At 37.5% G+C, this 144179-nt stretch overlaps 1 protein-coding gene across 1 annotated transcript; it reads right to left on the reverse strand.

Moving 5' to 3' along the window:
- Positions 1 to 54443: 54443 nt before the first annotated feature.
- On the reverse strand, positions 54444 to 119590 carry GABRG2 (gamma-aminobutyric acid type A receptor subunit gamma2). The gene is made up of 9 exons (XM_063413462.1): positions 119476 to 119590; positions 94479 to 94627; positions 92839 to 92906; positions 91858 to 92078; positions 89169 to 89251; positions 88340 to 88477; positions 61446 to 61598; positions 59735 to 59940; positions 54444 to 56527 (listed from the first exon to the last, which is right to left on the reverse strand). Exons 1-9 carry the CDS (start codon positions 119580 to 119582, stop codon positions 56252 to 56254), a joined length of 1401 nt encoding a protein of 466 aa, XP_063269532.1. The 5' UTR covers positions 119583 to 119590; the 3' UTR covers positions 54444 to 56251.
- Between the last annotated feature and the right edge of the window lie 24589 nt (positions 119591 to 144179).

Below are 144179 nucleotides of genomic sequence, written 5' to 3' on the forward strand. Positions count from 1 at the left end.
GGCTGAATGGCAAGTAGGTGGCAGCAGGACATACTGAAAGCCACATGCCTCAAGGTGCTGGGACTTGGCTGGGTCCCCCTTGTATAAACAGCCCTGCTGAGTGCCAGAACAGCCACAGGAGAACATGCTTGTGATAGTGAGCTTCCAAGCATTCATTACTTTATAATGGCTCAAATTAAAATTGATTGTAGCAGGTAGCATTTGTAGATTTTCTATGGTGCAGTAGCTAGCAGAGAAGCCCTGAAATTCAAAGTGGGTCATTTGTCAGTCTTTCATGACAAATACTAGAGTTTAAAAAATGATACACGGTAGGCTGGAAAAAAAAAGGGAGGCAAAGAAAGTGACACTGCATAGGGTTTTTTAATCACATGCATTATGGGGCCTATTGCTAACCTTTTGGATTTCAGCTATGCCTACACTAAGGAGTCTGATTGCTTCAGTCAGGGATTGGAGCCAAACATTGCTGCTTTGCCACGGGATACACAAATGCTCACAATCCTTCCAGTCAGTGTTTGTAACAGAAGTTAAATCCCACCTCAAGGCCCAGTCCCTTTGTCTCTGGGTTTGGATTTAAACATGTGATCCCTCTATCCTTTGTTATTCAATTGTACAATGTCTCTATATGTGTCAGGATTAATATTAATAAAGTGCTCCAAGCAAATTAACTATCCACATCACCAAATTGTCATGTCTGACTTCTTTACTACCGTTAAAAAGGAGAATTGAATACTCAAGATTCTGCTCTCCTGAGTTCCTGCTTTGAAGTAACATGATGAACCTATTTACAAGTGGAAATATGATTTTGATTTTGTTATTCCCCTGGTATTACCCTTGTCCCTTTGAACCCTGTAAAATGCAGGCTGCTTGACCAAGATAATTGCTGTTGAACAATGCTGTTTTATTAACATGCACACCAGCACTACAACCCAGTCCTGCTGGGGCCTTGCTGCAGTATGTATGAGAGGTACATACAGAGCAGTAGAGGAAAACCCTAAAAGAATTCAGATGCCTGCCAGCTTGATTTTTGGCTCTTCTCCTTTTTGTTTGTTTGTTTTGTTAGGGGGGGTTGTTAGATCAGGGGTCAAAGCAGACTCTCACACTAAGATTGTAGAAAGGATTTTCTGTTCTGCAGATTTTCTCATCCATGCACATTAGGGAACAGATGTTTTTGCCTCTGCTATTGGCAAGGAAATCCACCCTTTTTAATCACATTATTATCCTGTGACTCAGCAATAGCTGTGCTATTGTGTCTCAGTATTCTGGTTGACATTGACTGCTTAATCTCCAGCATAAAATTTTAGCAAGTCTGGTAAGGTCAGCTCTTCTTAAGTGAACAGTTATTTCTTACAAGCCTATCTCTCTTGATGAGGCACAAGAAAGTGGTGGAGCAAGAAAAAAAGTTATTTTAATATCCTTGTGAAGGTCTTTCTCAGTTCATAGGTACCTTGCAGAACTTCTCATCACTGACTTTTCATAAGAGCTGCAGTCTGGAAAAATGAGCACAGACTTTGTCCTTCTTTCAGATAACATCAGCCTGCAGTATTAAACAGCCATATATCAGTGTGTATATATATATTGTTAGTATGGTAAATAAATTTTAAAAGCACAGGTTTAAGAGATGTAATCAGGAGCAGTAAGAAGAATTTATTCTGCAGTGTTCTGATGGTGGAGAAGCCTGGGCTGGTGATTGCTGCAGGATCTCACATGCAGAGCATATTCAGATGAAAGGATTGATTGGTTAAACCAAGATAAGGGTATTGCTCTTACAATGAATAATGGCAATGAAACAGCATCCTAACATTATTCTTTCATTTCATTATGACCTTTGGCCCAAAATGACAGATCTTACACACTTAGCTGGAAGCAGCAGAAATTTTAAGTGTATGTGAGAGGGTTGGTTTGGTTTTTTTTAATTAGGGACTGATAAAATATGTAAGTCTGGGATTTGACCCTTTTAAAATTCATATGAGGTCAATTAAATGTTTGACAACAATTCAAATCTGAAATTTTGGTCTACTTTTTTTTTTCAGTGTAACTGCCTTATCTCTCTGTCACTCTTTTTAAATGCACAGTGGAATTTAGTGAAAACTGATTCAGTTATTTTACCAGAAGTATCCCACCTTAATGTGGGTGCTCTTGCTTTCTGTTTGTGTAGTATTTCCCCAAGGTTTTCTCTGAAATCAAATGTTTCAAGTTTTTTGATCAAGTTTCTGGCTAAGAATAGTGTGATACCCAGATACTTGGAAAAATCAAAGCAAGTATAAATTAAGATTTTTAAAAAGCCATTATTGCTATACTCCCCACCCCCAGAAGGTAAACAAAACCTATTTTATAGAGAGACCAGCATGAACTGAGTGCCTAGAGAAAGGCAAAGCTTTATGTGGTACTTGTAAAGTTCAAGGCTACTTTGAAATTTCTTTGATCCTGTTGGTTTAGCAGGGGAAGCAGCAGCAGCATGCCAGGCTCTGGATAGGCAAGGAGATTTTGTGGATACCAGCAATACCTTTTAACATAAATTCACTTACTTGCAACTAAAAGAAGTACCAAAAGACATTTGAGTTAAAGTTTACATTTATTTTAAAAGTTGGTAAAAATGCAGGTGCTAAGACTTAAGAGCAATTAATGTTAGAACTACTTCCCTTAATCTAGTTCACTTTACCTAATAATGACTAGAAGGAATTTCTGATTGCAGCAAATTAGTTTGCCAGCACAGTACTTTCACTTTTGCTGAATCCTTTGTAGGCAGTAGTTTCAGTTTTTACTGCAAGTCTTTCAGCCATTTCAGATCAAACTCAGAAAGGATTTCCTAGTTAACTTATATCACCTCCTTAATATAAGCTAGTATAAATTATATATAAGCTAGTATAAATTAGCTTTCTCCTTATTTTTCTGTGTGAATGGTATTCCAAAATGTCTTTTTGACTACTTCAAAACCTTCTGTTAATCTCAAAATCAATCTGTATTAATTTATTCTTTTTTAGTTTGGATGTTCATCTGTCTTTTATATCCTCTCTTCATTTTCCTTATCACAGTTTTATTTAAGGGTGGTACTGAACTGCCAGCCTGCAGTTCTCTTTGCTTCTTTGTTTCTACCTGGTAGAAGAAATTTCAGGTTTGAGTTAACAGGATTTTCTATAACAGTATTCAAGATTGTTGTATTTTTGACTTCATCTTAAAATACCACTTTTTAATTTAAAGATTTCTTGTTTATTCATGGTACTTGTAATGCCCCAAAGTCTGTGTGTAAATAGGTTTTTTAGATTTTGCCTGACCTGATCACTGTGAAAGCTGAAAGGGAAACTCCAAGCTTAAGCTGGTCCTGTAGCTGGTTTGATAATTCTCAGTAGGTCTGAAGCTAAGCCAGGTAACCTGCAGTATTTTGTTTCATGTTTCAGTAGTAGAACCTGATCCATACTTCTGACCAAAAAAAAAAAAAAAAAAAAGGGTTTTCTGATGAAGAGATAAAGACTCACAAAGGAGAGCAGACTTCAGAGGAGAAAAGTTATAGTGGGCTGAGAATTTTATGTACCTGCCAAAGCCTCATAGAGTGTCATTGATGCAAACAGTGAGGCTCACTCTGGGGCCAGCTTTACAATTCTGGCTGTGATGTCTGTGTAGAATTCCTTGAATTTTTCATTCATTTTTTAATTGTCAAATACTTGTCAAAGAACACAGAGCTTTCTCAGGTCATGGGCAGTCAGTGTGTGCATGTGCTGCCATCCCATCTGCAATGCTCTATGTAATCAATAATTACAGTAGCAGTAATCAGGTTGTCTCTTGAACTGGAAGTGATGAGTCTGCAGGAAGTACATTCACATGCTGGAAGGTTCTGATGATGCCTTTTATTACCTTTCACCTTTAGATGAGCACTGTTTATAAATAAGTGTGGAACATGGAGGTTCTGTTTGACCCAGATCGTCATCTGGGTTGGGAAAAATTATTTGAAATGTTCCTCAAAATTCAATGTTTCTCATATCAAGATGGAAAACTAAATATGTTAACAGTTCTGATTTGATATGTCTAATTGCTTCTTTAATTTGTGAAGCTATTACATAGAACAATTTAATGTGGTGTACATAAGATATCTGCATAGGTTAGGTAACAGGTGATGTTTCATCCTTGATTTACAAAACTAATGCAGCTTGAATCTTTCTGAACTTCTTTCAGCATTTGATATTTTGTATGAATAAACACTGAAATTTAAACCAGATGTCAGTCTAGAGTTAGTCTGTACTTAGCTGCTGATTGCCTTGTAATCAGACACTTCTCTTGTGCAGTACTTTATCATTTTATTCCCTCCAAGCTCCACTCTGACACAATAGCTTTGATCCAAAAAATGTGAGAGCAGAATTCATCAGAGATCTTCTAGATAATGAACAAATCCCCTTCACAGATGGTTTGAAAATATACTTTTTATTGCTTCACAATATAAAAACACATTTCTTTTCACATTTAGCACTGTAGAGTAGAAGAGCAGTTGTTGTTAGCACACCCTGACTGTGCTTAAGCACAAAAGAAACTTTACAAGAAGGCAGAGTCTTGTTGTGAATCCTGATTTAGGATCTTGCTGATGGCATGTTTGGTTTGAATGGGTGATTTAGATCACTTAAAGAAGCACTGGCAGAAAGTATTAGCAGAAGTGGGCTTAAGAGTGTTCTAAAAGTGCAGCTTAACGAAGCTGGATGGAATGGTTCACTCTCACTGTACAGCACAGCTATTTGAAAAGTGATTTAAAGCTACCCAGGCACAAAGTGTCCCACAGGGCTGTGTGACACTGGTCACTCAGCAGAGATGTGCTGTTCTACAGCTACCCAGGCACAAAGTGTCCCACAGGGCTGTGTGACACTGGTCACCCAGCAGAGATGTGCTGTTCTACAGCTACCCAGGCACAAAGTGTCCCACAGGGCTGTGTGACACTGGTCACCCAGCAGAGATGTGCTGTTCTAGGGTCTGTGCCTGAGGGGTGTCCCTGGGGCTCTCCCAGCTCAGGGAAGGTCTCTGCCCCACAGCCACCCTGCCCAGTGGGGAGGGGTCAGAAAGGGCTCACTGAGGCTGTTTTATCAGGAAATAAAGTGCTGGCTCTTAGTCAGATTGCATGGGAAAGATGTTCTGAAGACTACTTGTAACCTAAACTTTCTTTGTCCTTTACAAATGAGTCTTGCAAAAGCCCCATGCCATTCATGTGTTAATTGCATGGTCCTGTTCCAAGCTAGTATGTGTTGATGCTTGCTGTGTCACTGCTCATTTGTGAGTTTTTAGATTGAATCTAGAGCAGATCTTGGCCTGCCTATGGCTCACACCTTTACCTCCTTTGGACCTTCTAACAAAATAATTCATTTGGTTAGAAGGGTGAGTGAATCTGTCATAGGTCCATAGGTGTCCCTGCATGTAATATCTGCTATAAACTCATATAATGAATAAACTGGTGGAAATGACAGAACCCACTTGAAATAAACTTTAAATGTTATCACTCCACATGATTCACTGTTAAGTGTAGGCCTATCCTGTTAGTGAGCTTTCATGTGAGAAAAGAGATATTCTGCAGTAAATTGAATTTCAATTTATTCTTCAACTGGGTCAGTTCTTGGCTACAGGCAAATTGGGTTGGTGTTCACTGTGTTGCTGTTGTGTAGGGGAAGCTGCAGATTATTAAAAATTGTCATATAGACCCTTGACAGTGACCAGAACTTCATGCCTTATGGTTTTGTAACCTACTAGTAAATAACTAAAAGTGGCTTCTTATGGGTCATAAATTATCAAAGGAGGAACTTGTGACACTCCTGAGAAACAGGTTAGGAAGTCTTCACAGTCAGGTTCCTTAGCAGAAAATAGCTTACTACTAGATAAGGAAAGATAACATGAGAAAAGGAGAAGATTAAAAAAACCCCTCTTTGCTCATCTGGGCTGGACAGAGAATGCAGGCAGAAAGAAATTCCTGTTTTCATCTGTGAGGGCCAAGTGTGGAAGAGACATTTAAGACTCCTAAAATTAATATGCAAACAGGGCATAAATGCAGTGGGAGTATTGTATGGATCATAGCATGTGCCTGTACACATTTACTGGAAGGCACAAAGATTTTGAGATCCCTTGATTTTAGAATAGTAGGTCTTTCCCACTAGTGCTTTGGTTTTTGCTCCACCAAAGCTTTTCTGAATCCAAATCACTCAGAATATCCATAGAGTGGGACATTCAGTCTGGTGCAATTCCAAAACCCAGTTTTAAAGCAGTGATAATTTGGGGGTGGCAGGGGTGGAGAGATCTTTTCAAAAATCTGAATTTAACTAGAGCAACTTGCACATCTAGAGATGTGTATAACACAGAGTTCTGAGCAGGTCATAAGGAGATGCTTTTTCTGCCTCTGCTTTGAGGAGGGAGTTGGACCAGAGACCTCCTGAGGTCTGTTCCATCCTGGTCCTGTGCAGTTCAGACTAGGAGGAGGATATTTTAAACAATAAATGAAGCTCATCTAAGGACAAGTCTGTGAATTGTCATAATAGATTATTTGTTGTTGGATATTTTCAAATGAGGACTTGGCTTTCATCTAAAACCCTCTCTCGTTTACATAAAAATTACATCAGGAAACTTAAGGGTCTTTTTATAATGGAATTAGACTAATTTACTGTCATATTCTTTGTAACTCTATAAATATGGTTCTCATTGGATATTTTTATTCTAGAGTGGCTTTTTTATCTTTGATTCTTGTTTCCAAAGACATTTCCATCTTCATGTATTTTATTATGTGCAAAAGGCACTTTACTGTCTGCTATTTATTCTGTGTACAGTTTCATAGAGCTTAGGGAACAACTCACATGGAAAATGCACAGAACTTCTGCTGAAGTCAGTTGAATACAAAGAATTCTCATTTGCGTTTTGCCCTTGTGTGTTTAGATTTACTAAAATGAGAAATGAAAATGTGACTAGTGTGGTGTGAAAGTTAAGCAAAGGGTGTTTCAACCAAACAATTAAGTTATAGGACTTAATGCATCTGCATGTGAAGCCACTCTTTAGGTTCAACAGGGATTTAAATATGGAATAAAGAGCACTCCTTGCTTGGAAAGTAACCTGACTGGATAGAATTATGAAATGAACTAAAATCCTAGGAAGCAAACTATAGTAAAGACACAATTTGGACTAAGAAGTTAATAAAATGTAATGTAATATGTAATAAAAAGATTAATTGGGGAAGATTATAATCCAGATATTTGAGAGAAAGCAGGATCTGGTGATACAGAACTTTTCTGGCTAATGGGATTGATGTGGGAATGTGCTCTAAGATTTTTGTCTGTCTACAAGGTGGATGGGGCACTTTTTCTGTCTTCTGTTACAGTCTGGTGATTAAAAAAGTCTAGAAAGATGAGGTGTCAAACAATGGGCATTTCAGTGTAATGCCAGTAGTAGTGCAGAAAGAGACAATGATCTCACATGGAGTAACTGAGAGAAATTGGGAAAAATTTCAGGGGTCTCCAGAGGTACAGGGCCTGCTTGTGAATATCTTGCCACAGATCAAAAATCATCTCCTGGTGGAGTAATGTGTGTTCCAACCCCATCCTCTGTGTTAGCAACACCTAAAAGTCAGATTGATTTCATGTGGGACTGTCCAAAATCCTCAGTTTTGTAGTTGGTGTTTGGTACCCCATGAAGATTATCTGATGTCTCTGTTCGGGATTGCTCTCTAGAGAACAGAATGACTACAGCTTAACTGCTGTGAATAACACTGAAGTCAAGGCAGCCTTTAAAGTAAAAGCAAAAATGGATTTATTTTACTCCAGTGAAAAACTTACTAAAGCTGTGTGTAGAGACTGTGATGCAGAGGAATAAACAAATACTTAGAGCTTTATGGCAGCTTGTAGCTCTTACTTTAAGATTTTTTTTCTCAATTCTTTTCCATTCCCTGATTGTCAAATTAAGCTAACTATAAAGATGTTTCACACAGCTTTTCTGGGGTTGGATCCACTTATTTGTAAAGCCCCATTCTTGAGTTTGTCACTTACAAAATAGATACCAACTTGTGCTAAAATAGTCTCTTTTGCATTCCTTTTTCTTAGCTATCTTTCTATTTAATACAAACTCGCTCTTAGGTCCCTACTGAATGCAGCTGGTTCAATGGCACCCTGAATTTACGTCCTGCCTGGTACAGCTTCCCTGCTGTCACATATTGGGTTTGTATAGGATTAATCTATAAACAAAACTACTTGCACAAGGAGAATATTTATCTTTACTTGGAAAGGCTGACTAAGTTACCATTTGTATCACATCTGAGTGTATGACAGCTCATGGTATTTAGGAAAAGGTTGAATTTAAAACTGTTTTATTGTAACAAGATATAATTAATAAGCTTGATGCATGCAGGTAACTTCAAGAAAATCCACAGGCTCTAGTCATATTAACAGACTAGTTCATTTGAGAATGTCAAAGTATTAATTGCACTGCTTGCTGAGTCCAGGGCTATGGTAAGGAATTAGTGTTGCTTAATTTTGGTAGTTTAATCACTAAAACAAAGGAGCTGGTGTTATTTCATTATATGTAAAATGAGTCAAGAAAAAAAATGAAGCTTTGTCACATAGTATTATCAAGAATAACTAATCTTTGTAAGCATGGAGTCATGTTTGGTTGGAAGTTGCAAAGGGAACAAAATGAGCACTGTTAACAGTTAACCCATGGTGTGGCAATGGTTGTGAAAGGACTGGCCTCTTTGGCAGAATTGACTAAGGAAGGAAAATACCTTAAATTCAGATGATTCTTCAATACCTTCCATTCATTAGGAAGCCTGATATTTTAATGAAATTCAGTTTCATACGAGAGAACATTTTATTAGCCACTAAAATGTGAAAGGACTCAGGCAGGTCCTCTGTTGGACAGGAAAGCTGCACACACAGAATTCTAACCTACTCTGTCTTCTGCTTTGCACTGCTTCTTTCAGAGCTTGGAAAATTGTATTTTTCACTGGCAAATGAGGCATGGTAAGATCCAGTGAGCAAAAGATGAATGGGATCCAGTGTGGCTCAATGGAACAACCTGATCACAGTTTGAACTCAAACAATTACAAAAATTACTGTCCTTGTATTAGTTGTGTTCCAGTTTTGAAAACAGGACAATATTACTTTCTTCTTCCTTCCAGAGGGTTCTCAAGATAGTTTAAAAGCTATTTATTTGGTAGGAATTACTATTGCAGATTTATTTCTGTGACTCTTTAAGTATTTCAGAGTTAGCGCAGCAGGACCAACCAATGGCAATTTTCCTTTTCTTTGTGCATAATCTGTAGAGATGTTTTGAAGCCAGAACAGAATCCAGCTGTAAGGCCTCAAAAAAGGCTCTGCTGATACACTGCTTTATTTTACTGCATTTATTACACCAGGAGTCATTACCTGGGTCACAAAGCCATTGCTAAACATTAACCTCTTTCATTACCTCTATCATCCTTACTTGTGCCTTGCTTATGAATGTCTATTACCTCTGACCAGACCCATTTCTTTTCTGTAAATCATGGTGATATCTAGGAGGTTATTAAGGTTATATGCTTTTATTCAGAAAGTCAATTTCCATTTAGAGAGTGTAACATTTATTGTTATAAGGCAAAGTAATTTATCTTTAAAGGATGTCATGTGTCACCAGGAGCTTTCTGGCAACTCCAGTGCTACCAGCTACGAAGAGTAAAAATTGCTCTGGTGGAAGAAACTGAAAATTTCAGTACAGCAAACTTTAAAAAAGGTGCTCAGCAGACAGAAAAATATTGGAGAAGGCTAATTTAAATTAATATAGTAGAAATTTTGGACACATTTAGTAGATCAGTTTTTATGAGTTTTCTGAGATCATGTATTGCAGAGAGGCTATTTTCTGCTATATATCAAATTACATTTCGTATTCAGGTAGATCACAGTAAATGTTAGAAATGAGACCAAAATCTTTAGCAAAGCCTTAAAAATATTTCTCCCCCTCTCCCCACCCTCAAATTAGTTTGACCTAGTTCTCAAAGCAATTAGGAGAAAATATCATGTCATAGTTTAGTTAGAAATTTTAATCTATTCATTAAAGTCCACAGAGAATATATTTTAAGGAAAACATTAGTTGAATAATTTATTGGAATTGCTTAACATTTATTTCATTTGGAGCAGGATCTGAAGTCTACATTGTGCATGTGGAGACTTTTCAGTTACTTTATATTCCCTTTTTTTTTTTTTTTTTTTTTTTTTTTTTTACTGAAATGAGAGGCAGGAAAAAATGGACCTAAATTCTTACTGGTACCTTGTCTTAAAGATGTTTGCAAGGCATAACTGTCTCTCAGTTGATACTCTCCAAGAGTGTCCTCTTTCACTTTCTTTTTTACATGATGCACCACTGGACACCACAAAAGAGTAAGGAAGAAAATAACTTTATAATAGATAGGAAATTACTTATCATGTGTACTCTCTTGGTTATTCTTTTATCCCTAAAGCAGGAAAGAACTGAAACCTTAACTCCTGTTTAAGGAAGTTTTTAAACTTTCCAGAATCCTAGACAGAACTTACTAGAAGACTTCTCAGACAATTTTCAAAACATTGGCACTAATTCTGGAAGTTTTTAGAGAAGAATCTCTCTTGTAAGGTCTAGATGTCTCTTTGATAAGTGGAAACATGTATTCATCAGGTAAATCTTAGAACATGCAGTAAATAATCCACATGAAGTGATTGCTATGCTTGGAACTATGAGATTTGTCCACCCCTTTCTTAGAGGGATTTTGCAACCTCAGACAGCCTTGTGAGAATATCAACCATACCAGACTCTGGAATTATGCTAACAGTAATGAAACTGAGAAAGTACCACTGTCACTTTCTTAAAATATTTTTACATTTGTTTCATTAAAATAAAAGAGGTAAGAGAGGTTTCAAATGCGAATAAATTCAAAGGTCATATTCCATCCACTGCCAAAACCTAAGTGCCCTTTTCTGATGTCTGTTGACTTTTAAGTTCTTGATATTTCTTTTGGCAAATTCCATTTTGAATTCAGTTTTCTTCACAAAAGTGTAAGAAAATTGCATGCTATAATGCATAATGAAGCATTATTGTAGTTCTGACTTCTTATTACGGGCCTGAAAGTGAATTTATCCAAGGCAAGAGGCAGAAGTCATTATCATCTGCTAGCTGCTAAAGGTCACAAATGACAGGGCCATAGGCATTCCTTCCATTAGAATAACATTGCAGTTAAACTAGAAACTGCTTTATTTTAGTGCTTGAAAGAAGTATAAAATTCAAGTGTGTAATACCTTTAGGATAAGAAACAACTGTCCTTGGGTTGCAACTAAAACATCCTGATGCACTTCTGAGCTTCTCCAGCAAAATCCAAGGTGTTCATCTTCCTTTCCCTTTTCCCTAGCTAAACTTTTCCTCTCTTACTCCTTTCCTGCAGTCCAAGCCCCTGCTAAAATACCCCATGCTTGATAAACATCATCAGTTAAAACTTAGCATTTCTTACAGGGCACCTTTCTAAACTGCTGCAAATAATGTTGGTATTTCCATGCCAGACCTTCAAAGCATTATGCTTATATTTTTTGTTTTAAAAGTATTCCCAAAGAGCAGTTGACTGTCTCATGAGGCGTGGGAAACTGAGATGACCCCTCACAGAGGATACAGAATTGATTATGATGGGATTTTAATTACACTGCAGCTCCTGGATCTCTGAATCTCCACTGAGAATGAAATCAAGTCCTCCCTGAGTAGGGTGAAGCCTTGGCTATTAAAATTTAATGACCACAATCTCTTTCCTTGTCTTTAAATGAAAATTGGTTTAATATTGATAACTTGAATTTTAAGTCTGCTCTGCACTGTACCACATTTCTGCAAGTAGCACAGGTGACCTGCTCTGCTTCTCCACTGCCTTTTTTTGGCCTTACTGAACAAGGAGCTGATGTTGCTTTGTCACCATGTTGGCCCAAACAACAAGCTGGCTTTTTTTGGATAAATACTTCTCATGCAAAGGAGGCAGTTGAAAGCAAATTAAACTATTTTCCTGTGCCTGCTTTTTATTTTCCTTAACGATCTTACCTTTCTACTGTGGCTAGACTTATCCTAACTCAAGGTATCTTTGATTCAGGGAGAATTGAGTTTTCATTATTTGGTTTGAGTCTCCTCTCTGAGAAGAGAGGGTGTTTCAATCTTTTGGGGGTTTTTTCCCCACTATATTACATTAAAAGATTTTATGTAAGCTATATGTCTTATGAAAGAATAGACACATCTGTCTTGTCTAAATGGAAAAATCACAATTCTACTTTTGAAAATGGGGATAACATTTCCTGTGTCCCTCTTCCTTCCTTCCCACAACTCCACCTTGTCCAAAACGATTTGCTAAATACTGCACTCAGGTTGTCAGAACTATTAGAATAGTCACAAATAAGTTTATCCTAAGAAAGTAGTTGTCTGATAGGCCTTTAACTTTTGTTTATTTTCCACATAAAATATTTCATTTAAAATGTGTAAGGCACCTTCTCTTAAGATAGAAGTGATTTTCCTATAATACAGAACACTAAGAAAATATTTCAATGTTATCAGACCTCTGACATTTCATTCTGGTTTTGCTTGCTAGATGTTTCTTTTAAGTGTTATAATTGATGTGAACAAACAGAAAAGAAAGGTCTTAGGGGATGTTAAAATTCAGGAGAGGCAAACATAAGCACAGTGTAATAGAAAATATTCCACTCTTTCAACCACCAGCTTGTGTGTCCAGGAAAAGTCCATGAGGATTTTATTTCTGTGACTCTAGGCAATCATGTACTAAATTTTCTTTGTGCACTAAAGCATGGGGTTGGCAATCTGGAGTGTTTTGTTTTATGAGAGAAAGGGAATCCAAAATGTTTTGAACTAAAACACACAATTGTGACAGGATGTCCAAATGGGTTCACAGGAATACTGGGAAAGTAATACTTCAGATGAGATGAATTCTGTAGGATTCAACCAGCACGGGTGCTGAGAGGAATTACTTTTACTTGTCTTCTCATCCTGTAGCAATGATTGGACAATTTTGCCAGCAAAGCACAATCTTAGGCTGAACACAGAATATTCTGTCAAGTTATAATGCAGAATATAATGTTCAGTTGTGTCAATCTGACTTTTCTGCCTAGATCTGAACTAGAAAAGAGATGGATTAATTTCTAACTACATATTTAACCTTTGGCAAAATGAAGATGGAATTGTCAAGTGGGCCATGTAAAGATCTTTACTGAAGGTTAATTGCCTGTGCTATTTAACTTCCTGTTTTACTGTACCTTACATGGCTAACTTAAAATCTGAAAGGATTGATGAACAAGTGCAGTGGCTTGGACATCAGAGAGGCTTTTTCAGTTTCTCCTCATTCAGTGAGGACTGACTTGCTCTTTTCGCAGTGGGGTTTGCCCAAGCAGTACCTGAAAATTTCCTGCCATTTGCTCAGCCCCATGGAGAACTGGTGCTGTACCCAGAGGAATGTTCCTTCAGATTATCTCTGGAGATGTCATGGGGCAGCTGCAGGTCAGTGTAGTCCATTGAACACACAGATGCAAAAATCTCCAGAGGCTTCAGAAGCAGAGAGGGCTTTTGGCCTACTTCCCCAAGGTTTTACTTCTGTATGGTGTCATCCCACTGGGGTTATTGCTCTGCAGAAATGTTTTTAAATCATTATGGGTGATTCATACCAGTAAATCTCATGTAACAATGCAGTTTCTCTGACTGAACTAGTTTCCACTCATCCTTGCTGCCAGAGAATCCAGTGCCCCCATCACCCAGGGATTCTTCCAGCCCACTCTGAGTTTGTCAGACTCTGCGCCTGCTCCCAGGTTGGCTGCTGAGGTTTTGGTGTGCCCAGGCCCAGCCAGATGCAAGGCTCAACATTTGTGTGCAAATAGTTTGCACACAAATATAAAAATACAAAATACAGCTGGACACACAAAAAGGCATCAGCATTAACACACACTGCAGAGTAGCCTTATCCTGGGTCCACAGGCTGATAATCAGAGGAACACCCTTTTTCTGGATGTCCCTGATCCTGCTCAGTGGCCACACTAAGCTGGACTCCAGTGGAATTCCCACACTGCACACAAAGGGGTCTTCCCCACTGCGGGGCACCTGCTCCTCACACCCCCTCCTTCCCCTCACTGAGGGGCACTCAGAGCTCCTGTGCTGCTTCAACTCTTCTTTCTGGTTCTATTCTGATGTCTTTGTGCTCAGACAACTTTGATGCTCATAAATCCATTAGACACCAGGATCATATGAATAAATAAGCTTTGGCAGGCTGTCACCTGGAAGAGATATGATTAGTTTTATTGCTTTGCTCTGGCTCTCACCAAATTTGACCTTGAGTTTGTGGGTGGTTTGGGATGCTGTTTTCTGCTTTTATGACTGAAAATAGATGATACAAAGCTTAAGGTGAATTCAACCCCAATTTTATCTTGGTTTATGTAACCAGTTCCCCAAACACTTAAGGTTCCCAGCACTCTAGTTCATCCCAAATGAGAGTGGTAAAGGGATTTATTCCATGTTTTCCAGAATGTTTTCCAACATGTATTCCATGTTACCCACAATGTGCAACATGGTGGAGAAAATTCTCCTTGCTTTCCCTTCTCAGAGTTGGATTTGCCAAACAAAATTGCTTCTGTTTAAGTACAAAGTTTGCATCCAGGCTTTGGTGGTTGACAGAAAGGGATACTTGAAGACAAAGCCCTGTATTACAAGGATCTCATATCATTATGAGTAAAAGATTGACATAACTGGGACTGTCAATAGCATAGCCAGATTTGTACTGAACTTAAAATGATGATGTGGGGAAGGAATATTTTCATTTAGAGGTTAGAATCACAACTTCTGATGTCAGAAAGTGTAAGGATGCTGGTGGCAGACTTCCCCTAGATTGTAAATGTGAGAAAGAAGGAATTAAATAATCAGGTGATATTCTTCTCTTGCTTGACTGAGGAGCGTATGAGGAAGCGTTCCCCTTCCTCTGTGGAACAAAATACCTGTTTAGGCAGTCATATATGCCTCTTGCAAATCTTTGTAAATCATTATTCCTAAGTATACAAGCACAGGAGCTACCTGGATAAATTTTTCTTTCATTGGGAGAATTATATTAAAAACAGAAGTTGAGAGCCAGGTCCTCCAATCTGCTTTCCTTTCAGCAAACTTCACATTATCTCCTCAGAGTTACCTCATATAAAATCTAATGGTGCATTCTACATGCTGTGTTGGGTTCTCTTCAAACCCAGCCCATTAGTGGAACAGTATGAATTGCACAGAATGACCAATTACTGGAAGCAGAATCATACCTGTGGCAATGGATAAACTCATGATTGCAAACAGCACTTTCACAGTATTGAAGGTCTTTTTGTAGATTGGTAAAAGTCTCCTAAAACAACTTTAGAAAGATCATTCAGACACATTTTCCTTTGGCTCTGCTATAGTCTTCAGGCAGAGCTTCTAGCCAAGAACTTTTGACCCCTACTGCTGCTGTGATGGCACTTTTGAAAGCTCAGTTCAAGCCTTCAGTGTCTCTGGGTGCACTGAAGTTAATTATGGGGAAGTGCTGTGTGAGAAAAGAGTCTCCTTCCTTGTTCCAGCACACCATTTATTGGCCTCCTGGGACGAGCAAAGATCATGGTGGCATATTCAGGTCACTTCCTTGACACAGCAGCTGTAAGCTTAACTTTCAAAAGTTTGACTTCAGCTATGAGTTTTTATTGGCAATTGACAGTAGCTAAAAAATATGATTAAGTTCTCACCCTCTGCCAGCTTGTCTTCCTTAATTTATACTTACTGAGATAAGTCGACAGCAGTTTAAATTCCAAAAAATGTGCTGTCTTGGAATATCACACACAGTTCACATAAAAGTGACCTAATTCTGAAAGACTTTGTAATAATTTTTTGTTCAATGCTAATATCCTTTCTTCTGTCTCAAACTGTTTTGCAGAGGTTCGTTATTGTAGAAAGAAATTACAACAACGTGTATATTGGGATCTAGTTCTATATTATCTATATAATGATCATCCCATTCTGCTATTAAAAATGTAAAATTAGGAATTTAACCACAACAACAATTAATTCCAACCCCAGACACATTTAGGTATGATAGGTGGTAAATTGAACAAACTCAACTCAGACAAGTGTAAGACACCTTGGGGCACCATTCACTACATTTTCTGTTACGAGTAAGTGTTGCATCTTTTTTCTTGATGAGAAACTATTTTTAAATGTAGTGGCAAATATATTGCAGGTCCCACACCCATGACACTTGGTTTAATTCTTTTTACAATAGATAATGTATTTGTAATTTTTTTTTCCATTTACTAAGACAAGACAGTGAGAATGAGAAGAGCAAATACAAGTAACAAAACACAGCTCTGATCAATAGAGCCCAAGCATACAAATAGAAATGCACTAATTTCTGCAGGGCAGCCTTGAGTCATACAGCAGATGTTGATTATGTGCTGTCAGTGAGCAAATAGCAGTAGGTTCTTTTAAAAACAAGTCTGTTCTGTACAGTGCATAAAAAGTACAGAATGTGAATGTGAGATAAATGAGTGCTGGGATGAGAGAGAATGAAGAATAAACATATTGCTTATTGAATCTGCTTGATGTATTGTTTCCTGTTACTTTGCAGGTTTCATTGTCTTGCTTTTCTCAGAGACTGAGGGCAAGGAGGGAGAGGAAGCTAATTATTAAGCAGGAGTTGGTGGTGGAAAAAGTGTGAGCCTTGGTGTTTTGAAAAGTAGAGGATTTAGAGTGATGAAGGGACTTTGCATGGGAAAATGAGTAATTCAAGCCTCCAGTGAAGGTCCAGGTTTGGCTCTCACCTCTTTCAGATCAGTCCATACCATGGTAAGGTAGCACTCTGTCAGAGGCTGGAAAGGATAGAGGTTTTCATAGGATGGCTACAGGTGGAGCTAGGAACTAGAAATAAACATTAAGTTTTCAACATCAAACAGGCTATTTTTAGAGATGGCTGCCTTGAAGTCCTGGGGAACAGGATTTAGACACAGTGTGTAAGAAGTTTCCTTCTAAATCTGGTAGGGCTGAATTCACATGTAGTCCTGTAGCATTAATGAATCCTATTAATTGTTGCTCAGTCTGAAGATTCTGGTAAGATAAGTGTGTTAATCCTCCAACTCAGACTAAGATGAAACAACCAGGCTATTCAGGATACCAGTGTCAAAATGTGAAGATAAATGAGGATCACGGACTAACCTAAAAGGGTTTTACAACAGGAGCTGCATTGAACTGACACCAAGGCTTTGGCTTTAAGCAGCAGGTGTGGACAGAACTGCAGCCCACTGATATTTGCTGTTTTGCCTAACCTTGGTCTTCTGATTGTAGAGGTTTTTCATTCCTTATGTAGTCGTTCCATGTTTTACTGCAGTGAACAGGCCTTAGTTCATAGACTGGTGTTTCTCTTTTTTCTTTCTCTTCAAGCTTCCAGAGGTACAGTTTTTGATTGTTGGACTCAAAGGAAATGTGATCTTTGGAAAAGCTCAAGCTCACCTTCCTGCAGTCTGAGCAGCACCTCCATTCAGTTCTTCAACCCTATGGCAACAGTTCTTTGTGTCCTACCTCTTATCTATGTATTCCATTACTTAGCTGCCAAGGGATTTGCATCATTTTAAAGAAAAACAATACAAATCTCAAAGCTTCTTTAAGAATATTGTGTCTTATCAATTATGTTCAGTAACTCTGTTCTAATTCTACAGGCAGTTCTTCTACTTGTCTGTAATTCACTGCTTTCCATTATTAATAGTTTTGCTTATCATATCATTCCTCTGAAAACTGTTTAGTCATAAAGTATTCATAATTATAACGTTGGTGCCATGATTAAAGTCATGTTAATGCTTCTATTAATAAAACCTTCAGCTGCAAATGGTAAAGTTTATATTTAGCTGGAATTTGTTATAACGTGATACAGACACAAAGACTGTTTTGCACAATGGAAAATATTTTATAATAGAGATGCTGCCAAGTCTTTTATGATTTAACTGTATCCTATAACCATGTCGGTGAGACATTGAGGAGCAGACAGTAGAATTAAAGAGCTTTTCTTATTAAAAGAATATTGTGTTTTCCTTTGCAAACACAGTTTCAGAGGTTTAATCCTGGAATTGATTCTCATTTTGGAAAGTCTTTCTGTTTTGACACTGAGAGTGGCAAGTTTCATGCAGTTCTGGACTCTGTAATCTATAGATAATTGCTTTATCAAATGCCATATCCATATCTGCAGAAGCTGTTTCTGGGTTGGGTTACACCAATACATACTCACATGTCTCTACTGTGGTCCCATTTCTTGCTCTCAGGTCTGGGATACCACACTTTGTGTGACCAAGGAATAGATCCATTATGTGGCCAGGAAGAATTTTTTGTATCAAGTTTGGGGGTTTTTCTTATTAAAACTCTGTTTTCCTTTGAAGTGCTTCTGACTAATTTCCTTTATTTCATACCAGTCTGTGGTATTAGATTAAATAATGGCTTGACAGACTTCACTACCATGTATTTCTTGATTTACTTCTGATAACCCCTGTGTTTTTCTGGTTCTTTGTCAGTGGCTACTTTTTCAAAGGTTTGAAATATTTGCATATAGAAGGATTCATCCTGTGCTGCCTGCTCAGTCTCACACAGGTCTCTGTGATATCTGAGTCCTTCCACACATTTGACAGAGCTTCAAAATCTTACATGCAAGTTAAATTAATCTGGATAAAGCTGTGGTTTGGTTTGGTGTCCCACGTTGAAACAAATCCAAATACACTGAAGCAGTTGGCTGCATGCAGATCCCTGGGCATGTGCAAGGACCTTTCTTAGTCTGCTTGTACAGACACAGAAACACCTAAAACAGCAATTCAGAGGAAGTTAAAATTTCCTCATGTACTATGAATACCTAAATATATAATCAGGAGTCATATATGAGACATTCTTAAAAAAACATGTTAGGAACCAGAACTTATACTTTTGTCCATGGAGTGGAGTCCACAACTGTTTCTTCCCCTCTCATGGGTTTCAGGCTATTGTTAGAATTCCTGATGTCTGTGCTTTGATTTATAAAATCCCTGGATGAGATGGTGTGAAGGGGCCAAGCTGCCTCCAGGACTTTAACTCACGTTGGTCTGGGATGAGCTCTGTGCTGTCACACGAGTTCCCAGCTGTGTCCCTTGGGATGAACCCACCAGCACAAGGTGACCAAAAGCTGAAGGGAATTCTTCTGTCACTGCCAAATCTGCTTCACACCGAGAGCTGGGAGAGCCACGTGACATTGCACAACTCCGAAAAGACATAATAATTTTATATATAATTACATAAAAAGACAGAAATAATTTTGTGGCCAGAGATAAAAATATTAGCATTTCAATAGCTCCTTTACTAGGATTAAGAAATAGAACATAATCACTAAACCATATCCCTTTTAAAATGTTGTCTTAAAAGTTTATTGGAGTTGAATTATCCCACTGCTTCCCACACTTCTGCCTTCATCAGTGAGACCAGATTCTTAAACTATTAGAGGTATTTTTTGGCATGCCTACGTATTTATTGACATTCACTCATTCTGATATTTTCCTTTTCTCTGATAGTGAACCTGCAATATTAAAACAACAGAGCCAGGTTTAAATGATGACATAATTCATCATTTCTCTCAGGGAAAGCTGCTTTCTGACCAAACAGTGGCTACTGCAATGAATCTGTGAAATGATCATTATTGTGAAATATTCTGGAGGGTACTCACTTTGATATGAGCAATAGGAGCCTGGCTGATTTCTAGCAATTAATTAGTGCAACACCATATGTCAGCAGACACACAGCAGATGTGTGTGTGTACATGGCAGAACAGAGCAGAAAATTCTGCAGTAGGAGTTACAGCAAGAGAAAAGACTAATTTAAAGCAGAGTCCAAGAACAGCAACTTTGATTTGCTTTCAAGCTGCTTTCTGGACCCTTAAAATGTTTATATTTTTTACTGTGGTTATTGTTAGGTTGCTTCTATTTGTGTGACTTCTAATCTTGTCTTGTTACATGATAATTCAGACATCTTTTTTAATTTCCAGTGACTGGAGGCACACATGCCAAAGCCTTTGTGCCATACAACAATTGTTCCATGTGTGTTTATCACTTATACTAAGAAAGGAAATTGTAACCTAAGCACTAAAGCACTAAAATACCCTTATTCTTGATGTACTACTCTTAGAGTATTGCTACACCATTCATTCAAATATTTTCATTGTTGTAGTGAAGGATTGCTAGTATCATCCTTTAAACCTGATACACTTGATTCTCAAACTGCTGATGATTGTCACACCACCTCAAATTCTGCCAAACCTAACTGGTTGAGATAGAAGAGTCACCCTGTGCCAAGGCAGATCTAGCACCAGGATAGAGTTTAAATAATAAAAAGGCAGTATCACTATCATTCTATTTTAGAAACAGTCTGCATGAAGTGTTGTAAGAGCTCCATAGGACATGTGAATCAATAATTACAGCTTGTGCATGGAGCTAATTGGTAGCTTTGCAACTAAAACTTATTTTTTTTCTTAGAAGTCAGAATTTTAGTTCTCCTGGAAAATTTTACTGTGTTTTAGGTTGAGGTACAGCCCCATGGAAGATGCAGTTCCCACAAATCTTGCAATTTATGTAAAAACCTAACACCTGGAAAATCACAAGAGCAAGTTTGAAACAGGGACAAAGTACAAGAAAGGGAGTGGCTCATTTAAAAAACATTAATAACAGAACAGAACCTCATGTTCCTGACATCTTATTCAGTATTTCTCACATCTTATTCAATAGCTTTTGATATACTAGGTGTTTTTGTACTTAGAAGATTTTATAAATTTAAATAAGCAACAGAAAAATATATTTAAACCATGCTATTAGCATTTCATTTTCAAAAATGCCTTGCAAGAATTTCCTGTGCTGTAACACAACAGTTATGCCATCTGAATTGATCTTTGGGAAAATTATGCCTGTATGTGTATCCCTGGTGTTGTCATGATATCTTCCCATTCTGCAGTGAATCTCCTCTCTCTTCCCTTCCTGCCCATTCCTTTTTGTTCTGTAAGTGCCATTCAGGTCCTTGTACACCCTCAGTTGCTTTTTTGGTCAGTTATGCTGAAAAAAACTTCTTGCATAAGTACCACTATTTAAGTCTATGTAAAAAGATGATTGATCTGACATATAGATTTTTTTTTTAGGCCTCCTTAAAACCAGAAATCACACAATGGTTTCTTTTTCTTATTTTAAGTTGTTTTCTGGCAAGGTCTTACAACCAGAATCTTTAACTTTTTGGCTCTTCGAGATCATGGAACATGTCTGTCTATTCTGTTCTTTCTCTGAGGTCTCTTTTTGTCTTTTTTTTTTTTTTTTTGGTCAATGGTTTGTTTCACCACTGGTGAAGCACCATTGAGGATTTCCCACTGCCCACTGTGGCAATGCTCAGGGCTTTCCTGGATGAGACAATGAGTGTTTGCTTAGTGAGTCTGAGGGTACCAGGTGAGAGCTCAGAACATGAGCACTGAGTTCTCAGAAACCTGCTAGAAAACCAAAACCAGAACCTTTACACCAGTCTGAGAAGAGCAAGGAGGATGGAAGGGTTTGTGGTTAGTTACAGGTGTATCTCACATGGGTAAAATGCCATGAGAATTAGATGGGAAGCTGGTGCTACAGAACCATGGCCAAGAAGACAGAGCTGCCACCAGTTTTGTCACTTGAATGGAAATGTGAATGAAAGATGTGTGGAGTGGGGAGCCTTTAACAAGAATTTCATAAACCAAGACTGATGTGAGTGCTATGTCCTGGGGGATGCCAGTGGATCCAGCCAAACGTGCTGCAGTGGGAGGCAAACACCAGCAGAGGTCATGGAAACAGGAATAAAAACGTGGCAAAAGCTGCTGGGCTAACAGAAAGGTGAAATGTGAGGGGTAAAAGGCAGGGGCTGCAAGGGAAATCAGCCTGTCACAGAGTGCAAGCAGCAAGAATTCAGCAGCTCACAAGCCTGTATAATAAAGTGCACTAATTGCAAACTTAATAAAAGTGTCACCTTCTCAGAGACAATCCAAGTAATAAATACAAGTTATAAGGTGCATCAAACTCCGGTGCAAAATTATCTGCTAATAAGGAGTAACTAAATCATCTAGTGGATGACAGAATAATTGGGAAGATATTTCAAAGATTAAATTCAAAAGCAAAGTACCATTCATCTCAATAAGAAATGACAAGTTTTTAATAAAGACCAAATTTATATTCAAGGAAGAGCAGTTGATGAAGATAAATTAAATTTGTTTACTCAGGCTTCTCTTTGTGAAAATTCAACATCTATGTATGTAAAATTTTCATGATCATATATACTTAAATTGTTTTAAATAGGTTATTAACTTATTGAAATTACTTCTGGAGATTGGGAAGGTTAAACTTAATTATGAAGCAATTAATTATATTTATTTATCAGGAGAAACTTTCAAAAGTCCAATTTATGTAAATATATCAGACTGTATGCCCTGTGTCATTATTTTTATAGGGCTAATAAAGATAGATTAGGAAGAAGAGATTAAGTCAACTTGTTATTGTAAATAGTTTGACAGGGCTTTTACAAAAAATGGTGGGCTTTTACTAAAGTAATGGAGCTTGAACCAGGAAATAGGTATCCAAGAGGAAGAAGGAAAAGCTTACTTATCTCTTCCACGACATTAACAAAAACTATAAATCACTGGGATTTAAAAGTGGAATATTTTTAAATACCAAATGCAATACAGGGCAATTCTCCTAAAAGCCTTTTAAATGGTACTTCAAAGATTTCTGTTAAAATGAAGTCTAGCTCCTTTAGAGAAAAGTTTTTACTTGTTAATAAATCTGCTGAAAGAAATGAGCCCAACATTTCAACAGTGCTCTCTGTTTTTAGGACCACATTTTTGTGTTCTTCTGGTTTGGATATCATAACTTTTGGTCTTATTTAAAAATGTATGGATTTTATTTTTGGAGATTGCTCATCACCTGAAAATGAGAAGTTTGAGGCTTTGTCACGTTTTAGCCAGTGTTTTAGTTGCTGACAAAAATAGTCCACTTTTTTTCTTTTCTTTTAATAAGAAAAGCTAAAAAAGTATATATTTTTGGTGGAACAGGTTGTGAATAGGAAATCTGTGTCATTAGAAGATCTTTAGTTATACTATAAAGAACTGGACTTGCTGCATTTTGCTGATACTGCACAGGAAGAAAGGACCTAGAATTTCTTTTCTATGGTCTTTTTTTCTCAATATAACTGGTCAACCATAATTGAAAATATATCAGGACTGTAAAATGAGCAATGAAAACGATCCCTAGATAGTTATTAAAAATTTGTCCTCTAGAATCTGTCTTGTTGTGATAAAGATGGCAGGAGCAGAATAAATTTTAAGACCTTTCAGAAAAATGACAGATTTCAGAGATAAATATTAATATCTGGAGGGTGGAGAAACTTTAAGTTAGGAAACTTAATTTCTAGCACTTCCTTTTCATATCTGTGTGGGCAGGATTGGAGTGATGGCAGCTGTCATCGAGCTTGCACACTATAAGTGGCAATATGATCTTAAGAAAATTAATATGTTCTGTGACTTCTAAGACTTCTGCTTGGGGAGTCTTTGATCCTATGCTGTAATTGCAATTAATTACTTATAAAGCTGTGAATTTTTATTATTGCTTTTAAAAAATAATTCAGTGTTTTTATAATGAGAATCAAGGTGATATCTATCACAACTTGCATAAAAATAATTCTGGGAGACTCAATTATGTGACTAGGAAAATAACCTATAAGATGTGCACTGATAAGATCCAAAATTAAACTTTAGGTATGGCCCTGATCAAAAGTGAAGCTTGTCAGCCATTTAGGGGCAAAGAAGTGATCCATTAAAAGGGTGGTGGTGGTAACATAAAGTTTAGACTTTATTTATTTTATTCTAAAATTTAGCAGTGGTTGATAGAGTGAGGCCAGCACCAAGAATCCTCAGGGGTTTGGTCAGCTGCTCATGTTCTATGATCCTTTTCTTACTCTTGTTTCTGAAGCAAGTAATCCTTTATATCATGTATATTCATATCATCTGCATCAAAGACCTTGTGAAGCAATCAGCCAATTCCCACCTGAATGAATTTGTTTGTGAATAACCATGTTAGGAAAACAAACATGAGCAATGCTGCCTGATAAACCTCGACACAAACAGTGGCCACACTGCTGTGTCTGGGGTCATCTCCAGTATGTGTGGACTCCTAGATGTGATCCAAGAGTGCACTCCCCCTGCAGCATCAGCACAATTCACTTCAGACAGTGACTCTGAAGACAAAAATGACAAAACTCCAGAGTTTTTCATGCCAGTGCTTGCAGGACAATGCACACCAAAGCCTGAGCACTTAGCAGTGGTTGGTAGCAGTGATGCACTGTAGCTCTGTTGGCATGTGCCTTCTGGCTTTACCTATTTCAAGAACAAGTAATAAGTACTTCAGGCCACTGTAACTTTATTTTTTGAATGTATATTTCCTTGCATTTACAAGTAACTGTGTGTTCTCTTCCACTGCATCCTTGGGATCTCTGCCCCTTTTCCTGTGCTCCAGCAGTAGCTTATACACTGCCATGGGTTCCACACCTGACTTTCTACTGCCTGAATATCATTTAGACAGCTGCCCCTCTGTCTCTGCCTGTTTGTTTCCACTGAAGTGATCTGTGTGCCCCAAACAGAACAAAGAATATATGAGCAAAAGTGGAAGTTTTCAGTTTTGAACAGGAGCAGAGCCAGGCAGTCACAAAGTGGGAGGCTAAACATCACCACTGAGACATCACTGGTTTTTGATGTCTCCCTGCCTCTCAAGAAACCTCAGAGAGGTCACAGAATAGACAAATGCTCAGCTAATTTCTTTGAAATAAAGGAATAACCACCAGAAGATCTGGGGAGATGCCTAGAAATAAAAAAAATCTCTTCACCAAATCTCATTTAAAAGTTTTGACCCAAAGAACATTTCATGGACTAAAACATGTGAGTGAAAAAAGAAAAATATTAATGCCAGAGGTCTTTGACAGAACCTACTGAGACTTTGCAAAGATTGGAGATTTCCATCACATCTTGTGATGTTTTGTGGATGTAAATTTGAACTGACTAACAATCTATTAAAATTTGGGATGTCGTGTCTCTCACTCAGGATATGTGGAGTCAGATTAAGATTCAGCTTTGGCAGGTAACGTTTATTAGTTCCAGGGGGACCTGTGAGTAGAGCCAGAAAAATAATTGGAATGGTGAAGAGAAGCTGCATCTATATAAAATGAAGGGCAAACTTTACAAACTGTAGATTTTAATTTTCTCCAAAGAGTTTGAGTTTTTCATGAAAGCTGCAGTAATGATTGTTGCTTGGAACCAGTTAAAAGGACATTTTTCATTACTGGATTGGGATTTCTTCAGGGGATGATGGTTAAAAATTCTTTATCAGTTTGTGCTGCTTTGCATAAAGAGCTGGGCTCTCCTGCCTGCCTGGCCCCACTCCCTCAGGGTAGGTTACTGCATGTTGTCTTATGAGGTGTATTCAACTAACTCTTTGTATTAAGGTGGGAAAACAAATTAATTCTGAAGAAAGGACTGCTGCTAGATTGGAATTTCCCCTCCCTTTCCAGTGCAGCATGTAAAAATGAACCAGATTTTGTTTATGTTAACCAAAATCTTTGTGTTAGTGACCAGAGCAGTTGGTGAGTTAGATGTTACTGGTGACACGAGCTGTAGGAAGAAGCTCAGAGTACTCAGGGGCTTGCATTTAAACCATAAAAGTAAGTACAATAAGTTAAAGCACAAAGGTCCTCCACCTAAACAATATTCACATTAAGATGATGCTTTTGAGGAGATAAAAAAATAGGAATGAGAAAAGCACAGAATGAGTCAGAGCTAGCCAATGGAAAAACTGGAGGATCCACCCCAGAGGAGAACAAAATTGGTTGTGACTCAAGTGTCTGATACACTGAGCTTCTATTTAAGCTCTGGTTTTAAGAGGGAAAACAATGACAAGAAGTTGAGCATTTAGGCTGCAATCTGAAATCTACTGACCTTGACAAAATTATGCTTTCAATGCACACTGAATTAACCTTGTGATAAATAAACATTAAGATCTAAAAAAAAAAAAAGGTGTATGAAATGTAACTTGTCAGCCTGGTGATATGCAGATGAAGAGGACAGGACCTGGTTTATCAGCTCACCATCTTTGTCACCCTTTTACTATTTAGATCTGTAGTTACCAGATATAATGTAGCAGATTTGTGCTTCCCAAATGAATATTGATGAGGAAATGACTCATGGTTTTTAACAATTTATTATAAAGAGCATAGAGGAGGTGCCTGATTTCATAAAGGTATTACACAACCCTATGCCATGGAATTCCTGATGATAAACCTCTTAGACATAGAGGAAAACCACCAGCAGCTCTGGAGAGCTTCTAGTGGCTTTCTCCCTGAGTTTTGACTAAAGTCTAAACCCTGAAATCTAGATTTTTCCAGTTACCTGTTTTCCAGCTTTGCACAACTTCTGCTTGAAGAAAATAAAATGCAAGAATTAAATTATACTTTAATTTAATATTAAAGGTGCTTTCCCTATGGTTGCTTTAAAAGCAAGTTGTGTAGAAATCCTTTCTGCAGCCTGAACACTGCAGGTGGTGAACGAGCTCCCTGTGTCAAAACCTCACCCTCTTCACACAAACTCCAGCCTCTCTTCCTCGTACAAATACTGGAACCAGTGAAGGGCACTGAATTTTCTTGTAGTGATTTGTGAAAAAAATGTGTCAACCATTGGGGAATGGAGAACAGTGAGAAAATTGTCATGAAATAAAAGGGGGCAGCTGTGTAGCTTTCAGGGTTTGGGTGTTTTTTCCCCCAATTACAATTAAAATTATGCTTGCTAACAGTAACACTAGCAGTGTTTACAATAACCTGCTACAGTTCTTTTTTTCAGCTCATCTTCTTTACTTACTGATCCTCTTTTTTCCCCTTCTCAGGAAATTGATTTAAACAGATTCTGCTAAACAAGATATAGCTGAAGAAGTTGAACCAGTAAGAAAGAAGGGAAAACAAAATTATTTCTTATAGAATCAGAATATTTACCTCCATTTACCTTAACCCATGACTATGAAAATCTTATTCCTGTTATTGACCATTAACTCAAATTTATAGGGAAAACCCCTGCAAGTGAGCACTCATCCATGATCAGGATACTTCCTACCTGACTCACAGTCAGGCTCAACTTGAAAAAAGGCTGCCTTAACTTGACTCTCTGTCAAACCTCTTGCTTTATCAACCATTTTATCCTATATCTTTAAAGCATATTTAGTTTGCAAAGGAAACAGGTGCTGAATTTCTCTCCCTGGGCACTTTAAACCCATCGTTTTGTTCTATGTGCTAATACTTTCTATTGTTTATGACAATCATAAATGTTCTATGAAATGTTGCATTTATTTGCTTAATGTTATTGCAAATCCTCTCTGAAGATGGCTGCCTGCCAGGAATGCTGAAATATCAGTGTTCATGGATGGTCAGCAGAGCAATGAGCTATGCACCACCCTGTGTGGAACATCCTGTATTTGTGAAAGGGGTAAGAACAAATGTATTTCTTTTTCAGGTGTTCCAGAACATGAATGAGGGGTTTTTTTTTTAGCTGGCAAGAGCAGAAATAGATTAATTGATATGGCAAATACAAGCTACATTTTGCTTGAGCTTTGGGCAGGGGCAGAGCAGAACACAATGATTTGTTTTCTATCAGAAAACTCCTTTTGCACCTCATAAATTAGTCCGTCAGTTAAGGCTCACTGATAATGCACCAGAATATATAGGGAGTCTTGTTATATGTATTATACCTGTCCTACAGCACCCATAACTCAACCTGGAAATGGGGTAAACTGCTGCTTAAACCACTTATATGAAATATTTCTTTATTCATCTAAAAGTATTTCTTTGCTTCTTCATTGGTTTGTTTGACTGTTTTTACAGTTGCAGCTCTAAGTTGTAGTGATGGGAACTAAGAAATATTTCATTAATATATTCATTTCATGAACTTTCAGAAGTACCTGGGACTAAAAGTGGGTAATGAAGTACATCATATGCCCTCTGAAATGGCTAGTCACAGGAATTTCTTGTGTTTATTGTGATCAACTTATTGCTTAAAAGAAATTAATGTCAAGTTTCTATCTAAAGATGTTTTGGGAAGAAAAAATAAGGAAAGGTAAAAGAAATGAAAAATAATCAAATTTGATGAGTTGGTACAGTTGGCACACACTGAAGCTTTGAGATTAGAATGGTTTGGGTTGCAAGGGATCTTTAGGATCACCTGGTTCCAAATGCCCTACTGTGGGCTGGGACCCCTTCTGTTCCCTGTCCGTGAAAACTTGCAGGGATCTCAGTTTCACCCAAGATAGCAGAGCTTGATGCAGCTTAGAGCAGTCTTCTCCTGGAGAGATCTTCCTGAAAAGCCAGAGGAGGAGGCAAAAGGCACTGGCCAGAACCTGATCTATTTAGTGATGTAGTAAAGGCCTGGGTCTGCCGGGGACAGAGGCCCCTGAGCTGCACTCAGGGATGTTGGCTCAGGCTCTGGTGGGTTTTCCTGAGAAATATGGGTTTGGAGTCTTTATTCCTTTGAAGAGTGAGAATTCACCAGCTCCAGTTTCTCAAGGTTGTTTATTGTCTCTTATCTCTAAACACTTTCTGTGCCCAGCAGAGGTCCTTGCTGTGGCAGGAGCACGAGGCGACTCCCCCCACGTCAGGAGGACTGGACCTTTCGTACCTTTCTCTGACCCAACCATCATCCACAACGTATTTTATACTCACAGTCTATTACCAATACCTACTACTATACCAGACGTGTTACTTCTGTCCTAAACCAGTCCCCTGCGACCCACCACAGCAGAAGATGGAGGACAAGGACAAGAAAGGAGGAGAACAGGCCCACACCCTGATTCCTCCATCTTGCCTTCTGCTTTAGCACCTAGTGATAAATTATTATTTACATTAAACTCTTAGGGTCTGTAGATCTTTGTGCAAAGCTGGTAATTTTTCCCATGGACTCAGATCAAAGACAGTGTCACTTTGGGCCCTGTGCCAGGGTCTCAGACCATCCAGGGCAGCCAGAGGGATGCCCTGGACTACAACAGTTCAGAACCATGTGAGTGAGACTACATGGCCCTTCACATACTCAATTCCTTGACCTCTCAAGATGTCCAAGTTTAAACTAGCTTGCAGCATGTAATCTCTTTAAAAAGCAAGGTTTATCACCATTATTATTATTTTTAGAAAGACTGTATTGACTTTGCTGCAGGCAATGGGTAGCAGGATAACAGCACGGTGACTCAAGAAGGGATTGTTAGCAGTCAGTCAGGGTAAATGATTGCTGTTAGCATTCAGCTGGAATAAATGATTACTGCCAAGAGACAGCAGCACTGCAAGCTCTGTTCTGGTTCAGTGTTACTGCTTAGGGTTGAAGAGCCTTCCAAAACCCTGCATTCAGCCTTCCAGAAGAATTATCAGAATATGAGATTTCTACTCTTCTTGGGGAGTGAAGGGGGGAAAAAATAAGTCTGTGTTTAATGTTTGGCATAAGGAAAAAGCTGTAGTAACTTCACCAGCCTGAGAGTCCATGCTCTATACTGTTGTATTTTAAAGCTGCTATCACTTGTATGTTGATTAGAGGAGAAAAAGATGGTGAGAGGTTAAAGGAGAAACATGTTTGCTTGTGGATTTTTGAATGTGATACCAAATGCAATTGGCCACCTACAGACAGAATTCATTAATACAGAATTTTATTTAATCTTGGAACAGCAGGAACTTACTGAACATAATTGGGGAAAAAATCCAGTCCATTTAACTCCTTTCACAGAAAATCTTTCTTTCAAAAGCTGATATGAATTTAGGAAAAGTGTGAGTCTCATAGTCATGGAATGGTGGCCTATTTCTAACAAAAAAACCCAAAAACAAACAAACAAAAAAACCAATAAATTAAATCATACTACCATGAAGCTAGACAGTCACTTTGTGTTGTCTCATTTATTGGGAATGATGACTTTTAAAGGTTGCAGTGAACACACAAAACAGAATCCTGTGGCCCTTTCAGCTTTAATCTTGTGGGTAAAATGCACAAACTGAACAGTCCTTTGCAAAGTGAATTCTGGCCTCTGGAAAGATGCACCTTTAGCTGAGCTTCCAGTGCAGGATTCCAGGAGAGGAAAGGCTGGACAAGGGCAGTGGCTATTGGGAGTGGCACTCTGCCACAGGGTAAGCTGGTTTTCAGTGGAGGATGAACCTGACTTTTCCAGCAGTGTCACCTGCCCAAAGAGAGGGAAACTGCCCCTGTCCTGGTGCTGCAGGTCAGAGCAGCCCAGAGCTCCTTCCCAGGGCTGCAGGCTTGGGGTGGCTGCTGCCAGCAGCTGCCCACGTGGCTCCAGGAGCAGTGGGATTCTGCCTGCAGCTGCAGGAGAATGAAGGAGCAGTGAACTGCTCCTGATCTGTAACCATCCACAACATAGGTCCTGTCTCTGAGCAGGCTGTGAGCAAAAACCCTCAGCTGTGCAGAGCTGGAGGAACTGCAGGAACACTGCTTGGAACAGGAGTGTGCTTGAAAGGTTATTCCAGGCTTGCAGGAGGTAAGATAGGAGAGAATAATGCAGGAAATCTTTAATAATGCAATATATAAGAACTTCAGTATATGATTTGGTCTGACAAGAATCTGTCAAATTTGAGGATTTACCATTTCCTCTGAGTGGTGTAATTATTCTTTTGAACTCTGCAAGAAAATAACTGTTAAATGGTATACACAAAAAAGTGTCAGTGTACATGCTCATTTGCCCTGACTTACAAAATAAAATTATCCCTGTTACTGCTGTTGATTTCACTGCTATTTCCCATATTAATTTCCTGGGGTTTGTCATAAAAGGTGTTTACTTTATTTAAACCTAAAATTATTTTCCAGCCAAAATACCTTTTTTTTAAATCAATACAATGAATATGCTTTTAAAGAACATGTTAATGTGTATGGCTCCTTTCTGAAGCTCTACAAGGATGAGAAGGGTTTTAGCTCTCATCTCGTGCCAGATCAGAACCAGGTACAATATCTAGAAGAAAAGGTAATGGTTCAAAGGCCTTTGTGAAAGTACAAAATGTGTTACACACTTTGTCTTTTTCCAGAAGGACTCTTGCCAGCTATTCAGATTTAATTTTAGGCCACCAGGAACAACCCTTGGTTTTTCATCCCAGTAATTAAAGAAACCCCCAATGCGGCTCTTGGTGTGATCTTCAGTAGGTTTTGAGCCCAGCAATTGATATGCTGAGTATGTCCTAAGTTTACAGCCAAGTGCTGAGGAAGAGAGCCACAGAATGGAAGTGAGGGAAGGGCCAGGGTGAGCACTGGAACACTGCTTTGTAGAGTCAGCTACAGGCAGAAACTTTTGTGCATGCTGAAGGTGAGACATGTTTGTAATGCCCCAGGGATAGGAACTAAAACCATGCACAGAAGTAAGATCATGTGTAGAGTGAGATCTGGTAGTTTTAACAATCTATTCAAATTCAAGAGCATGAGGCCAGATTCTTGGCTCAGTGGAATGACTCTGCCAGGAAGGGGGTTCAGCTGGAGCTTGGATAGCTGTGCCTTTCAGACAGGAGTGCTCACATTGAGCAGTTTTGGAGGATTGTAACTCTCTTTACTTTGTACTAACAACGACTGACACTTCTTCCAGCATTTGTTGTTTCCACTGCTATTACTGCTGTTGTGTTTACTTCTGGTTGGTTGCTGCCTTCCATCCTGGCAAATATAGCTTAGTGCCTATAAATGGGTGGTTTTTATTAAAAAAACTCAGGTCCTGAAAGCAGTCATCTTCTGATCTGTGTTTAAGTGGCAGTCTGAGACCCCATATCAGCACCTGCTGGTTGGAGATTCATTGTACTTTGTGGTTCACTGTCTTAAGCAACAGTATTTCAGTCAATAAATATTAGAAAACATCTTAGTCTTTCATAAAGAAAAAATTTAGCCCCTTAAAAATGCCTTTGAATGGGCAAATCTAGATACCTTCTGGCCTATTATTGAGTGCACATTGTACACTGAGATATTACAAAGTTAATGGTAGGTCCTTGTCCTTGAACTCTTGAAAAGGGACTTGAATTGTCCAGAACTCTTTCCTTCCCAAAGTATTTCATCATATTCTTTTAACAAATATCCATGATCTGCACTTTTCACTTTAGAAATACTGTAGGGTGAGTTGCAAAGTTAAATCAGGCAGCTCAGTTTCTACTCTTGAGATGCACTGTAACAGCCTCGAATCAGGATTGACTCATCTCTCACGTCTCATTGTAAAATGTATATTTTTGATGTCTTAGTTAATTCTGAAGAATCCCAAGAATGGAGAAGAGAGGAGGGATAGCTCTTATTTCTAAGCCATAATTTCTTTCCTGTGAGGCAAAACTTCATTACGTATTTGTTCCTCCTCTTTCACTCTAACCTTGACCTTTTCAACTAAGTATTTAATTCAGGATATTAATAATCTCACTATGTCGCAATTTATGACCTTTTTGTACAGTTTGTTACACAACTTTGAGAAATTTGACTTAAGGCTTTCTGAATACACAGTGCTCTGTGCAGGAGCCTACAGTTTGTTTTTCAAGGAAGCACTCTGATATTCTGTGACAATTCCCCTCTACTGAGCAAATTTGCAACTAGACCTTTCAACTCCTTCATCTGTGCTTGCTCCCAAAGAAATTCAGATTTACAGCTGGAGGACTGGTGGCTTAACTTCACAGTTGTGGGTTTATTTCACTGGAGGCTCTTCAAAGACCAAATAATGCATTGAAAACTTTTGTTAACTTATGCAGGAAAGTGCACTTAGAAATAGGGATTTTTAAAAAAATATTTGATCTGTGAAGACCAACTGGATTTTCTCTTTTGAAGATGTCTATCAGTTACAATCTTTATCTGCTTTTAACAGCTGGGATATTTGTGAATATTTCAGCTGTTTTATGGTGCAATGATTGAAAAGTGGGCATTCACTGGCTCCCAGTGCCTGGCTTCAGGTGCACCTGAACCACGTGTGCTCACATCTGCCTGCCAGTACTGAATATTTGAATAAGGGAATGAACAGAAATTAGGTGCCCAAAATTCCTTTGTACAATATAACAGCTGTTCCCTGGTTTCCGGTATATCCACACAATTAACTTTCCTTTCAGGTAATTCCTAGGATGTGTTTACGACCTTTTTGCACGATTTGTCCCTAATTGCCTTTTATTCCTGTCTTGATTGCTAAAAATCGTTGACTATTGAATATTTTTTTAATTTTGGGGTTTTTTTCATGATGAATTTATAGAAAACCTCCACAAAACCACAGTTCAGGTGGACATGAAGAACACACAGTGCATTCTTACTGGTTGGAGAAATTTTCTGTTGGAGTCCAAGTGTCCATTTGTACTGGGGTCTGACTGAGCTGGCGCTGGCATTACTGGGTGCAGTGGCTGAGTAATTAATCTTACTTGTGATACAAACCCAGAAGCATTTAAAGATCATACATTTTTATGATGATGAATAACAGAGCATAACTGCTGAACTAAAATGTTTATTTTATTACTGTAAAAGGCATTTTAGAAAGCCTTCCCAGGCCCACAGTCAGCAATGTTCTCTTTATAATGTTTTGTGTTTTTCTTTTTTTCTGTTTTTAAAGGAATACTGTGTAGTGTAATTCACTTGCCAATTTACATTAGCAGTGTTACAAAAAACTCACAGTTGTTTGATCTGACAAAGACTACACCATGTCCTGTCAAATTCTGTTTCCTGGTCTGTAACCTTTACGTTTGCTTGTTACATGTGGTGAAGTAAGACATTTGACATAAAGGGCAGCCCAAAACAGAACGAATTTGACCTTATAAATTAATAAACAGTATACAGATGCCAACATGACATCTGTGTGAAATTGTATTCCCAATTAAGAAATTTACTGTATTCTTTTTATTTTATTTATATGCTTTCTATAATTTTTGGTAGACAGATTTTATTGTTGCTGGAAGTTCTTGGCAAGAGAATAGGGCGAAGTCTGCTTGCAAGTAAGGAGAAACACAAGTTGGAGTGGCTACTGACTCACCTGAATAGTCAAATGTTGAGATGTAATGTTGAAAGTACTTTTGAAAATGTAAACTTGGTGTGGTGAGGAAATGTACCAGCAGGAACTGTGCTGTGCTGGTATGGACAGTGTAATCTGTGAGTGACTCTCCTGTGCACATCATGAAATAACTTGTCTGTGCATGCTTCAGAGATGTAGATGGTAGATGAGGTAAAAAAAGTATAACTAAAATATTCTAAAACATCTATCAGTTTTAACAATGAGGTTTTGTTGAATTGAAGATGAAATACTGTGGACAGGAAGCCTTCAACATTTCTATAAAACATTTCCTCTGAGTGATCATCTTGGACACAAACATACGACAAGGAATATTCCATTAGGCAGATGAACTGTAAGCTCTGGGGTGAAATTGTTAGAGTGACAAAGTTCAGTTCCATTACTGAGAAAATGAGGACTTGGCCCTGCAATCAAATCTAAATGTGCTGACTGTAGCACTGGCCCCCAGATTTAGTGAAAGACCTTTAAAGAAAGCGAGGTAAAATAAATTTTCAAGTAGTTTTCTTGTGTGCTGGTCCAAGGTATTCCCAGGAATATTTACAGATTTCAAATTAAGTGATTCCATTTTGTTTCTCAAATGTGAATGGTTTTTAATTTTAATTTTATTATGAAATGTTTGAATTTAACCTGCTTACAACACAGATGGGTCTTACAAGTGAGACTTACAGTAAGGTTACTTTCCAATTTGGGATGTCTGTGGACATTGCACAAGGCATAGATTTAGACCAACTCCGTTGTACCACCACAGGACAAAGAATGATGGATGTATAAGCTAAATGAGAAATGACATAAACATAACCTTTTAAGTTGTGTTCATGTAAGGTGCTAGAGAGCAGAGTGAATCCTTTGTTTCTTCATAGAAGACTAAAAGAAAAATAAAGCCTTAAAGCTTCTTATGTCAAAAAAACTTCACCACTCTATAAGGCAGCTGAGTAAGAAAAGGTAGATGTGATCTGGCACTGAGAGCAGTTCTGTTAGGGAGTCAATTATATACATGAATAGACAAATCCTTACTCTTACAAAGAGCAGCAACTGTATTTTATTTTAAAAATATCATTATCTAGAATAAAATTCTAAAATTCTTTACAGAAGTGATGATCTGGGACATCAATGGCTGCTAACAGCACAGTAGAGTTTTCATGTGACAGATATATTGCAGAACAGGCATGGTCCTGACCAAGCAGGATTCATGGCTGTGAAGGTCAGCAAGTGTTGTAATAGTTTCTTTCTCATTTGAAATTTATTGTGCTTATCTAGATTGCTCTGACTTCCACATGGATTATAAATGGTAGTGTCCAGATGTTCTCACAAATGTTAGTGCACATTACCTCTTAAGTTATTTTAGTGTTGTTAACAGAGGTGTAAAGATATCGCAAAATCAGTATTGAAGATTCTAGAATTTCCTTCCTCATCAGTCCCAATACAGATTAAGAAGTGACACGTTTTACAGACCAGGAGGGCAAAACATGCATTGATTTGTTTGAGAGTGTTTTATAATATTTGCAAGTGATAGCCTTGTTGGCAACCAGATTTCTCCCAGGCAACCACAGCCTCTAGTTCAGTTGCCCTAAGCAGTTTAGTGAAAGAAAATCAACATCAAATAACTTATCTGACTGATTGATAGAAATAAGGATTTGCATACTCTTCTAAAAGGACCTGCAAGTGGCTGTTTCTATAAGCAAGAAGCACCCAGATATTCTAACTCAGATACTCACTATCATCTGAGAATGGCAACTAATTTGCATATCATTAAATCACAAGATATTTTCCAAGCTCATGGAATTAATCTGGCATATCCAGATGTTTATCTGCTGATCTTCACAGTGGCTTCATTATGCACCCTCAGTAAGCAGCTAAGGAAGTGTAGGATGCTCTGCTTTGCTTCTTTTGGCAAATTACTTTGTCTGATGAAATTTTCTGGCCCTTATGGGTCAGATAGAGCATGGCTTGTACTGGCTTTGGCTGGGATGGAGTTAATTTTAACTGTGTTTGGGATTGAGCAGTGCTTGAACAGCATCAGGGCTTTGTCTCCTCTTCACCCACTGAGTTTTTTCACTTTTACATCCCAGCTGTCCCTCCTGTGCCCCCTGCTCTCTGGGGTTAAACTGTGACTGCACTGTGCAGGTTTTCCTGGGAATGCTGAGAGCTCCTCCGTGTCCTTCTGCTGGCAGTGTCCAGAGGAGCTGTGGTGACATTCAGGCTGGCAAAGGCACCTCCTGCTGCAGCTTCTGGCAGCCAAATCTGCTTGGACTTCCAGGGAGTCCCACTGTACCTAAATTAGACTCCTGAAAACAGAATCCGAACTTCTCAGGTGTAGCCTAGCAGTCTGGTGAGCACAGGACACAGTGACCTTCTTTTTCCATTTGGGACATAGAAGAGGATGAATTTAAAGACAGATTTTTTTTTTTTTTTTTCTGATTCTGAAAAATAATGAAGCCTAATAACAGGTCATACAGAAAAAGTGATGGTCCTCCTGTAATTTCTCCTGTTTGTATTTTTTACAAACAGGACAAGTAAGGGAGATATTAAAATATCTCACCATGTATTATTCTGCTAGATCCAGTAATTGCCTCAGTTAGGGCACTGGGATGGCAACAGAGCTGCCTCCTATTATGCATCACTTAAACAAAATCAAGCAAGGAGTTCTTTACTTGAACTTGATATTGCTTTTACAAACACTGGAAATAGATGCTTTTCATTTAGAAAAAGACTCCAATACTCCTGATATTCAGCTAGATACACAGATCAGTATTTTATTAGATAAATCATGTTGAATAAGCAGCAGAAAATGAAACAAATTATAGTTTCACAAAGGATGCTATTGCATAGCAGTTCAGAAACATCCTTACACTACCTGTGTAAAGTGAGGATCAAACCATCACCTGGAACCAGCAGGGCTGCTGGTGCCTCGTGAGGCTGAGCTCATACCTGGCTCATTTTCTGAGTACACTCTGCTCCTGAAATGGCCAAAGACATCTTCAAGGACTAAAGAGTAGAACAATATTTGTTTGTAAGGAGGGTCTTTCAGAGAGGTTGTCTGTTAGCTCAAAGGTTGAGGGTATTTTAGTGTTTAATCTTAGATTTTTATTCACAAGAAAACAGACTGCAGACTTCTTTATCTGGCTTACACGTGAACTGTGTGGAAGTTTACAGAGAATAAAGAAAGATGGGATGCTTGCAGCTACATGCCAGTTTTAACAGTGTTAAAAAAAAAAAACACACATTGGATCCTTCCCAATAGAGGGTAGATATCTCTTAACACAACTTTTTCTTGCTTATTTTCCTGTTTTATGAGAGATTGGTACCACATAGATCCAACCAAACACAATATTTAATGCTTGTGATCCATAAACTGCAAGATAATTGTAGTTTGAATTTTACTGATATGTTTTCCAAGCACAATATTTCTTTGTGTAACAGAACATTTGTTTGTTTGTTGCTAGTTAGCAATATGAAAAATCTGCTTCTATTCACAATTACAGTCTGAGTTGCTGTTCTGGTTATGGATCAGGAACCTTGCTTTGTCATGTGATAAAAGCTACAGCTCAGTAAAGAAGTTGAGAAAAAAGCGAAAAAGCAGAAGAATATTTGTACAAGTAGAGTTCCATCTCTACTAGCTGTTAAAGAAGGAATAATTATACATTTATTTTTTTGAAAGATCTGTGCTTTTTCCCAATGTTCAGTGAACATTTTTTCCACCCTTCAGTAAAGCAGAGAGGAAGAAACACAGGGAGAAATTGTGAACTAGAAGAGATGGTACTGAGGATAAAAATTCATGGACTAAAAAAAAAAAAAAAGATCAGTACATTACTAATATTATTTTCCCAAATGACACAGATAAAAAATACAGGATTTGAGCAATGGAGCTTATTCAGTTGCATGGGCTAAATTATTGCAAGGCAGCTCAGAAGTAAACACATACAAAGAATATCCCAGGAATCTTCATGTGAAGTGAATGATTAATATTAAGTAGATTTGGACAAAATCTACTTATATATAAGAAGCACTAATCCATTATAAGTTTTCTATCCTAATTTTTATTAAATGGGGGACAGTACATGAAAACACCAGAGTATTATGGTTTGATCTGATCAAAATGTCAGAAATAGTTACAGAAAAATATTTTTATATCCTAATTTTTTGCATTCCATTATCTTGCAACTAAAGGTTTATTGTGTTTTGGATCCTGCAGACATTATTTAGGGCAGTTTTTCCTGTAAGTCCTTAATACCAGTACAAATCTATTTAACTGTAAAACAGTTCCAGAGAACATGCATTTTATGAAGATAATAATATCTAGACATGCCAGATACTTTAATGTTGTTATAAAATATTATTGGATAATTTTATGATCTTGTAAGGTTTATGCTAATGTTGCTCTACCAGGACCCTCCTGTGTACAAAGGGAATTAAAAACTTTGCAACTTCACATCAGAGTAAATATTTTGGTGAGTGAAGAAGTTCCTGTGTTATTTTCCTATTGGGTATCAGTAACAGTGGCAAAGGCCAGAATTTTCCTATCACAGCACTGAAGATTATTCCCAAGCACACACAGGGACTCGTTTCTTCCTCATTTTCAGAACTTGAGCTGAGTCATAAACTATGGAGCATAAGGAAGGCAGTCAAGTGAAGACAATAAATAGGACATGAGGATGTGCAGGAAGAGTCTGTGGGGCAGCTGTGCAGCTGGAGCTCAAGTGGCAGCAGGTTTCTGAGAAAATAAACAAAAACCAAACCCCCAAAGTGCATCCTAACGAGGGTGCTTAATGACTCTTACTGCCATATAGAGACATATAGAGAGAGGAGAAACAAGAAATGTTATTATTTAGAAGTAACACAATGCTGCTTCTGCAAGCTAAGGTAGAAATCAGATCTGAGAGCATCCATGGGCAAGAAAACAAACACAAGTCAGTTGTTGGTTTGGTGAGAAGCTTTTCCACTACAGCAAAAGCACAAAACCCAGCAGCTGTGAATAACAGGAAAAAAGGGAATAAATCGTATTACATGTTATAATAATGCAACTCCATCTGGAATTAGGGATTATGTTGTTATTATCTCAATTAGGAAAAAAATAAAAATAAGTTTTTAACTGGAATTGTTACACTAGAAGAAAAGTTAGCAACTGACCAGGAAGCGCCTATTTTTAATGGGGTTTTTTTCCTTCTTTTTTACCTGGGTTTATTCCAGCGACAGTGTTGTATATTATAGATGCCCAATGTTGTTTTGTTTCATCTCATTACATTGCTTTACAGAAAAGACAGCTATTTTTATATAGGTCCTCATGAAGTAATTTCCTCAAATTCTTCAAATACTCAGGTTAGGAACCCCCATTGTTGTGCAGTATTTGGAAATACAGACCAAATAAAAAACTTGATTTTACCTTTAAGCTGAAGGTAGCAGAGCAGGGGTGGGAAGGAAGAACTGAGTAAGCCACACTAGCCCTGTCAGTAAGCTAAATAAATATTATGCAACAAACCACTGGATTTTAATCATTTTGTATTCTTGAATAAGGACAATTGAAAACTGACCTTGATAGAGAAACAAACCCAAAAATACTTTCTCATCTTTTAAATTTTTACATGCTATTTTTTCTGCTGACTTTTCTCTAATATTCAAGCTAAGAAACTTACTGTATTCTTGTTAGATTAAAAGGCTAAGCCGAAGTCCACAGAAATGCATTTGCAATTGAAATGTAATTTGCAGCAAAGAGAATGCTCTCACTTGAAGAAGTATTGGTTATTTATATGAACCACCTAATCAGAAATTTAAAATAATTACATTACATTACTTGGTTTATTAAAACCTCATACATATTTTGAACATGAAGCACTTGTGATAACTTCTCCAAATTATATTCACGGATTCAGAATTGTCTGCTAAGGGATAGGACTGAACATTTCAAATTGATAAAGGGAACCACAGGCAGCCTGAGAATGAAAAGGGGAAAAGGTAACTGTCTATATTGTTCAAAACAACTCTGCATCAGTGAATGCAGATTCTGCCAATCTTTAGGAAAAATTTGATAAAAATTTGTGGGAGTGTGTAGCTAGGCATATCTGAACCTGCTTTGGGACAGGAGAGTAGACCATTTAACTTAAAGGAATACCTTCCTCCCTAACTCTTTTATTTTTTACTACTCTAATGTTGATTTATTCATTGTCTCTGTTTTGGTCAGCCTGAATGAGAGGAAAGACACTGGAACATTTTCTACTTTGCTCTGTTTTATGCTTAATCTAAACAGTGAAATGCTTTTTCTGTTTGTGAACAGAGGCATGTTTCTATTCAAGTTTAACCGAGGCTTGGTGTCTGTCAATAGAAGTGCTCTAATATCAAACTACAACTTTACAAAAAGGGTTCAAACAATGAAGTTTTCAAATGCCTGCCACTGAGCAGGTTTTGTATTGTATGAAGATGTGGATGGTTTGAAAAGAGACAAATGGCATTCCCCAACACCCTCTTGCCATGAAATGTAAAGTGATATTTATGAGACAATGGGAAAAAATCTGCTGAGGCTTTCTCTGCTCTGTGTGCTGCCAGTCAGGGCACTCAGAGCAGACACCCCTGCTCTGCAGCTGGCAGCTGACTCTGTCCGTCTGTCTGTCCCTGTGCCAGCTGGGGTCACCTTGGCACGAGGTGGAGAGGTGTGGGTGCACTGGCAGAGAGCTTTCTCCTGCAGTAATGAAGTGGAACAGCCTGGGAAAATGCCTTTCTGAGGAGTTGTCTGGACTGAAAACAAGCCAGGCACATCAAAGGACCTAAATCCCTGACAAGGCACTTGAAAAATAGGTCTGGGCACACAGAGGAACACGAACCTGGCAAACACAGAAGGGAATGGAAGTCCCTTAGGACTATTCCACAGGACCAGATCCAAAAATGTTTAAGAATGGACACCTCTTTCTAGAATTCTGGTATCACTTTAATGAATGTTTCCCTTAGAGGGGTTTTGGGCAACCATTCAGATATTTCCCGTCAGCCATTCCTCCTACACAGCTCCCACTTTATTTATTTCTGGTTTGAATGGCTCTCTTTTGAGAATTAGATTGGGTTGTATAGTTTGTCACCTTCAAGAGAATAAAATCTTTTCATGTGTCAGGAAAAGTAATAAAGGATGAAGGGTTGGATTTGGAAGAGTGGCATATTTTTTTCTTATTTGTTTTCTTAGGAGACCTAAAAACTGAAACAGATATAAGTGGGCAAGGAAACAAGTAGGAAGAGGTCTGGAGCAGCAAGCTACTTTTTGAGAAGATATCTCTAGTAAAATTTGGTTGAGTTGAATTTAGTGTATTTTTTCAAGTAATGTCACAGCATTTTTGTCTATGCAAGCAGAAATAAGAAGCAGTGCTTGAATGGGAAATACTCAAACTGTAGCAGTGCAATGAGGAAGACACCTAAATATGGCCCCTCCTCAAAGTCAAGCTTTAGGAGTTGTGTACTCCACATGACCTGGTTTTAAATCTGTTTCATTTGCTGTGCTAGCTCTGGAGAATTTGAAAAACAAGTTACAAAATTGACTTGATATGTTCCTTGTAGTTGTTCTGACTGTGGAGAAGCAAAGAGGAAAACTCTCTTTGCTAGTCCAGTGTGGTTTTTTTCAGCTTCCATTTAGATCTACAAGACTTTTTTTGTCAGCAGTGTGTAGTGTTTAGTTTGTTTGTGCTGATGTTTAAGGGCATTGTACTTTAGGCAACACAACTTGAACTCAATCTTCTGGCATTTAAAAACCCTTCTCACTAAATATCCTCATTGCTTCTTTTCTTTCCCCCCCAAAATCACACTCTATTCTTTTAATGTGGTTTTTTTTTGTTTTTTTGGTTTTTTTTTGTTTTTTGTTTTTTTTTTTTTTTGGTTTTTTTTTTTTTTTTTTTTTGTTTTTGTTTTTGTTTTTGTTTTTGTTTTTTTTAAGCCATACCCATTACATCTTAAAAGTATTTTAGGTAACTTGTCAGAGACCTTTTGAGTTTATTTGGCAGTGCTTATTAGCCAAAATTCCTCCAGCAGGTCCCTTTCCTCTGTCCTGCCTCTGTAATAATATTTAATACCTAACTGGTACTGGGAATTTGGCCCCAAACTGGTTTTGGTCACTTTGAATGAGCTGAATTTCAAATCTGAAAGCAATAGTAGCTGTGGTGTTCAGAAGCTATGAAAAAAAAACATGAAGACAAAATTAGATAACTCAAACATTGTTGTGTTGGTCTTTTAGTTGCAAGAATAATTTCAGTTTTTCCTCTGAAGAATGTTGCAGTGACTGATCTTTCTGGCTGAGGTCTGTTCTGCAGTGCAGGTTCCAGGCAGGACCAGCAGAGCTGTCACTTCTCTCCTGCCTTTTCTAGGTCACTGACAGCCCAGGACTTGTGATTTTCAGTCCCTCTCTAATGGACTTGTGCACAGTTAATTACAAAGGGCCATTTTCCTGGATTACAGCCAGAGTGTAGAGCTTTCTGAAAAGCACTTTTCTGCAAGTGCCTGAACTCCCTGCTCCCCAAAGGTGAGGGCTGTGGAGTTTGCTGTTCATCCACAGAGCAGATGGTGGCAGTGCCAATTTCTGTAGGAGCAGCTTACATGAACCCTGGTGTGGAGGATCAGTTATTTGGAGTGAAACGTTAATTAAATGCCTTATGCTTTGGAGTCCTACTTTTTCTAATGATGGTGCTGATCTGGTCTCACTGCAAATTCAAATGAAGCTGCTGCCTGCTGCAGCACTTACCAAGTATCTCCCTGCTTTATCTTTCAGACATTCAGGACTCAGACTCTGCAATTCAGCCAGACCTATTTTTTTCAACTTTCCTGTGAAAAGTTTGAAATATTCCCACTGTGTGAGGCAATTTTGGTCAGGCAGAGATAATAGTATAGAGGCATCTTGTGTTAGCAAAACACTGTCTGTAGCGTCAATCAAGGAAAGTAAATGGTTAAAACCCTTTTAAATATAATTTTTGGCTTGCAAATGAAGAAGAGAATAATAATAGAGTCTTTCTCCAAAACAGTTTTGGAGAGAGAAGACCTGGCTATTCCCAGACCTCCAGGTGTTTCATAAACATCTGAAAACTCTTTGCAGTGAGAACAAGCAATTTGCAGAGAGAGGCAGAATGCAGATTTTCCCAGGATAAACTTTTCCCCACTGATGAGTGAAATCCTTGAATAACTTTATGATCCTGGTGTAAGTCAATGCTGCTGCTATCAAGCTATGAATTATGAATTCTCAGTAGATCCATGTCTTGAACTTCTCCACTCTAAATCAGGCCCTGATATTTCATTTTTCCCAATTAATTAATAATCAGGAGACTCTAGGAGCATAATGCATTACAGAAAGCCCACAAATGAGATCAGATGCTTTTACTGAATTAATTCACGAATAAAATTGAGATAATTTTTTTTCAAAAGAAAGAAAATCATGTCCTATTTTTTCTGTCTTAAGGAAACTAAAACCAAAAACAGAAAAACATCAACAGTTGTAAAATGAAACTGCCTCTCCAGATTTGCACATTCAGACTTTGAAGTCCTGATGCACCTTTATCAACAATAAAACACCTCTTCTCCCCTCCCACAAAATTTGTTAGAGTTCTGTATGACTTTAGAAAAAGGCAAAAGAACTTGCCTGGTTGATATAATTGTGAATAACTTTAGGACTTGCTCTGTGTCATTCTTTATTCTATGAGTAGTCCCAGGGAAAATTAAAAGTGCTTCAGGATTTGTTAAAGACAACTCATTTATTCTGGAGCATTTGCAGAAAATATTTACTCATCCACTGTGAGGGATAGTGAGATTTTTCACATATTTTTAATTAAACTAAAATTTTCTATGTTTGCATAATAGGCTGCTTTGCTTGCTTGGTTGCATACTGGTTTTGCTCTTTTTAATTATTTCTATTTCTTATGCAAGAATCCTTTTCACCTTCTCTTTGCTCTAAGCAGTTTGTTGTTGTTCACAGTTGCATTTTCACTGACAGCTTGCTTTGCTGTGTTGTTTTCAGTGCATAAAGAGCAAAACATACATTTCATTCTCAATGGCTTTCATTTTAGATTAGGAAAACTGAAATACAAAGTGAGAACAAATATAAAATCTTCATGAGAGGGAAAGCAAAGAGCCTCTGAGATCTGCAGTTTAAAAAACTCTGTAAACCTTTCATCTTTAATCCTCTTATAATGCTGTCACTGCCTGACAGGTAGGTGGGGAGATTTTCCATTTTATGGCATAGAAAGGACAGATTTGTGATTAAGCATAGATTGGGTCTCAAAGGATTCTAGTTCAGTTTACATCTTTTGATATAAACTTTGTATGGGTGTCAGTTTAGACTTCATATTGCCTGTATTTTTATTTTTTTCCCCTTTTCTCTATAAGGATAGCAGTCCTCTGTCTATTTAGATGTCATATATCAAAAATGTTGTCTTTTGCAGTGGAACTCTAAATTTTGCTGTAATCTGAAATTTAGGCCTCCAGTTCAGGGATGCAGTTGTGCATGTGCCTAATCCCTGTGGGAAGTCAGACTAAGAGCATTCAGTCTCCATACACCCTCCTGATGCCGAGGAAAGAACACAGAGAAATTCAGTGTAGCAAACAGTGCATCTATTAGCAATAGGAAATTTGCATAGTACAAACGTTCAGCAAATTTCAGTGTTGGGGGTATGTTTATATTTCAGTGTATTGCTAACTCTGCACTACAAGCAGAAATGAATATTCATCTTTTGCAGACAGCAGTGGATATTTCAAGGGCAGCTTCAGTAGAGTTTGAAATGCACATCAACATTTAAAAAAACTCTTATTGGAAGCTACTACTTTTTACTTATTGTCTGACATAAAGACAGTATATATTGATGTTTACATTTAGTTATTGAGGGTTTCTATCTCATCTTTTATGTTGTTCATCTCGTCTTGAAATCAGGTTCCTTTTCACCTGAGAGCAACATGCCTTGTTTTATTTTGACCTAAGTTTTATGCACTGGGCTGTGTGACCCCTTTTATCATCTCCAATCTTTTAGACTTACAGTATTAGTCAAGCAAAAATTTCTATACCAACAAAAGAAATGAATTTGTGATGGTTTGGCAAGCAAAACATTTTTTCTTACCAATTAGTGAAACTAGAAAGTTGGGGTTTTTTAATTGCACATTAAGAAACCTGAAATGGCACCTTGAAGCCATCTGATGTCCTTTGCTTACAATTTTAATATTTACAAGAAAGGTGAATTGTATCTCTAGGTGTTTTCTCACTTTTTCCAGAGTCTGCAAAATGGAGCAAGGAGGAAAAGAATCAACTGAAAGAATGGAAAAAGTGAGAAGAGGCTTGAACAAATGGGTTTTGCATTTACCTCTTCTCCCAACAGCAGTATCATCAGAAGTGTTCTTGCTAGGAATAATTGCTTGGCAGTGTCAGCAAATTTATCCTGGTTTTACTTGCAGATGATGGAGATTATAGAGCACTACAGGTGGAAAGTTCTGTGCAGGTGTCCAGGATTGCTGCAGTCTCTGTCTCCCTGGGACTTTTGTTATTTTGTCCTAGACAATACAGAAACCATCCAGTGGATTTACAATCATTCCCTCCTTTTATTCTTCTTCAAAGACAGCTTTCAGAAATACATTTTCTGTTCCTTATTGCCTCCAACTATGTATTTCATTCTTAAATGGATTAAACTCAAGGGATGGAGTTTACATCCTTGAGTAGAGTCTACATCCTTGGTTTCTATGGTAGCAAATGGAATTTCTTCCAAGATTGCCTGCCTGACTTAATGTGAGGTACAATTGTAGGGTGATCACCTAGAGGAGGATTCTGGGTTCTTGAAACTGGAAAATCTTAATTTTATGTAAAATTATGAGTCAATGATTAGGGGATCAGTATGGGGACAGAGAGACTAAATCCTGGGATTTTTACTGCCCATGAGTGTCCTGTTCTGACACGTGAGATCATATTTGCCTGCTGCTGGTGAGGAACTAAGGTGATTCATTTCATAAGGTTAATAAATAAGCAGAAAGAGCCTGAATGTTGGCTATAGGTTGCTATAGGCTTTGTTAACTTGAGGTAAAGGGGCATTTCAGATTCAAAACAGAAGGAATAATGCAGTATATCTTTATATGTCATCCCCAACCTGCAAAAACACTCAAACCAAAAATCCCTTGAGACAAATGGGTCTGCCTCTGTCTAGAGGTGACATTCACAGTGCCTCCCTCCTTAATGGGGTTGGGCAGTTTGCTACACAGCCTGAAAATGCAAAGCAACACTTCACCAACTCTCCAAGCAGAACGATATTTCACAAAGAGTATTTGGATGATGTTTATGAATATCACAAAATGGCCCACTTTCTTCTTTTCAATATTTATTGTAAAACATGCAGTGTGGTTAAACCAAAGATTATCTATGAAGTTGGCATCCCCAGAAGGTACTTCAAGCATTTAGTGGTAGAGCAAACACATGAATGGTATGAGTGAGATACACAGTGTGAATGCTATTGACTCTTTATGCACCTGATATTTAGCTTTATATAAAAATTGTTACAAAGAGATGATGTATCACTGAAGTGATAACTTTTTAAAATTCTGTATTTACCTGATCAACAATCTGAGGAAAACATGTTCATTAACTTAAATCTTGTACCTGTCTCCTACGTTTATGGTTTTTTATGCTAATCTGTGAATCTCTGTTGCCGTCTGTACATCTCTGTGAACTCGGGTGGAGTCAGCAACACCCCTGAGGAAATGTGGCAAGTCACTAAGAGATGGTTCTGCAGTTTTGGGGGTGTTTTTGCTAACACAGGTCAGAGCACTGTTCTGCAGGGGGGAGCCTGTGTGGGACACCCCAGCAGGGATTTCCTTGGTCCCTGCTTGGTTCCTCCACCTCGGAGTTGGGTGTGTGGGACTGAAGGCTCCACACGAGCATGGACAGGTCACAGGAGGCAGCTCTGTCACTTCAAAGGCCACTTCCCCTGAGTTTTACTGCACACCCCAATGAAATGTCAGCGTTTTCTCTGTATGAGACAGAGAAAAATGAAGATATGAATTCTGAACTTCCCATAGATGACTAAGTGATAACTTGCCAAGTTACTTTTTTTGGCGACCTAACTTCTCTCCTTAGGTTTTGATTGTCTAAATATGCTAAAGACAGGTAACATGATGCTTACATTTTTTAAAAAAAGTGCAAAGAAGGCTTTTGAAAGTAAATTTGTATCTTGTGCTGAACAAGAGGAAAGAAATTGAGATGCAGATCTGCAGAGCTAATTACAGATGGTAACTTTACTTTCAGGTGGGGATGTATTTATTGCTGGTTGTGACATAACTCTCCAGTAGTTCTGATTTTTGAATAAGAATGTATTCCAAATTAGTGGAAATTAAAAGTGTAAACTTTAAAAATGTTAATTCTTAAAATGTATCTAATGAGTTTTTAATTTATGGTTTCCATTATTTTACCATATTTTCAGGGATATAGTTCTTTTGACTGCGTTCTTTTTACTTTCATTTCCTCTGTAATTATTTTAATTTTTTTCTTAATAAATAAAGTACTCCTTTTATATTTAAAATTTGAAAAGCTTTTCCTCATAACTTGTAATAATTGCAGAATATCTTTAGAAAATGCTGCTGTTTAGAATAAAATGCATTCTGTTCTATTGTGGCATGAGTGATTTTGATTAGCATTCTGATTAATGTTTTGCCTACTGCCTATGAATTAAACAGAACATTTCAAGTTAGTAAGATTTTTATTATTGAACCTGAGAAAGTGGTACTTTCCTTTCCTGGTTCAAAATGTGCATTGAACATATTTTCTAGGCAACATCATAATGTCAATCCTTTTATTGGAACTGTGATAAATGATTCAGATAGGATAAAACTCTTTAACTGTACTAGTAATCAAAATTATATAGGGGTCTGGTAGTACTTCTTACCGGTCATGATGGTTTTAGACTACCAACATTAATTTACTAAATTACTATGGTCTGATTTTTTTCTAAGAGGTTTAGAAAGACAATCAGATAACAGAAAATAAGCTGCCAATACTTGTCTTTTTCTTTACTTAGAAAAGTTTATTGAAAAATTAATTTAGAGTTTTTATTTTTTTAAACATCCCCCAAATACTACTTTTTAGTTCTACAGGGGTTTTTTTGGATGACAGGGTAAAATAAAGGCATCTTTGAATAGGAGCATCCTCTCCCCCAGTACTTTTCCTTTCCATTATGTAGGAACTCAAGATCTCATTTCTTCTATGCCTGGATGCCAGGGAGAGTGGGAGGGAAGGTAGAAGGAGCAATATCAGAGTGCTTAGCATTTATTTGGCAAAATCCCCAGAAGAATTTTTACAATTATCTCAGATGTACATGGGATGTGAACTCCAGCCTGTTTACATAATCAAAACTCGTGTGTCTGCATTAACTCAGCATTATTGGCCCTTCCCCTTTGTAACAGGGAGGAAAAACATCCTCTGGAGACCAAAATGCATGTCTGTGCAATGAGCTTGTTGTGTTCAGCTTATCCCCTAGGAAATATTACTGTAGCAAATCTTATCTCAGGTTTGGGATGGATTTTATTCTTAAATTACCTGTTTTATCTTTAAATTCCCTGTAAAGGATAAAAATTGCCAACAGAGGAGAAAAAAAAAAAGGTGCATCAGCTTATTTTCAAATTTCAGAGATTTTGAACAAAGCCAACCACTTCACTGCTTTACCAGACAGGAATCCTGTAGTTTGGTCCACTTCTCAACAGCTCAAAGTTAAGCAATTACAGAAGAGATGTATCATTTACACTTGGGCAATATCTGGTCCCAGCTGCTGATATGCCAAAAGAAACATTCAGAAGTGATACAGAGAAAAGAACAAAACCTTCTGGTTCTTAAAAATTATGTGTAAAAACATCACTTTATGGTTAACCGTTAGAAAATAACCACACTGAATAGCTAATAAATTTTCCTGATTATCACTGATGCTGAACCTTTCAATTCATGTTACCTTTTCCCCACTGTGCTTTCTCATGCTGCTCAGGACTTGTGTCAGAGGTTTAGAACTCTGGCCAGAGGAGATGAGGGAGAGGTGCCAGGAGCACTCGAGTAATAACTCAGGCCACGGGTGGGACCTGCCAGCTCCCACAGGCTCTAGCTCACCAATTCCTTCATGGGCAGCTGAGAAGGCTCTTTAGAGGGTTTTGGAGGAAAGCCATGATTTTGTTTAAAAAAAGAAATCTCAGTTTTTTAAGTTCTGGTCAGACCCACTTTCAGATGCATTTGGGACTCAGATTTGTTTCTTTGCATGCGAGTGCTGGGTACGAGGTCAACAACAGCTGCAAGGAGGAGCTGCCCTAGCTCTTCTTGAAAGTGAGTGCTCCAAAGGACAGGAGAGGTTTCCACTGCCTAAAAATGTTATTTCATTAAAGCACAGACAAATGTACTGGAATGAGATGATTCTTCAAATAGAGCAAGTTTTTTTCAGTTAAGGCAGATCACGCAGAGTAGCTTGAAACAAATCCTTTCAAGTGTACTGAGAGTTTGCAAGGTGATTTTTTAGCATAATATTGCTTTCTGTTTTAAAGATTTTTGATAGATTTGTAGCTTGAGCTGTTTCTCATGTGACATTGTCTCCAGGTAACCACCCATGAGGTGTTTTGGACCTGTCTGTAGAAGTGCTCTGTAGGACATGGAGGGGAACAGAACAAATACAGTCACACCCCCTGGTGCTCATTCCCCTTTGTAACAAAGCCTGATTCAGGATCTTTCAGTAAATTCAGAAGTAAACAAATTATTTTAACAAATCACAATTGGAGGTGTATTTAAAATTATTTGTAGTTTGTTTTCATAAATTTGGGTTGTTTTGTTTGTGTTTTCTTTTTGCTGTGGTATATTTGCAAAACAATCTGTAGAAATAAAATGGGGGGAAACCCTTTTATAACTACATGACCATTTCTGAAGTAGGTTTTGCTGCAGTTTCATTTTGTGTTGAAGTGTTTTCAGTTTTTAGACTTATTTCTTCTATATGTCAAATATTTAAGCTGAAGAACCAATGTTCTATCTTCATTCAAACATAACATATAATAAACCACCTTCTGTCATGCCCACATTGTCTGTACTGTGATTCCTTGAGGCTGAGAATTTCCCAATGGCCATCCAGGGTAGATTGGCCAGTTTTAATTCTCTAGCAGAACTGCTGAAGACTCCTAAGAAACTGGCAAAGCTACAGGAACCAGCCAGAAATGTAAGGAAGTGTGGCCTGAGGTTTGAAAGAATGAATGACATCTGTTTTGGCATGACCATTATCTTTGCTTTCCAGAAATACTAGAGGAGCTTCAGAGCTGTAGGCAGAATCCTCAGGTGCTTGAGGGAGGAAGGGAATGGTTTGGGTGAGGTTTAAGCCACATCTGGATGCTGCCAGGGTCTGCAGATGGTGCCACTGTGGGCACTCTGAGCAATTCAGCACAGAATGAAGGGCCTTAACAAGAGCTGGCATCAGCTCTTCTGAAAGCAAGCAAAATAAAAGTGAGCTTGAAGTTAGCAATTGCTCTGTTTGACCTCTTTTTGTGTTTCCTGATCTCAAGCCCATTAGCTTTATGATTTCATTTATAGCTTCTTTAGAAGTAATAGTTTTCAAATTGCAATATTTTTTGCCCGGTTGAAATGGAATCACTAATTTAGGTGAAACTGTGGGATGGTGATTTTTGGGATAGGAGCACTTGTGCAAGAAAGGTGCAGAACTGCTAAATCAGCAGGAAGCTGTCAAATTCAGGTGAATGTAACCGAGGGCAAAGGAATTGGAAAGAGCACAAGGAAAGTGCTCTCTTCTATAAGAAATCTCACAGTGGCAGCAGATTAAAGAGTTGTGATCTAAGTAGAACAAGAATGAGAACCACAAAAGCTTTTGAAATCAGAATAGATTTGTGAGATTGCAGAAGTGCTAAAACTCTCTGTCTACTCTTTCCCTTCCAGTCCTAAGGAAAGCACTGAAATGAATTCTGAGAGTTTATGGATATGCATTGTTTTTTCAAGACAAACACAGAGACTTTAAAAAAAAAAATTATCCTAGTAAAAGCATGTAAATTTACATGGGGTTCTTTTGTTCTTTAATACAGCAAAGCATCCAGCTTTGTGCTAAATCCTCTCTAGCAGGTCTGTCTGGCTTTTGAGCAGTTTGTTGTCTGATTTTCTATTTTTATAGACATCTTGTAAATATATTAGCTGTGTAGATGCCCCTGTGCTCATGTCTCATTTTAGCAGTGAAATGAGAAGTCTTGATTTGGAGCCTTTTGGGGAAAGGTTGGTGGCATTTTTGTGGGTTTTGTTCCTTTTTTCCCTATGGTTGAACTAAGGTTAAGCTTCTCACAGCAAAATAACTGAATCCATAGTAAGGCTTATAGCATATACCTGAAAATTCTAAAGAGAATGATGACAGATTAAACCTCATCAGGTATAGATTTCAATATGCCATTATTAAAAAGCGTGTTTCTGGTAGAAAGATCAATATTTCTAATGTTTTTCATATTGGCTGAATTAAAGCTATATTAATGTTTTCTTATTTCTTGTTTTTCCTTTTCTCATTTTGATAATCAATATCAATTTTATGTGAATCCAAATGAGAATGTCTTATCCAATCTAGCATACTGTGGTCTGGCTATTTTTCCCACAAGAAAGACAACATTTTAAAATATATTTTTGTGAAGTAATTTGACATTCTGGAATGAATTATTCAAATGTGTTTGCTGACTTGTAAGCAAGCTTTTAGTTCATGTCTGCTATTCAAGATCCTTTAAAGGTCATGAGCTTTCTTTTACATATTCAACAGGTATGTTTTTCATTGTAAATCTTGACAAAAAAAAAAAAGCCCCACAGTAATGTGTATGTAGGAAGTTTAAATCTTTTCGTCTACAGAATCCTTCTAAATGAGGAGGGGAAAGTGCACTGGCTCTTAATTTTTATAAATGGAAAAATAGATCTCTCAAGGGTATAATAAACTGATTTATCTGTGAAGCTTTTAATAAGATTTAATTAAATTCTCAGCAAAGCAACTGAAATTTTGTTTGAAAGACAGCAGTTGCTTTTTAAAATGTTATTTTGTCCACTGGGCTGAAATTAGGTTGTATTTACATGGACTCTTCATATTTTACTTGTTTTCTTCACTCTTACTACTCAGTTCTGCCTTGGACGATCCCTTAATTTCAAATAATAGGCTTTAGTCCCTCAACTGCAGAAGCCCACAAACTGACTTATTTTCATGAAGACCTCATCTTGTAGCTAATAATTGCCAAATAACATTAACTTTCTACCACAACATCACTAAAATCTGATTCTTCATGCATGTAGATGAAGCCTGAATCCCAAAGATACTCTATTAAAAAGTTCAGAAATTGCAACCTTCATTATTTTAACCTTGAAAATTATTTTCTGTAGATCCATTTGCCTATAATTTGCCTTCTTAGCTGCCACTTTAGTCCATTAATTTACAAATTCTTTTGCTCGTTTGTGCAATTCATTTCTCAGCTGCAGCCTGGATAGAGAAGCTCAGCCTAATATTGACTCCAGCCTCTGTGCCATATCCAAGCCTCAGTTTCTCTCCTTAACTACCCAGTCCCCCCACAAATGCTTTTTTTCAGATTGTCCTGCCTTTTCTCTGAAGCTTGAGAAAATCTTCAGCAAATGTGGAAAAGTCTTTGTTTATCATCTTCCAATACTTTTTTTGTATTGGAAGATGTATTCCAATACTTTACCATGATCCTACAAAAACCTGATTTAGTGGTAAGGCAAATAGTCCAAACGTATATTTTCCAAAATAATTTTTCTTCCATGTAAAATGATGTTATCCACTAAAATTTGTGCAGTCAACAAAGCTTTCTTGTTCCCTTTCTGACATTATTCAGTTGCCTAATTATAAGAATATTTTTTTTCTTTTTCTACATGTTTTAATGCTGAAGGGCTTTGAGGGCATAGGTGGAAGAAGGTCTAAATATCTGGACCTCCAATAGTTGCAATAGTTGTGTCACTGAAACTGACACTCTTTTTAGTGTGTATGTGTATTTAGCATTTTTTTTTAATTGTACAGAGGCTAAAATTATTCCATGTTTGCTTGGTAAAATATATATTTTGGGGGCTGGCTAACATAAAAAATAGTAGAACTATTGTTGAGTCACGTGATCTCCCTGAATACCAGCTCTGTATTTACAATGTGGGTTTGTAAATGTTATAAATGCATAAAGGTTTATAAATGCTTTGAAGGTGTCCTCTTTTGGCATAATCCCTGGGACAACAGTCTTGTCTCAGTCAGGATATTACATACTCTTGGAATATAAATAGCAAGTAAATAATTGTGCCACTAGAGTATACTTGATAAAACTTCGAATGCCAATCTGAACACCTGCAGACACATCCCAGAGCAGTAATATTTATTTGCAGTGTGATGAGCTTGAAAACATCTCAGCAAGCCTGGTGCAGCAGGAGTGATTTTCTTCCCTGGAATACCCTGGGGAGAGTCAGTATGTGTAATGTATATAGAGTTTTCTGTGGTATGTATGCATGGAAGTGTCCATATAGACAGGTTTCTGGGCAGTTTTCTTCTGAATGATAACTGTTACCACACCCAAATGTTATTTTTTCTGCTGTTTTGTTTACTGTGGTGGCAATCTGGCTGTACCACACAAAGCTTTGTTTCTGTACAGAAGAGCTGAAACCATCCCTGTTAGAGGAGCACTCAGCACTAGACTGCACTTTGGTGTCAGTTTCTTGCTGGGAATTATGTGTTTCTCCATGCACCATCCTTTTGAATTTCCTCCATTTTCCCCAGCAGGAAGTGACAAATCCCCTCAGGACATGTGGCAGGAGCAAGGGTTTGGGTAATGACTGATTGGGGTCTTATTTCCTTTACTTTGTCATGACATACGGTGAGGAAAGCTCATCCACCTGCTTAAAGCAGAGCTGGCACACTTTTGCAGTTTGTGTGGTTTGCATTATTGAGGTGGGGATTCTATTTATGTTAACCAAAATGCACTTTGGACTGAGGGTATTGAAGGGCTGGTTTAGTCTGAGTTTAATAGTGGTATGTATAAAACCTAGATGGGAGCAGGGAAAAATTGAAACTTGGAATTGTAGAACATTAGTTGCTCTTATTAATTACAAGAAAATAAAAGAAAGCTCCTAAATCACTAACTACTAAGAAAAAAAATTAGAGATCAGTCCAGTTGAAACACCTTCCCATGTGAAAGGTGATTGACACTTACTCAGATAGCAGAGACTCTAAGTAGATAAAGGAAGGTTATTTCTCTTTAGAATATTTCCAATTCAGTGTTTTTTAATATGTTGGGTTTGGGTTTTTTTTAGAATAAGATAACCTTCAAAAGAGTCTCCAGTCTTGAAAGTTATGTGAGCCATTTGACTACAAAATGAGACAATGCAGAGGGTTATAAGGATTATAATCACTTATATCTAGGCAAGTGATGAATCCAACTGGTCAAGCAAACTAGTTCTCAAAGCATGTTTTAACAAACTCATCACAGAAAAACTGAAGTTGAGTGCAGCAGTTTTATTGAAAAAGTCCACAGGTGTGTGCAATTCCTTTATTAAAATGTTTTCAAATACATTGGACTAGGAGCAATTGATGATCAAGAGATATTCCTTTTTTATACATTTTTATTTCCAAAACTATACAAACATTGGAAAACTTTCCTTTTCCTCCATTTCAATTAATAATAATTCTGTAGTGATAAGCTATAGTTCTCCCTTTTCAATCTGCAAGCCCACTTTTCTGGAGATGACATTTTGCATCTTTGACAATTAAAAAAAAAAAAAACAAAACCAAACCATCAGTCATATTTACATGTGCTTAAGGTTGCATAATTGAGCATCGTACAGGTTCTGAAAACCAGTGGTTTTCAAGATTCCCCCAGGTGGGTTGAAGGTTTTAAATACATACATAACTGCATACATGTGATTTAGTAGCCAAGACATCCTCTGTTCCCTTTCATTTTCAAGGCTATCTATAAACTCTGTGCTAGCCATGGTAAAGGTTTGTTTTAGTAAAGGTACTCACTGGGTGAAAGCAGCACTGACAACAACTATTGCTGATCAAGGACATGAATGGGCAGAGAATTGTGTGTATATACAATAGAAGGACTAATGTTTTGAAATTAATTGAAGCTCTTATGTAAAAATAATGTCTAGAATAAAAGCTATTTCCTGTACTGGATTAAAGAATAAAAGACCCCCACAAACACTCGTGTAAGGAAAAAAGTGGATGTCAACATGGGAAAAGAACAATAGAATCACATGGATTGAATTCAGAAGCTGTTCTTGCAGTGTATAATTACTGGAGATTCAGTTGAAATATAGCAACATTATCAATGGGAAATGAAGGCTACAACTGCAGAGGACACATACAATACACTTTATGAGCTATTATATTGGCCATACAGATTTGTCTATATGTTATTTAGTTGAATCCTTAAGGCTTCTCTAATATCTTGCATGACAGTGCTGTCTGCTTGGATCTTCCATGCATGAGGGAGAGGGGCAGTTTTCAAGAAAAAAGAAAATTAGGTTTGTTCACATTTCAATTACAATAGCACATCCAGAGACACAAAATAAAAGACAAAACTTTATGGTACCTTTTTTTTCATTTATTTTGGCCCCCAAAAGATGCATGCACTAGACTTTATGTACTATAAGGTATTGAAATATTTACAGCATTGTACATGTGCTCTTAAAGGGATGGCAAAGGGAAAGGTCTGTGTTCATCTTGGTGGGAGTAGAAGTTAATTTTCCTAGCTTAATAATACCTATTCAAAGTGAGAGATGACTCTTCCAAAAAGAAAAGCCCACAGAGAATAAAGCTATAGCATAATTATAGCCAATGTTAACAAACTGTACAGCACTTTACCTGGGAATTCTCCTCTCTCTCGCTCCTGTTTGGAATCACAATATCAACTATTAAGTGATGCTGCTGTGCTGCCCTTGCGTGTCTGCTCTGTTTCTCTCTATTCCAGCAGGTAGAGGTGTATATTACCTATTGACATGATTTTATTTTTAAATTATTTTGGCATATGGAACTGACATGTAACTCACGATAACCCGATGGCAATTTTTGGACGAACGATGTGACCGATATTTACGGGGTTATGGCACTAAAGACCACTATAAAGCGCGTCATAAATACTTCAAGTGGGTTTAGGAAACCATCTCTCTAAGAAATCCAGCGAGTAAGGCTCGTATCCCTCCTCTCCCACTGCCTCTAAAGGTACAGATAGGACACCCAATACACCAGGTTGAAGAGGCAGAAGGCAGTGGGGAAGAAGATGCGGGCGTAGGAGTCCATTTTGGCGATGCGGATGTGTATCCGGCCGTGCCGCCACGCTCCCGTCCGGCAGTCCTCGAAGCAGCAGAAGAAGCTGGCACAGTCCTTGCCATCCAGACACTCGTACCCGTACTCCTCATCCCTTTCTTGGAGGTGTGTGGCATTGTTCATCTGAATGGTGGCTGAGCGCGGGCGGATGTCGATAGTAGGCGCCTAAGGTGGAGTGGCAAAAAAAGAAGAAAAAGATGGTAGAGGGAGAAATGTTGTTATTATCACCAGGCCAGCTGGGGGATGATGGTCAAAGTGCATGAGGGTTCTGCTTGGGGTGCATGGGAAATTGCTGAGGTGCTCTAATGGCTATTTTGCCTTGAACTCATTAAAATCAGTTGCACCTTACCCTTTAGAGGAAATCAACACAAATCAATCTAACTGCTATGGGCAATTAGCTTCAAAGCTAAACTGAGTAAACATAAGAGGTTAAATGAAACATCCAGGGATGAAATTGATGGTATTCTGAATTTTTGTTTTATAGTAGCTGCTTGATATCTGAAGGCACTTTGTGTATTGCATATGAAAGCAACTGAACCAACTGGAAATGCAGGATTTTAAAAGGGGTGCTTCATGTTGAGAAAAAAGCAAATATGTATACACAGGAAAAAGGCAAAACCTAGGTCTTTTGAATAAGATTAGGAGAGTCTCTATAAGACTCTGCAGTTTGAATATATGCAGCTCACCACCTACTGATGTTCACCAGCTAGAAGGTTCAACATGTTCCAAATTTTATATAGAAGCTGTACATGTATATATATATACATATATTTAGAATGAATTGAGCAAGTTAAGCATTTAAAACACATTGGAGCACTGGGTGAATGCTGGGATGATAGACATTGAAATTTCATGCTGATGGTTATTAGGGAAACATAACAGTACCATTCCATAAGCATGTAAACTCAATGTCATTTATTTTGTGTGGTTTCCTTTCCCTCTACCCCCTTCCCCCACGCTTTTTCCTTTTTTTTTTTCCTTTTTTTTTTTTTTTTTTAATAAAATCTCTGCATTTCTGAATGGAGATAAGGTTTAGATGTGGAACACAGCTAGATACATTTGCTAATTTTCTAAGTGTGTTGATCCAGTGACAACATTAAAAATCTATATGCATCTTAAACCCTTTCAAAACTCTGACTTTTTTTTTTTAATAACAAACAGCATTTGAGTAATTGATGGTGACATTGAGTTTTTTTTCAGGTCAACATCCAAACAGATTTAGTTTTTTAATTAGAAGTGAAATCACAAAAGTTAAAAATCCAGGGTCAGAGTTCTAAAAGGGTGTATTGCAGGTTTTTAGGATAGCTGGTGCTATTGGATCCCATGGAAAATTGAGAGAGAGGAACAGAAACTTTTTCACATTAAACTCTCTTAATTCATGCAATCCAATAATGTTGGTCACTCTTGAACTTAAGTAAGTTCAGAACTGCAGTGCGTTGGTATTTGGGCTGCTGAATCAACTCTACAAATCATTTAGAAATTTGTAGCCATTCTACTTAATTAGGATATAGCTTAAGTCTCATTAATTAAAAGACCAAACAAAACACCACTATCATCTAAGCTCTAATAGTTAAATTCAGCAGTTGCATGCAGTGAATTTCCATTCCAAAAAACATTATACCTTGAAGGAAAACATCCGAAGAAGCTTTCATTTTGTAGACAGAAAAGAGAATCAGAGGGTTTTGTTTTAAATTAAAGAAAGGAAAGAAAGAGACAAAAAATAATGAAAATTAAAAATATGTTTCTAAAACACTGTAAGTCAAAAAGAACTAAATTTATAGAAAGACTTGGATTACAGCAATTGAAACAAGTATCTGTAACATAAAATCCCCCACATTTTCAACTTGTCACTGTCTTGTTTACACGTGGGCCAAAGACATAAAATATCAAACTCCTGTTAGATTTTCATATCCTGAGGGGATTCTAGTCTTTCATGCTGAACTGGTTAGAAAGAGACCATTCACAGTTTATAGAAGCACTTTTTAGAAAGAAGACTTTTTACCTGCAGACTGTGCCCTGAACACTCTACTTTTAAGGTTTTAGACTCTTTGATTAGGATTCAGGTAAACATTTATAGTTCTGTTTCTTCCCAGAAGCTAAGAGATAAGCAATGTAAAAAAACAAGTTATTTGTCCTTATATAGACACCTTAAGGTGAAACATTGAAATCTGAGGTTCATTTAGTTTTGCTCCTTTACCTGACTGCATAAGACACACAGACACTTTTATTTCCATCTAAAACAGGACACATCATTTTATCATTTTACTTTGTTTTTTTCAGTCTATCTCTCAGCAGATTTTAGACTTGAAGTTACAGGAATACAGTGAAGTGTTCCTTAATTGCTATTTTTTCAATATCCATTTTTGTGTTATATTTTAAAACTAAATCTTCAAAAGTCCTTGAATATTTTAGTAAAGGAAATCCAAATTACTTTATTCTTTGTTAGATGCCTGAAATGGAGACGAAAATATTCTTTATTAATGTAAAACATTTTTCCTTCACATTCTTCACTTTTTTGTTTGGTTAGTTGGTTGGTTTAAGGGGTTTTTTTGTGGGTTGGTTGTTTGTTTGAGAGGGTTTTTATTTCACGAGAATATTTTGGGTTTGGGGGATTTTTTAGTAGATGATTAGGCTAAATGTTGTAGAGGTTCTAGACAACACATTTGTCAGCTCAGTTGCCAAAGGCAAGGAGAAATCTGTCCTGGACAAAATAAACAAAAAATTCTTTCCCTGACTGGGCAAAAGCCCAAATCACTACTGAGGATATTTCCAGGATTTTTCAGTTGTTACTGTTATATACATTATTTTAACTATTGGGTAGCATAAATATCATTATAAACTACTGCAAAATCACGTTCTAAGGCAGAGAAGCAGGTAAATAAGGTAAGAAAAATAAGAAAAAGAATTCAAGGAAACAATGGAAAGGAAACAGATGTTTAAGGGGAAGTTGGAAAAAGCAGAAACTAAATTTTGAATATAAAAGTTTAACTGTAGTCTTGATAAGCAAGATTGTCATGTCAAAATGTGGATATAAGTTAACAGCATAGAATATTGCTAATACTAAGACAAAGAAACTGAGCTCTTATCTATAAAGAGATCTATATATAGCATAAATAATGGCTCTGGTAGTTGTGGTTTGCAGAACACTTTGGTTAAAAAGATCTTTATCCTAAGAAATTAGTTTCTCTGGCATCCAGAAAACTGAAATGTTTGAGCTTTTGATTCTCAAAGTAAATGCATTCTTATTGTTACAAAGGATGGGTATATATGTAATAAAAAATATGAAAAAATGTGTAGTTATAAAGAGGGATTTAAATGGTCTCTCAGAAAAACTAATTAAATTTTAGGCCTTGCTGGTAAAAAGATACATACTGGGTTTTTCTTCTTTTTGTCTTTATCCTTGCTTGGCTTTCTGTTGCTGACAAAGTAATGCAAAGTTCCATATTCCACCAGTGCAGAGAACACAAAAATAAAGCAGACTGACACAAAAAGATCCATTGCTGTCACATAGGAGACCTTGGGAAGAGATTTACGAGCAATTGTACTTAGGGTGGTCATGGTCAGGACAGTTGTAATTCCTAGTGGACAGATAGAAAACAACAGAAACAATATTACTTCAAGTAGCAAAGTGATTTTGCCAGTTACCTCTCTGTGATTGGTTTTGAAGTGTGCCTGGAGTTCAAACCTACTGCAAAGATATCCAGCAGCACTTTCCAGAAGGGAAATGCCAATTCCATGGGAGCTCAGGGGATTAACAGGGGGATGTGACATTTTTGCATGGTCACTGACGGTGCTGCTCTGTAGAATACTTTGATTAGATGAATTCTAAGAAATTTAAGGTTTTGGGTTTGTAGTTTACTTCTGGGGAGCCTTTATTTTTATTGAAAATTGAAGTTTAGGGTTTATGTGCTCAAATGCTTAAGCAAAGCAAGAGAAAGACCTACAAAAGAGAAGTACTGTGACATGCCTCACCTTTCCTTCCCTTTCAGAACATTACTGAATGTACTGTCATGTGGAAAATGTAAAAATGCATCTGAACAGTTAAAATCTACCATATTCTATATGGCAAATTTCACACCTTTGGTTTTACCTTCTTAGTGGTGGAAATAGACTAATTCTCTACAGAGGTTCAAGTCTCTTTTATGTATCCAGGTAAAATTTAAAATAACAGCTGAATGCCTTTGTTTATATTGTACTTCTCTAAAGCAGATTTTATAACCTCTTTTTGAAGAGGATATGTAAAAAACAATAAAATGCTTGAAGCTTTCTCTTATGGAAGCCACTGGTCCTCTTTGTTCTGTTCTTTCTAGGGAGTCTGGAATGAAAATTGTGTCCCCTATTTTACACTTCAGTGCTCTGTGGTGTGGTTCTGTGAAGAAATGAAAAGGAAGGAAAAACTGAAATAATTCTCACTTGTGTGGATTTAATGTAGAAGTAGAAAGTGCTAAAGTTTCTCTAGCTGAATCTTTCTGCTTTGTTATTTCTTACTGTTACAGCTGCTTTGCACAAGCAAGATTAATTTGGTCTCTCAGTTTATTTGTGGAGCTGTTGCTAAATGTGTAGAAATTTCCAATTCTGATTAATTGCATGTCATATTTTCATGTATAAGATTTTGGATACCACCAAATTCAGTTGATTTTTTTTGCCTGAAGTCTACATTTGATTGTTGGTCTCTAAAGTGGTCATGGTGGTACATTCTGTCCTTGGGCACACAGCCAGGAAGGTGGATTCCTTCTTGGTAATTATTTAATTTGTGTTGCCAGTCACCATGATATGGAAATAGAACAAGTGAAACTAATGCATCCTGCCTCTAATCCAGCTGTGTGTGCCCATCCTCTTGATGTTTATAAAAGATATTTCTGTATTCAGAAAAAATGTGAAAGCTTTTATTCTTGACAATGTACAATAGAATCTGACCTTGTAAAAAGGAAGAGATGCAAGATATTCCTCTGAAATTACTGCATTCCTCTAAAGGAGGAGAGTTCATGTGAAGTTGTCTGTTCTCATATTTACAAACTGGTGATCTGCAGAGGTGTCAATTAAACATCATAATGCTTGAAGGAAACAGGAAAGATAAACTCACCCAGTGATGTTCTGGCTGGAACTGCATCCTTATTAATCCAGAAAGAGACCCAGGACAGGACAACAATAAGAGTGCAGGGAATGTAGGTCTGAATAGTGAAATAACCCATTCTCCTGCTCAGGTTAAAGAAGACAGACATGACTACATAGTCTCCTGTAAATCAAAAGCAGAACAAGATAGAATAATACGTTAGAAAACCAATATAAAATTTGTATAGAAGAGCTAGGTGTTTCCTATTCCATGTCTGGGGGTGTGTGCATATTAAACTGATCCACCAAATATTCTGATGGCAAATACACACACACACCTCTTCTTCAACACAGCTGTAGCTCAGGAACCAGTGGATTTTCCACACTAGGAAGTTACCAGTGGTGACTTTGCCATATGATTTCAAGGGTAACCTGCCTCATAGCATCACTTCTACCCAGGTCATTCCTCACAACCAGACCTGCCTGGTATGATCTGCTCTGCTTGCAGCAGCCCAGGGTGGGGTGAAGGTCCAGCCCTCCTCCAGTCTCTGTGCTCCCAGCTCCACTCTCAAGTGTTGCACGCTTTCAGATCTGCTTCCTTAATTTTTCTGTTCTTAACTATTCATCAGGGCCATGCTGTGTCAATAATTCATTTTTTTATTTGCCTGCAGATCTTCTGTTGTATTTTCTCCTCTACATTTCCTAAGTGACCCCAAAAGCTGGGCTAGATGTTACTCAAGTGTACATGACACATCATTCTTGTCTTTGCAGGTTCTTTTCCCCTCTAAAATTATTAAGTAAATTCCATCTGGGTTCAGGGACACAGGAAAGCTTCAGTTTTTGATGTAGTTTATTTTTGTTGGGTTTTTTGGTGAGTTTTTTGTTGTTGGTTTTGGTTGGTTGACAGTTTTTGTGGGGGGGTTTTGTTGTTGTTTTTGGTTGTGGGAGTTTTTTCCTAAACTAAAAAAAAAAAAAAAAAAAAAAAAAAACACCACCTAGTTCTTATCTTTACTCCAGATTACAGCACTCCTGGGAAAAAATATTGATTGCAAAGGAACTACAGAACCCCAGGCTACAAAGACTTCATTGCAATTCAGTGAAAGGCAGCCCAGAGAAGTCTCTAATGGAAACAGGATATGATTTGCAAATATAGAGTAAGGTAGTTTTCCTGCATTATCAAACAGTCTCTGTGGCTAATGCAAATTCTGCTTAGATCAGTACCTTTAGTTAACATTGAGTTCCCTCTTTTCTGGCATAATTAAAATTTAAATTTCCCCCAGAATAATCCCTTTGAATCTGACCACAAAAGAAACTTCAGAGATATTTTTCAACTGGTGCTTCTTTGTTATTTTTTTTTCAATCTGAATGTCCATATTCCTGGTATTACCTGGGTTTAATTTAATTATATTATGTTATAATTAAACAAAAAACATAAAGCCCCCAAATTTTATATATGCAGTTTATAAGGTGGTACATTGGAATATGAACAAACAATTGTAATAAGTACAGTCTGATTATTTTCTTAGTTCCCAGATAACTTTGCATTATATGTGCATGTCCTTCATCTACCAAAAAAGTCCAACCAACCTATCGAATGTAACATCACTCATCAGCAGCACTGAAAAGCTGAAGCCATAAAATTACCCTATGTCTCATTCTTCATCTCTCTGGAACATATATTAAATTCTCAAGAAGTGATTTTTTTGCAGTTTTTTGAATTATCCTTTTATTCATTCACCTTCATATAAGCTATTAATAGAATTGATATTTCATTTTTTTTCTTCTATGATATGGCAGAGATATCTTTAAGCAGTAGCTGTATTACTTCCATGTAAACATTTTTAAAGAGCAGGATTTTGTGCTCACTGTTATTATAGAAATTTAATGGGACAAAGAGTTTCCAGAAGAGGTGAAATGTAAACCCAAATACAGATGAGAACATAAAAAGGCACAAAAGGCCCAGAATTAAAGTTTAAAAATTAGATGTTTTATTGCTGTTCTTTTTCTTTCTGCTGAAGTTCCAACTGCTGTGGGCTCTTTGGAGTAGATGAGGGATGTACCAGACCCCAGGTAACTTTCTCCTGACTTTTTGTCCTATACTTGCACAGTCTTTTTGCCCAACTGTTTGGCAGCTGTAGCCCCTCCTGCCTTGTATTCAAAGGAACAGAAAATATCAGATACACAGGCCAGAACTTTCCTACAGATGTTAGAGTGAAATACTAAACTCAGCCCCTGTTCTGAGAAACAAAAGAGCTAAAAAGAGATGACCTAGAGCAAGGCATGGTGCAAGCCCTCCCTCACACACTGCCCTTTGCCCAAGAGCTGGGTGCAAACCCACCCTGGGGTGCTGTGGATAACCTATGAATATACATCTGTGTGTGCAGAGAGAGCACCCTCAGTCCATCCATTTTATCGACCATTTCCAAATACTTCCTTTTCTTGTTCAGTTTTGGGTGGTGTTCCCCTGGTGTCCATGGACACTTGTCTGGATTTTCCCCTTAACCCAAGGAATGCCTTTTATACAGTAAACTATTACAGTAATATTTTTACAATATTGTAGGCATTATTTTAATTTTATTGTTGCTGTTCATAATGTAGTCCATAAGACTTTTTAAAGCATAAACCAACTTGTAAAAGCCTTAGTCCAGTCACTGGCAGTGAAACAGAACTTTGAATTCTCTGTTATCTCAGACATGCACTTCAGAGGGCAATTCGTTCCCATGGACATTGGCAGTGTCCACAGGACATTTGCTACACAAACTGGAGATTCTCTAGGTGCAAGCATTTCATATCTAATCAAACACAATTCCCTCTGCTTTTCCTTTTCCTTTTATTTTTCCTTCTTCTTATTTTTTTAAAAATACACAACTTCATAAGCAGTCACGTTTAGAAAGAACATCTCTCTGCTAACAAGTTTCAAAAGTTAAAAAGTGATATAATTGTTGTAGGATTTTTCAATCCTCACAAATATTATTGCCCATTCCTTTATGCAAAGACTTTCTTCCCTTGTTAAGCAAGTTGATACTTGCATAAAAAAATCCAAACTACTCCAGAATTATATCTGTAGGAAACTCTATCAGTTTCTGGTATTTAAAAGTCCACAGCATTGTTGTGAGAGACCTTACTTTTCATGCATTGTAGAATTGGAAATGTTTTACTGAAAGCTCAAGGAAGTAAGAGACCATATATATTTTATGTGACTTTTAAGGTTTCTACTAATGGAGAAGTTAAATCAGGGAAAGTAAAAACTTCAGAGTCAACTATAACTTGCCAGGCAGTGTGGAATTGACCAATATTAAGAGTCATTCAAGGATGCATAAATTCTTTTTCATTACATCTTGCTTTCTAATCTGAAAGCCTGCTGATGCTGCACACAGTTGTGTTATGGAGTGTTTTGGATCCTTACAAAAGAAGGGAAAAATGTTAATATTTTACCTTGCATTCTTGGGGTTTTGGGAAGTGGGATGTATAGATTACTTTTTTTGCCAAGGTAAAAGTAAGAAAAACAAATGGAATTTAGGAATTGCCAAGACCAAGCAAGCCAATAATTCTGTATTATACTTAATATCTCTTCCAGCCTTGAAGTAATATGTTCTGGTTTTGCCTGAGACAAGGGTTTTGTCTTTTCTTCTGAGTAGCTGGCACAGGGCTGTGTTTGCATTTAGCATGAGGATGAAGTTGCTGCCACAGGAATGTTTGAGGTTGCTGAGCAGTTCTCACTCCAAGTTAAGGAATTTTCTGCCTCATGCTCTGCAGGTGAGAAGCTGCAGAAAAAGCTGGGAGGGCCCTTAGCCAGGACATCTGACCCAAACTGGCCAAAGGGATATTCCACAGCCCAGGGAGTCTTGCCCAGTGCAGAACCTGGGGGAGAGGGCTGGAGCTGGCAGTCACTGCTCAGGGACTTTGTCACTCTCAGTCACTGCCAGTCTTTGGCTGTGGCCAACTGCATTGAGCATCACCTGCTTCTCTTGGGCTCTGTCCCTTCCTCCTCTTGTTGCTACAGTTATAATTAGCATTATTTGCAAATTTCTAATAATAGTTAGTAATATTTTGTTTTAATAATTAAGTTGTTCTTATTTCAGCCCATGAGGTTTACCTTTTCTCTCTGATTCTCCTCCCTGCTGGGGAGGGGAGGGGAGTGAAAAGCCACAAGTACTGAACTGTCAGCCAGGGAAAACTGTGACAATAATGAGAAAAGGAAAAGAGGACTAAGAGGTGGAATGCTCCAGAGAAGTATCTTGCTGGGGTTGCCAAGTTTACTTGAGTGATGTTGGAATGATATAACAGCAGGTCGTTTGAGATTTTGAATAGCAAAAGTACCCTGAACATACAAAATAATGCAAGACCTTAGATGTGAAGTTTAGGGCTCAGTCTCAGTTGTCACAACACATACATCCAAAATGTCACATGCATTAAATCCCCTGTGGAACATGGACTTGACAGTACTTTGCTTTAATCACACATTTCATGATGGAATCTTGTCCCAGCCCTGTTTTTATCCAGATTTGGTTTATTTTCTGACTGCATTCATGCACTTTTCAGCTCATTAGCTGAGACCAGTTTAAATACTCTGTTATTTTCAGATTATCTCTGTGTCTCAGGTGATTTTTCACTCCTGGTGTGATGCCTGCATAAAGCTGCCAAACTAAGACATTGGTTTAGTAAAAAATGGCCAGACTTGATCCTCAGCACAATGTCATTTATTAGTCCTCACTTGGCAAATTGATAAACTTTTCATTATTACTTCATCCTCTTTCCCTGAGCTCTGGCTCTTGTTTGTCCAATATTTTCTACTGCAACAAGAAAGCTTCTCAGACTGCCAGATTGCTGTTTGGAGCAGTAATACACTTTTGGAATTTTCTAGAAATGAATGATAGAGCAACCTGGCAGTATCTTTTTAAGACAATATATTTAAGTACTCTACATTTTGCATCCTGATTAGATGATTTTGGATTTCTTAGCTTTTCACCAGAGACCTTGCATTCCTATTGTCCATTCTGAGGTATATTTCTGTTACATGTGTCTAGAAAATAACACCTCAATAATTTTCAATTTTTAAAGAAATACAAAATTTCCCTGGAAAACATAATCTTATTACACTTCGGAGCATAATAACAGATCCTTCATCTATTTAGACCCTTCTGCTCTTTCTCTGAATATACACATTTCTCCTATTCCTCTGTAGTCACCTGTGTTTGTATCTGCAGATAGACAGACATAGTCTTCTTCATCTAAAGATACAACAGCAAGTTAACCAATTTCTTCAATTATATAGATTTAAACCAGAATGCTATCCCTCAGGAAAATGGTAACCAGGTTATATTTATCCTCATGTATAAATCTCATATTTTCTACTAAGTGTATATTCCTCCTAATTATGTTTGGAAGATCAAGAGATGCAGAGCAGTGTTCTGACTTGAGACACAGCATCTTCGTGCTGCCACACTGAATGGAAAGTTGAATATTTCTCTTGGGGCACACACTGGAAAGGGAATGGACCTAAAGTCATTTCCAGAGTAGGAGATAGTTTGAAAATTAGATTCATGCATCAGTGTTCAGTGCTTGTCACCTTAGTAAAGCCTTGCAGAAGGTTTTATTTCTAATAGTCCTGTTCCATCCTAATTTACCCAGGCTCATAGCAGTCTGTATGAACTTTGGAGATTGTGGTCCGTCTCCTACCCTCCACTTGTGTGACACAGTGATTTGAACACCAGGATTCAGGCTCTGTTAGATGTAGGGGAAGTGAATTCCTGCTTTGAGGAACCATCTGTGCACATGTGCTGGCCTAGGTCCCAGAGGTTCAATAGAAGGAATTAGTGGTGCCAGGAAGCGCAGCCAGGGGGAATGCACACTGCACTTAAGTGATTTAATCAGCACAGTGGGTGTGATCCTTCATTGCCTCCTGCTTGAAGAGTCGTTTATACCTGAGCAAAGCCAATGGGGAATTCCACCCATCAGTGCTCTCTTTATGCGTGTTTAAGTGACTGTGCAAAGTGAGAGGTACTGGGGGGAAAAGCCTCTCATTTGTGCTCAGAAGTGATCTGGAAGCTAGTGCAACTGCAAGAGAAAAGAACAGCCTTCTAACACCACAAGAAACTGGTGGCTTAATTATAATTCGGGTAAACAACACTTAGAGCTAAACCTGTCTCACACTTAGTATTTTGAGATTTTTTCTGTTGTTTAAAACACTGCTGGATTTAAATTATTGAAAGAACTGCAGAAGAGCTTCAAAAACTTGGGCACATGGTCAAGTTACTTGTATGTGTTACTTCAGTTCATTCTCAGATGGTTTTTGAGTGGGGAAAATTCAGTGTTTCATTTCTGTTAAGGACATGGAGTTTTTAACAGGGAAATTCAATTAGGTGAAGGGTGGCCTTGTTATGGGTTCACATTGTTGAGTCATTCATGGCTAACTTAAAAGCTTTGGAAAACAGTGAATGTGTGCACAGATATGTCCATGTGAATAAGATTTTTGAGTTCATAAGAAGGCTTTATTTCTCTCTCTGTTTCTTACAAAGCCACACACCACTCTGAATGGCACCGCAGAAACGGATGGTAGAAGTGGTTCTCCTCTTCTCAAACTCTGTTCATTTATATATTTCACTACCTAAAATCTCCAGAATTTCTGTGTTGCTGTGTTACAGCTCATGAGCATCACCTCATGCTGACTCCATGGTCTCAGGAACTCCACTGTGGGTCTCTTCTCCCTGAGTAATGACAAGTCTTCTATCCCAGGGTCTGAACAGGATTTTCTATGGGTATTTAGTTATCTTAAATATTTTTGTCAATATTCAGTAGTATAAAAATCAATGTCTGTTTTAGTAATTCTGAAAATGTTTATAATGTAGAGCCTTTTGTGCTTAAAACTTTAAAGTCTGTGGAGAAAATAAATTATGTAGGAGAATTTTGGTAATGACTCAATAATTGCCAGCAAAAGCTACCAAGTATCTTTACTATATCCTTTTAAAATTGGAAGTTTTTCTCCACTACATGAACTTGTTAAACTGCAAAAAATAGTAATGCATTATCCAAAGTCTCCCAGAATTTCTAGCCATCATTTTCCCCTTAAGGACAGATCAAATGACTGAAAACTAGGATTGATGTAGGTTACAGAGTGTATGGTGTGTACCAGACACAGTTCTGTTAGTGCAGCAAATAACAACCACACGGTTCCTACGACACAGAGCTGCACCAGCTGTCCACATCCCCAATGGGCAATATCCCCTGAATTTACACAGAAACCATACAGAGAAGAGCAAACACTTTTTAAAATATTTGTTCAAAGAGACATGTGAAAATATAGATAGAAATGGAACTTTTTCTCAAAATTACTTCATATTAACAAGTATATACATAAATGGCATGCTTCTACATGGGAAACTTTATCCAGTTCATCTATTTGGATGGAGTATACGTAGGGGAAAAAGCAAATAAAAAAATCTCGTGCCACAGGAGGGCACTGTCACCTCAGAATAGAAATGAGAAAAGCCTGCAAGTCTGCCAGAGGAAAACTGGATCTTTAAAATTTCTAATTATTCTTTCCATTGAGTGTTTCTACAAACACTGAAATGGCACAACTGACTTGTGTGTGTCTGTTATTAGAGGAGCACTTTTAGAGACTGAACCAACTCCTGTGTGATAGAAATATCCCCAAAGTAGCATCACCTTTTTGCTACAAGTAATGACTATAAACTGCATTAATTGTTAATGAAGAACAACTGTGGCAGCAGAATTTATCTTCTTTTCCTCATAAATAGCTAATAGATACATCCTTGTTCTCTCTCTCTTTTACTGTTAGCATGGCCAGCAGTCTCCTTTTCTGTTGGGCAGAGAACACAGCTAGTACTCTGGGTTTGTTTTAAAAGAAGGAATGGCTAAATGGTAGTTTGATGGAATAGATGTGTTTTCTTGGGTTTAGTCATAGTACATGGGAACACCATTAAAACAGTGCTGCATGATGTCTGTGAACATCTCCTATAGGAGCTTCTAAACCTCTCTAGTTCTTAAAAAGTTGCTGGATTAGTATAGACTATAAAAATAATAGTAAATGGGGCCAAAAGGATTCCAAATGCATCCTTCTCCACAAAAGAGTCAGGCTTGGTGCCATTTTACACAGATATTCTGCAATAATAGAAAATAACTCATTGGTAAACTTGTGTGGCATTGCCTGTAAAGCAGATTTCCTTCTCACTGTGTGCCCTCCTGGCACACTGGAGGGCAGCAAGGTTACCCAAAACCTGCTGCAAGAGCAGAGAAAATGAAAGAAAAATTAAAAAAAAACCTGACAAAGCCTTTTTTCTTTCCTGTCAGATGTTGGTACCAGAGCTCTGGTGTGTGTTCTGCTCAGCAGTGGCTGGAAACAGATCCCTGCCCCAGAAAAGGTAGGAAAAAGGGAGAATGAGAGACAGGAATCAGACCTCTCTACCAAATCAAGCAGTGCCAGACTGTGGATTACATTGCAGAGTGCAGCTCTAGTCCAGGATGAAAAATCATGTAAATAGCTTGAGACTGGTGTGTTTGTCCTGATGCATCTTCATTTGCCTTTTGTGCCCACCTCTTTTCTTGCCTTGACAGGGTCTATATTTGGAGTTCTGCTGGAATTTACTGTCTTGGTGAGGGAACTGAGTCAGCCTGCAGATACAGTTCAGTGAGATGTCTTACGCTGTTACAGTGGCAGAAAGAAAACATGATATTTGTTTTATACACACAATTTTCTATAAAGATTCAGATTTAACCTATTCCAATAATTATCTTGTGTGAAACCTAAAATGACCTATTATTTTTACATTTTCCAACAGATCAGAAAGTTCGTAAGTCTGTCAAGTTCAGTACCAATGTACCTCTAAAACATGATAAAATTATACTCCCTCTTACAGTGCAATATTTTTACATATATGGCAGGAAAATAATTTTGGATGAAGTATTTGATCACTGGGCACATGACTGAATTCATTTTCATACAGACAGAAATTTAATCACAGTACCAATCATAAGCTGATATGTATGAGATTTGTTTGTTCCCACAGCTAGAAATGAAAAGTCTGGGGGAAAGGTAAAACCAGAGGGAACACTGTTCCCTAGGTATCTGAGCATGAGACCTCTCCTCATCTCATTCTTTGCCAAATGCCCTTTTCATTGGTTCTGTCCTTCACAGCTTTTTGTTCTTTCACTGACAGATTTTTAAACTCTATAAGGGCCAGAGGGTTTAAAAATATTGAGTCTCTTCCTTTCCAAAAATGCTCAGTAATCTCTTTCCCTCTGGGGTTGATCTGCAAAATACCACTACTTTTGTCACAGAGAGGTCATGATGTGAAGTAAAATGGTGTAAATATTTAGCCTTTAGGACAAAGAAGGAATATATCCCATGGCATTGCAGGTATTTCCTTTCAAGAGACTTGCACATGGAAGCAGTGCCATTCCCTACCTGACTGCTGGCATTACATAAACAATGGGGAGAGCCATGGCCATTGCTGGTACAGCACAGCAACTGTACTGAGTGATATCCCCAAAAAATCTAATAATAGAAATTCTTAATATCCATTTCTAAGCTGTGATTATCGTTTGATTATGCAATGAGGTAAAACAATATTAAGATTTTGACAAAGCTTGCTCTGTAGTCCATTTATATAAGATTATCTCTGGGATTCAGATAGCTGCAAGCCTGGTTTTCAATTTATGTTGCAAGGGATGAATCCTAACTGCATTGCACAGCTGGATGGAGGGCAGGGGATGGGAGATGATCTGTGCTTTATTTTTATTTTTTGTGCAGTTTTTAACAAGTAAGGAAGTGAGGTGTATGTCTGTGTGTTAATATGTCTGACATTAAACACCTTGATTTCCTGTGGGAGCAGGCAGAGGAGAGCTGCAATTAGTTTATGTTTGTGAAATGACAATCTCAGCTGATGAAACTTCTGCAAAATGGGATGAATCATTACACTCTTCCAAGCAAATGAAATTTCTTTATGTATGACATGACTTTCTGCCCAACAGTTCCGGATTTTCTTTGGTCCTTGGCCACTCATTCCACTTGAAGTGCTGTTTTCTCAGTTCATTTGACAGAATGTGTTCCATGTCTCATTAGTTTCTAATTATAGGAGGAAAGAATGTAATGACGCTAGGCAGTAATTAAAATCTATCTATTCTCTGCACCTTCTCTTTCAAATCACAGAGACAAGATTTAGCCTGAGAATTTTTTTGTTGCTGAAAAATGTCAGTATGTGGAAATGTGCTGAAGGATTGAATGTAGACTTAGGTGTGTTTGTTTCTAAGGTTTCATCTGTGAGTGCCAGAAGTCAGAAAGGAAAATGAATGTTACTGACTCTATATATTTTTCCTAGTTTGTGACATAATTACAAGCAGGTTTTTTTCCTTGTCTGTGAAGGTGAATAAGCTATTATATTGGTATTAGCAAACACAGGAGGTTTTCAGTGTGCAGGATTAGCACTCAGATGTGACAGCAGCAATAGGCTGCAGCTTCTGGAGTGAACCATTATGCTCCAGTGTGCAAATAATCTTCAAATGAGAGGGCCTGCTGCTGTCTTTCCCATTGCCCCCTTGCCTAGGAAGCATCAACGAGGATGAGAGCACAACATCACATCTCTGAATGCTCAGGAGTCATTCACTCACTGTGATTAGAAATCCATCCAGTTCAGAGACTAGACAATGTGAGGGTGACAGGAAATTTCAAGTAAGGAGAGAAAGTCACCATTTCCAGGCAGCAGCTGGGGTGCTGTTCTGTCAGGAATTTTGCTGTGCCTGACACATCCTGTGTCCTTGGCTTTTTTGGCTGTCTGGTTGTTATCTGAAGACCTCAAGCAAAGCTGTCTGCTTCAAGAAAATTATGCACCCATAGCAGGGATCTGTGCATGTTTAAAATAATGACTTGCTTAATTTTGATTATTTAACCTATTGCCATAACAATACAGGTTTTGATATAATTCAATCACCAATGTAAGCAACTAAGAAATGTTTTATTATATTTCATTCATTTCAAGGTATCCAGATGGAATAACCACTTTGACAGCATCCAAACCTGCCTGCTGCAGGGAGAACTGGAAATAACTTCTGTTTCTGTACTTCAAAGCATGAGGTACAACACATCCCTGGTACTTTAGCTCAAACACACGATCAGAATCATGAAATGGCATGGAGGAAGGATTGTCAAAACTATGTAAATTGTATCATGTTGAAATTTTCAGCAGATTGTGTCTGAGAAGAAAGCACAAAATGGTGATTGTTTTTGTTTTATGGGGTGGCAAAGCACAAGACTGATACCATATAATGGGTTTACATATCTGGACTTTCTAGATAACTCCGCAAAGGATTTGTCTGAAAAGAGAGTCTGAGCAAGTCCAGGGGTAATAAGAGAAATGCAAGATGTAGAAATGGGAATTAAAGAAATTAAACTTTGAGGTCTATGTTAAAGCTGCTAATAGAAATTAGATACAAGCCTATTTGGTGCATGCCAGGAGGAAAAAAAAGTTAAAATATTTAATAACTTTGGTCTAAATAACTACAGTCTTAAAGATATGTTGGAGAACTCTCTTAAAATTAGTACTGTTTCCTGAGTTTTGTGCAAGTCCTGGTTGCTGAAATAACTGCACATGACTAATGTAGTTCATAAACATCCCTTCTCAGATTTGCTTTTCTATCTTTGTGAATTGTCTTGCATGGCAGAGGTCATTCTGGAATTCCTCTGAATGCCTTTCATTTGGAGAGAAGAGGAATTGGAAGATACAGTACATTTATTCTTTGGGTTTGTTTCCAGTTGTTTTCAGGGCCAGGAGGCAGCAGTACATAACCTGAGGCTGCAATAAAACCTGATGTTTCCTTCTACTCCCCCTCTGGAGCAGAGAAGGCATGAGTGGGTGTAGGCAACGTGCTGCAGGGGAGCTGCAGATTTCCCAGATTCATTCTGTCTGAACGCCCCAGCAGGAGAAATATTTATACAAGGAAGCACCACTCAAACAGCAGCATCTCCCTTCCAGTGGGTGCACAGGGAGGAGCACCACAAACAAAGAGCCCAAGGGGTGCTGGGAGGGAGGGATACATCCAGCTTTATTGCTTTATTGCTCAGCTTCCAGCATTAGGTAGACCTTTCTTCCTTTTTTTTTCTTTTTTTTTTTTTTCTTTTTTTTTCTTTTTTTAGTGTTTCAATTCCATTTATTTTTAGCTTCTGTTAAATATTTTAGGATATCTCATCAGTGGATATTTAGTTTTAATCTCCCCCAGAAACAAATTCAACTAACCAAGAAAAGATTAAATTTCACTCAAGTATGAGACCCTGGAAGGCAAAATATCAAAGAGCCAAAGTTACACAGATCAAACCCAACTCAGTGTGCTCATCTACCAAGTGTTGTGGGCTTTAGAGAGCTCAGTAAGAAAAGAAAATATCTTTGAGCACATGAGCCCAACAAAGATACATGGTAAAGTGTCAGTTGTCCTGTTGGAAAACACTGTAGCCAAAAACACGTCAAAGAGTCAGAGTGGATTATTGACCAGGACACTGAGGCAGCAGCAAGAGATCTCAGGTCTGTCCCCTTCTCTGCTGGACCAGCTGGGGGACAGCAGTTTCCCTCAGCCCGTGGAACTCTTTTGGAACACATCCATACTGTGTCCAGCCACATCTGGAGAGTCGTCTCCAAACTCATGTGGGAAAATTTAACATGAATGTTGAAAAGGGGAAATCAAGATAATTATGTAGTTACGTAAAATTTGTGAATTTTTATAATTATACAATAATTTTTCTTTAGCTTCTCACATGAAAGAAAACTCAAAAATGTTTGATTACTATTGCTTTGTTTCCTTTGATACAGAAAAGTAACAATGTAGGCATATTCATCCAAAGAAGCAAAGATATATTCACAAACATTCTTATTTAAACTCAGAGCTTCTAGTCAGTGCTATAAAGTTGTTCTGAAATTTTCTGCTGTTTTCCAAACACATTTTTCTTATAATAGCAAGGAACTTCATAAAACTCCATTCAGTTTTATGTTCATGCCTTGTCATGGTTCTGGGATGCCAGAAATAAGCCAGACTGTATGTTTTGAACAAGTTTTTATACAACATGGAAACAAGATGATGCCTCTAAATTATAAGAAGCTTCAGAAAATGGAATTTTTTAAAGTAATAAAATCTGCCATACACTGGGCCTTGCAAAAATAATAATAATAATAAAAGTGAAAAGTGCATGAGTCTTTTATTATGTAATTGAGGTGTAGAATTGGATGCACCTTTTACTAAAAAATGTTTCCATATTCAGAATATGATGAAATGCTCAGTGATATGGCTTCTTGAATGACTGTGGTAATTCTGAACTTCCTGATACCTTTGATTCTTAAAGGGTATTTATGTAGTGGAAGAGTAACCAAATGTTTCATTTACTAGTTAATTACAATCTGAGTAAGTGCATAAACCAGGTAGTGATTATAGAGCTTATAGTGCCATAGAGAGAGTCCACAATTTTCTGTTCCTTTTATCAGTGACAGATACAGCTGGCATTTTTAACTTCTTTCACTTGCCTCTGTTGAATCTTGCCTTAAAATGAAATTACATAGCAAAGATAATTCTGTTGCTTAAAAATTCATGGGTTTATCATGAAGGCTTTGAGTGTTGAAAAGCTTGCAGAAATCTGCAAGGAATTCCCCCAATTGGCTTTGCATGTTAATTGTTGATGTATTAAGTTCTTCAGAAACCCGTGGCTTACCCAGACACACAGGTGGGAAGAGAGGATGTTCACACACCTTTCTGAGTTCTAATGCTAATTTCTTGTGTAGGAATTCCAGAGCATATCTTAGTGTTATATGATAAATATATTTACTTCTCAATTTGCGACATTCTTCTAGAAGAGACTATTGTGGACTAGTATTTGAGAGCTAAACATGATTTTCATCCTCCTGCTCTCAGTTTGCCTGAGGACAAGGCCTGCTCTGTGTGCAGATTCCAAACTGTTTCTGCTTTATTAAGTATTTTGTCTTGCAGAAGCCAGGTGCAAACCTTCAGCAATGTGCAAATTAATCTTGTTCACAATCACAGTTAACAGGTAACAGCAGAAACATCTGCTGGCAAAAGTAGGTGTTACAAAATTGTCTAAGGTGTGATTGGTGAGGAAATGAAATGGAAAAAAACCTAGCTCTAATAGAACAGTTATTTATGTGCTAAGAAAGGAGATGGGAAATGTGTTTGGGTGTGTTTTTAACCTCTTGAACTTTCTAGGAGGATATTACTGACATCAGGTAGAAAGTGGAAGTGTTGAAGGAAAGAAAAAGCCTTTAAAACCACCATCTCTTTAGCTATTAGAAGGGGGCAAGAAAGGATTTTTGAAACCAGAGAGTAAATAAAGGCACTAAAGTAGAAGGAAACAGGTTATTACTAAAATAGTAAATAAATGTAGATTTTTAAAAACATAGAAGATCTTCAAGAAACTAAGAAAGAAAGAGTGAGAAACTATGGAAAATGGCAAACAATGAGATGATGTTCTAAAATTGTACTTAATACCAAGAGTAAGGCCACAGGCCTGCATGCAACAGGCCTGAAGGGAGGAACAGAGATGAAGAGGATGCTTGGTTTGAAGATCATGCCTCAAAAGAGACAGCTACAAATCATGAATAATTTATGGCCAGTACTGCCATTTGAAGTCAAATAGATCAAGCTTAGGACATGAAAAAAATCTTTAAAGACTACAGATAAGGATCTTGAAACTTCAGTTACCAGCCTCACAGGTAGAGGCAGAGCTTCTAGGTGTGTGTAATCACCCTAGTCCAAACACTACAAGGTATTTAAATGGCTCACTCTTTTCAAGAGGAGACCTTTGAAGAACTATTTATTTCTCAAACAGACATATTCAGGATAAAAGTTCACAGCTACTACAGAACAGGTTCCCCTGGGAGTCCCCATTCCATGTCACAGTGTGTGTTGCCATCACATTGTGTGTTTTCAGGCCTGAAAGTGCAACCTTTTAATATCTTAAAAGTGAGGTTACAACAATGTGAATCCCATGGGTAATGTCTTTAAGTTTTTTTTTTCTTTTAACATTTGGAAATATTATGTCCTGGAAAGCTTTTAACGATGACCTGGCAGTTCTGGATGTGAAGCAGTGTGTGGCACACGGAGAAGGATGCACTGGGATTCCCACAGGAGTGTGGTGAGGGTCTGTGGACTGGGCTGTGCTGTGCAGGCTGGGGTGCACCCTACACATCACAGGTACTGTGATGTCCCTGGCAGCCAGGTCTCCATGGGGTCTCCTGGGTTAATGTTTTAGAAATTTGGGTGCTGTGTTTGTAAAAGAGAGGTAAGGCTGCAACAAGTGACAGGCATCAGAAAAGGCTGATATGCTCAAAAGAGTCTTTCAAAGTGTTTTACATTTGTCTCTCTACAGAGGTTGCCAGGCTCCAGGGTGGTGTGACAGAAATGATGCAGTGGTCATTCCCTCTCTCTGGGACAGTCATGCTGTCACCTCAGATGCCACAAAGAGAGAAGGATGCTCAAAGCCCAAGAGGCAAAGCAATGAAATTGCAAACATTAACTTCTCACACACAACAAAATATTTGCTTTGAAGGGGCTCATGAGTTTCCTGGAAGTGATGTAGGTGTGGAGATGCCATCCAGTTTCCTTCAGGAAACCAGAATTCCCAAATTGCAGCCCTGCTCCTCCACCTTGCCATGCCCAGCAGCAGGGTCTGCTCCCTGGGATGCACTTGGCTGTTCATGTGCAGGTGGGGGAGAAAGAGTAACCAAAAGAGCATTGAAATACTGCTTTACTCTCTTTTATTCTACTGAACTTGGAGGCTTAATTTTTAACATGACTTTCAGTTTTTAATGTGTCAATAATAGTAGTGTTTTCAAATTGCACCCCAGCAGCTTCCAGCCAGATCAATTTTAAACATTTCATTATTTCTAGAAGTTCAAAAGAAGATGACTGATGGTACTTTTTGAAAAATACATGTTTTACTGATGTAGTTTCCTCCTTGTTTCTTGATTCTAACATCTCTATGTGAAAACACTTTTAGGCCAAATGAATGTTGGAAAACATGAATACAGATGTAAACAAAGTTCTTCAAGCAGCTCTCAACATGAAACAATTTATTTGTTGTTCATTTGTATTACCTTAAGCTAGCAACCTTGGTTTTGGAATATAATTCCACTATCATAGGAATTTTATCTCAAAGAACAAAGAGTTTGTAATCTCCCAAGTTTACATTTCCAGAGTAAATGAATTAAATGTCATAAAATTAATACTCTTCATTGCATTCTGAAAAACTACTTTTCCTTTAAAGTTATTTTTATATTGTATTTTAAGTTTTTTTTCATGGGTAGTCTGTGCAGCACTGCATTCAGATAGGCATACTGATGATTATCATACATTTATTGATTTTAGCTTTTTACTCTTTGCATTATTCTCTAATAATAAATTCTTCTGTAGAATTCTTTGCATTTCTTGACACCAGAGGTACATTTTTTTCTCTCACATGTTTTCCTATACCTACACTTGAAAGAATGCTAGTTTTTCTCAAAACATTGTCATATCGTTGTTGACAATCTGTGTTTTTCAAAATAATAATGGGAAGAAAATTATTTATTTTCTTCATATCCAGTAATATTTTTGTTTTTTCCAAGATGAAATCAAATAATAGATTTATTCAAAAACTCTCTTTCTTAGATCAAAGCTTTAGCACTAGAGCAAACTGGAGTTTGCTGTCATGAATGCCCTGGTTATTGCTCTCACATCTGGATGACCAAAGCCAACACATGCAGTTCCAAGATATTGCTGTTCCACCTTAGGGTTTTGTAGCAAGGACAGTCTGCTAGCTCTGTTTCAGACCAGACATTTGCTACCATAACATAAGAAAGGAAATGATGAACTACAAGGATCATTGAAATCATTCAAACTTGTTTTCTTCTAGTTTTGCATAAGTATTACTGGGTAGCAGCTGAAGATAAATCAATGCTTATTCTTTGTTGACTATGTGTTTTTGCATTTTGCATGAGCAGAGAAGGAGTGTTAAGGTCAAATAGATTTTGCTCTCTGTATTTGAGTGGGTAGGGTGTGAACCCTTGTAGGACTTTTGGAGGGAGGCAGAGGGAATGAGGTGTTGGGGGTATTTTTAACCTGTGCACCAAGAATGGAAGCAGCTCTGTATGATGGGTTGGTACCTACACAGTGTGACTCTACTTCCTCTTCAAAGTCACATTCTCAGGTTAAAACAGAAGAAATTGAGCTCCAATCAACAACACATTATCTGCATTAGTCAATTTTTTTCATCATTTTCTCAATTCTTGGAACAATTGACAAAAAAGAAAATGTAGCAATTACTGACTAGTTTTATAAACATTTCTTGTCTCTAGCATTAAGACACACAAAGGGTGGCACTTTACACATTAAGTCTTGAAAAATATTTTCAAATTCTCCTATGTAGGGCATGATACAAGAAAGTATTATTACATAAATTTTATCCTGCAGCTCTTTAGCCTTAATTATGTAATCTTCTTGAGTGTAGCAGAGAACTCACTTAATAGACTGTATCACTTTTTGAGATAAGTGGCATATTTTTAGCTTCTGTAATGTACATTGAAATGAGGGCAATTATGCCTTGTTTCAAAAGGCAATGTTAAAACACACACTATTTACAATTCAGAGTTTGCTTGAACAATACAAAATGAGGGAGTTAATGTCTGAGAAATATACAATGATGAGGGCAGCTATTTGAACATTACCACCATGCTTAGTGTTAGGATACTACATTCCTCTGTGAGGATGTGTTGTCAGTGTTGTAGGATGGAATTTGGAATTAGAGGTAACCTGTATCTAAAAATGTAAGTAGAATATTTTGTAGTCACAAGGTGCAGCACAGAGTTTCAGTAGTTTGTATATCATGTACACATTTTCGTAACACCCTAGTGTATTTTCTTTTTGTTTCTCCCATTTTATTTGATAAAAATAATTAACAATTAAAGCTCACTGTGAAGGTCTCTTCAAAGTAAGTGATATTATTTTAGTTTTATTTTCTTTTTCATGTCTTTTTTAATATATGGATGGATTTGACTATTGTTAGCTCCCCATGGATGCTGCCTGGCTCTTGTTACATGTGACACAGACTTGTATGTGTTATTTCCAACCAGCCTTTTAATTATATCTATTCAAATACAGTGGCATAAACAAAACAGCATCTTAGATAAGTAGGTTACTGAAAATGCAGTGTAATGACAGGGGTTTGAGAAACTAGAAATTGCATTTGCAAAGAAAGTGAAGGGATTTAACTGTGTAAGAACAGCCTTAGAGGAATATGTTTATTATTTAGGACATATATTTGCCCCAGGCAAGACTAAATCTATTTCAAATGAACTATCCCTACACTATACACATTACGAACAGTAAGCTGTCCTCATCTTCAAACATCCTAATGAATTATTTTATCTCCTCTGAGAAAGGAGGAAGATGCTGAATAATAAAATAAGGCCAAGGGAAGAAAATGTCCAAGACTTTATCTTATAATCGTTGTACTGCAAACATCTTTTTTTGACATAAAAAGGGTCTGGAAGTGAATCATCAGTACAGAAATTGACTGTCAGTCCTACACTGATCAGTTGATAGGCTACAGAGATTATCTTGTAGTCTGCAGATGAAAGGATGAAGTGCTCAGGAATCTTCTGATTTATCACAGGATTGATTGAACTTTAGTCATTTGTTTATTTAGTTTGTTTAGTTATTTGAACACAAAAAAATACTTATTTCTATCAATGACTTATACTTATTACCTATTTTAAAATGCTTAATATTTAGAGTTATTTTAATTCTGAAGTAATCGTGACTATACATTATTCTTTCTACATCACCTGGTCTGATCTTTTTGAACCAAACACTTCTCCCTGCAATTCATTATAATTAGATCTAGCTGCAACTGGCAAGAGTGACATTACAATGTTTTTCTCTTGTGATGTTTTTGAAGGTCATTCAGTAGCTAGAGCAGGATAATTTCGTTGCCAAACAGGAATTGTAGAAAGGAGCTGGGATAATATGCTTTGTCTCAAGAAGTCACCAGTACTTATGAAAATATATTCACAGGGGCATAAGAGGCTTCGCAAGAATTTTTATGCTTAGTTATGTCCAGGAAGTGTTTTAAGACATAGACTCACCCTCTTAACTTGCTGATTTTATCATAAAATTAGAAACATTCAAAATTCTGGTTTTTTCTGTCTTTTTAATAATTCAAATATCCTAAAAGATCTAATAATTTTCTTGCTATTAAATGAACAAATATTATTTAAAGGCAGTGTTCTATCATATCTACACAAGTATATTTAATGCAAAACCAATCTTGCTCGTAACATCTGTGTTTTTGTAATTACCCAGCAATAAGTTCAGTGAAAATGCTTGTAAGATCCCACATTATCCCTTATTCTCTGGTTACTTGTATATTAATTCTTTTTATCCTTATCTGACCTTTCTGAAGCTCTGTTTAAGCTCTAGCAAGCATGCTTTTAGATATGGAAAACCTTACGAAAGACAGACTCAGGAAAAGACCTTGACCCTCAAGAATCTTTGTTCAGTTGAGGAGTTATTATGAGGAGGATTTCAGGATTTTCCCTTTTCTCCAGGGACAGTCATGATTTTGTTTTGCTGAGGTGAGTCTGTTGACATTGAGTCTAGGAAAAACTGAGTGGAAAAAAAAAGGCTGAATTGATGTCACTGGAATCTGGAGAAAGTCTTTAACCTCTCTCAAAAGATGAAAAGTAATCATCAAAGAGCCTTTCAACTCTTTATATGATAAGGTAGAAGCAGGTGGATTTGAATGCCTAAACCTGAATCTCTATAGATACAAACCTGAACAGAAAAGTCAGATTCTCTGTCCGTGAGAATTTTCAAGATATTGATTCCCTAGGAATAGCATTTGGTTTTTTCCTGTCTATTAAACCCAGAAGATCTAATTCTTCACCGTGAAAGAGATGCAGAGTGCAGGAGTCTTTGTGCTGGGGTGCTTTTTGCCCTGACTCTGAAGGGGATCTCCCTGCAGGGCCAGTCCTGGCTCCGTGGCTGTCCCTGCTCCCACCCACACCTCTCCCAGGAGTCTCCCAGCAGCCAGCAGCTGCCCTGCCACAGACACTGGCCAGGTCACTTTTATTGTGCCCAGAACTGAAACCAGCACAGAGCTGAAACCAGGCAAACCCTGGCTGTTAATTATCTCTATTGCCTGGCTCCACTTTTTTGTTGGATATGGCATTTGTGTCGAATTCCACGGCCTTGGCCCGTGCTGTTGAGAGGGCCTTGGTTTTCCTATGGCTCTGCTGTCACAGGATGGGTGATTTAAAAAGGAACTATGGAGCAGAGGGTGAACAGAGAGGTGTCTGAGTGACTAAAGGCGTGGGAAGGCAACTGTGAAGATTTTTAGCCAAGGGCTGAAGCAGCACAGAAGAGATTCAAACTGCCCTGAGCCCTTCCCAGCCATTCCAGGTCACGCCTCTGTCCTTCTTGTCTGCTCTTCATTGTCCAGAGTCCTGGGAATCCTTTGGTTTGTCCCTTGTCTGACTCTACATGGATTATATAAGGATAAATGGCACTAAGGAGGTCTGATTTTGCAGTTCTAAAAAAGTACACATTCATAGATCTTAGAAGTCTGCATGACAGGGAGGATTCAAAATGCCTGTTTACTGAATTAGTTTGTTTATCCAGTCATGTAAATTTTTAACCAACTGAAAGTAATATAGAATATACAAAAGACAGGGAATGAAGGGAATTGTAGTTCAGTTTTACTCTTTGAAGACATGATCCTGAAATGTAGAGTATTTTCAGTGAACCAATTATTCAACAGCTAAACTTTAGTAAATGTTCATTAATTAATATGGTTTGATGCATGACTGACCAGCAGGAGTATGTGGATTATTTTAGGAATAATTTATTGTTCACATTTTAGAAATATCTCTTATCCATTATTCTCCAAAAGAATATGCAAATGTTGTTACCTTAGCCTGGTTTTTATCCCCTAAGAACAGCATCAAACTGTTGTAAGCTGCCACCATAGATGAATTCCTGCTCAGAGAACTCTCTGTAACCCTTTTTAATGGTATTATATGAAAGTCAAATGATTCAACTCCTCCTGTGTTTTCTTGCAAATGATGATATTTGGAGGCAGTAATGTGGTTCATGCAAGTTGAAATAAGGGAGAGCTTGAATAAGAAACAAAAAAAGTATTTATAAACAAAGTATTTATTCCTTGCTGACTCTCTTATTAGGATAGGTGGCTATTCATAATGGGAGTAAAATCTTAAGGTGTAGCTATTAAGGAGTTTTAGGGTTATCTTAAGGATATTGTCTTAGAATTGAGGATTTCAATTGAGGCAGAAAACATAAAAAAGGGCTTTCAGTTGATTGTGTCTGCCTTCTACTTAAAATGTTTCACTGTCCTACAGAGACAGTATTTTTTTAGCAAGCATGTTTGAGATAATAATTTAATATAGCTTTTTCAAAAATAAGGATATTGAGATAAATACCTTCCCATACCATAAGGAGAACAATAACAACACACAGAACACTTTAAAAGTCATCTGGAATTTCTGACTTACAGCTTATGTCATTATTTGCTCCTCTGTAAAGCGGATACAAATGTGTTTAGACTTGCCAAAAGCAAGATGCAGGTAGTAGTACCTTGTACCCATTCACTAGATCAAAATCTTCAGACAGGAAATGTTTTGAGCTCTCAGAGGGATCTCTCTGGCAATGCCATATGCTGTAGTCAACCCATCCTAGAACCTGAGGCTGTGTGTGGGGCTGGCAGGGATTTCTAGGTGCAGTGGAAACCCATTTGTGCCCATTTTTAATGTCAGGACTATTTCCCAATGCAAATCTACAAATCGAATTTGCAGCTGTCATATTTTGCCTTAATAAAGAAGCAGAAGATGACTCCTGGGGTTTCTTGAGCATTATGAAACCTCTGGGGACTGCATATCTGCCAACAGTTCAATTCATTAGGATATAACATTGAAATAAAGTATAAAAGCCTGAAAATACATCCTCTTCCACAAAGTAATAGCCCTAACCGTATTTTCCTGATGAAATAGAAACCAGAGACAGATTTACTTTTGTGGTTTAATAGATGCATAGCAAGATGAATATTTAATTACTGATTTGTTTATCAATTATGAGCAATGCACGGTTTCTATTGCACAGCTCCAATTAGCTCTCTAAACCATAGAAAAGGAAGAAGATAAAAGGTATTTACAAATATTGTCTGACCAGTCTTGTGGCTATTGTGCAGCTTGTTGAATTGCTATTTATTAGTCTTATAATGCCTTTGTATCTAATAAAAAATTCAAGGCAGGCTCTGTAAATAAGCAGTAGACAATGTCTGGTCTAAAAAAAGGAACTACCCAGTCATAGAAATGAACTGGGAATACCAGAAACTCCATCTGTCCTGACTAATTAAACATTTACAAACTGTTTTGCATAGTACAATATTTTTTATGTTCAAAACAACTGGAATAGGGAGTAGAAGTGCAATTTATCTAGGAGTTGTATGAAATTCATGGAAAACTGTTGATAGAAAGAATTTCAAGATTTAAGCTACTCCTTTCCTCTTGGTCTGTGGTATGGTTTCCTAAACTCTCTGATTTTAGGGTTTCCATTGTTTTCCTAAATACTCTCTACCAGCGTTGATCATCATCATAGTTTAAAAACAGTATGGTTGTTTTACTCCTTTGATCATCAATAGTATTTTCTTCCAGACTAGTTCCATATTTCCAAGTATTTCCGTAAGTCGTGTTTTCTAAGCTGTTTACTTGCTATGTTCCCCTGCACTACTCTGTCTTTCTCAAAATATTGCACTTAAAAGTGATTTTTTTATTAATTAAGCAGAATGCAGCAACCATTTCACATACATTTTTCACAGAGCAGCACAGAGAATATTTTTCCCAAGTCTACACACAACGCTGAGTAATAAATCCCAGAGGCAGGTTTTTGCAATAATATCACATCCTTTGTCCTTTGTGGACTACTACAGCCCCGCAAACTTTTTTTTTTTTGCAAAGCTACTGATGTTTTTATATTTGTGCAGTTGATTATTTCCTTCCTGCAATCTTTCCCTTTTTAAATAAAGTAACTAATTAAAATTTTTGAAATGTCCTATTTTCCTGTTCCCAAAGTGCAACATGTCCTGCTCAATATAATCCATGTGTGCATTATATTTTGCAAATCTTATACTTCTGTATCACTTGTTGCTTTCTTTGTAAGAACTACTCGTAGCAGTGAGCATCCAAATTTTGCAAGTTGGTGAATTTTTGTTCTCAAGAGTTTTCCATCAGTTCATCCCTTTTTTATTGGAGAATCACATTGCATTCAGTGGATGGGGCCTTACACTGTGAGCAAAAAGGTCACCCACAAGAAATGGTCTTTTCTTAATGAGATACATGCTTTTTGAGCAGTGATTATTAACATACATTATTATTACAAAATATCTTAAACCCATCTCAGTTTCTAAGTGTATGAAGTCAATAGTAATAGTATATATAACTCTGATGACACTAAGTCTCAACATGTACTCTCTTGGCAATAATCTAAACAAAACCAATGCTGTTTACACAAGGTAGATTTTAGTGAAAAAGCAAAAAATATATGCAGGCAATGTATGTGGACTATTTAGTTATTTTAATGAAATGTCTATAGGGCAGAAGGTTTACAGTTAACTTTTTTTTAAGAGTCACCACTATTACTAGACAGTGGATTCCATTTGCTAAGTAATTTCTTACTGCTTGGTCAGTGTCTTTGTAAGAAAATTGAAGTTGCATGTGAATGTTCAATTTGGAGAGAAACAAACTGGTAATTCAGGATGACTTACTTCAGATAAGAGAAGCAGAGGGATGATTTGTAATATTCCAGTTGGCTTTTTTCAGCTGTTGCTGGGATTTGCTAACTAAGGGACAGAATTCTGACATCTGGCCCTTTGAGTTAATCCTGTATTTGTACAGTGCGTGCAAAGGAAGAGCAGCAGATAAATGTATTAATTTCAGCAAGACCATCAGGTCTTAGGGAGTTTACACTGGAACAAGCCTTGTCCTTCTCTGCCCATAACCCAGCCCACAGCTCAAATGTTCAGCTTTGACTCAACAGAAAGAGAGTAGGGCAGTTTCTAATGGCCAAATCTCAGCCATCCTGATTCTCTCTCCAGACACAAAGCAAGCATAGCCCTCAAGGATGAGAAGCTGTTGATTGCTGGGAGGTATAAAGCTGGAAACAAGAATTTGTTTTGAAACTGAGTAAATCAAGACATGGAAAGTTTACTCCTGTTTCAAATGCCTTAACACAAGCCTCAAGATGCTTTTGTTCTCCAACTGTTCAATTTTGTATCTAACACCCCTTCGTTGTGTTCTGGTTTCTCTGGGGTTCTTTTCACCTAAATTTAATTTTGGGGAAGAGTTTGTGGGAGTATAATATAGCCCTCTTTCCGACATCTCATTATTTTTTCCATTGCCTCCTCCACTGTCCCTCAGAATCTATCTCCACCAAAACATTGGCATTAGTTTGTACTGAAATTCTGCACTGAAAGTAATTGCATAAAGTGTCAAGATTATTTTAGCTGCATGGGTACTCAAACACTTAACTGGGTACTCAGGCTGCACCTAGGTTGCTATCAAACCTGGAATCTTTTTTTGTCCTTACTGTTCATGAAACTATGGAAAATACGTGCATGCTAAGAGTGTAATTATAGGCAGAGTGTGGGTCTGGCTGAGGAATACTGGAGTTAATGTAGTTGCCAGCATGCTAATAAATCACTTAAAGAAGGTATGAAGACCCTTTAGGCTCTGTTGGCTTTAAGAAAATATTTGTAGGAAATAAACCAGATTCATGTCAACCATTATGCTGTTTTTCTACTCCTCCTAATTATTTAGATGCTGCACCTAGATCAAAATAAATTCTAATTTTGCATATCTGTGGTTATAAAAACAAGAGCAGCAATGAAAATCAAACACAGGGTAACTGCAGCAGAAGAAATACCTACACTGGACATTTTTGCAAATTTTTTTACACCGCAGGCCTGTGAAAGCAGCAGCAGCAGGCTGAGTACCTTTCATGTACTTTTCAACTTAGGAATTGAGTGACGCCTTTTTGCTGCTTTAAAATGCATGCTAGCTGCTAATTACCTTATTTTAATGCATAAAAAATGGACTGGTGTGTGTCATCATATTAAAAACTATGGATGCTACATTATGGGAGCACTCCAGGTGAGTACTAAAAGCTTGAACAACAAAACACTGAAAAAACAAGGTTTCTCTTTGCACAAGAAAGAAATTTTTTTGTCTTTTATGTTTTACTGTTTATTTCCCTGTATGCACCTTGTTCACATTAACAGAACATTAGAGAATGCTTTTGAGTCACCAGTACACTCAATCAGGGAATAGGAAACTTGCAGCATGTTAAGATTTTATTATTTTCTATCTCAGGTCAAAAAAAAAAGAGTTGATTAGAGAATGGCTCAAGCAGAAAATTAAAGACAATAACAAATAGAAGAAACTCAAATTAAGGCTGAAATATAGTTAGTTTTCAACGTGGGCAGGATGAGAGTGGAAGCACACTTGGGTGCAATGCTGCCATTTGTGCTGTCTGAGGGGAGATGTATTTATTGCTGCTCATATTTCTGTTTTGAGAGCCCTGTGTAATGGTGGTTATCAGCAGCTATGGCTCACAAACATGCTGCACTCCTGTCCTCTTGCACCTTTATGTTTATTTTCCTGAGAAAATGAGAAAAGTTAAATGCTTTCTTGAATACTTGACTAAATACCTTTCTTGGCTAAAATGGCAGAAGACACCATTAGGCACACATTGCTGCATTCTGGTTTTGCCCTGCTCATGAGACTGAACACATCATTGGTGCTTAATGTCCAGAGATTCAGGAGTTGGAACTTGAATTAATTCTCCATCTCTTTGTTTATTCTCCTGTGAATATGTACAGCAGGCTCCTCTCAACTCTGGAGTATCTCACTTTCCTTTTGGAATATAACAGCAAGGCTTGCCTTTTAGAAATAAAATGGGTGGGGGTATTTATAAAGTCAGAATAAACATAGATGTCTGAATTTAAATTCAAATACTTGCCAGAACTATAAAGTAAGGTAAAAATTGGAAGCAGCCTGAAAAAACCCAAGCTGCTTACATTTCACTGTTCTTTTTGAAAGTAAGAAATGAAAGACAAGAGATATCATGCACATACAAGAATATTAATATGCAGTTCCTCTTTACATCCCTCCTCATTGTCACAGGTTTTCTTTCCACTGAGAAATAAAACAATATATATGTCTAGAAAAATATATTTTTCTGTTTAGTTAGTAGGGTTAAAATTGTATTTTTATTAAACACTGAGTACTTCCTCATTTGTCATTCTAAATTCCACTGCTTGTTTCCAAGGAGATAGAATTATGAAGGAAAGCCATCTGAGACTCTGATTTGTAAGGCTGCTCTCTTTAATGAGAATAGAATGTGCCTTATTTTAAGGAACAAAATAAACTTGTAGCCTCTTGTGGTAGTAAAGAGGTTGAAACTTTGAGTTTAATTTCTGTGCAGGCTTACTTTCTGTGTCTGGCAGGGGGAAGGGGATTGTCAGATATTCAGTGCAGTGTCAGATCATCCTTTAGTGGCTCAGTTCTGCTGTTTTCTGCACAGAAGCAGTGCCAGTTCCCTCACCCATCCACCCTTTGTAGTAGTTGTTTTCTCCTGACAGTCAGAGGGTTTTTTTGGAGGATAAGAATGGAAAGCAGACAACAACTAGTTTTTCTTCCTGTGAATACTTCAGAAACACCAAAGCCTGGGTGGTTCCATGGATATTAAAAAGCCTGTAATTGTTCAGTGCAATTAGTAAATGCTAAGATCTAACCAGAGATATATTTCTTGGTTTAATTGTGTTCATAAAATCCTGACTGAACCTGGAGGGGAACCCTTCAGCTGTCTTACCTGAAGTAGTCTTCACCACCTCAGTTGTATTTCGGAGTCCTGTGAAGGCGAACTGGTAGAGCCTCCAGGAGCGGGTGTCGCCCACCTCCACCGAGCTGCGCTTCCACTGGTAAATGATCTCCTCTCTGGGGTACCCATCTGATTGCAAGGGAAATACAGAAGGCTTTGTTTCACAGCCACTGCTAAGTTCAGGGTGCTTTGGGGAGTAAAAATACTGCTATGTATTTCTGGAGAAAACTGGAGAAGCATATTGCTGGTGAATTATAGATACATTTTTCTCAAGTTTCTTACTAGTGCCTTTTATTTAATGTCACATTTTATTAATTATATATTATAATAGCACTTGAGATAAATTTTTAAAAAAATAGGTTTTCCACTTTTGTGGACCAATAAAATGTAATTTTGCCCATCCTCCTGATCCATCTACAGCTGGACCAGGAATTCACATCTTGATCTAACTGCAAAATGTCAAACTCTTGACTCCAACTAGTGCAATAGCAAAACACCCATGCACAGAAAGAAAGTGGACAGCCAGGATACCTTGATGCTGAAACTAAAAATTTCTTGTTTCATGCTCATTTCTTGTTTTATGCTCATAAGCATAAATTAATCATATAGGTTCCACTTTTTTTTTTTTTTATAGCAGTCCTTAATGATATTTGTGAACATACATGATACATGCACTGAAAAAAAGATGAAAATAAAAGTGAAAACCAGGGGGGTATGTCTAATAAAGAACATAACCTTCATTGACTCAATACATAAAAATAAATTTATAATAAGTTCAGTGTGGGTCAGAAAAAGGAATATTTTTAAGCATGTTACTTACAGCTTGAAAATTCCAGTGGGCAGGAGTGAACATCCATTGGGAAGTTGTGTAACTGTAGCTGACATTCAGCATCAATTGTCAGCCTGAGAAGAAAGAGATCAGGTTATAGGGAATGCACTTGAGAAGCTTGTCCTGAAAGCGACATCATGGCAAGCAAAGCAAGATTCTTACTAATATGGACACTGCCTAAAAAATAAGAAAATACTATATCTATATATCTATATATAGATATACACACACATATATATAGTAAACTATTGCTATCTATGTAATTATTGGAATATTCTAAGCATAGGAAGACATTGTGGTTACTGCTTAGCAATATTTCTTTTTTGGTTCCATAGACCCTGATCATCAACTTTCTGGACTGTGTAATGGAAGAAGGTATTAAAGTTCTGTTCTTGTGCATCTGAAATGGCAGCATTACTCACAACTGACAAATCCATAAGTAGATATACAGGTCATCTCATGAGCAGTGACAAATCTTTGTGTCACAACATGCCATAATGCACTAGGAAAATGTATTTTACATGACAAAAATTCTATTTCAGAAATGATGGATAGGAGTCCAAATTTAGACATCTGCATCCAAGACAGACATCCAGACTCCCTTCACAGCTAGTGTAGAGGTGCTCTGAGGATACATTTCCACTCACTCCAAAATAAGACATTCAAATTTAATCAGCAGAAAAATATACCAAAAGGTGTTTGTCTCCACTGAATATTAAGAGAGTCTCGATGATAACTCAGGTAGTGTAGGTGCTAAGCTCAGGTAAAGACAACTTTTAGAAATCCCAAGTAAGATGAAATGTACCCTCTGGTGTTCCTGCTAAAAGCTCTACCATTTTTTATTCACTCCCAGCCTCGCCATGAGCTGCAGGATACTTGGACTTTGGAAGAGAGGGAAGAGGTGGGGTGAGAGATGGAAAAATGAAAGGATAGGGTAAAATATTTGTTCCATGAGGTGTCTCTAGGAAAGCTGTAGGTTTCTGGTCTTTGCTGATTCTGGGCCCTGGTTTTTCTCCAGGTTCCTGAAGGAAGCTGTTATGGGCAAATGATCCTGAGTCTCACCCTGTGGGATGCAGAGGAATGCTGGCACCACCAAGTTAATGGAGTCCAAAGACAACCTTTCTGCATTAGGGATTGAGGAAGAAATCTGATTTCCCTGTTTCCCTTCCCCTTCTCATTTTCAACATCTTCAGCACCACAGAGACTTGATTTCCTGCTGGGCAGGGGGGTTCTTGAACCTGGGGGAAGTGCTGAGAAAATTCAACCAACCCTTCAGGATCCCTGTTCAGGACAGAACCCTGGCGGTGGGATACGATCACATTTCATTTCTGGGTTAATCGAGGTGGAATCCTTGGTGCTTGCTGTGACTCACCAGCACAACTAAATATACATTCAGAGCAGATACCTCTTTCCAAGTTCCACCAGAAACATCTTTTTCTAGTGAGAGAAACCAAGGAATTTGAAGAGAAAGGTAATAAAATCCAAACAGACCAGTAGTGAAGTCCAAATTTAACATTTAAAGTGGATCTAGGCTCATCTTTTCCAGACTAACTTAGATTTGCACTGGATTTCAATTCTGATTGTTATCTCTTCTGGAAATGCAATATGCAATAAATGTAAAGTAACTATGAAGTAAAACTCCTTTTTGTAATTCAGACAGTTGCAACATTAAAAGGTTGTTTTAACCAAAGCCTCACATCTATTAATTAAGATTATGAGTGTACTTTTCTTCAAAACTTTATTTTTGGCACCAAATAAAGTAAAAGCAAAAAACTTTGACAAAATGAAGTCTAAAACTCAGATAATCTTAGGTACCTTTGATTCTGTACTCACATTTTAAATTATAAATTCTCTTGAAAAATCTCTGTGTTTATCTATATTTTACATAAACCCGAATATTATATCACATGGAAGAAAAAGAATTAAAAAAACCCACAAACACAAGATTTTCACATTTAGGAAGTATCTTATGATCATTTGGAGTATGATATTTGAGTTGTTATATATAACATATGCATAACCTAATTTTTGAAAAGGTAATTTGTCTTAAAACTATACATGTGACTGAGGAACCTGTACAGGCTGAGCATATCAAGTTCAGATCCATGAAAATTTTGGTGCAATGGACCATATCCATTGGTTTGAGTTAAATATTCAGTGCTGGGATGGCAAAATCTTATTTGCCTAAGATATTTGAGGAACAAATTGCTTTTTCATGGTGAAGCTTCATCTGGTTAAATTGTAATCAATTCAGAATAAAAGGCCTTTGATGTGTGTAACAGCTCCTGTTTTACCATCTTCTTAATTCAAAGATCTTTCACATTTATCAGTTTAACACAATAAAAAAGTAAAAGGGATGATACCAAAGGCAAACAATAAAACATACCTGAAAATGAAGACTAATTACTATAAAAATGCCTATATTAATGTGAAAGTGAGTATCATGGAGCAAGACAGTACAATCTGGAAGAAGAAATAAAAGTTCTTATTTTGCCAATATAAAATAAATTTTATACAACCGATATCTTCTGAATTCTTGTCTTTTTCTGGATTGTTGGCATTAGTATATAGAAAAACAATTTTTCTTTTCCTTCAAGGTAACGTGAAATGACCTGAATTCACAGGATTTTTCTCTTTGGCTTTCCTTAGAAAAAATGAAATTAAAATTAGGTATAAATACCTCAATGTGTACAAGACTCTGCCGTCATTCCAGATCCTGAGCATCCTGTTAGGAGTTGTTATCCAATGAGCATCAGCCTTCTTGGAATTTCGGAAAAATGTGTCTGGTATCCAGATCTTCCCAACCATGTTGCTGTTTAATCTGAGCACTTTTATAGTGCTGTTGAACTTCAGACGTCTGTCATACCACGTTTGGGCGAAAAATATATCAATTGTATATTCCTGTTGTGTTAACCAGAAATACTGATGAAAACATAGCACTCAGCACTCCACATAACTCCTGACATGCTTTCCTTAACTTCATATGAAAAAACTGTGAGCTACAGGAGGTGATACTAGAAATTACAAAACCAATCCCTTTTGGTGAAGTTTTGAGGTGTTTTACCAAAGATTATTGTTTCAAAACAATTTATTATTTTACCACTGAGGGTAAAACTAAGGTGCAAGTCAGTGTTATATGCACCTTTCTAATTCTGTGTCCCCACATCTCAGCCTGCACCTGCTCAGGTCAGAGAACAATTACTTAATTCCTTGGATCCAGGACAGGAAAAGCTTGAGCTGACTTAATTGGCTGTGCTCTCTGGTTAATCTCAGAAATGGTGAAATCTCTGGAGAAGTTCTAGGGCTTTTATTTATTATCTCTTGGTGGCTAGAGTGGTAATATCACTCATGAATGGTTTTCCCAATTCTGTAGCAAGCTGGAAGCTTGGTTTTACCAGAGTTAAACTGCTGCAAAGCATTTGAAAGCAGAGCACGTAAAAATGTGAGGATATATTAAAACTATCATTTTTACATTTTTCAGCACATAGCTTAGTATTCTGACTTGTACAGATTTATAGCTCATAGAATCCTCCTATCCATAATTAAAATGAGATTTCAAAAATAATACAGGTATGCTGCAACATTAAGAACTAATGGAAGCTTTGTAATGTCAAAATGATGGAGACTCTGTAACAAGGCAAACGGGCAATCCTTTACCTACCATATTGATAGCATTCACAGGGCCGATGCTATTTACGTACATGTCAGTGTGAATTATTGTTGGTTTAACTGCAAGAGAAACAACAAGAATCAGTAACCAACGAAGGTCAAAATCAACTACATGAAAGTCAAGCACGAGCGTGTTACTGTGGCATCTCTCCTCTGTGGTTGCCTCACATTTCAATGTGCATATAAAACAAATACAAATTTGCAACAGTATCTTGAAATTAGTTGGAGACACCTTGAGACAAATTCTTACATAATTTACTCTATCTAAACCAATTCCCTTATGCTATGAGAACAAATATTGAAACCAGTGTTGATAGCTGAGAAAGACTCATCTGACTGAGAGGATTTACATTTTGTGTCAGGTCACAGCAATGCATCAAAACAAAACACTATCAACAAAAGCAAACTTATTTCTCTTATGATGCCTTGCATCACTTGTTTTACATTATAATGCCAAATGCAACTTGTCTGCTGTTGTCTGCATAGGTGGGTGTAGATAAGTAACAATTTTGTGAGCCCAAAGCCAAAATACTTAAGGCTGTAAGGCAGAAATTAAATAGTTGTTAATTCATTTTGAAATTACTCTGTTTCAGCTTTTTTCTTCTTATGTACCTTGGCTACAGCATGATTAGTTTTTTTCCTAGATGATTTGAGGAATGCTTTACCTCTTTTCTGTTTCTAAAGTCTTGGTTTAACTGAAGACAAATTCCTCTGCTAATTTCCATTGTATAAGTACACTAAAGGTTAAAGACTCATGTTATCCTTCACTGTGAAAAATGCCTTTGTTTGTAAGTCTCAGTAAACTTCCTTCATTAACCCTGCTGCTCTTTTCTCTGTCTGCCTCCTCCATGAAATGTGTGCCTTTGTGCACAATCCCATGACTGCTGTATCCTTTCTGCAGAGGTACAGTCTGCCTGCTCTGTGCACATGGCCCTCCTCAAACTGACTGCAGCAATCCAGGGAGATTTTTGCCTTTGAGTCACCTCAGTAATCAGTGGAGAGGAAGATTCCTCCAAAAGGTGATTCTGTCAAATAAGAGCTCAGTTCTGAGTCCAGCCTTGGCTCTATAAAGTTACACTGGCTGTGGGCATCATCTGGGCAGGCTGGCTGTGCTTGAGTTATCTTTGTGAACCTCCTCCTCTGTGCCCTACCCTGTCACCTCCTGCCCTGCTGTGCAAGGGAGGGCCCAGGCTGCATCTGTCTGCTGCTGTTGGAGGCTCTGTATCCATCACAAGGATTAGGCTGCATTAGCCTCTTTTTGGCCTTTCTTTCCAATGTATTATATGGGATTCTCTAGCAGCACCTCTTAGGTACAATAAAAAAGAGAAAAACTTGCTTTTTCATTCCCCAGAAGTTAAATTCTGAGTGTCCTATGCAGGTATATCATCTAGCTGCCTGATTCAGCAAATTATAACACACTTATTAGATGTCTTAGGATAGATTCAGCAATCCTAATTTATGTCAGCTTCCAAAATCATGACTACTTTACATGCCTCTGATGTTTTTCTGCATTGCATTTTATTCTCCTAACTACTTTGAATGGATTCTGCTTCCTGAGTAGCATCATATGACATGAGAATTCTTTCTCTTCACTGCTTATTCAAAAGTTGCCTAAAACCAAAACCAACATACCTCCTATGTCAGGTCTCAGTTTGTTGTCATATCCTTCCAGCAAGCCATTTAAAATAAGAGTGACATCACTCTCATGGACTTTGGGAGTCAAAACCCAAGTCTTATTTGAAGTGTAATCTTCATAATCATCATCTCCCTTTTGGGTGGAACTATTAAAGAAACAAAAATGAAGAAAAGCCTTGAAAAATACAAATTTGAAGGCAACTTCCTTGGAAGACAACACACATGCATTTTATATTTTAAAAATAATGTAAAAATATTTTTAAAAAATCCCATTTTCAAAATTAAACCCCCAGTATAGATGCCAAATAACAGTTGAGGTTACAGTTCACTTTATCAGCATTTGTTTTTAGTACAGCTGAGATCACATTCTGTCTGCTCAGAGGAGCATCAGTGCTTATCACCTTTGTCAGGGCTATTTTTTCTCTCATTGGCTCAGGTGGGACCTGTTATGAAATAAATCTGTCACTTAGCTTATGCAATTCTCCACCTAAATAGCATTTATTATGTACACATTGTTGCTTTACTTCTGTTGGAGAGACTGATTTGATGAAACACATTACTGACAAGACTGATAATTAGATTCATTCGGAGAAACTTCTCATGCAGCTTTTTGCCACTCTGATGAACTTGAGTTTATTGCGCATTTGAAAAGTTGAGCACAAATTTTTTGCCAAGGGTTTTCCTTTTCATTTTTGCTAACCAGAACCCACAGGGGATAAAAAGTCTGCTGGGGTTTTTCTGCTACTCAGAAGTATGACAGCAGATCTAATTCAACCTGCTTAGCACAGTAAAAAAAGCAAGTTTGGAGTCAGAAATGTGTAGACTACTCTTAATAGATGTTTTGTTTTCTCAAAATCAGTGCCTCCAGTTCTAGAGGAGAACATTGAAACTGCTTGAGCATATGACATAATCAGATATTTTCATTTCAGAATGTTAGTGGTAATCAGCTGAACAGTGCTAGGCAACTGTGTGGTTTTTTGCATAATATGCCAGTGGCCTTCTTTCCTGCCCTGCTTCTGTGACAAAGCTTGAACACTACTGGCAAGATATGGAAAATCTTAATGATACTACAAATGACTTAAACCAATAGATAGAGTTTGGATACAAACGGGCAAAAAGCAGAAAAATTAATTATTTTCCAGCTTCAGCCAGAATCTGAAAGGGAGTGGGAAAGAGCTCAGAGAAGCAGGTTCTCCTGGGGGCTGGATATTCTGCACACAAGACTGAGAGAGGCACAGCTGGTCGTGGTCACAGGTGCAGTAGTGAAGGGACGACGTGTCCCAGAGCCTGAGAGCAGCATTTTGTTAACAGCACTCTCTGCTCAGCTGAGGTCGTGCCCACCCTTCCCTTCAGTGCTCTCCTGCTGCACCCAGCTTGTACCTACTCAGAGAGCAGGGCCCAAAGGCTTTCCCGTGTGGGGGTTTGGGAGATGCAAGCCAGCTGCACAAATACAATCCCACTGGGAGGAGGCTCTGAGTTTTCTTCCCCTGGGCACAGCCTAGGAGGAAAGAGCTGCAGCTGCTTTTGCCTCTCAGTGCAGGACGCTGCTTCCCAGGAGGTGCTGAAGGCACAGGGACATTTGAAGCAGCCTGAGATTGCATAGGGCTGTAGCAATTAGGAATGTGCATGGAGGGAGAGCTGGACTTGCTCTGGGTTGAGCTTGGAAGCTCCCAGTGGATCTGATCTACACCTTTGTTACGTGTGCTGGTACCAGCCACCGACTGCAGCCCCCAGGCACCACCTCATGCACCCTGCACTGCTGTATTTATCTGGGAAGTGGTTTGTGCCTCCCCAGAGACCTCTGGAGCCTGTAACCATGTAGTTTAACCCTTCCTCCCTTTTCTGACGCTATTGGCTGAATTCCAAATATCCACCCTAGCAGGGGAGAAGATAAGGCCCTGTTCTTCCTCATTCTGTCTCTTTCCCCCTGGAAACCATCTGGAATAAATGTCTTGGACTACATCTGGGGGTTAGAGCCTCTTTTGGAATCCTTTGCCCTGTCCCTGAAATATTCCTCCAAAGCCTTCTAGGCTCTGAACTAGCATAGGAACTTTGGGGGTTTCAGGGGGGATATTTCACTGCACCAGCTGTGAACATTTGGGAGCTTCAGCTTCCCAGGTCAAGAACTGGCAACCCAACCTCCTCATTCTGGCTGCACCAGCCTGGACCTGTAGTGTTTTATTAGGAATCAAAAGCAAAGTTTTTAATTGGCAATATGATCCATAGTATTCTGCTGGTACTGAAAAACAAGCCAATTTAATTAAATTGGGAGAATTTTTTTTTGTTTTATTCAGTTGTCTGGAGTTCAAAGATCTAATTGTAATTCAAAGAAACATAATTGAAGCCAAATTCTCTCTCCTGGAGGAAAGGAAATACTTCTAAATAAAGTCTTTGCAAACAGAAGGCACTAGATTACATGTTTTCAAACTATGCAAAGTGAATGAAGAAAAATAACTTTATTTATAAAAAAACCTTATTCCTGTTTTATAACCATTCTCTGGAAAGAATATCTTTTTCTGAATGGAAAAGAAAAATAAATAAAATGCATTTTTTCACGAAGGCAATATGTTACTGAATATCAGTGGGATGAGAAAGCTTCAAAACTCAAACCAGCTAATTAGTAGAGTCTGGTCTACTAGACAGTGCAAGATTAAAAAGTATGATAGTCTAGAAGTTTTCTTAGATCTCAAACCACCGTATTGAACAGCAGCCCACAGTAACTGAAACTTTCATCCCTTCTTGGAAATTATTTGTATGACAGAAATAGCTGTTTGTTTGCTCGTCTCTCATCTCAAACCATCCCCACACTCTACATCCCCAAAACCAGATTTATGAAATTAGTGGCAGACAGAGAAGGGAAAACACAGCCAGTGTAGCCGGGGAAAAATGCTACTGAATTCCAGCTTTTACAAGAATCCCACAAGGACCGTAAGTTAGCATAGGCATGGAATTGTCTGTATGTGTAAGCCTGCATTCCAGACAGAAAAATCAGAGGTGCTTCTCTATCCAAATGAGCAGAGCTTTAGTCATGCAATGCCATTAATACAATGAAAATTATAATGACAAAGCCCTTTTCATCTCCTTAAGACTTTCAGATCCTTCTGATTATATGGCTGAAATTTTGCAAGTGCTTTTAATGTCCAACCCTAATTTGTTAAAGCCTAGATTATACCCAAATGCATATTGAAATCTATTTCTATTTTTCTGATGGCTAGAAATTTTCAAATCTAGTAATATAGATATGAAAAGAAACATATATTTAGCTATTTGCTGATTAAACTATAATTTTTTGAAGGTTCATCTTTCAGATACTGACACAAAATCTCACCATTTGAGATATTTTCATTGTGATATTAGTGCCACTGCAAGATGTCTGCAACACTGCTTTACATAAATCCATAAATACATGCATTTCCCTAGTTGGAAAAGAGATTAGAGGGTCAGAACCCAAGCTTGAAAGTTCAAGCCACAGAGTAATTAAAGTTAGAAGGCACTTTTGGAGGTCATCTGGTCCAATCCCTTCTCAGTTTGCCAGCTGAGTCTGCATGGGGTGGCTCTGATGGTAATCACTTATAAATACAGTTATGTGTAATATCACATATATATATATATATATATTACATATATGCAACCACAAGTGTTTAACATTTGGGGGATCTTTGTATGTCTCAAATTACTTGAAATACATCTTCAAAAAGCAGGAAGAGGGCAGAAATTTCTGGTGCTGATAAGCATTTATTAATTTAGATCTGATTTTCTTAAGAATATATACAAAGATCTATAAAATGGTATTTCACTTCACAATTACATAAAAACCTCATTCTGCCAATGAGATTTTTACCATGTCAGGGGCTAAACAGGGTTGAACTAATGTTTTTTATATTCCTTCCTAAAGCAAACACATAATAATCCTAATCCTGCATTGAAGTTGTTGCTCAATTCATAACTCTTATACAGCTCTCTTGAGTGCTCATTGGTGAGGAGTAACTTTAGCACAAATTGAGGCTGATGCAAAATAAATGTTCAGGAACTTATTCTTCAGATCTTAGCCAGCACATTTGATCCATGCATTTCTTTACAATACTCTGTGGGCAGCATTTAATCATTCTTGGTGCAAGTGTAACCCTGTGGGCAGAGGTACCCACTGCAGGTGCACCTGGGGTCACCAACTGAGGGAAAAAGGATTAATGAAATGATGCTCACTTCCATTGTTATAGCCTCCTTTATGGGCCCCTCAGCACTAAAGACATTATTTCTATACTGGAAATACATTCAAATTGTAGAAAAGGATATCTCTGCTGGGAAATCACTGATGCACTAAGAAAACAATTTTTTTTCCATCTTCTTTATTGATCCCTCTTCAGAGGACGTGGCCAAACCCATTACTTCAATGTTGCATTAATGTGCTGATACAGCATTCTCTTAGCAGCCCAAAGCCACAGAAGTCCACATTATGGTTTGGGAATATATATATACATATATATGAATTCAACATGATTTCTTTTCTTTTGTGCTTTCATTTCCCTGAAAGTAAGTTTGATGCCTATGTAAAAATAACCTGCACTTTAGTAAAAATTAACAAATAATTATATTAATGGTATATAACTGTCTTACATTACTATGCTTTGAAGCCTTTTGGGTTAAATTCCTTAGTTCAAAAATTAATATAAAGCATAGGTTACCCATTTCCAAACTATTGTGTTTTAGTTAATTGTTAACATAAAGTCAACACTCTAACTCTGGATGCTCTCTGCTGTCATCTCTATATTAGAGACATTCTAATGTGATTTCCAGGAGAATCATATGTGATGCTTCTTGGAAAGACACTTCCATGTGTTGGTAGAGATAGGCCATGCATTATTTAATATCACAGACAGCAGCAATAATTTTACAGTCAAAAGTGGGGGACAAATTGGACACATCCTATTAAAGTAGTGAGCAATGACTCACAAAGGATATCCCTTTGAAATAAGGTATTATTTCCTAATCCACAGGAACATGATTTTCACAACTCATTACAATGCGAAGGGGAAGAATACTCTTCTCTAGCAAAACAAAACCTTCCATGGCTGGTCAGTCTTTCAGCATTCAGATACGAGGTCATATATTAACTTGTCAAAATCTCTGTAGTTCCAGTGACTTTAAATGAGTTATGCCAGTTTTTACCTGCTGTGGCTCTGTCCTCAAATTTTTCTAATTATACAAAATTAGTTTTAACTATTACCAAGAATTCTGTTGTGAAACTTCACTTAAGAGTTAATTGCTAATATTGCAGTGTTGTTTACAAGCCGAATCAGAGTAGCCACTAAGGGCCCATAGGGAAAGGCCTGTAGCACTATTGAATAGCTAAAGACTAAATAATTTAAATCTACTTAAAAACTTAAGTTTATTTTTTAAAAAAATCTGGGCCATTTCATCTTTTATACAAAGTAAGCTATAGAGCTTTCTGCAAAGGTTTAATAAACTACTTGAACATAAACTGGGTTTTCCATGGAAAGCACCAATGTTTTCTACCTCTCAGGAAAGAACTGAACCAAGGCTTGACAACTGTTTAAATATCACTGTTGGATTTAATGAAGAGTCAAGTTCCATTCATTCTCTGATGTGCATAAAAAATGATCCTAATCTATAGGTCATACATTATTCATGGTGATAATACGGTCAGCAGGAAGGAAAGATGTATTCCAGGTTCCCACTGCAGATGCAGAGCTGCTGCATGCAGATGTGACGTGTGAGTATGTGGAGATAGCAGAAGAGAATGCAGCGTCTCTGGAAGTCTAACAGTGTCTAAATTTCCCCTTGCTGACTCACATTTCAAATAAAGGTATCTTGATTGAAGCAGAAAATGTTTTCACAAAGCTGTGCCACGGATTCTCTTGTCCTGTTTATGTTTTTGTTCTGTCCATTTGTGTTGTTCAAATCCCAAGGCTATGCGCAGGACTGTGTTTCTGTTCTTGCCATAATAATGGCACCCATTTTCTCTTTTACTCCTAAATGTTCATCACAAATACCCAACCTCTGAGTTTATTAGGACTGCAGATCATGTAATGCAAAGATCAATCTCTTCCCAAATCATTTCCCACATCAACGATGGAAACTCAGATGCTTTTCTTAGAGAGAAGATCCAGTTATCAGAAATTCCATAACAAAAAATGAAGTTAAAATATTTGGACTAAGAAATCACTGAGAAACTGTCTTGTAGTCCTTCACCTAGAGTTGTGGTACTGCTGCAACTACAATTCTGGATGAAAGAACAGTGTTCCAGAAGATCCTGAAATCCTGGATTCACAGTTCTCAGCAAAGCTTGTTTCACATGGCCACAAGGGTGTGTAAACTGTATTTTGGCCATTTGTTGTAGTCATGTAAGGGAGGCTGAGGAAGTTTTCAGTAGGAAAGAAAATAGTTTTGACCTCTATTCAGTGGTTTGGGTGAGGTGGATTTTAGGTAGGTCACCTGTATAAGTTAGTTTATTTCCTAGGCACTTCTACTGCAACTATCACTCTATGTACTACTCAAATTATGTAATGTGGTTAAAATCTTGGCATGAAATGATTATTTAAAACAAAGCAAAGCTAAATTTTTCTGTCATCCCTAAGTCACAGAGAGATTGAAGCTCATATGAAAATAATTATTGAAAGAATATTACAGTTCTCATAAACAGAACAGCTGAAACACTTAGATTATGGGACTGAGCACACAAGTCTCAAAATGGTTTTTTAAGAACAAGAAATTACTAGAGGGGCACAAATGATTGCTCCCAGCAATGACTTCTCAGTCATCTTTACTGAACATGAAGGCCCCAAACTGCCAGCAATCAGTCATCTCTGAAAACTGTGCCTGCCCTGGGATTTAAAGGCTGTCTGCATTCCTGTGAACATTTACACTCCGTTCCCCTGAAGAGATGATACCTGGCAACACAGCACCTGTGGATCATGCTGTGCATTTTACAAGCTTCCTTGTAGTCATGCAGCAATCCCACCTCACTGGTGTTTCTCAGCCATTTTGAGTACAGCACTCCAGTTCTTAAACCTCTTCACAGACTTTAAAATGTTATATGGCAGTGGTGATTTTGTATTAGTGTCTATGAAACTGTCAATCACAGCAGACTGGTTTATCTTACAGTCCTTCTACACCTTGCCCAAGACATGCACTCACGTTACCTACTGCACTTAAGATGTAATAAATTTTAGCTCCTTGTAACTGCTGTTAAAGCATCTCTTTTTCATCTTTTCAGATTCAGTTGAATTTAGCTACTGCAAGTGTTTATAAAGAAAGTTTTAAAATGAAAAATTAACTTGGTTTATGTTTTGTTTCATTCCTGTCAGTTCATGAAAACACTTTTAAAAAATGCCCTGTGGAGTGCACTTATTGACAGTGCTAACAATAAAACTTCTGGTTTGCAGTATTTACGGTGTTTTCTAGTTCACTGTGCTGAAAAATTGTAGTGCAATTTTTGCATTGCACAACTGATTGGATTCAAGTCATGAGTGACCATGAGGGTTATTGTCCCTCTTAAAATATTTCTGGTTGTAACAACATGGGCTCACAGCCAGTTGCCACAAAAATTGCCAGAAATAGAGACCAGTGTTAGCAACCCTGGCAAAGAACCAGAAGCTGAAATGTAGCACCCAAGTCTAGAATCTGTTTCTTCAGCAGAACATTGAGGTATATTGTTAAATAAGTTGATAAGGGAAATACGTCTCTAGGTCCATCAGAACAGATTGGTGTTATTAACCAAAGCTGAATTATACCACAATATAAACTTGTGGGTATGGAGAATTGTATGTTACCCCGAGGGAGGACAGCAAAGTGTAAAGAGATGAAGGAAACTTTAGGCCAGTAAGGAATAGAAAGATAATTATAGAAACAAGCATACATCATTCATTTTGAACAGCCTGAGCCTGAAGTGCAGCATTTATAGTTACTAGAGCTCTGGAGGAGTCTAAGATGTGACCAGATGATTCAGAACAGCCTGCATAACTTAAGATGATTATTTTGATTTTTATTTTTTTCTGAACTGTAATTTTGTATGACTATGTTTCTTTATATTTTATTTACTGGAAGTTATATAATCTACCTCTGTATCTGTTTTCACTGTGGTTATGGATACTCGTATTAGCAGTGAGCAAAAGCATTAGAAACAAAGAGAAAAGGAAGAAATAGTTACAGCTATTCTTCTGCATCAATCATAGGGTTAGCTTGAGTCAATCTGCTTTATTTGAACGTATCAGACTATACCTAAGTGTAAAAGGTTTAATCTTGGGATTATGTGAACCTCAGAATGTTTCTTTTTTGTTTTACATTCTCCTTTTTGCCACTCCTCTCTCCTCCCATCCCCTTCTCTCCTTTTTGTTTTAACCATTCTATGCACCTCTGAATGTGAAATCTAAGGCACTTGGACCATGATTTTTGCCTGTTGCTATTACTCAGCTCCTGCAGATTTCCACTATAGTTAGCAAATCTCAAGAGAAGGCGTAAACAACCATTACTGAAACGCGATTTGACTAGGTCTGTTTTAGCTTGAGCTCACTTCATTTTTTCTGCCTGTATTTTATTGTATATAAGTGTCATCTGTTAATATTCCATGTGATATCTCTTCCCCGATGATGTACATTGCTTTTATAAAGGATTGCTGTAAAATCTCACTGTAAATTAAAAAGCTCAATTCTCTTCTCTGTGAGTAAGATTAGGAAAACATGGATGCCCTTCAGCCATCTATTTAAACAACATTAACTCAAAACCCCCAATCCTATTGCTCATTTAGACTTGAGAAATGAAAGAAAAGGTTCTTGTTCTGTAATAACCTATGAGGCACTCATATTTTTGGTTTTTCAAAATTCTTGCACATTTTTTTCTGTACTTTGTCTGCATGGTAATTTCACCCAGAAGGAAGTCACTTCTGGAATCAATCACTCATGATGTAGTCATCTTCTCATCACTATCTTTCAGTGTTTAAAAACAAACATGTGAGGTGCTAGAAATGTCAGCAGTTTTGCTTATTGAGTAACACTCCTGAGCATTTTTTTGAAATTTAAAACACTTTTTTTTTTTTTTTTTTTAATTGGTCTACTAGCATGAGCTATAAATTCAAGTTAGGCTGAACATAAATTCAAGTTAAGCTGAATATAAATCCTTATTAGAATTAAATCTATCAGGGAATGTTTTCATTCTCATCTTTTACATCTCAGTACAGAAAAGAGCAGTGTAATGAAGTGTTCCTGGTGTTGGGCAGGGAGCCAGGAACATGGAATGCTTACCCAGCTAAAGGACTAGTGTCCTACTTGCTATGCCAAACCAAGTGGTATCTTCTCTGGATGTAAGTGTAAACCATTTTTATGACATTAATAAGCACATAAATGTCCCTTATTATTTGATGAAGACTGGGTATGATGCTAAACCATCTCATGATGGAGGAGGAAACAATCCCTAACCATTCCTTAGGGAATGACTTTGCATTGTGTTTTCCAGCAACATTAAAGCCCATATTGTTGGTGAAGCAAGTGGGTCAGATAAGGCTCCTCAGTGTTTAGGGAGCCAAAAATAAATGCATAACTAGTATAGGTTTATTCTGAGTGTATTAATAATTCTTACTTCTCTGAGACGATGGAAGTATCATTACTGGAACGTTTTTAGATAAAAATGGGTCTGAAGAAAGAGCTGAATGAACAGAAAATAGCTGCTCAACACATCTTTAATTACATCATGATGTAGCTAAGTCATTCATAAAACAAGAGTAAGCAAATGGTGAAAATTCAGCTGGTTTTTGTTGCTTCTTTTTTAAACAATGCTTCTGATTTAACTTCATTTTTAATGCACGGTAACCAATAGTAACCCATGTGTTCCCACATAAACCAACTTATATCATGCAAGACGCTGTTTGCACTCATGCTCGTAAAACAGACTGTGCAGGGGTGGATGTGGAATTTAGCTCTGATAACAGGGTAGATGTGTGATACATTAAGAATGAAAGTGGCAAACTAATGTCTCTATGTCAGCTGAGTAGGAAAATCGTCAACAAGTGTTCTGCAGTTCCCCTATGGAATTTATTTGTTTTGATGGACTTTCTTTGGTGGTTGGTACTATCAGGGTGGCTTCGTGTCAGGGTCTCCTTAGTCCCGTGGGACATATACGCATGCCAGCTTCTAGGCAAGGACTGTCAGCACCTCTGCTCTAAAATGCTCCCAAGCAGGGTTTCTCAACTCACCCCATGCCTGTTTGGAGAAAAGGAGGCTCAGGGGGAACCTTCCCACTCCCTACATGTCCCTGACAGGCAGCTGGAGCCAGGTGGGGTCACCTCTTCTGCCCGGTAACAAGGGATAGCTCAGGAGGAAACAGCCTCAGGTTACACCAGAGGAGGTTTAGGTTGGATGTCAGGAAAAATTTCTTCACCAGAAGGTTTGTCAGGCATTGGAACAGACTGCCCAGGACAGTGCTGGAGTCACCAGCCCAGAAGGGGATGTGATATAATTTAGTGGTGAACATGATGGTGTGGGCTTAATGACAGGACTCAGAGATTTTAGAAGCATTTTCCAGCCTTAATGGTTCCATGATTCTGTGCTTTTACCCCCCTATTCTCTATTCCAAATCCACTTCTCAATGCCTGTGCTGTTGTAGTAGCCTTGTTTTTCTCTGCACTGCCCAGTGATGTCAGTAACTCATTCTCCATGGAGTCATGGCTTGTTACTGTTGTCTAAATAAAACTCTGGTTGTACCACACAAAAAGTCAAATAAATTAGCCATAGATGCCTGGTCAATTAGATAAATGTCTGTGGCAGCTAAACCAAGTAAAACGAAGCTGTGGGCAGGTCAAGAGGAGTTCAGACCCTGACAAGCCTCTGTCCTGAGGCCGTGCAAGCTCAGTGCAAAGCAGTGGCTCTGGTGTTGCTGGGCTGCAGCTGCACTTCACACATGATGCACCTAAAAATCATCACATAAATTGTGATGTGAAGCTGCTACATCTTACTTGCCTATTTATGCCCCACTTTTCCAGAAACAATTTCAAAAAAAAATGCTGGGGTCCTCAGAATTTTCTAAAAAGTTTTCTTTGAATATGTAGTCCATAGAAAGAAAATTTCATTATTCAGCTATATTCAGCTATCTCCCTTTATTCAGCTTTAGATGCAAGAATTTCAGAACCTTTTTTCTGAAAAAATGGTCAATTGTTTTAAAGGTCCTAACTAATAAATATATTACGGTGACTCTGTAACTTTATTTTAGTGAGAAGAAAGCGTGTATGGGATCACTCAGTGTCTTATCTTTTTTCTTTTTCTATCAATCTCCAATAAGTAAAATGTAAGGCACATAACATGCAAATTCTACCTAGCTCTGAAGTTTTTTTGACGTTTGAGTGGGCTAGGCATAATGATCACTGCAAAGCCTATCTTCCCATCCCTTGCATTTGAATGTGGCTCGTCAAAACACCAGAAAAGTAGGAGCAATTTCTATTCCATATACATACAAACATGTATCTCCCAGAATTCTCTTTTTCCTCCACAAATATTTTGGCATACCTTTTTTTACTCTTGTCAGCATTATAGAATTTTATTTTATAAATTGTCATTGCTCTGATTAAGGTCGGAGAAGTTTTTCCTTGTAAAAGGAATGAAAATTTTACAGAGAAGGATACTAGAAACTTCTTTTATAAGTAGATGTTGTTCAGGGCTGGAGAAAGCTGGATGCTTGATGAATGAAAAAGGGAGCAAGAGTAAGAACAATAACCTAGTACAAGCAGGAGCTATGAATGGGTTTGATTAATGTGTACATTTGGCTACAAGGGTCAGAAATAGTATGTGTGTAACCATAGACATATTCCAAAGGCATTCTTTTGAAACACTGCATTGGGAGCCAAATTTATCAATTAATCAATTTATTTCTGAAATTTCAGAAAATTCTTCTGGAGAGAAGAAACCATATTAAGGTCTAAGAGATGTAGACTCATGTAACCAGAGTTTCAACATATATTTAGCAGTGGAATAATATGGGGTGCTGAAGATGCTACAGATAATGATACAAAGTCCAGAAACATAGAGTGGTGAAATATTTCCTTCAGTATGAGAGATTATATAAGAGGACCAGCTTTTCTCCTTGTCTCCTCATCTCCTGCAGCTCTGTACTGTGTCTAAGTCAAAGGATACACTAAATGTGCTGCAGAGACAGTTTCAGTTGAAAATCTAAGTGTCCATACATTCAGGCCACAATGTCCAGTTCCTCATCAGGTTTCCTTGGCTCCATCAGAGCTCTGTAGAGCTATGGCACGACACCAAGAAGCTTTAAAGGTGAATCAACACAGGAGCAAACAGGAATAGGCAGATGTTACCATCTGGCATTGCTAGGTCATCTTGGATTATCCATGGCCAGCCGTGGGGTCTCCTCAAAAGAGATGTAGGCACCAGCTACTATCATTTATAGAGACTGTACTTGTTGTGAGCACTGAAGCAAGGTCTACAAAGGAATTTAGGGTAGCTGCACAAAGCATCACGGCAACTCAGAACAGGCTCACTGCCAAAATGCAGAGGGTTTCAGACCCATTTTGTACGGGAAAAAGAAAGTGGTGCCTCCTCTGTAGAGGAAGCACCATGAGGCTTCAGAGATTTTGTTTGTCCTTTATGGATCTTACCCAAACTGCATAATCAAAAACTCTTTAAAAATAAGAGTCTTTCCATGACTTGAACAGATGCTGATGGGACCATCAGGTGAGGAAGGACACCTGCAAATCCCTACAATTAATGAGAGATGAGCAGAAGCTAAGAATGAAGATGTTTTACTAATCGTAGCATATCTCCCACATGGATAAATCCATCTTCACTTTTCCCTTGCTACAGATCCAGCAGCTTTTTATGAGCTACAGACTTATGCAGAATAGCTGACAGTATTGATAAGAAGAAATTCCACTGGAAACCACTGAAGTAAAACTTTGCATGCAGTTTATCCTCCTGAGATCCTGGGGAATTTGGCAAACATACCTCAGGATAATTTGTTCAATTAAAAAAAGGTGCTATTCTAAGCTCTACAGTTTTCCAGGACAGATTACCAAAGAAATATTTTAGAAGAGAGGACATAAATGGAATATGTTTGCTGGCAAATGTTGCATTTTTAGCTTATATCTGTCAGATTTTCCAGGATTATGCTTTCCATACTGCCAGCTGCTCAGTATTCCAATCCTTGTGCAGAAAACCATGTTGGTAAACATTTAAACACAAATGAAAGTGTTTTCCTGGATAAAGGCTTGAATGCTTAAAACCTTGCAAAACTGAAGCCCAGCTTAGCTGCCTCAGCCTGTTTTCCAAGGTGTCATTGCAGACATGACACTTTTGTTAAAGAAATACTTTGTTTACATGCTATTTGGAATTGCTGCTCGTTAACTAAAATGAGAGGTCCTATTTAAAATATACACTATTTATGATTGGAGGTAATTTGACTATTAAACTTCTGGGCTTTTCATTAAATCCTTTCATTACTATTTTATTGAGGCACTCAGAACATTGCATATGCAGGTAATGATTGCAGATAACAAATGTTTCTAATTTTTTAGTCTAAATATGTGTTGCATTGAATTTAATCACGTCTGTGCTTATCTGCTATAGAGAGATGAAAAAAGATAGAGCCTTGGGGATGGTAACAGAAGAATTTATTTCAAAGATATAGTACCTTTCCTCTTTCCTTTTTTTTTTTTCCTCTTCCTTAAAAAATTATATAATTAAAGCTGCTAACTATTTTCCCTTCTAGTATTCTCCATAAGCTTCCACATACTTAGAACTTTTTCAAAGTTACCATAAAAGCTGAATTTCTTGGTTTCTGGCCAAAGATTAATTTTATTTCAAAGGCTAAAATAAAATCCACTTTTTGAAATCAGTAAGGCTAAAATTATTCCTATTCCCTTTTAATACCATATATATATATGGCTTGTTTTCACACATGTAATCCCTAGATGACAGAATAGTAAATTTTGGAACTCATTAAAGAAATAATTCTTATTAAGAGGTATACCAGAGTAAAAGTGGTTGACTATTAAGTGGTTAAAATGCATTAAGTGGGTAAAACAGAGGTTGAAGTTGGATATCAATAGCAGGTAACTTGGAATTGCTTAATTTCATTTCAGAGCAATGAACTGTCCCTGGAGGTGCTGGTGGCCTGTGGTGAGAGTAAAGATACATTGTCCTCACATGGACAAAATAGCAGAACCTTAGATTTACAACCTTTTGATGCCAAGGAGGCACAGCTGTGGATCTGGATCACAATAACCAATTCAGAGAGGAATATATTCATTTTGTTCACCATCTATTCTTAAATATGGGTTTCAGAGCCTTGTTAGTTGTGCTGGACATGGAATTTAGGAATTTGGCCCGAAAGATTTGTCATTACTTTAATCTCATGTGCTACATTAGAGCCTTATTAAGGTTTTAAGTAATTTTTAGTGCATGCTATAAGTCTCTAAAGCAGCTTAGTGGGTTTTTTTAGCATTTCCTTTGGAAACCAGGAAATAAAATGAGAAAAGTAATTGTTAATTTGTTGTTGATTGTTCTTGCCCCAAAGAGCTTACATATATCCAATATGTTTTTTCAATACAATGTAGTCTGTGATACTGATTAATTCTTTGGCTTCAGTAAAAGAGTAGCAATATCGGTAATTGTATTCTAAGGACCTCCAAGTATTTTACTGCTGGTAACCTTCCCCTCTTCCAAATCCTCATCTTTCCAGAAAATAGAGACTTCTTTACTCCATTACAAAACAAAATTTTAATACTCAAACACATTTGAACCCTCAAAGGCTAGAGGAGCAGAATGCATCATTTAACTTACACATAGAGAAGCCAAAGGGGGTCTTTTCAGTATTCAAGTTCAGCTACTAAGAGAGTTCTTTGCAGTGTAAATATTATTGCATGCCCCATCTTCTTTCTGAAGCCACTATCATCTATCTCATTTGTGTTCTTCAAGTGTGGAATGTCTCTGGTCCCTGACTCCCAAAACATATACCCAGGCTGTCTTCACTTCCTGCAAATGGTTGTTCTGCATTTCTCATCTTGGTTAATTTGAACATAATAACTCATCTTCCCAATCCCTGCACTTGTTTTCCATTTGAAGCATAGCAGGCTTCTTGTCACTATGTTAAAAATGTTGTATAATTCTGGTCTTCATAATTCACTTCCAGACCAGGTTCAGTTCTGCCTCTTATTCATAGCAAGTGTATCACCTTCCTGGACTCATAGCTGAAGTCCTTACTCCTTGAATTAAGTAACTCTAAGGACTATCAGTAATTAATCTAAGAAGGTCAAGCTGACTGTAATTTTAATTATATATCAATTATTTGGTGGCATTCTTCATTCACTGACATTTGTGTGCCTCTTTGCCTTTCCAGTTTTATCTGTTTGGGCCACGGTATCACAGCTGTCTTGAAAATATTGTCCATTACCAAAAATAAGAATGAGCAAATGATTTACATATAGAATTACGTTATTGATTTTTGGGTGATCAGGTGATTATTTTTCCATACAGAGAGTCAGTTTAAAAGCTTAAATTTTGGAAGAATGGCTCTTAGGGCTATAAAAGTAGAAACCAGATACATTGATCATGGTAGCAGAGGGGAAAAGTCAATGTACACTCTTTGATACACTGTTTTCCTTTGCCTGCTTCAGGATCTGCTGTCCACCTGATTGAAGCTATTTTAGTGTTAATTTGTAGAGCAAAGTCTTTTGTGTCTTCACCAGTTTTTGGAGAGGAAAAGCAGAGTACAAACTTTACCCCCCTTCCATGGGATGCACACAAAATCTCCAAGAGATAACTGATCTTTGTGTCTGATTATTATGGGCACTTCTCATTCTGCTTTGGTCACACTTCACCACCTCTAGCAAACATATGTGTGGTTCAGTAGGTCCCAGAAGTGCATCGCTGAATAAAATATTGACTAACACATTGATTAGTTTAGTAAGGCTTTCACGAATTATCTGATTAATTGCTCGTAATGGTTCTCTCTCTCATTTTCTCCTGCTATCTTTTTCTCTCTCTTGAAAAATAATCTTAGGGATGAAAGTGGAATTTAGTGGATAATCCTCAATCTGTTGCAGCAGGCAGAGTTCTGTTTGAATCTGAAGATATCTTGCTACGGATTAACAAAAGCTTCATATGACCAGAACATGCTATTTGTGTTACACAATATAACATTGAGCCGCTAGTGTAGAAAACACGCATTTTCTCATATCATCCACTTTTTGAGGGGCAGGAATTCTGGCAGAAGATTATTATGGTATATATGAGATCTCCTTTAAGGTGCATTTCTCACCAATGTATAGAACTAGATGCATTTTTCAGCAGAACATGGAGCATTCAAAAAGTTGAAGAAGATAAATAGCTCAGAAAGAAGGGTAGCCGTTTATCTCAAGGGTTCACATCAAAGGTCCAAGATGACATTCAGTAAAAAATATCATTTCATACATGACTACCTGCATCATTTGGAAAGAGCTAATGCAAGCTGAAAAAGTAAATAACTTCTTATTCCATTCCTTCCAAAAGATCTTTATTATCCTTCATTTATCTTAAATAGATTTTTTTACATATATTGATCTTTTATTTCTGGTAATAATCTGTGTATATTGGTTTAGGTATGGAAAAATGATATTTCTTTAATGTTTTGCTGGGTCTGCAAACAGATGAAAGCTCTATCTTGTAAGACTAATATTTAGTTTCATACACAATGGCCAGATTTCACAGCTAAGCCTACACATCGTGTTGTTCTTTACCGAATATGTGTGAAAATGTCCTTCCACTAGATCTGAAAAAATAGAACTGATCCTCAAGATACAAAAATCTGGTTTAAACAGTAGTGATTTTCTTTTTTAGTGGTGATCAACTGTTGCACTAAGATTCTTTTGTAATTTACTGAATTTCTGTTGCCTGTTATCACTTTGCAGTAACCATAATATAGTCATTACTCTGGGAAAAATCAGTGGTATTTTGTGCCACATATTTTTCATTTGGCAGCTGCAAATAGTAGAGGATAAGAGCAAAAGGTAAGGGCAGAAATATCCCTGGTAAAATCTCTCCTCTTCCAGAAACATGCAGCTAGAGATTTCCTATAATGAAATGCTAGCACTGAGTTTAATGGATTTTAAAATATTTTCCTCTGTCTGAATCAATATAAATATTTGGGCTCTGCATCACCTCACTTATTAAAAAGAAAAACATTTTTTTAAGTTTTTAGTCAGGGATAATATCAATGCATGCTCTATGCCCTTTATATAAGAGAGAACAAGTAAAGCTGCTGTAGTCAACTTTTTCCATGTTGCTTAGGACATCACATGAAAAAAAATTATGCAGCTGAGGTAGTCATTTACATAGGGAAGTATTTGTTACATTTCTCTTCTGCTTATGCAGTCACTGGTGGTTTTCATCAGCATTAAAGCCTCCTTTTCTGACAGCAGTTGTGTTAAAAATATTACTGTTATATAAATAAGAGGATATCACCGTGTGTCAGACTGAATATCCAATATTCAGTCTGACAAGACTTGCATATTAATTTTCTGTCACAACTACACAAATACCCCAGAATCTTACTAGATATAATCCTCACTATTCTCTCAATAGTTTTCTTCAATTTACCACCATTACCCCTCTTTTACCTCAGTTTGTCTGAGCCAGCTGGCAGGTGCTGGAACTTGTGAAAATATATATCTCCCTCTACCCACTCTTTTTTCATGTGGATGAAAAAAATATATATAGTCCTTTTGTAAATTTCTCACATTGAAAGAGATGGTTGCACATTCTGATATTAATTAAGTTCTAATCACTTCACATGAAAAATTGAAAGGCAAGTAATATTATTTTCTGTTTTGCTGTTTTCTTCACTTTTTGGCTTAATGCAAAGCTAAATTTCTTCTTAATTAGAAGAATCAAGTAAGCAGGTTACTTCTGGACATTAAAATACAAAACCAGACCCAATTCAAACAGCAAAGCTCTACTCACTGCACCAGAGCTCTTCTGAGGTAGGTGCTTACCTAAATAAAATGCCTGTAAAGACATTACACCTCCACAAGTACACTAGGTGGATTCTGCTCTGCTTTTTACAGCATCATGACAATTTAGGCCATAATCCATTATTATGAAGCATGCAGTGAATGCTAAGTTTGAAGTCATCAAAAGACACTCACCAAATTGAATGTAAAAAGATCAGTACATCTAGAATGGATACTTTATACTGTTTTCTTCTCATCTCTCCATCACCTAAAATATCTCTTCCCTCTGTTTTTTGTGTGTTGGACATTTTCCCTAGGGGTAGTTGTAGTCCCTAATTTCATTGTTGCTTGATGAGTTTTAGTCTCATTCTATGAGAAAGAATCTTCCTTACCTAATAATAATTATAGTTACCCGACTATGGTGATGAGCTCTTTTCTTCTGTAATTTATGGTCTTTTCCTGGTATTTTCCACAGTCTTTTTATTCCTTGTATAAGGAATTTATCTTGTTCTAAGTGAGCAGCTTCCTGCACTGAGCCCAGAAAGTTTACATCTACTTCCAGTGAAGTTATCTGGACGTCCATTTCTATCATCAGCTGTTATACCTCTTCTAAAAAGAAAATGAATACATCTCTTTCTCCTATATTGTCAAAAGGCCTCCCTGGTTCTTGTTCAGAACTTCCATTCACAGAAAACAGCTCATTTTCTAGAATGGAGAAATTCCTTTTTGTCAGGAGGATCAGGAAAAGACTTATGTGCCACTAAAGATCAATGTACATTACAATCTGAGGGTTGGAGTGTAAAGTTTTAGCTGATCATCTGTATAGAATAAAAAAAGAAGGAATGGAGGTAAAAATATTTAGAGGTATTGTAAATCATCTGGAATGTAGGTTGTGAGCTTTCTGCAAAAGCATTATGCAGTGTAAGAAACAGTTTTTGAAGATCCTTACTGAGTTAAAATTTAACTTTGGGTGATTTCCCAGTTCTTAGATGAGAACAAAACTACCTGTAAGAATCTATACTGGATATGCCCTGGCTTTTCCTTCAGCAACAGACTGACTTCAGTGGCACAGGGATTACTGAGAGGATAAAATGATGCCTATCATGTGAGAAGATTGCCAGAACTGCTGAGATTTTGAGCATTAGGTGTTGGATAGGACACTGGTTTCTTAGTAGGCAAAACTGGGAAAATGGACAATTATATCTTATCATTCATGTTAAAAGAAATCTGTATTGCAATATAAATCTGTTTAGAAAAGTACAACACTAAATAGACTATGGAGCATGATGATAAAAACAAAAGCCCTCTTCAGCTCTGACATTCTGTATCAGGTTTTGGGGGTTTTTTTTCTTAATCCCTGTATTTATATATATTGTCTTTTCAATGGTGCCCAGCAATAGGACAAAGAGTTATGGCCATAAACAGAAACACAAGAAGTTCCACCTCAACATGAAGAAGAACTTCTTTATGTTAAGGGTGGCAGAGCCCTGGAACAGCTGCCCAGGGAGGTTCCTGGAGTGTCCCTCTCCAGAGACATCTCAAACCCACCCGGACATGTTCCTGTGCCACCTGCTCCAGATGACACTGCCTTGGCAGGGGGTGGACTGGGTGATCTGCAGAGGTCCTTCCCAACCCTAATGATTCAGTGGTTCTGTGGTTTTCTGAGCTTGAATACACATTAATCAAGCCCCCAGCTTCCACTCTGTTCTTCACTTGCAGTCTCACACAAGTCACTGCCAGTCTCACACAAGCCACCTCTTTTTCTGCACTGAAGTTTTCTGTGAGTGGGGCTGCAGGTGCAATGGTTTGCAAAGCTGCAGTTCAGAACCCCAGCACACTCCAGTTATTCTGATGAATGCTAAAATATAAGTAATCAACTGATCACCCTAACAGAAGGTAGGAATATATATGTAGGAATATATATAACTTTTACAGCTGGTGTGGCTGACACTCACTGTAACAAGAGGAAGGCTGCAGGGTACTGAGGCAGCTTCAAACGAGCCAGTGCATCTCTCCCTGCAGGACAGGGCTCGGCAGAGCTGTTGACCTTAAAACTGCCTCTGCTTTGGAGCTTACTTGAATGTATATCTACAAGGTACTGTAAAAAACCAACCATCCTATAAGCATGTGCATCTGTTACTGGTCACCTGTGTCTAATGCTTTATCTAATAATTTAGTAATTTATTATTCGATTCACAATTCAGTTCTCCATTGGAGAAAGAGGTGGTCATTACTTAAGCATATAGGAGTTTAATTGTACTGGGACTGAGACTTGGAAAGGGTTCCCCTTGACAAGACCTTTGCTTCTTTTCCTTTCATCCATTCACTCCTATTCTTCCTGTTTAAATATTTGTGCAGCTGTTACAGAATTTAGTGACATAAGTCAATAGAGTGAATGTAGCATAAATGAAAACAATGCAAATACAGTTCAAATCAACAAGACACCTTTTCCAGATTACCATTAATCATGAACATTTTAAACCCTAAAAACCATAAAGCATGATTTGGATGGCCATGAAGAAAACATATAATGAGAAATTATTAAAAAATATGGGAACTATTAAAAGAGCAGATTAATCTCCTAAGATACTTTTACTGTAGTTAGTTTCTATAGTTTTTTATTATCAGCTTTCACTTTTTAGATTTTCGAAGATTCAAACTTTCTGAAAGATATCTAACATCCCTTTCCATACTCACTGAAGTATTTTGGAATACATGAGTTTTGGCATGCAAGTTATGTTTAGGTGGTTTAGTCACTACAGCAGAAGTTAGTTAAAGGGCTTCATGCATATTTCTAAATAATATATTTTCAAGTAAGGAAACAGTGACTGTAGTCTTTTCTTTTGCCCCATCAAGTTGTTAATAATAGAATTAAACTTAATTTTGAAATCTACTTTAGGTCAGTCACTCTTTTTATAACAATAGTAGTTTGTGTCCCAGCTCACAGCAGCCAGGAGTGCATCATGGCTATGAAAAACTCAGGGAGGCCTTCTCCCCCTGACTGCTCAAGCAGTGCAGGTCCTGTGTCCACACAGCTTTATCTCTGCTGATACAAACACTGGAGTATATAAAATATTCAGTTTCATGGCAGCATAGATAAAGTCATATTTTAATAGCACTTAGATCCACATCTTCTATCATGACACTTCTTTGAAGGGGGCCAATCCTTGTGAGGTGAGAAACTGTCTCTGCTGAGCAGCTCCTTGTTCCAGTAATGGCATCTCTGGCTTAGTGTTATACACTGTGTGAAAGTATTGGAAGTGTATGAATAATTGCAGCTGCAGGATTAACACCAAACTGATATCAGCAAGTTTTACAGTAATTCTAAGTGATTGTCCATCTGAAGGATATCCTTTTAGTCCTTCTTATTATATTGCATCACTTTATAAGAGCAAAAGAATTTTATTTACACCCATGTTCATTAATTTCCTAATAAAAATGCATGTACTCACTTAGGCACCAGACTATTTTGATGCTAAAATGATTGCTTTATTTATGGGGTTTTTTTGATCAGTCTTGACAGTCTTCAATTTTAGGCATGGTAACTGCAGCATAAAAACATTGCCACTAAACTACTCTTTTCCACAAACAAGTGCAAAAAAAGTCCCACATTTCCCATCTGAACATTAATTTCCACTGTATTATGTAGCTTTTGCTGGCAATTTGTTAAAGCTCTGTGAAAATAACTCATAAACCGCATATATAAATAGTGTGCAGAGGACAGCTTTAAATCATTTTGAAACTTAGCTGCTGAGTTCTATTACATGACATGTTTTAAATACATGTTGTATGTTCAATATGAGCAATCAAATAATTAGGTCCAATTAAACCACATCAGGTGCACAAATACATTTTTCTAAATAATTTTAGATTATCTCTTGATCCAAAGACATTTTTACGTACAATTTTCAGAAACTGGCAGCTTGATCTGACTCTTTTTCACTGAACACAGCTCCAAGTCCACGTGATGGGCTGCACACTGCTGTTACACTAATCTGAGGAGTAACGTGAGGAGGGAACTTAATGCAAGAACTTTAGAGTCCAGGTATGAACGTAGAGAAACCAACTGGAAGAAAGCACTTCCTAAAACTTCAGTGTGCCCAGTTGTAAGGATGGACTTTGTGCATTGAATAAAACTGAGACAAATTCTGCAAAGGTAAAATACCACAGTGTTGCAAAAGGACATTTTTTTCTGATCTCATTCATTATTTCCTAAAGTAAATGCTAGAATTTTAACTACTTCCATTAATGCCTGAGTGGTGTCTTAACTTCCCTCTTCTTTCTTGAATCTTCTAAATATTAATGATTTTGCAGAAATAAATTCCTCTATATAGTATTTTTTGTATTAATAGGGTTCAAACTTCTGCACAGTAATGGTAATCAAATGTGTGCAATTACTTTGATCAGGTTCTGCAAATACTCCTGTGTGTATTCTGATTTATTCTGATGTTTAACATGGGACACCTCTGTTAGTGTTCTGTTGGCCCTTCAGAATTTCAGAGTTTCAGTGTCCAAGAAAAGCAATACACAATGCAATAATATTCCCCTCCTTCTGAAGTGCTTGATGAATTTTTAACAAAGAAAACCTTTCATCTTGGCTATAAATAAATTTTATCTAAGTTCAACTTTTATAACTCTGTCTTGGTCCTTGAGTTTCCAGAACTAAAAGCAAGGCTCCTTCTTCAATGGGAAGGGAAAATGCCCTGATTGTTAGAATTAAAATCATATATTCATATCGACTCATTGAAAATGTTTCTGTACAGCACTAAGAATAGTTTTCCCTTTACTTGTAGCTATTATTTCTCAGTGTATGATTTATTCTTTAAAATTATGAGGTCAGGAGGCTGTCAGAGGAAAACTCTTGGCTATCAGATAGCTGTGAACAGAATACAGAACTTTTTCCTGAGATAAAGTTGCATTATGAAGGGTTTCTTTTAAAGCTTATGAAATAATTTTGGCAAAATTCCTCTCTGGCGATGCTTTTCTGAAAGATGAGTGAAAAGAGGGAAGTGTGCTGAAATAAGTATCTGGGATTATTTTAGTGGAAGTTTTGTGTCAAAACAATATGAAAGCCCATGTCATAAAGTCCTGTAAAAATTGAATTTTCCATTTCTGTATTCAGGGAGTAATCTTGTTCTATAAGGGTCAAAAATACCTCACACCTGTCTTACTCCCAACACCAAACTATCCTCATAGTAGGCTCGTCGAGTTTTATCTCATTCTCTACTCAATTTTCAACTATTTTTAGTTGCTTCTCACAGGAGTTTTTTGCAATTTTTTTTCTTTTTGTGTGAAAAAAGTTACTTGAAAACCTAGCAACTTTTCATTTCCCCAGCCAATCATTTTGGCCTTTTATTTGGCTTAGAACTAAGATCCTATCAGGTGGGAAGTCTGATTTTTCTTAAATAATTTTTAAAAAATAAAATAAAATAAAGCCAACAACAACAAACAGAAAGAACTGACTTTTTGCTATGGTAGTGTCCAGATAAAAGGAAGGAAGAATCAAGAATGTAAATTTGAGGAGCCTGTGTGAGTCCAGTATTAGTAGTAGCAAAGAGAGGGGCATTAACTTCTCGAAGATTTTAGTGACAACATCACTTTTGCAGCTGTGGGGAGGGGTCTATCGCCACTTGAAAGGCCACACACTTCGCCGTGCAGAGATATTTCCCCTTCTAACCCTTTAAATGCACAGTCCGCACATTTTTGCAGGAATGTGTGCTCCAGCGCAAAGCTTGGCACCGCAGCCATTCTCCCGCCCTGCACACATGAACTCCTGCCTCCCGTGCTGTTGGGATTTTTACCCCTTTCCATCTAGGTGCATGATGCACATATGCAGCATGCACAGGCTGCCTGCCAGCAGAAGGTGTGCGGGGAGATGCTGCTGGAAACATTCAGCTCATGCCAACCCCAAAACTATCGCATCCCCCGGGGAGCCGCGGCCGTCCGCACCGGAGGGTGTGCGGGGCGGGGGCTGTGAGGAACCCGGGGCGCTGTGAGGGGCCCGAGGGGATGTGAGGGGCCCGGCAGGGCTGTGAGGGGCCCGGGGGGATGTGAAGGGCCCGGCAGGGCTGTGACAGGCCTGGGGAGCTGTGAGGGGTCCGGCAGGACTGTGAGAGGCCCGGGGGGCTGTGAGGGACCCGGCAGGGCTGTGAGAGGCCCGGGGAAGCCGTGCGGACCCGGGGCGCTGTGAGGGACCCGGGGAGCTGCGGGGGACCCGGCAGGGCTGTGAGGGGCCCGGCAGGGCTGTGACAGGCCCGGGGACGCTGTGAGGGACCCGGGAACGCTGTGAGGGACCCGGCAGAGCTGTGAGGGACCCGGCAGGGCTGTGAGGGACCCGGCAGGGCTGTGAGAGGCCCGGGGGGCTGTGAGGGACCCGGCAGGGCTGTGAGAGGCCCGGGGACGCTTTGAGGGGCCCGGGGCGCTGTGAGGGACCCGGGGACGCTTTGAGGGACCCGGGGCGCTGTGGGGGACCCGGGGACGCTTTGAGGGACCCGGGGCGCTGTGAGAGGCCCGGGGAAGCCGTGCGGACCTGGGGACGCTTTGAGGGACCCGGGGCGCTGTGAGAGGCCCGGGGAAGCCGTGCGGAGCCGGGCGGAGCAGTGCGGGACCCGCATCCCTGTCCTTGGTGCTCAGCCCTGCCGCGCTCGCCGCCGCACAGCCATGATGGGGCTGCCCGCTCCGGGAAAACAAGCAGGAATGCACGGACATTCTGCCCGCAAAACGCAGCTGCCCTATGACTCCATGCACCGGAGCAAGCAATTAATTCAGAGATAAAAGGCTTCATTAATATGGCACCAAATTCTATGGACACCCCGGCATGTACCACCATCACACACACCCGCGGCTCACCATCCCTGTCCGTGTCAGAGCGACAACAATTGTAAGAGAAATAAAACATTCTAAGCTGCTAGAGAAGGATGAATACAATGCCACTATCCAAACCTCTGGCATTCTCACGACAGCTCAGCAAATTCGCAGATTCTTCACCCACCCCCCCCAGCCCTCCCTCTCCCCCCACCCTCCCAAACAGAATCAGAAAGCACATCTTACCGCTGGATAAGAGAGAGGAACAGAAGTGCCCACACCATCATTTTGAGAGAAAATGCAGGATTCAAGAATGCAGTGCTCCCCAGGCTTGTTGGATTTGGAGGAATCATCTCTATTCCAGCCCCCCCACCCCCCCCCCCAAGCTTTTTCCCCCCTTTCCTCTTGCTTGCAGATGGATCCGTCCCCTTCTTTAATTTTTTTTTTTTTTTCGGTAGTAGTTCTCCCTCCTCCCTACCAGGTCCCGTCAGTGGGATGAGACATTGCGCCCAGCTGCGGGAATTAATATGCAGGGGGAGAGAAATTAGATCTACACAAGCCCTTTGCAGATATAATCAGAAAACGTCAGCTCAGGCAGCAGGCAGCAGCTTCCAAATCTAGGGAAATAATATAATTGGGAGAAAAGGAAAAAAAAAATGAAACCCAAACAAAAAGGGAAAATCACAGACACTCACAGAATAAAAATAGTCAAAGAAAGGAGCGCATACACATTTACGGAACCACTGACACATGCAGCAAAATCCAATAAAACAACAAAGAGTAAATGAGAGGGTAAAAAAAAAAAAAAAAAAAAAAAGAATAAAGCAATGGAGCTTCTGCCTGAATGCAGATTAACTCTGAGGTCAAAGTGGAAATGATGCACTCTGCTGCAGCACAGATTAACACATGCGTGGTGTCAGCCAGGGTGCTTTTTAACCTTTGATTACACATATGCAGGCAGCCTGGATTTTCATTTTGCAGCTTGGAAGGATTTGGCAGGCATAAAAAAGGAGGTTGGAAGGAAAAGCTTTTCCTATGCTGCTGAGCATCCTCATTTTTCTAAACAGCGTGGAAATCGTGATTGCAAAGGGGGAAAAAAATGAAAGGTTGGATGGGGGAGTGGAAAAGGGAGGGATGGTTGTTGCTAAGTAATGGGAAATGGGGAAAGCAGCATTGGTGGAGTCAGTATGAATGAGGTGATTTAGTGTGTGATAGGATTAGGGGAATATGCAAGGTTTTTATATCCCCTCCCTCACATAAAATGAAGCTATCCAGACACAGGAAACACTTCCTGGCCAGAGGGGAAACACTAGAGGACTATGGAAGATGAACACTGCCAGATTTCGGAACCAGAATCTCAAGTTCCATTGTCCAAACAGCAACTACTAGTGGAGTAAAAATTCAGGGAATCTCGTGATTTCCTAAAGAAAGAGCACCTCAGTCTAAAACAGGTGTTTGGACTATGACCTACAATAACATTTTGTTTACCTCTCCTACTTTTTTCTGTCTAGATCAAAGTAAATATAGACAATAAAAAGTCTACCCAATGACATTTGTGAACTGGGAGACTGGGCAAACTTAATCTTCAGGAACATTTTTTTTTCAGTCCAAAGCCCACTTTTCTAAAACTTAAGGGAGAAATAAATAAATAAGTATCCTAAAGAAAACTTAAATGATGGGAAAGTGAAATGTTCCCAATAAAATAAAAGCATCAAAATTTTCCACTGGACTTAGTCTAGTCTGAACTAAATTTGACGCTTGGATTCTGCTCAAATTTTCTAATACTCTGGACAATCTGTTAGTTCCCAATGTCCAAATGTAGAATGAAATTTATCCACCAGAATTAAGACACAGTAGCTGCTTTCTCAGAGTCTCTAAAAACATAGGTCCAGCCTTCAGCCATCAAGTTATTTTTTTCTGTTTTCAAACACAATGCATTTAACTTTAACAATAATCAATAGATCAATATTATTAGTTGAATTAAATACATCTTGGTTCCTGGGTAGTTAGATGATTATTGGAGCCAATATCTAACACAGTCACTGCATTTTTATCAGTGTTTACAAACAAAGTAAAAGTTGCACACCTATTTCCAGTCAATGGTCTTATTGTTAATTGAGTGATTCCACTTACTTGTGAAATACAGCCTCTTCAGTGATAAAAAGCTGTAAAATACTTTAATACTCTCCCCATATCTCTCTTCCTCTCAGTGTTTATCTATATATAGATATAAGTATATATATTATATATATAAAATATATATAGAGAGAGGTATATATATATATATGCATGTTCAAATATCCACATTTTCTCATGGTTCAATACATTACCTGTAAACACGACACTTCTGTGATTTTATTGCTGTAATCTCTCTCATCAGCTGTCACAAAATTCCTTTGAAAGATGAAAATGCTGTGTATATTTTGGTGAGGGAATCAAAATTGTTGATAGCTGAGAGTTTGAACTGTGCAAACACTTATTTATTGTCTTGGCTGCAGCAACCATGTCTGCACAAGCATGGCAGCCTTACTTTGCACTATTTTTATTGAAAATTTGTGCTCTTAGCAAAAACTTCTTGCCTGAGAAGAGCTCCTGGATTTCCTACAAAATTCTTATACACTTTCATTCCAGAGGGTCAGCTCATTATTCTTGCTGAGAGAGGCAAGGGGTCTGCATTAGAAGAAAAAAATCTGTGGATGTCAAAGCTTGTGAGAGTTTTCCAGGCTTCCCATCACACAGATAGAATGTAAAAAAAACCTGGATACTGTAATGCTAATCCTTGTTTGCTCAGAGGTTATTAAGATGTAGAGACCACTGATATTATTATTCCTGTAAGGTACCTTATTAGCTGTACCTTCTGTTCACGTTGTTATTTGGATACCAGCGGGTTTTAATAGACAAGCATACTCTGAAGATCCTGTCGATTTTTCTGAATATTAAAACTTGCAACACCATATTATGATCAATTTTTCATCCCAGACACCTCGCCTTTGATTTTTATTTCAGCTGCCTGCAATTGACATTTAGGTAGTGGGAATTCAGATCTTTGGCCTCTGATACAGTCAGTGGACCACACAAGGCCAAGCCAGGTTTTTGAGTGCTCTTAGATAGGATCATTTCAATGTTAAAATACTTGACCCCAATATATGAAACTTATCCACCAATAATCAAGCAATACCAATTTTGGCTCTAAGTAATTTTAAATGCAAATTTGTCCTTGCAGCTCTTTGCAACCTCAATCTGGAGGAAGGGAAAGTAAACCCACATTTTATGCTTAAAGAATTTCAATATTATTACGTTATGCTGATAACCTCTGCTAGGAAAAACTTTGTTTATCTGTAGCAGAAAGAACTGCCATAGAAAACAAAAATGTGCCAGGCTGTTTTCTCTCTGAACACACATTGTCTTTGAAGCACAGTGTTCTTCTTTCTGTGCCCACAAGCTCTATCAGACATTGATGTTTTAGGATTCCATCATAATAAATCATCACAAAGAATCAAATTTACATGAGGACACTGCCCAGTGTGCAATGTTTTCACGACACCTTTTGTGTGATAATCCCACATAGTAACTTGTCCCTGGGCACAAATGTGGTATCTTCACAAAAAATAATTTTAAGTTTTTGGAAAAAAGTCTTATGAAGAATAATTAAACACAGCAGTCATTGTTCCAAAAAGATGCATTCTGTATCAGCCTAGAATATTATAAGAGTATCTCAGTCAATTTGGCAGACACCTTGTTCATTTGCAAGGGGGTTCTCAGCTCCTGTGATTTCCCTATGTCTGTATCCTTAAGCCCAAAGAAAACATGGCTTTTTCTCACCCTAAAATTATTTATTTTCTGTGTATCAAATAATAGATCACACATCAGAAGGGAAGAAGAAAAAGATACATATAAAAAAGCAAATGCAAAAGTATGTGTTACAAAAGATGCATAAAGTGAAAAAAAGGACTCTGTCAGTGTCAGTATCTTGCCAGATTGTCTTTTATCACATATTCCTATCTGGAAGTCCTTTCTGTTTCAGCTTGTTGTTCCTTGTGTTGCTTTAGACAAAAACAAACAAGCAAACCACCAAAAATAAAGTACAAATTTCACTCTCTCATATGGCACATGATTGGGGTGGAGGTAATTGGTTTATATGGGTCATGTTGAGGATGCTTTCTTAAAGGTATTAGAAGGAAACATCTAGGTAGTTAAACTTTCTATAATTGTGCTTTATGAGATAATTCCATATCAAGTAATGTTTTGATGCTTAGAAAAATACATTAAATACTGTTTCAAATTATTTCTATTCTGAAATAAAATATCCTAGTTATAAATAAAAAAGACTTTTGAACTGCATGAATCCACATATTTTTAAAATAGCTCGTATAAAGCCACATATAAATATATATTTTATAATAGTAACTATAACATTGATAATATTTTGCTTTCTTCAAAGATTCTCCTAGCATATTTAGCCCTGGGTAAATATTTTAATACTGAATTCCTGAGGAAAATAGCATCCAATATGAAGCATTTCCTTGATGGAATTCTAGGATTTGATATAATCTCTCCTTTTTCCCCATGGTCTATCTTCTAACATATTTTCTGGTCATCAATAGGTGTATAAATGTATATTAAAACATGGAAAACCTAAAAATTAATCTTGGAACACTTCTAGGAGAAAGGTAGGTCATGGTTTTATACATTTATTAGTGTTGCGCATGGGAGGATTTCATTTAGAATACCCAGACACCTAGTTCTCTTTTAATCCATGTGCTCAAAATACAGTGAGTCTGTGAAGGAGTGCTATGGAGGTGGGCTGAACAAAAACTGCACTAGATAAGTGCCAGACTAAAATGATAGTTTCGAGATGATTATTGACTGAATCAACATAAAATCTGGACTTTCAAAGAGCTTTGGAAACCAAGTCCAACACCATTACTGCATCTGCACAAATACATACATTCACATCAGTACCAAGTAGATGAACTCAAAAGAATAGTGCACAGTGTATCCAAATATAGTTTTGTCTATTTTGCCAAATGTAACCTAAATATAACTATTTCTTCTAGTATTAAAAAATAGTCCCATCTTAATATTGAATCTCAATGCTACTTTTCCCTGGTCAATATTGGATGGAGTCAGAAATATTGCCTATGGTTGTGTAGAATAGGGATGCCACAGAATTTTGAAGTAGGACTCTAAGATATATTTAATTATTTAACTGAAAAAATATTGTTTAAGCATTGTTTCAGTCTTGTTTATTTCGAAGATGATTCACTTAAACTGTCAGAATAAAAGAAAAAAATAAAAGAGTAAATAGGCTAAAAATACTAATTCTTTCAAGAAACTCTTCAAGCTGAAGCTACATTCCTACCTTCCTGGAGTATTCAATCTACTGCATTTATTAAAAAAGCCAAAATCTTGTGCTGGTTGGGAAATTATTTTTAAAGAATTCTTTTCAAGCTTAGCGATTAAAATGGAGGAGTATTTCCTCAGACAGACCTTCAGTGGTATTTCAAGATTTAACGCAAAGTGAACATTTTTACAGATAGATATGATTCAATCTGTATCACCAGGTTTCTATTCAAAGCAATCACTTTCCAAGTATTTGATTTAAAAAATTCTGGTAGCCTAAATACAACTGAAACACAACCCCAAAATACTCCGTTTGCTTATGTGCTTTGATCTTGTGCTAAAACAGTAAAGAAAACAAGTTGTTGGCTAAGAGCTCTCTCACTGTGCTTAGATTTACAAGCTCCTGCCAGGAACAGACTTACCAAATGCTATTTTGTGCTGTAAACATCTAAGATTCTGTTATCATAAAACTCTAGGAGCAAACTGCATTCCCCAGCTCCCTGCTACTGACCTGATTAAGCTTCCTTGCCCTGTAACATTACCTAGAGGGCCCAGTTCCTTCACATGAAATTCTTATGTGAAGAGATCACCAGGCTGAGGTACTTTCTGAGGAATATATTACCGGGGGTTTTTTTCTGAACAGTTTTATTAATGCCTAGGAGAAGTTTCTGCTCCACAGGAGTCTCAAAGAAGCACAATTTTGAGGAGTCATTTATTGATATGTATTCACATATATCAGTCTTGTGCACAATATTTCACATGATTTATACTGAGAGCTTAAATCTAAACCTGTGTTCAAACTACAGCTTCCTCCCCACTTGAATTGCTGAATCTCTAAGTTTAAGAGCACTTTGAAACCATCCCAGGAAGGCAGTGGTTCCTGTACTCGAGCACCAGCCGAAGGGAAAGGAGAATGCTGGAGTTGTCCACCTCTCACAAGGTTGAGAGAGGGTGAGCAATGCTGGGCTCCTCTTTGGGGTCATGAGAGAATTTCTGCATGAAGGAACAAGGGAACCCTCTTTACATAACTTCCACTTTCAGTGGGACAAGTTGAATTCTACTGTTCATAAATATGATTATTACCCATGACCATTCAACCTACTTGCATCTTCTTTCGGATTTTTACCTGCATGTAACTTGTAATTGTATATATTGTCTATTTAGAATGAGAAAGAAAGAAATGTGTACAGTCAGCACTAAATACCAAAGGGAAAAACACATTAGAAACTTTGAAAGGGTACTTTTTCATAAATGTGTTCTAGTACTTGAATATATGTGTATTGGAATGAAATTAAACAGGTCTTCTTCAAATCAGCTGTGAAACAGCACATTTCATGGGCCAATATGCTTGCAAATATAATTTCATTGGTGTATACTCAAATCTGGCAGGATTAATGTGTTCTGTAAATGATATGTTTTTGTTCTAAGTCATTGTATATATAATTTTTCTTATTTACTACTACAAAGAAATAGTACTCTTGAGGCTGCTAAATCCGTTTGTTTAAACTGTGCACATCTACAGTATTATTTTTATTCCCAGATGAAGAATGAAAATTCTCATAGACCAGGAAAACCTGGTTCATTCATTTATTAGTTTTTCCCAATCTGTAATGCTGCAAGAACATCAAAATCAAATGCTTAGTTTCTGCCTGAGAAAAATAGCTTGGCAACCTTAAGAGAATAATTACTTCTTTCAAACAGAAGTATTTTATCAGTTTTTCACCGAATAGGTGTATTTTTTTTCAGAAGAGTAGTCTAGAAATCCTGACAAGAGGCCAAAGGAAGCAGTTTGAAATGCATGCTTAGGAAGTCTCAACAACCTTGATGCAAATTAAGAGCACATTTAACTGCTGTCTGAGCCCAGGGCTTTGCACAAGGAGGTGCAACCTTCTTTTTCAATTTTGCAAGGAAAGGTCACCACTTGACAGCAAACTTAAGCCTCAGAATGTCACTTTTCACAATTGTAATCTCTATATTTTCAGTAAAGATATTTTTACTGTTTCTGATTTTCTCTCTTAACAAGAAAGTGAGATCTAAAAGTAAAAAGGTGAGATTTGACAATATAAGTTCTGAATTCATTCAGCAGTGACAATTTTAAGACAGCAGTCTCCAAAGCCTGTGTGACAGCAGACACCCAGGGATGCCACTCCTTCTATCAGATGGAGCATCACTGACTTCCTGTAGTTGTTATTCCTTTTATATGGAAAATCTGATTTGACATATGTTATAGGGCTGGCATTTCGCTTAGTGTTCACTAACACTGATCCAAAAGCTCTGTATTTCCAGGCCAGATTTGGTATTTCCTTTAGATAATTTACATAATCTTAAGATCTATTTTGATGTGTCATTATTTCCTGTGATTGCAATATTCAAAGTCTATTTCCAGCAGCAAAGTGGTATCTCCTCCCAAAGCAAATGTGAGGAAATCTTCCTGCCGTTTGTGTAGGACCTCACTGGGACACAAATATGGTTTCACACAGGCTGAGTGGGGCAGCATCAGGAATGGATCCAGGGTGCTGAGGTCTGGGAAAGCCTTACAGCTAGCCCTGCCAAGGGAATGTTATGTCCATTCTGCATCATCACTGCTAATGGTTTTCTATTCTTCCTCCAGAAAAGAGGAAGTAATGGAAGTAAAAGGCCATAAAGAATGTTTTCCTCATGCAGAAGGAGGCAGCCCATTCTCTCTATCTGAGAAAGAAGAAAAAATAGGAAAAAAATTTATGCTAACTCACTATACTAATTCTGCAATGTAAGGATTCACAAGAGCAGTTTTCAATAGAGTATTCAACATCTGTTTTTCACGTCTGCATTTGAGCTATAAGTTTGGTTTATTTGGGGTTAATCTGTTTAATTTTACATAAAGCTGAAGAAAAAATCTCATCATTTGGCCATGTTTCTGTTCAGAGTAAGCTCTTCAGATCTTTCAGCATTGGGAAGGACTCTGGACTTGACTCTGGACTTTTGATATTACATTCTTATGGGCAAACTAAAGATAATTGATCTAGTTCTAGAAATTTCTCCTCATTAATTGTCAGTGGTTTGCTTTTCAGTGCAGTTGGGTACTGAACAGGATTATTCTTTTTAGCACTAAATATATTAAATAATTATCTGGATGGTAGTATCAATAGTATCCTTACTATAGTCAGTAAAGATAGCAAGCCACAGGCAGGATGGCGGTGGGAATAGGATTAGACTTGAAAAATAAAAGCAGATCTGAAAAAAATTCAGTACATTCAGAAAGAATGGCCAGAAGCCTTGAAAACTTGTCAAAGGAAACACAAGAAAAGGGGTAAATGCAGTTTAGTCTGAGAGGAATCATGTCAACTTTTCAAATACGTGCAGGTGTAATGAGGCATGAACAGCTGGTGTTTCTGCTGTGTAGGATGATAGAGATTTATCACATCTTCTTAGATTAATTATCTTTGGACATGTCAAAAAAATGCCCTATGGTAGGAATACCAGAGCACTGAAACTGTTTTCTGAGGTCAAATATGAAGTGCCATCAGTGTTGCTTTCTATGACTGATAGGTAAGTGCTGCGTATAAGCTAAAAAATGGGCTGAAATTAAACAGAGAATTGTTCAGTTTAGCTTTCAAACAAAAAAGGAAAAAGGCCGTTTCATACATATATTTTTATTGGAATGAACCAATGGAAATTAATTCATTTAATAGGCTAAGGGTCAATGAATGCTTTTGTTAGCACAAAAATATAGGTATGCAATTTTCATGATTTAGATGAGAAAAAAAAAAAAGTATATAGCTTACAAGATCAAAAGAAAATGGAAGGAAAAAAGTGACTTCCAAGGATGCTATATAAAGTTCATAGCCTCCTTCCATCTCTGTCTCTTAAGTTCAGTTTTGTGACATGGAAGTTCACCACTAAGCAATGACTTTCAGGAAAATATTCCTAAGAAGAACTTGAACCCTGTTACTTTTTAAGTTATTTGATCTTGTATAGCTTACAACACACTCAGAACAGTAACTGCATTGAAAATCTCTTCAAACTGCTTGGACTACAAGAGACATGTCTTTTATTCTTCTTTCCTGTTTGCATATATCATGGATTTTTTGCATCTTTAAGTGACATGGCCCATATACTCGTGACAAAAAAAATGAATCTGAATCATCCCTTCTCCTCTGAAATGTAGATGGTGTGATGATCTCAGCTGCAGATCAGATCCTAGCTTTTACCTATGTTAACAGATTTCCCTTTTAATGTTTCTCTGTGGTTTTAAGCTTTCAATAATCTATTACCCCAAAATGTAAATGTCCTAATATAAGCAGTGACACATCAAGGGAAAAGGGCTGAAGTGATGTAGTTTCATATATTCCACCTAATAAGTCAAGCTCATATTGAAAGAAACTTTGAAGGTTGATACTCACTTTTTTGCCCTTAACTGGCTACCACAGTTTATTTTTTCAGAAAAAATAAGGCTTCAGAAGCTGTTTTGAGACCATACAGTGACAGGAAGTATCAAAATTGTAGGAATTTAGTATTTGACTCTTTTCAGCTCTATAAAGCTCTCAGAACTGGGACAGAGAACACAAAATCTCTCTAAAAACCTGTCACAGAAAAATGTAACATCACCAGGCTGAAGCCTGAGGCCTGGGTACATTGTTGGGATGTACACACGAATCAGAAGGGATTGTGTGATATCCCTCATCCAGCTCCTACTCAAAAGAGGTGTCAGTGCTCATTGAAGTTAAACCAGACCTTGCTGTTGAGGCCTAGAAAAGTGTCAAGGTTAGAGATTTCACAGCCTCTCTGTGCAATTCATTCTGATCTTTAATTGTGCTGGCAGTGAATATTTTGTTCTCCCCCTTTGATTAACAACCCTTGTCTCTGGCACTGCTTTCTGTGCCCCCTCCCGAGCCCAGGGAGCTGCTCCATGTGCAGCCACTTCCATGGGCAGTGGAACACCTGTACAATTTCTTGTCTAGAAGCCCCCAAAAAGGACACAATGGTCAGATGTGGTCTGCTGAAAGCCAGATAAAGGCGAGTGATGACCTCCTCAGGTTTGCCTTCATCCCTGCCATGGCTCCTGCTTCCCTGCCAGTCAGCCCCCAGCCCTGTTTGGGGAGGGATTAGTCCATCCCACATGCAGTACTTTATTGCTATTCTTACTGAATTTCATGTTCTTTCAGCCAAATGAAGCCTCTCTGAATGGCAGCCCTACTCACAAGCACATTGACACCCTGCCCTAGCTGCTGCCATCCACAAACTTGATGGGGCTGCATCCAGTGTCCTTTAGTGCACAATTTTATAAACAACGAAATACAAAATCTAAAGGTTCTAGCTAAACTACATGGATAACAACTGTGTTAATTTTCCTTTTACACTAAAAATTAAAAATAAAAAAATTACTGTAAAGTACACTGGGAGATTCCCAGGAGTATATTATAGTTTATTTATTTGTGCCTACTTTGAGTGTTACCTTTCTGTGCATCTTCTCATGGAAAAATTATTTAAAATAATTAATCTTAAATGCCTTTATTTTCAAAGGATAGTCATTTAGTTTCCTGGTTCTTTTACACTTAAGGCTTTATTATCAGAGGTGTTATTACAACTAATGAGACCATGCAGTGCTATGCTTGTTTCAACAAAATCCCATTAGTACTTCAGTAAATCAAACTGAATTTTGAAGCAAAAATAACTGAAAAATAAGTTCAAAGTTTAAACATATAAAACATTGTAATGCATAATCAGGTAAATTTACATATTAATATTGCAGTGGTAATTATTAAAAAATTGTGCTATTATTAAAGTTCATCATGATGAGGCAGCATTGTCTAGTTTGAGATGATGATTGTGCTATCATTCCAGGGGCTTGGACTTAACTAAATATCAATGTACGTATTAATAACAAACCAAATTAAGAAAAATTTAATTAAACTAAATACTATGAGAAAATTTAATTTTGAATATTCCTCTATCTATTGTTGCTGTTAGGTAGAACTAGTTAGAAATTAAATCAGGAGAATCCAAAAATGAATCCACTTGAAAATAAAGTGTCCTCTCTTCTGATATTTCAGAGAATCCACCAGTGAATTGATACAGCAAGACACCATTCAAAGGAGGCCTTCAAGTGCTTTTTAATTATTGGTGAGATGTTACAGATCCCTCTTTATTTAGAATAGTGTCTCAGGAGCTGTAAACCAAGATTTATTTTCCTGAAACTTTTGATCTTTTTCCATTCAGCAAATATTGATTTAATCTTTCATATGTCTCCCAAAGAACACGCCAAGAAACTAATGGACTGCACACTTTGATCTTTGTCAGACGATGTCACCAGCAGTGAAAATCAGGGGGAGCCAGAAATAGAGGTTAACTTCTGCTTTGCTGCCTGGAAGTTTAGCAGTGGGAACCTGAACTGTCATTTAAGCTAGAAGTCAAATGGAGATTAAATTGGTTGGGTTTTTAAGAGATACTACTTAACTTAGTTTTATATTGTTTCATAGGAATCCTGAAGAAAAAATAGAATCAGCTTTTTATGCCTCTGAGTAAATGTGTTTGCATAATCATGAGCAAAACATTTCTTTATTTATGTGTTATTCATCAGGGTCTATGTTACGGGTTATAGGAATACAGAGAGGTGTGGTGAATATTACACGTTTAGAATCAAAACTGGAACTTCACAGATCTCAGAGGAGACATGGGAAATCAAAAATTCATAAATTTTACCTTCTTTTAAAGCTGATTATCCTACTGGTCATCTTGAAATAGCTGAGCTCACTCCACTGCACAGAGTTTGAAATACCCAGGAAGGGAAAGATGCTCCTACCCCAGCCCTTGTGCATTGGGGGGTGTGAAAGGACTGCAGGCTCAGGGTGCAGTGCACTCTTTGGGGTCATGAGTGTCACGGTCTGTAATGTCAGACTGCTCTTACCTTCAGTTAAACCAGCCTTGTTCTCTGGACCTGCTCCACTCAGTTGCACTTCCTAGGTGTTCATTCCAGGCTGCTGCTGCTGAACAGCAGGAATGGGATATGTGGACAGCTTTTTCCCAGGGAGGCAACATACTACTTAACAGCATTTAAAAGAGATAACAGATGGGGAGACTGTTTCTCAAAATAATCCTCCCTAATGGACATTGCAGTCACAATCCTGCAGAAAGAAGCAGGAGAAAAAATCTCTGCAGCATCTGTGAAAGGAAATTCTGGGAAAACAAATAAATTAGGCTCTTTTACACGGGCAAATGACTACCCAAAGTTATTTATGCACAACAACATTTGCTTAGCTACTTCCTTCCATCTTGTTTATGGATGGTTGAACTGAATTTTCAGATGGGTTCTGTCAGATCACGTTCCCAGCCCTGGTTCTTTTGCACTGCTTCAAAGTACGGGCAGAAATTTGCTTAAGCAGCGGGGCAATTCCTGGCATCAGGATCCCAAAGGTAACGCCAGCCAAGGTGATGCCATGCTTTTTGCCACTTTTCCTTGTCCTTCTCAACAACATAGAAAGCAAAATGTTGAGAGAATTCTCCCTTCTCTTGCTTTCAATGCTATCCACGTATGCAGATATATCTCATCACTTCTGTTCTCCTTTTGTCAGTGAATAAACCATTAATATGCAAAACTTCAAAGAGCTCTAGTTCTTTTCTCAAACTTTTTTTAGTGTAATTAAATCAAATTTTCTTTATTCTATTTGTTGATCTGGGCAGTGACTCTTATAGTAGGGTCTAGAGCTTAATTATATTCCTTGTTCTATGTTCTAACATCCATTACAACTGCTCTCTAACGTTTTGGTTCTGTTTTTATAAATAGATAGTTTTCTCTTTTTTCACAGCTATTTGTCAAAAATCTTGCTATTTTTGGAATTTGCATATTCATTGTTTGATTTGGTCTATTAAATTGTATGGAAATAAACATGGATTTTCCCTGTAGCAAAATGTCACAGAATGAGCTAAAATCAGTTTAAATAGGGGAATGAAACAGGGGAAAAAAAAAAAAAAAAAGGAGTGGGCTGGAAATAGGAATAAGAACAGATGGCCTAAGTTAGCATTTTTAGATATTGTATTACATAAAGTGGTAGGAGGGAAAGTAAAAAGATAAATACCAACCTTTTTAATAGTAGAAGTGTTCTGTTGATACTCTCTCTGTATTGTATGAATATGAAAACTGGAGACTACTCTGCTAAATAATATTAATTTCAATATTAAACTGGTTAATTTGTTCAAATGGAATTGTAAGGATACCTACAACAATTATGAGTATCTCTGTGGTGTTTTAAGACTCTTGCATTTCTTTGAAAGGAAACATTTATTATTTTATATGTTCAGATCTGCACAGCTGATTTGCAAATTAACTACACAGTAATATTTTTCAGAGACACTCTGCAACAATGTGTCTTCAAAGCAGTGTCTGCAGTTTCTGGCTCGAAGCTGTCTGCCACGCTTCATGTGTGACTTCTCCAATGCTTGACTCTTTATTTAGGAGCTCAGTTACTACCCAGACTTTTGTAGCATTGCCAAGAAACTTCCAGGTGAATTCTGGGAGCACTTCTTATTTTGCTGTGCAAAAAGGAAAACAGACAAGATTCACTTGCCTTTTTTTTTTTTTTTTTTTTCAGAGAAATGTTGTGCAATATACTGGCTGGGACAAGACAAAAGCTTTTTTTTTTTGTATGTGTGTATGTGGCAGCTGGATACATCCTCAGGGAATTGTTAAATTGTCATTGGCATCATATTAGAACAGAACCACATAAAAAAGACTAAAGAATGTAGGTCATGTCTAAAAGTGTAAAGGAGAGTCCCTGAGATGCAATGTTTCTGAAAATGATCTGGGAGAGTGATTAATAATCCCATCACTGCTGAGAGAGTGGCAATCCGAAACCCTGGGGTACTTTGAAGTACTCAGCATTTAGACAACAGGTTGGGATATGATCTTTGGAAGCATGCAATGTAGACTTCAATTTATTTAGGTATGAGAGGCCTTGAACCTGTAACAGAAATGAATTGTTAAAGCTGGAGTATTTTAATGTTAGAGAAGAAATCAGCCATGTCTGAGTCAAAACACTCTTCCCCACTCACCAGTGTGATTACCCAGGATTGGACTGGGAGCAGGGCACAAAGTGCTGCTGCTTCTGGGGATGCTCAGGAAGAGCAGGTACAGCCTGCTCAGCACGGTCCAAACAGGCACTGGGAGCAAAAACACAACCAGGAGCATCAGGAATCCCCTGCTGACAGCACCTGGGCCCCATCCCAGTCACACAGGAGCAGAGTGACCACTGTCAAGAGTCAGGCATCAAAACCACAGGGGCCTCTGCCTGAAATCAAAGCTCCTTCAAGGTCCTTGCACCCTTTTATGACCCTGCCAAAATACACAGAAGATATAATCAGGAATAGAAGACAAAGAAACAGTAAAATTAAAGCAATAGTTCTATGATGAACATATTCCTACCAATGGTTGAGCATTTTAGTGACTCCATTAAGGCCCAAAAGACAATATAAGTTACATCTTTAGATGGTAAACTTAGTATTGATGTTCTTCACTAAGTTATTAGCTAAGAAACTTTTTCTACTTATTAAGACATCCTGTCTCTCTATTCCTGTCTAAAGCAAATTTGAATACAAGTATTAAAAACATTTCACTGAACCATTTAGTTTGGCCACAATGCATCTTTCCAGTTAGATAACACCTTAATAGCTGGTCAGAATTTAGCCATAAACCTCTTTATGACTGTACCTATTTCACATCAAAAATCAGATAGTGTTATTATATTCATGGCTTTGAACAAAGTAATGCTCTCCTACATTATAAAAAGTAATTTTCTTTTACCCTTTGATGTCTTTGCCTTTCCAAGAATTTGTCATTTGCACTGATAGTCACAATGTCATGGGAATCAAAGTTCTTCTGTGAGCAGCTCTCCTGGGTCATGTTCATCTGTGCAATGAGTATGAATGCATAAATTATTTGTTTATGTCATTTTACATTTTGTTTCTGAATTATGTTTAATATCATGCTATTATATATCTTCCAAGAAGTATTTTCAGATAGATAATGGGTAATGAAATTAAATAATTTCTTAAGATAACATGATTTTAATGAGTGCTGTGAATGAGGCTCACCATTAACATTTCTTGCTGCCTGAAGAAACCATCTCTTATTTTAGAAGCTTTGTCTATACCAGGAAAAAAAAATCAAAAATAATTTCCTCTGTGTTTGCTTGCATTTATGCCATTTGTGTAAAGCATAGGCAGACATCGATAAGAGCATGATTCAGATCAAACATAGACAAAGGAGTTTATCTAGATTAAGTATATACATTTATTGGCTTATTTAGTAGATACATTAAGAACTAAAATTAAATACATTATAAAAGAAAGCTTTACTGTAGCAGGCTAAAGCCAGAGCCTTGCTTCAGCTGAACCCTGTGTTTCTAAGCTTTAGCACAATAAGAGCAGGATATTTCAGATTTTCAAACAATTTTTAGCTGTCTTTCACAGTTTCCATAATCTTTCTTGTAGACTTTTCATTGGCCTACTTGCCTACTGACTGAAATTGTTCTGCTGGTAAATTCAGTGCAAGAGCTGCATTTGCACCACTGATTTTCTAGCCTCATACTGGATTATAATCCTGCAATAAATTCTGATTTTCTCCCTAAAGGTTTTTTCTGAATATTCTACTCTCTCAAGACCAGGCAAGAATCTGTAAAAAGTAGCCATCCAGATAAAATGCAGCACAGTTTTGTGGGGGATTTACGTTGCATCAGAGGCATCATATGAAGAAAGACCTTAGGAAATGAACCATTTCATAGTGAGGATACACCACTCACTACCTAAACTCGACCAACGGGTTTTTATTCTTTGCAGCTTTTTGTTAGACAATACTGTACTGTAGCATTTATATATCTCTTCTTTATCAGTGATGTCTCAGAGTGATCAAATTTAATCAAATGCTGGATAAATCTATAAACAAATCTGACTAAAATAAATTTTCGTGGGAGTGAAATGTATTTTCTCATCTTGTCTGATTTATTAGCTGTGTGCTTTTACTTTATTTTATTGTTGATATCATTTTATAACCCTAAGAGGAGAAATACAATTAAAACAAATATATATTTTTTCAAATATTTCTTTATCTACACATTCTGTCCTCTTAGAAGGCCCCAATAGTGATAATGACTTATTTCCAAGGAGGCCAATTTCATTTTGTTGCAAAATAATTCCTATTTAGTCTTGTGGTCGAGGAAGTCAAGAGACAATCAATATTTTTCCCATAGCAATTGAACAAAATAACACCATCTGCTAAATATAACTGGTTTTGATTTAACTGTTCCCATAAACTTTGTTCAGGCTCTGCTGAGCCTGCAATATATGTTAATCCTATCAGAGGGAGAAAAACACTTGTGGAAATACAATAAACAAGCCCTGAGGCGAGGTGAAGAATCTGCCATTCTATTATTGATCCAGCAGTGGGTCTGAGAAGAAAAAGAGCTTTAACTGGTCAGTTATCATCCACAGAGTCATCATCTGAATTGTGTTAGCTACTGTGGGTGGATTTTTCTTTTTGAGAAGAGTGCTTCACTACCATAGATCATTCATATCATGTTGTTACAATAATATTCCAAGTTGTTTTATAAACCCTCTTATAGTTTAGGAACCATAAGCTTTATTCTTTAATTTTAATTATTCTTTAATTTTAATTAAGTTTATTCCCTTTGATTAGATAAGCATTGCAATAGTGCACACAGTGAAATAAAACGGGTAAAAAGCATGTCATGATATTTTCAGTCCTGAGTATATTTGGTTGTTGTGGTTCTAGAAACTTTTAAACCTTTTCAATGTGTGCAAATCCATCAAACAACTGCTGGAGTCACAAATCTCTTGTGCCAAATCAACTTCTTTCTTCTTTTCAGTCATGGGTTAAAGGGTTTGCAAACACAGTGACAACCAATATGCAGAGCTCTGTATTTATCATTTGATGGTCAGGCCACATCAGCACGAAAAGTGAGAGTGATGTATTGAGTCTTTGTATATTGTTGGGTATCAACAGGACAACACTGGTTACATTTTTCTTCTCTAGCTGCTTTTGAACTCCTATATGCATTTTAGTTGTATTTTCACTCCCTTATTTTTTATTTCCCTTGGTAATAATTCAGATTTGTTAGAACTAGCTTATTTTCTACTGTTTTGAACAGTTATTTTCAATAATGAAAACAAGGGAGACATGAATTAACTACAAGGATTTTTCATTTTGGACAACTATAATGGAACTTAATAATAACACAATTTTTTCCCATGATTACTTACCATTCTCACATACACTCCATTAGCAATTAAAATGCCAGTGACTGATTCTTTGCAGGAGGGTAAGACTGGAAAGTTTCAAAACATTTCAAAGCGCACTAAATCACAATTTAAAAATTAGTACTGTGAATAAACTTCTAATGTGAATAAACTTGTAATAAATAAACCTTTTTGTGACTGGGAAGAGAAATTTGCTGCAGAAATTTTCATGACAAGTCATATGCTTCAAGAAAAAATATTCCTACCTATTTTAGGCATCAGAATACTTTATGAGCCAAATCTAAATCAATATTAACATGAAATATTCACAATGAATACAAGGGAACATGTGAGTTGATATAAAACATTCATCTCTTAAATAATTTACAGTACTTTTTTTTCCTTGTTCATCTATCCTACTTTCATATTATATGAATATATATTACTTTCATATTATGGTTATGATTTTTTGAAACATAACTTTTTTTTCAGCGATGAATTCAGAACTCCTTTGTATACAGGGTTTTTTATTAAAACTGCATAAAAAGTGATGGTTTCAGTTCAGAAGAGGAAATGTGAATCAGTGCAAACCTTCATATAAGTCAAAGGTTTCCTGTAGGAGATCAGAATTGTTGAATTTAAGTGATGTTAGGTTTACCTTCTGTTAATTTGAACTTCTGCCAAGTTAAGATTCTGTTAAAGTTAAGAATTATTAAGTTAATTTGTGCTAAATTTAATTTCTGAAATATTAGTAAGATTAAGCAAAGTTAATTTTAAGTGTTATTCATTTTAAGTTCTGTTAAGTTCTGCTAAGTGCTATTAAAATCAATTCAGTAATGTTAACTTTAGTTCTCTTAGGTGTCCATTCATTTATATCTAAGTAATGTTAAGTTTCAGTGAAATTAGTTTTAATTTTGTTAAAATACATTAGTTTAAATGATAAGATACAATTCTTTTGTCAAAAGAAATGAATAATGTGAAGTTTACGATGTAGTTAAAGGCAAACCAATAAGAAAAGTAGAAATGGGTTTTCAGGAGAGGCTATAGCCAAGCATAAAGTTTCTTATCATGTTAAATTGCCTAAAGTTATCCATACATTTGTTTCTGGCTGATTAACAGGACAAGTAAAAGTAACAGGAGGAAGCACTAATGCTAAAAAAGCCTTTGCTAGCATGAGGCAAAAATTACTTTGAGGCAATTGAGCCACTGCTTGCTTGATAATTCTTGATGTTCAGACAAACCACATCGATGTCCACACACCAGCTCTTTAATTTGTGTATTCTTCTGACTGCTCCTTGAAGATCACAATGCCAAAAATCTGTGACACCAACAAAATCCAGCACATTGTGGGGTACAGAGAGAAAGATGCTCACCATTCCCTCTGTGTTGTTACTGATTGTGGAATATTCTTTTAAACAAGGAAGAGCAGATCTGTAGTGTTGCCATCAGGCTCTTTGCTTCTAATCCCCATTCTAAACAAGATTAAAACTAGAAAAATTATTAGAACTTCTCTTACCTCCTATAAAAGTTTATTATAAGAATCAGTGGAAACAAAGATGCTGTACTTCTAGGTTTGATTCAAGACCAAAAGATGAAGGAGGTAATATACAAGTAGGGAGATAATTTGGGTTACTTCTCCTGCCACCAACTTTGTGTGTCTCATTTCCCTCTTGTAAAGACAGTTAACAATCACATCTTTCTGTTTTTTCAAAGTATATTGTAAGATCTCAGAAGAAATATTCAGTTCATGATATGCATGTGAACTACGTGTGCCAGTTCTGTTCTCAGTTGTGAGTCCGATTGTAATAGAGATAAATTAAATAGCAGGAATTTAAATCAGATTGGGCTTAAAAATGCCACAGAAATTTTTGTTAACCATTTGAGTTTTTCTCCTGTGCATAGGATTGCACTGGCTCTCCCTTAAGCTCAAAATCCAGCTGGATCCTGTTAATAACACGATGACATCATGACAGGAGTTACTGTATGCAGATTTGCCACTTATAATCAAATCACCATTTCCTCTATCAGTTTGGTTGCATTATTAAGTGACACTTAAAAGTAATTTTGATGATTAAATGAGCTGTTCTTCACAATGAGCACGTAATTTTCTTTTTTCCATGAAGCTTTCAAATTAAGACATAATATTCTGTACTTGGTACATCTATGCCAGGTGTAAGAAAATTGGTCTGGAGTTTTACTTCCTTCTTTACCTGCTAAGATGTTTCCATCACTCGGAGTATGTATTTCTCTTTTGTTTTATTTCAGAGTGAGGAATTATTTTGCTCCCAGAGGCAGTTCTGAAAATAATTGTGAATACTTATTTTTGCAAGTCAGACCAGAAGAAAATGAAGGTGAACATGCTGAGAAAGTTGGTGGCATTGGTTCCTTTTGGAGTTATCAACCATCACTGTGATATCAGGTGGTATCTAAATTTTTAACAATTTATTCTAAAACCCTCATGTGAGCAGACAGTAGTGTTATTCTTTTTAGTCAGGTCTCAGACTCAGATGTTTCTCACACTAAATTAAACGTCATTCAGTATAGGAAAAGTCTGTCTTGCTACCCATCTCGTTCAATCTGATTGAAGATCTTAAGAAAACATAAGAGATAATTGATATTATGTCACCTCTAATAAATCTTTATACTACTAATTTTAATTAAACACAAAATATATGGTCTCTTAACCCTCTTAGTAACAGGCATGTGTGAAAAATAGCAGCAACTCAGACTATGAAGGACATTTCAACCACAAATTTGTTTCCTTCTGATGCAAGAGAGTTGAATTTTACTTTCTGCAAATAAACAGCTGTAGCTGCTACAAAGATATATTATCTTTATTAATTTGACAAGTAAGATTTAATCACAGAGGGAAGAAAACCAGACGTGTATTTTATTAGCAGAGAACAGCTTCATCTGTGTCCATTTTATATTATTTCAGCACTACGTTCCACATTTTGTGTGGGTATATTTTGTTCTTTGTTGAAAAGACTGAAATTTCTGGTTTTATAAAAAGAAGTTATTTCAAACTCTCAATTCACATACCTACCAAGAAACCTCACCCTGGAACACATGGAGTAAAATTCTGGACTTGTTTGCTCCAGCAGGAGTCTGATGACATTTGTTGCCCCTTTTGTAGGTGTCTGACCCTGCAGTCACACCTCACAAGAACATTTACAGGGGCAGCTGTGATTATGAGAACAGAACTTACTCCCAGCACCTGCAGCGGGGGGCCAGAGGGTTCCCAACCCTCAGCTCCTGCATCCTCCAGGAGGATGGATGAGACCCTTCCCTGTGAGTGTGGCAATGCTGGAGAGGGTGAGCAAAGGGTCAGTCTGGGAGTGGAGCAGTCCCAGCCAGGGTTACAGCCAGGAGCAATTCCAGCTTTATCAGGTCAAGGGCTTGCACACAACCCAGCAGTGCAGCCTGCCTCAGTAAGAAGTGAAAGAAATGCATGTCATGCTGTAAATACATAAAATTTGATTAATTTAAGAAAACAAGTAATGTATTCAATTCATCAGCGAGATTTTGCTTTTACATCACATAATCCTGAATTATGCATTAGTCTGAATGTCTTTACTCATGTTTATACATTTCAATTACAATATGTTTGTATTTCTGTTGCTCACTCAGCCTTTGTTGGTTTTTGCCTTAAAGTCTATTTAACTTTATTTTTAGTAATGTAATTCAGCACAAGCTTTTGGAAAACTCCAAAAATTATGGAAGGAATTTCTAAAATGACAAGTGCTGTCATACTCATCAAAGAAAATTTCTGTCAATTCTAAGTGCTCTATTATGTCTATGTCTTCAGAGCTGACTAGTCAATATCTAACTTCATCAGTTCTTTTAAAAATTAGAGAAACATATACATATTAAAAGTTCTGTTGGCTGAAAACAGCATTATTGTTCAAATGTCTGCAGCAGTCTGTTACTTGATTGTTCTTTTTGTAGCTCAATTTCAATTTTAGATTATGTTTAGAATTATCTGCTGTATTCTTGGTATCAACTGCCAAGCACATGATATTCTGGAAAGCTGAAACTGCTAAAACTCTTATGCATATTTTTTTTTCTAAATGTTATACCTAATTTTAGCACTGTTAACATTGTCATCTTGCAATTATATAGGGGCACATACAGCATGACCTGCAAATAATGTATCAGCAAAGGGTTTTCCCTCCTACAGCCTTCTATTTCAAATGCTTCATGAAATCAGAAGGTATGTAAAAGTTATTCTGAGCCACTAGCCCACCTACAGCATGTCACTGTGGATTGCTGAAAAGTACTATTTAAAAAATGAATTTAAGATGGTGAAGAAGATGGGAGCTGTTACATTTGTTGTGACGGAATTTGTAAGATGTTCAGTTTTATGTGTCAGTTAAAAGCAAGAGAAATCAAGAATGTCATATTTCAATCCACAGCTTCCCCAAAGTAGATTCATGAGTTACTACGATGTCAGCTGCCAGATGGCCAGTGACTTATCTGAGGGCTCAGATAATTTATCAACAATGACATTCATTCATTCCTATCAAATTTTTATTTAGGAGCAACTTATGATTTTTGTATCTTACTATTTTTCTTCCTATAGAGTGAGTGAGGCAATAAAGAAATTTGAGATGTTCTTCTTGCTCTGCCCTGTCCTCAGGCAGGAATTCATGGGGGTAGTTTGAGCTTCTCCTGGATGGCAGTGCAGGATCCCTTCAATGCACAATGGCTCTCCAGTTCTGAGTCACTAGGAGATGTCTGGCTGAGAGGATGGGAAAAGGCTGAGCTGGGCCAGCTGGTACAAAATTCAACAGCGCATCATTCAGCGTGTGACAAGATCCCACATTTGCAGTTCAACATGGAAAACATTCATATTTCCAAGGACAGTTACAGTGTCCAGGTGACCGTGTGAAGGATGGACAGGACTACGAGGAACTGACATCTGACCTTATTTTTGCCTTCTCCCAGCTTCCTCCTTTTTTCTCCTAATGCACTACTCTTGTTGAAAATGTTTGTTTTAATTCCTGTGTATGGCACCAGCACAGAGGTCTGACACAATGGTGTAGTAAAAGGTGGCAGTTTGGAAATTTTTTCAGATGAGAACTGAAATCCTGGACTATGGATAAGCTTTGAAGATTTGCATACAGCTGTGACAGAATTGGCTAAACTCCCTAATTTTAATCGCTTCAGAGTTTTCTCATGTGTTCTTTCTTAAAAATCCCACTCTACAGTAATAAACATGAGTGAAGTATTCTACCTGCATATCCTGAAGTATTGCATTCCTTTAACTGGAGGGTTTGAAACAGAAATAAGAATTATTTTCACAATGTTCTGAGAAAAGTCCAGCCTACAGAAAGTGTAATTCCATCATACCCTACATAGTTTCTCTCTCTCTCTGCAATGTCCTTGTTGCCTGAATAACTCACCCAGCTGTACTGCACTCACATGATCTTGCTGGGACTTGGGAGGTGATGTACAAGGAAGGCAAATGTAGGGTTTGGTAATGGTCTTTAAATTGCAGACAGTTTCTATTAACTGCCTGTTTTATGATAGCACTGGGTAAATAATTCTTTTTCTCACTGAGAGGAGGAAGAGGGGAAAAAAGGAAAATACTAAAATGGTATTATCAGGATTAAAAAAAAAGAAGCTAAGAAAATAAAAAGGAAGGCTGAATAGTCAAGGGATAAGAGATAAGCAACATTAATGAGCAAGGTGAACCTGATTGATTTAGAGTCATTATTTAGAGCTGGGGAGGAAGGGAAATTAGAAATATACCCTATTTTTATTTCATTGCATAATAACCTCAATGAACAAAGTCATGCACTGGAATTTACTTAGGAAATCTAAGAATTCGAGGCACATAAAGCTCTTAAAGCCTAGTAAAAGCATTTCAGAGCATGATATCTTCCTGTTAAGGCAGAACCTGACTTTTGTTATACACTATTTTGGATTTGAGATTAAGATTTGACTCTAGGTCCCAAGTACTAACATAACATGGAAAAAAAAAATAAAGAACTGAGAAAGTAACTACTTGCAACATTCACTGGGGCTGCAGAACTCTAATAAATTGTGTGTCTGGATGGGATGTACTGTCTGTCACAAGAAAAACGGGATATTTTTAAGTGTAAATCCATATTAATGGAGATACCATCATCTGGTAGTCTATTAATCTGTTGAAATCAATAGGAGCCAGACAACAGACTGGGTTTGGGTGCCTAAGTGTTGCCTTCCGTCAGCAGCAAGTCAATAGCAGAGAATGCAGCTGAGATCAGGCTCCTCCAGGAATGAACTGATGTCCTGACTGCCAGCCCCTTCCTCTGGGCTCCAAACAGTGACACTGAGGGAAGCAGCACCAAGGAAAGATGCTACACAGTGTGAGAACAGACACAACCTCCAAATATTCAAGTGTGGTGGTTTATTTATTCTAGAGACTGTTGCTTCAGTGGGGTTGTCATTCCCTGGGACTCTTGTTCAGCTTGCACATGCGGCAGCAAGGGTAAGAAACCTGCTTATGCTCTAGAAAATTAAATCCTTACTTAGCACAATTGAGAACTGAATGAAAAATGGAATGGTTCAATTTGATGAGCTCCACAGAATGTTTCATATCTTGGTAGAAAAATACATGTAACCAGAAGAATCCTGCAACCTTGACTTTATTAGAAAAAGATAAGAGGGGAAAATGTGCTGGCTCTAAAATTTTTTTTTCTAAGGGCAGGGGACATAAATGGAAATTGTAGGGTGTTCCATAGCAATTTCACATCCCGTGTGGCAGTACTGTGCCCAAGGTTAACAGGGATATATCATTCTTTTGATATGTGATTCATGGGAAACACTGATAATGCTGATCAGGCTATCACATAACAGGCAAAAATATTGAAATAAAGTTATTCCAATTAATAAAGAAAAATAAGTTTTAAAAAATCACCTCAGAATGATATATTAATGCACCATTCTGTTTAATTTGTATTCTAGTACTGGTCTCAGAAAAAAACTCTGCCAGTTTGGGATATTTAGTGTAATATTTAATTTAAATCTGTGATTGAATTCTGGAAAATCTAACAATCATTTAGCTTCATTTATTAATATATAAAGATGCAGTATTCATCATCAGTGATTTTGATTAATGTTCCCCTTCAGCAACGATATACAACAGTAAGGTGACCTTGATGAGAGAACATTCTACACTATTAAATAATAGACATCCGAAAGATTATTTTGATTTCTGAGTCTGCCTGATTCTTTCATTCCTTCGGCAAAAGTTGTTCTTGGTAGAATAAAGTCATGCATGCAATGAGACAATTCTTTAAATTTTAATTAATTTTTCTTTAACTTTTAAATTGAAGTTTAGCTTCCTTTGGGGGCCATCATCAATCAACATTAAAGGTCACTTGCTGATAAATTGT

This window comes from Prinia subflava, chromosome 16, assembly GCF_021018805.1.
Source record: "Prinia subflava isolate CZ2003 ecotype Zambia chromosome 16, Cam_Psub_1.2, whole genome shotgun sequence".
Taxonomy (NCBI): Eukaryota; Metazoa; Chordata; class Aves; order Passeriformes; family Cisticolidae; genus Prinia; species Prinia subflava.

Bases quoted from the DNA above. Each gene is read 5' to 3' on its own strand.
- GABRG2 (XM_063413462.1), bottom strand. From the start codon at position 119,582: ATGATTCCTCCAAATCCAACAAGCCTGGGGAGCACTGCATTCTTGAAT. The intron at 94,628-119,475 runs GTAAGATGTGCT...TTTCTTTAATAG, and splicing joins TTCCTCTCTCTTATCCAGCG to TTCCACCCAAAAGGGAGATG. The intron at 88,478-89,168 runs GTAAGTAACATG...CCTTGCAATCAG, and splicing joins CCCACTGGAATTTTCAAGCT to ATGGGTACCCCAGAGAGGAG.